This window comes from Oncorhynchus kisutch, linkage group LG12 (assembly GCF_002021735.2).
Source record: "Oncorhynchus kisutch isolate 150728-3 linkage group LG12, Okis_V2, whole genome shotgun sequence".
Lineage (NCBI taxonomy): Eukaryota > Metazoa > Chordata > Actinopteri > Salmoniformes > Salmonidae > Oncorhynchus > Oncorhynchus kisutch.
The window spans coordinates 32,854,156-32,979,852 of NC_034185.2; the positions used below are offsets into that span (position 1 = coordinate 32,854,156).

General features: G+C 41.8%; 1 protein-coding gene across 1 annotated transcript; it reads right to left on the reverse strand.

Annotated features, from left to right (window-relative positions):
• Positions 1 to 30,124: 30,124 nt before the first annotated feature.
• LOC109901401 (sodium/potassium/calcium exchanger 4-like) lies at positions 30,125 to 97,981 on the reverse strand. Its single transcript, XM_020497414.2, has 17 exons — positions 96,967 to 97,981; positions 87,452 to 87,568; positions 58,871 to 58,947; positions 48,322 to 48,396; positions 47,892 to 47,976; positions 46,223 to 46,326; positions 44,618 to 44,692; positions 44,334 to 44,359; positions 44,092 to 44,145; positions 43,295 to 43,392; positions 40,210 to 40,379; positions 39,785 to 39,929; positions 36,649 to 36,815; positions 36,148 to 36,262; positions 35,836 to 35,948; positions 33,643 to 33,708; positions 30,125 to 31,559 (listed from the first exon to the last, which is right to left on the reverse strand). Exons 1-17 carry the CDS (start codon positions 97,121 to 97,123, stop codon positions 31,410 to 31,412), a joined length of 1,794 nt encoding a protein of 597 aa, XP_020353003.2. The 5' UTR covers positions 97,124 to 97,981; the 3' UTR covers positions 30,125 to 31,409.
• Positions 97,982 to 125,697: the final 27,716 nt, after the last annotated feature.

Here is a 125,697-nt window from a genome sequence, read left to right on the forward strand (position 1 = left end):
CCACCCGAGCCACTGCCTGTTCACCCCGCTATCATCCAGAAGGCGAGGTCAGTACAGGTGCATCAAAGCGGGGACCGAGAGACTGAAAAACAGCTTCTATCTCAAGGCCATCAGACTGTTAAACAGCCATCACTAACATTGAGTGGCTCCTGCCAACATACTGACTCAAATCTCTAGCCACTTTAATAATGGATGTAATCAATTTATCACTAGCCACTTTATATAATGTTTACATAACCCTACATTACTCATCTCATATGTATATACTGTACACTATACCATCTACTGCATCTTCCCATCTTGATGTAATTAAATTTATCACTAGCCACTTTATATAATGTTCTCATACCCTACATTACTCATCTCATATGTATATACTGTACGCTATACCATCTACTGCATCTTGCCATCTTGATGTAATTAAATTTATCACTAGCCACTTTATATAATGTTCTCATACCCTACATTACTCATCTCATATGTATATACTGTACGCTATACCATCTACTGCATCTTGATGTAATGTATCACTAGCCACTTTAAACAATGCCTTCATATAAAATTTTCATACCCTACATTACTCATCTCATATGTATATACTGTACTCTATACCATCTACTGCATCTTGCCTATGCCGTTCGGCCATCACTCATTTATATATTTTTATGTACATATTCGTATTCATTCCTTTACACTTGTGTGTATAAGGTGGTTGTTGTGAAATTGTTAGGTTATATTACTTGTTAGATCTTACTGCATGGTCGGAACTAGAAGCACAAGCATTTCGCTACACTCGCATTAACATCTGCTAACCATGTGTATGTGACAAATACATTTGATTTGACAACCAAAGCTTTCGGTGCCAAACACATTGCCGATGCTCCCAACTCAAACACTAATACATGTCTCTTCTTGTTCACAGGGGATCAACAATCAAAAGACATGGCCTTACACATAATGTTTCATTGAATAAAGGTGCACTCATAATCCAATAAACCACGTCAGATGTCGGTTATTTAGAGTTTATTGGTACACCCGTTAGTCAATCTATTTAACATAGTAAAAACATCCACATCAAAATCCGTCAGTTTAAACTAGAGATATCTGTTTTTTGCATGGGATGTGTCTCAATCCACAACATCCGCCTGTTAGCCTTTCGCATCTGTGGTGGAAAGTGTCTGGGTAAGTTACAGCGATGTTTGTCAGACCAGGAGACATCCGAGAAATCGGTCTTCTAACAAAAATGTCTGTAGCGTCCATACGGTTTGGCCGACTAACTAATATGATATTCGGTATTCTCCGTTTTGGGACTTGTCTGGTGTTAACCCAGTACCCGTTAAAACAATTTGTGGAATATGGAGGTAGTTTAGTTCCAACAAAAAAGGGGTTAAATATGTGTCCCTAAAAATATCCTAGATATAAAACAGACACTTCTCAACCTTCCTCCTTATGATTTTTTGTTGACTCTGTTTTTCCATTGAGGAATGTGCTATCCATTGCATTTTTATGGTCTATAGTAATAAAGCCCAAATTCAACATTTTATCAGATAATTTGTAAATATGCAGTACCAGTCAAAAGTATAATGAGTAGGTGGACACACCTACTCATTCAAGGGTTTTTCTTTATTTTTACTATTTTCTACATTGTAGAATAATAGTGAAGACATCAAAACTATGAAATAACACATATGGAATCATGTAGTAACCAAAAACGTGTTAACTTCACTAGGGTAGGGGGGAGCATTCAGAATTTTGGATGAAAAGCGTGCCCAAATTAAACTGCCTGCTACTCAGGCCCAGAAGCTAGGATATGCATATAATTGGTAGACTTGGATAGAAAACACTCTAAAGGTTCCAAAACAGTTATGTCTGTGAGTATAACGGAAATGATATGGCAGGCGAAAACCTGAGGAAAATCCAACCAGGAAGTACTATTATTTTGAAAGGCTGTTTTTCCATTGAAAGCCTATCCACCATACAAAGACTTAGGACCCAGTTTACGATCTCTATGGTTTCTTCTACATGTGGCCAGTCTTTAGGCATTGTTTCAGGCTTTTACTCTGGAAAATGAGGGAGCTACAGCGCTTTCAATGAGTGGACAGTGGAAATTTCCAAACATGAGTCCAGCGTGTGATCGGGAGCGTGCATTTCTTGTTTCTCCTTTTCTATTGACAAAGCTTTTGTCCGGGTGAAATATTATTGATTATTTATGACAAAAACAACCTGAGGATTGATTCTAAACATTGTTTGACATGTTTCTGCAAACTTTTATTGTACTTTTTTTACTTTTCGTCTGGATGTTGAGAGCACGCTTTGTGGCTTTGGATTACTGAACTAAACGCACCAACAAAACTGAGGTTTTTGGACATAAAGAGGGACATTATCGAACAAAACAGACATTTATTGTCTAACATGGTGACCTGGGAGTGCCACCAGATTAAGATCATCAAAGGTAAGTGATTCATTTTAACGCTATTTCTGACTTTTGTGTCACCTCTCGTTGGTTGGAAAATGGCTGTATTGTTTTCTGTGGTTAGGCGCTGACCTAATATAATCGCATGGTGTGCTTTCGCCGTAAAGCCTTTTTGAAATCTGACACAGCGGCTGGATTAAGTTTATCTTTAATCCTATGTATAAAACTTGTATTTTCCATCAATGTTTATGATGAGTATTTTTGTAATTTGATGTGGCTCTGAAATTTCACCGGATGTTTGTTTGAGACAATGATTACTGTACATAATGCGCCAATATCAACTGAGGTTTTTGGACATAAAGATGAACTTTATCGAACAAAACACACATTTATTGTGTAACATGAAGTCCTGTGAGTGCCATCTGATGAAGATCATCAAAGGTTAGTGATTCATTTAATCGCTATTTCTGACTTTTGTGAGCCCTGGAAAATGGCTGTAGGGTTCTCTGTGACTAGGCGCTGACCTAACATAATCGCATGGTGTGCTTTCGCCGTAAAGCCTTTTAGAAATCCGACACTGTGGTTGGATTTACAAAAAGTTTATCTTTAAAATGGTGTATAATTTTAATTATGGGATTTCTGTTGTTTTGAATTTGTCTCCCTGCCATTTCACTGGCCGTTGTCGAGGTGGGACGCTACCGTCCCACTGGTACCAGAGAGGTTAAACAAATCAAAATATATTTTATATTTGTCAGGTCTACTCCCGCTTCTCCCATCCAGTGTTCAACATCGCCGGTTTTCTAACCACCGGACCTGGCAACCATCATTACGCACACCTGGCATTAACATACCTGCTCTCCTATCCTTTCCCGGTTTAAGCCTTTGATAATCCACTGGGTTCCGGGACCCTTACACACATAACCAAACCACTCGCCCTCACCATGGAGTCCATCCATCAGGAGAACTTTCCCTTCTTCAAGCCTCCCTTGGCTTCAACACTCTAACCCCACCATCTCATGTTCAAGGATAAAAATCACGGACTGGGCACCCGAATGCCAGAGGACCTGCATTCCCATCCCCTGTGGTTCCACGTCGGTTGAGTGTCCTGTGGTTGCCCTTCAGCCCAACATCCCGGAGGTATACCATGCCCTGCTGGAGGGATTTTCCAAAACCCGCGCCACCTGTCTCCCTCCTTACCGTCCATGGGACTGTGCCATCGACCGGCTTGCAGGCTCTGCACCCCAGTGCAGAGGCATCTACATTCTGTCGATGGCTGAAACCAAGGTCATGGAGGAGTACATCCATGAGGCGCTCCAACAAGGTTGTCTGCAAGTCCACTTCTCCTGCGTCTGCAGGCTTCTTCTTCGTGGCCAAGAAGGATGGAGGGTTATGCCCGTGTATTGAATACAGAGGACTCAATAAGATCACCAAGTAACGTTACCCTCTCCCATAGGTGACGGCAGCCATCGAACAGCTCCGCGGGGCCCGGTATGAATGCAAGACAGTTTTTAGCATGATATCTGATCACTACGAGCACTTGGTGATACCATTTGGCTTAGCCAATGCTCCGTCAGTGTTCTAGGCATTCGTCAATGAGGTGTTCTGGTATATGCTCAAATGCCAGGTGGCCGTGTATGTCGAAAACTCCTGGTCTACTTGGCTACCTTTGAGGATCACATCGCTCACATCCGAGTATACCTGGAACGCCTCCTGGCTAACCAACTGTTTGTCAAGGCAGAGAAGTGGCAGTTTCATCAGGAGGCTGTAGCCTTCCTAGGCTACCAAATCAGCCCGCAAGGAGTGAAGATGGATGTCAAGAAGGTAGACGCGGTAAGAACATGGCCAGTCCCAACCACCATAAAGGGGTTACAGTGTTTTTGAGGGTTTGCCAACTTCTACCTCTATTTCATTAGGAACTTTAGCTCCATTGAAGCTCCTCACACCTCTCTCCTCAAAGGTGGTCCCTATAGGTTGGTGTGGAGTCCAGCAGCTGACTAAGCCTTCTGCCAACTGAAGGGATGTTTATTAACCTCCGCCCCATTTCTCAAACACCCAGATCCCACGATACCCTTTGTGGTGGAGGTGGACGCTTCAGAGTTGGGCGTGGGGGCAGTTCTGTCTCAACGACAAGGTAATGCACAAAAACTGCATCTGTGTGCATATTATTCTAAGAAAGGGTGTTCGTGGGGCGACGCACAATTGGCCTAGCGTCGTCCGGGTTAGGGAGGGCTTGGCCGATAGGGATATCCTTGTCACATCGCGCACCAGCGACTCCTGTGGCGGGCCGGGCACAGTGCGTGCTAACCAAGGTTGCCAGGTGCACGGTGTTTCCTCCGACACACTGGCTTCCGGGTTGGATGCGCGCTGTGTTAAGAAGCAGTGTGGCTTGGTTGGGTTGTGTATCGGAGGACACATGACTTTCAACCTTCGTCTCTCCCAAGCCTGTACGGGAGTTGTAGCGATGAGACAAGATAGTAGCTACTAACAATTGGATACCACGAAATTGGGGAGCAAAAGGGGTCAAATTCAACAAAACAAAAAACACACAAAAAAGTAGCCACCCTTTGCCTTGACATATTTGCACACTCTTGGCATTCTCTCAACCAGCTTCATGAGGTAGTCACCTGGAATGCATTTCAATTAACAGGTGTGGCTTGATAAATTAATTTGTGGAATTTCTTTCCTCCTTAATGCATTTGAGCCAATCAGTTGTGTTGTGAAAAGGTAGGGGAGTATACAGAATATAGCCCTATTTGGTAATAGACCAAGTCCAAATTATGGCTCAAATAAGCAAAGAGAAACAGTCCATCATTACCTTAAGACATGAAGGTCAGTCAATCTGGAAACCATCAAGCGCTATGATGAAACTGGCTCTCGTGAGGACCGCCACAGGAAAGGAAGACCCAGGTTGTGGTTTGGAGAAAGCTTTCAGCATGTCATTTGAATACGTTAATCATTGCTTTAAGCCACACCCCGCCACACCAGACGGTGCAAACGTACCTCAGTCTGTTCAAGAACATTGGTGAAAATTTGCAAAGTTGTGTAAAGGTTTGAATTGAACGACACTTTCCCCCAAAACGTTCTTCAAACTGAATGGACAGGTAGTGACGGCTTCCAGATTGGTTTCCAGATGAATCTGTATTACTAATCTGTGTTATAGGTGTGGCTAAGAAGTGACATGGGTGAAGCCCAAAGCCTATACACATCTCAAGGAAAAATGGAACACGTTTTCTGTTGCAGGACGGTTTAAAAACGTTTTCTGTTGCAGGACGGTTTTCTGTTACGTGCCCTAATATAAATCGAGCTCGGAGAGTCCCACACTGCAGTATCATGTATTAGCCTATTAATTCAATGTCATGGTAATTTCTCCCTGCATGTGGGATCTAAATGCCTAAATTGGAATGTCATAAACACAAATAAGAATTAATATGGCATGTGTCTCTGTTAATCTATCTTTAATAAATCAACTTTTCAAAATGGGTACCACAATCACTGACCTCAACTTTTTTGCTATTTCTTTTTAATGTAATCTAAATGCAAGGTTCCCAGGCAGTTTTAGAAGGCGCTTAAAGGTCAAATTGGAATTTTAAATGGAACAGTATTCAGACCCAGAGACACTTAGGAATTTTTGGAGGTAGTCGAGAGACCTTGAAGGTGCCAGAAAGAGCACTGTTCAGAATACTGAGTGAGATATTGGAAGAACGGTTAAGTCCCTGAGAGAAAATGTACCCTTCTGTCCTTATTTGAACATCAAAGAAAAAAAATGTATAGTTCAAAGTTTGCTCTGTAAAATAATTATTTGGGTTGACATTTATATCAGTAGTTGTAGTAGTATCAATCAATCAAATGTATTTATAAAGCCCTTCTTACATCAGCTGATATCACAAAGTGCTGTACAGAAACCCAGCCTAAAACCCCAAACAGCAAGCAATGCAGGTATAGAAGCACAGTGGCTAGGAAAAACTCCCTTGAAAGGCCAAAACCTAGGAAGAAACCTAGAGAGGAACCAGGCTATGAGGGGTGGCCAGTCCTCTTCTGGCTGTGCCAGGTGGAGATTATAAAAGAACATGGCCAACATGTTCAAATTTTCATAGATGACCAGCAGGGTCAAATAATAATAATCACAGTGGTTGTCGAGGGTGCAACAGGTCAGCATCTCAGGAGTAAATGTCAGTTGGCTTTTCATAGCAGATCATTTGGAGTATCTCTACCGCTCCTGCGGTCTCTAGAGAGTTGAAAACAGCAGGTCTGGGACAAGAAGTAGTAGTAGTAGGTTTCATTGGTTTCTCGCGGTCATAGATTGAATGGTAAACCGATTTACAATCGTACAATTATCAAATAGTAAAATCCTAAACTATCAAAACGCTTAATATAATACAGCATTAAATATGCAATATACTGTACGCAAAACAACAGTACTACAACAAGGTTTGGGGTGGAATTTTAGAGAATACATATTTAAAGTTCTTAGGGAGGCATTTCTAAGGCCCCTGGGCTATATGGTGTGCATTGATCAGTTTAGTAAAGTATGGAATGCAATTTACAATCTGTTACGGATTAATCTGTATTAATGTAAAGATTTATATAAAACAAAACTTATATCTAATTTTTTTTAAACAGGTTTGAGGAAAGTTAAAAATATATCCTCTGCAAAAAAACGATATACTGTATTGTTGTTAAACAGATACCTGGAGGTATCCATTCCTTTTCTCTACTCTCTGACGAGGTTTTCAATACACTACCAGTCAAAAGCTTTAGAATACATACTGATTCAAGGGTTTTTATTTATTTTGACAATTTATTCATTTAAATATTTATTAATTAAGTATATTTAACATTTTGGTGTACTGCCCCTGTAGATGGCTGTCATTTTTCGACATAGTACCAGTCAAAAGTTTGGACACACCTACTCATTTCAGCATTTTTCTTTATTTTTACTATTTTCTACATTGTAAAATAATAGTGAAGACATCAAAACTATGAAATAACACATATGGAATCACGTAGTAACCAAAAAAGTGTTAAACAAATCAAAATATATTTTATATTTGAGATTCTTCAAAGTAGCCACCCTCTGTCTTGATGACAGCTTTGCACATTGTTGGCATTCTCTCAACCAGCTTCAGGTGCCTTGTTAAAAGTTAATTTGTGGAATTTCTTTCCTCCTTAATGCATTTGAGCCAACCAGTTGTGTTGTGACAAGGTAGGGGTGGTATACAGAAGATAGCCCTATTTTGTAAAAGACCAAGTCCATATTATGCCAAGGACAGCTCAAATAAGCAAAGAGAAATGAGAGTCCATCATTACTTTAAGACATGAAGGTCAATCAATATGGAACATTTCAAGAACTTTGAAAGTTGCTTCAAGTGCAGTCGCAAAAATCATCAAAGGCTATTATGAAACAGGCTCTCATAAGGACCGCCACAGGAATGGAAGAGATACCTCTACTGCAGAGGATAAGTTCATTAGAGTTACCAGCCTCAGAAATTGCAGCCCAAATAAATGCTTCACAAAATCTAATCAAAATGTATTGGTCATATACACATGTTTATATGTGATATTATTGTGAGTGTAGCGAAATGCTTGTGTTTTAAAGAACTTTCTTCTGAAACTCGTCAGCCAATTCTTGTACTGAGAAATGAAGGGTATTCCATGCGAGAAATTGCCAAGAAACTGAAGATCTCGTACACCGCTGTGTACTACTCCCTTCACAGAACAGCGCAAACTGACTCAAACCAAAATAGAAAGAGGAGTGGGAGGCCCCGGTGCACAACTGAGCAAGAGGACAAGTACATCAGTGTCTAGTTTTAGAAACAGACACCTCACAATTCCACAACTGGCAGCTTCATTAAATAGTACCCGCAAAACACCAGTCTCAACGTCAACAGTGAAGAGGCGACTCCGGGATGCTGGCCTTCTAGGCAGAGTTCCTCTGTCCAGTGTCTGTGTTCTTTTGCCCATCTTAATCTTTTCTTTTTAATTGGCCAGTCTGAGATATGGCTTTTTCTTTGCAACTCTGCCAGGAAGGCCAGCATCCCGGAGTCACCTCTTCACTGTGGACATTGAGACTGGTGTTTTGCAGGTACTATTTCATCTCAAATATATTTTGATTCCATTTGTTTTACACTTTTATGTGTGTTATTTTATGTGTTTGTTTTTTATATTTGCTACTTTGAGTGTAGTTTCCCTCAACATCAGCCCAGTATCCCTACCTACCACCCACCATCCATCCATCACTGTGAGCAGATTCATTAGTAGAAACAGTGGGAATGAGTCAGAAATAGCAGGGAACAAACACGAAACAAAATGCTCCAAAATACTAACACAGATGGCTGGAAGAACATAGTTTTTCCTCCAGAACTCTAAAATGGCAGTTGGACTACTAGCTAGATATGTAGGCCAAAACCTGTATAGGCCATTATTTCATCAGTGATATATTCATGAGGTAAAGCCATCTGAATGGAACACTTGTTAGGGGCATTAACAAGAAGAGGCTCACCAGAGCACAAGATAATGGTTGAGAGAGAAGAGAGGACATTTGGTTCATTTGAATTTTCTCTATCATTTAAAACATCGTATACACAGTGCATTCGGAAAGTATTCAGACCCCTTCCCTTTTTCCACATGTTGTTATGTTACAGCCTAATTCTAAAATCGATTAAATTAATGCATTTCCTCATCAATCTACACACAATACCACTTATTTACATAAGTATTCAGACCCTTTGCTATGAGACCCAAAATTGAGCTCGTGCATCCTGTCTCTGTAATGTAACTGTCACGTCTACTCCCGCTCCTCCCCTCCGGAGTTCGACGTCGCTGGTATACTAACCCCAGGTCCTGGCATCTATCACTATGCGCACGTGCACTTCATCATGAGGCACACCTGGACTCCATTATGTCAGTTATTACCTACCCGATATCTGCCACTCTCTTAGGTTCTTTCCCCAGTCAGAATTTCTTGTGTGTTTATGTGAAGACGCCACTGCTATGTTGTCTCGTTCCATGTTTGTTGTTTTATTAAACGTATCACCTGCTTCTCGACTGTCTTCATTACAGTTTCAAAATGTGGGAAAGGTCAAGGGGTCTGAATACTTTCCAAATGCATTCAACATATTTTTTTATTTATGAGTGGGACATACAGACTAACAACATGGAAAAATTTGATAAAACTGAGGGTATACATTTATTCAGCTTGTTTTTCACACCAAAGAAATTGTGACACTTCCTGAATGTGGTGTTATTGTAGGAAGGGGTTGTTTTCTTAAATGGACAGGGTTGAAAGTGAAATCAGGGACACACAGAACATTTGAAATAAAATATGTTCAATACAATAATCATGATGTTGTGTTATTGATGAGAGAGAATTTAACTATTTAACTGTAAAATAATGAAGAAATATTTTGAATACTAAAAGTTGGATTTCCTGTGGACAGAAAAGGCACAGCATTGTAGGAATGACTCAACTGGCATTTGCCCAGGCATTTTTTCAATCAGGTTCATTTCGTTTTCAAAATATTGAAGCGTTGAAAAGAGGGACAATGTAGGCTAGTGTTTTTTAATTGCCTCGTGATTTGTCAACTTGTGCACCATCTATCTGTCCTTCACATTGAAGTCCTGCAGAGTCTGTGTGTGTTTGACCAATCAGATTCACGGAAATCACAGGTCTTGCTAGGCTACCTAGACCTTCAATCCAAAATCATTAACTGGGATGAATCAATCAACACAATATTGATGACATCCCTACATAGGCTGTGTGAGTAGGCTAACTTTTTAATTATAGTTGCATAGACCTGCCTACACGATACAAACCTGCATAAAGCATGATCAACCCTGCATGGTTTATATTGTCGAATCGCAGTAGTTGTTTCTGTGTCTGTAGTCTGTGTACAAAGAAAGCCGTTTTAAAATATAATTCATATGAACAAGTTCGAGGTTGCTGCAGACAGTTTGACAGGGTTTTCATCCTCCCTAACCTGATTAGAAAACTCTAGTCCCATCATAGTCCATATAAAACCTTTTTACAACTGATTAATCAGTCCAAAGAAAAAAATCACCCCACAACTCTTAAGACCTGTGGTGCCACCTCTAAACAGAAGGGGGGAGAGGGAGAGAAGCTCGTTAACAGTAAGGTGACTTGGGGGAAAACAGCCCTGTATTAACAGGAAATGTATATTTTGTGACAGAAAAAAAGCTACTCAATAAAAAAGCTACTCAATAAAAAAGCTACTCAATAAAAAAGCTACTCAATAAAAAAGCTACTCAATAAAAAAGCTACTCAATAAAAAAGCTACTCAATAAAAAAGCTACTCAATTAAAATAGAAACTTTAGAAAGGGGTAGTTTTGCCCTGTATTCGTGGTAAACCTGAAGATTAGTCTGCTAAAATCTATCTTATATGTTTTATTTCAGCTTTTGGGGGGGGGGGGGGGGGGGGCTTCTGAAGCAAACGTCCCATTCTACACTGAACAAAATAGAAACACAACATAACAATTTCAAATATGTTACTGAGTTACAGTTCATAGAAGGAAATCAGTCAATTGAAGTAAATTAATTAGGCCCTACTAAATGGATTTCACATGACTGTGAATATAGGTATGACTCTGTTGGTCACAGATATGTAAAAAACTGTAGGGCCGTGGATCAGAAAACCAGTCAGTATCTGATGTGACCATCATTTGCCTTAAGCAGCGTGACATCTCCTTCGCATAGTGTTGGTCAGGCTGTTGATTGTGGCCTGTGAAATATTGTCCCACTCCTCTTCAATGGCTGTGCGAAGTTGTTGGATATTAGTGGGAACTGGAACACGCTGCCGTACACGTCGATCCACAGAATCCCAAACATGGTCAACGGGTGACATATCTGATGAGTATGCAGGCCATGGAAGAACATGAGGTGATGGTGGCAGAGGAATGGCACGACAATAAGCCTCAGGATCTCGTCACGGTATTTCGGTGTGCATTCAAATTGCAATCAATAAAATGGATTGTGTTTGTTGTCCGTAGATTATGCCTAAGGTTCTGGACCTGTTTTAGCACCCCCTAGTGGTAGTTTAAGCGCAGCAGTGCAGAATTTATCTGTTTGTGTCATGTGACAGGAAGCAGTTCGAGAAGTGAAGCAATTTGAAAGATGTGCAAGTCTGACAGAGTAGTTACAATCCTTCTTTATAAGCTTTGTAAGACACAATGTCTGTATGCACATTTGTTTATTAACACAATATTAATGTTTATCAACCATTGTTTTGAAGGTTCTGGCAGTATTATGAATTTAGTTAGCTACTTAGCATCAGCTTCTGCTGTTTCTCCATAGGGGCGACACCTAGCTTAGCAATATCAAGCATACATTTGCATTTAATAACTTTATTTCATACATTTAGTACAGTTATTGTGTAAGATATTCTGTGCATTATGTCCTTCTGCTTTTGTTGCAGTTTCACACTTATTTAAGTAGACTTGCAAAACGGCACCCTGCTGGAGTTATTGGAATGAGTGTTTAGCCAACTGGATAGCTGGGTAAGAGCTACTGTACATTTAGCGAGTCCAGTATACCTGCCCATACCATAACCCCACCACGACCGCGGGGCACTCTGTTCACAACATTGACATCAGCAAACTGCTCAACCACACAATGTACACGCTATCTGCCCGGTACAGTTGAAACCGGGATTCACCTGAAGAGCACACTTTTCCAGCGTGCCAGTGGCCATCAAAAGTGAGCATTTGCCTACTGAAGTCGGTTACGTTGCCGAACTGCAGTCAGGTCAAGACCCTGGTGAGGACAACAAGCACGCAGATGAGCTTACCTGAGAACGTTTCTGACAGTTTGTGGAGAAATTCTTTGGTTGTGCAAACCCACGGTTCAATCTGCTGCCCAGGTGGCTGGTCTGACAATTCCGGTGAAGAAGCCAGATGTGAAGGTCCTGGGCTGTTGTGGTTGCATGTGGTCTGCGGTTGTGAAGCCGGTTGAACGTGCTGCCAAAATCCCTAAAATGATGTTGGAGGGAGCTTATGGTAAAGAAATGTACATACAATTATCTTCCAACAGCTCTGGTGGACATTCCTGCAGTCAGCATGCCAATTTCATGCTCCCTCAAAACTTGACACATCTGTGGCATTGTGTTTTGTGACAAAACTGCACATTTTAGAGTGCCATTTTATTGTCCCCAGCACAAGATGCACATGTGTAATGATCATGCTGTTTAATCAGCTTCTTGACACACCTCTCAGCTGGATGTATTATCTTGAGTAAGGAGAAATGCTCACTAACAAGGATGTAAACAAATGTGTGCACAATTTGAGAGAAATAAGCTTTTTGTGCATTTGGAAAATTTCTGGGATCTTTTATACCAACTCATGACTGAAATGAAGTGTGCTTGTATACATTTTGATATCTTTTATACTTTTTAAACTATTAAACTTTGTCCTTTTTTTTGTCCATCTTAATTTACTTTCATGGCATTTCCTCAAGGTTGTAAGGGGCCCCATTGTGACATTATCACTTCCAACATTCCCTTCACTGTAAATGCAACAATCCAACTTGACGCAAATCAGCTACTTTGACCACTTTGCTAACAACTTTTAAAAGGGTTAATGTATGAAATCTGTTATTCAAATCTGACGTTTGGACAAAAATATCTTATTCCGATAAAAAGTTACAGCTGTTTTAGTAACCGTATCAACAACATTTTCTGTAACTTTCTATAAACATACATTTTGACCATTTCCCCAACCAGTTAGACAAAAAACTGTAGGGTATGACGTCTTCGTCTACTTATCTGCTATTTAAATCTGATAGCAGAACAAAAATACTGTATATCCTACGGGTCTAACGTTACAGCTGTTTTAGTAACTGCATTAACACATTTTCCCCAAACTGCCATTTTGACCACTCCCCCAACAAGTCAGCTACTTACTACAACTACTGACCACACAACCACAACTATTAACCACACAACCACAACTACTAAACTACTGACTTTTTTATTTTACCTTTATTTAACTAGGCAAGTCAGTTAAGAACAAATTCTTATTTACAATGATGGCCTACCGGGGAACAGTGGGTTAACTACCTTGTTCAGGGGCAAAATGACAGATTTTTTCCTTCTCAGGTCGGGGATTCAATCCAGCAACCTTTCGGTTACTGGCCCAATACTAACGACTAGGCCACCTGCCTCCCCTAATGACCACAACTGCTGATCACAACCACACAACTACTGACCACAACTACTGAACCACACAGCTACTTACCAAACTACTGACCAAGACTACTGACCACAACCACACAACTACTGACCAACACTACTGACCACAACCACACAACTACTGAACCACACACCTACTTACCAAACTACTGACCACTACTGACCAAGACTACTGACCACAACCACACAACTACTCACTATTAAACAAAAAAGACTGACCAAACCTACTTTTTCAACTATAACCAGTCACCACCATTGCTACTGCAGACACTACCACAACTTATCTCAATACCATACATACTTTAAAACAAGTTAGAAAGCACACCACATTTTCTTCAGGAAATTTACTTTTGATCACTGTTAGCCTAATAGTTTATTTATTAGATAGACCTACACCTATCTATCAGTAGGTCTACATTCAAACCTATTATTCAACTACCAGAAAAGAGCTGTCATCACTAGATGCACCATCATATTTCTCTCCCCAAATAATAGCATAACTTTCTAATCATTATATCATTAAGCTAAAATCATACTTAATTTACAATGAAGGTTTTACAAAAGTAAATCATGCATGTACTCTATTTATCTGTAACGGGTGTCGTCGTCTGAGGAGGAATCGGACCAAAGCGCAGCGTGGTAAGTGTTCAGGACTTTTATTTAACTGAACACTGAAACAAAAAGAACAAAGTGCAAAACGAAACAGTCCTGTCAGGTGCAGAAAACACTAAACAGAAAACAACTACCCACAAAACACAGGTGGGAAAAAGCTACCTAAGTATGGTTCCCAATCAGAGACAACGATAGTCAGCTGTCCCTGATTGAGAACCATACCTGGCCAAAACAAAGAAATACAAAACATAGAAAAAGGAACATAGAATGCCCACCCAAATCACACCCTGACCAAACCAAAATAGCGACATAAAAAGCTCTCTAAGGCGTGACATTATCTGAAACCCACAGCATGCATGAATCTGAGTTTATTTACATTCCTAAGAGTGTTGTACACTTGATCATGATCCTTCTGACAGAAGATTGCTTTATCCAATGTCTTCATTCCGTTTTCACACGCAACAACTGCCCCACAATCCAAAGTAATACGGTTGATATAGTAGTCTATAAAGAATTCAGACCAATTATTTGAGCAAATTTAACTTTGACTATACAGTATAACTGCTTTTAAAACATCTATCACAAAGATAATTTGAAAGAGTTGAAGCAAGTCTCACCAATTGTACTACATGTACAATTACCATCTAGTTGACTCTTAAAAAGCTCATGTCTAGGTATTTTATTTTAATTAAATATGTCAAGTATCGGAAACAAAATGACATAGCACATTCCTGTCCAAATCATCCTAAAATATCTCAAAATTACTTCTAGATGATTGTCATTATTTGGAAAATGCTAATATAGTTACCATTAACTTGCACTGATTTTTTTGCCCCAATTGTACTACTTTATTAAAAACTGATTACACATTTTTTTTGTGGAACAACACTAGTGTTATCCAGGGAATGTGTTGATTTTTTTATATATTTTTTTACAGTGGTTTCTGATAGAATTACAGGAGGGCTTTTAACCCCAAGCCACCTAAACATATTAGCCTAGTGGGTATCTGAATTGCGGAAGAAGCACCACTGGCTACATGGGCCCATGCTGTTAGATCCAGATGACTGGATCCTGGAGGTGATGTGCGTGGATGGACGGGGAGATGGTCACCCATCATGGAGGAATCTATAGAGGGTTTTATCCAGATTAAAGAAGTTTGGAATTGAAATCGAAATGCAGTTATGATGGAAATGGAACCATGGTTTGGCATTACAGTTTCACTTAAAGGGATAGTAACCCAAATTACAAAATGAGATATTGGCTTCCTTACTCTATAAGCAGTCTATGGGAAAGATAAGACAGCAAGCCATAGGTTGGTGTCTTATCTTGCCCATAGACTGCTTACAGGGTAAGGAAGCCTATATGTCATTTTGTAATTTAGGTGAACTATCCGTTTAACCAATACTGCTATTCTGTCAAAATTAGAAAAGTCGTACTTTTTTTTATAGTGTAAATCATTTAAGTATTTAAGTAGTTATATAGAAAATGGACATCTTCTGTGACGGTAAGGAGGCTCTTGCATTCTCACACTTATGCCACCTCCTAGACATGACTGTAAAAACACATCTCTTCACTGGCTGAACCCAGGTACTGTAACAGTGAAATCAAAAGGGTTGCTGGCTGCTGGTATATATTCAGTGGGAAATTAACATGCTGTGATCATATGCTGGTCTATGGACTTTGAATTTCTCCCTTCATGACGGATCTAGACACACTGCAGCTGATACATTCAAGTATAAGCAAGGTACAGTTGTCAAAATATGTTTCAAGTGCTACGTATAAAAAGTAACTTTTTTTATACAACCGGTATAGGTCGTTATCAATAAAACGTCACAAGGTGCAGAGCGTTCGTTTTCCCTGCTGGGGGGGGGGGGGGCAAGTAGACCTCCAGCTCCGCTTAAACCATTGACAACTGCGTGCCGTTTTCAATTCAAATTGTATTTGTCATATGCGCTGAATACAACTGGTGTAGGCTTTACCGTGAAATGCTTGCTTACGAGCCCTTCCCATGGATGTAGTTTGAAAATCATTTAAATCATATCAAATAGTAACATAAGGATAAAATGAAAACATTTGTGTGGGAGTGGCAATGTAGTGTATGTGAGTGAGTGTGTATCTACAGTGCCTTCGGAAAGTATTCAGACCCCTTGACTTTTTCCACATTTTGTTACATTACAGCCTTGTTCTATAATAGATTTTTTTTTAAATGTCCCTTATCAATCTACACGCAATACACCATAATATACACCATAGTTTTTTTGTGTGTAAATGTATTACTAATAAAAAAATATTATATTTACATAAGTATTCAGACCCTTTACTCAGGACTTTGTTGAAACATCTTAGGCAGCGATTACAGCATCAAGTCTTCTTGGGGATGACGCTACAAGCTTGGAACACCTGTATTTGGGGAGTTTCTCCCATTCTTCTCTGCCGATCCTCACAAGCTCTGTCAGGTTGGATGGGGAGCGTTGCTGCACAGCTATTTTCAGGTCTCTCCCCGGATGTTCGATCAGGTTCAAGTCTGGGCAATGGCTGGGCTACTCAAGGACATTCAGAGACTTGTCCCGAAGCCACTCCTGCGTTGTCTTGGCTGTGTGCTTAGGGTCGTTGTCCTGTTGGAAGGTGAACCTTCGCCCCAGTCTGAGGTCCTGAGCGATCTGGAGCAGGTTTTCATCAAGGATCTCGCAGTACTTTGCTCCGTTCATCAGTGCCTCAATCCTGACTAATTTCCCAGTCCCTGCCACTGAAAAACATCCCCACAGTATGATGCCACCACCATGCTTCACCGTGGGGATGGTGCCAGGTTTCCTCCAGACGTGACACTCGGAATTCAAGCCAAAGAGTTCAATCTTGGTTTCATCAGACCAGAGAATCTTGTTTCTCATGTCTGACAGTCATTAGGTGCCTTTTGGCAAACTCCAAGTGGACTGTCATGTGCCTTTTACTGAGGAGTGGCTGATTGGTGGAGTACTGCAGAGAAGGTTGTCCTTCTGGAAGATTCTCCCATCTACACATTGCTGAGTATTTTATTTATTTAATCCATTTTAGAATAAGGCCATAACATAACAAAATGTGTTCAAAGTCAAGGGGGTCTGAATACTTTCCAAAGGCACTGAACAAAAACATACATGAAACATGAAAAATAAAAGATCCCAGAATTTTTCCATAAGCACAAAAAGCTTATTTCTCTAAAATGTTTTGCACAAATTTGTTTACATCCCTGTTAGTGAACATTTATCCTTTGCCAAGATTACCCACCCACCTGACAGGTGTGGCATATCAAAAAGCTGATGAAACAGCATGATCATTACACATGGTCATTATTATTGCTGAGGACAATAAAAGGACACTCTAAAATGTGCAGTTTTGTCATGCAACACAATGCCACAAATGTCACAAGTTGAGGGAGTGTGCATGGGGGGGGGGGGGTTCTGTCTGTAATAAAGCCCTTTTGTCTGTAAAAACACATTTTGATTGGATGGGCCTATGCCCTCCCAAGCCTACCCATGACTGCGCCCCTGTCCGGTCATGTGAAACTATAGATTAGGGCCTAATGAATTCCTTTCAATTGACTGATTTCCTTATTTTAACTAACTTGGTGAAATTGTTGTGTTTATACAGTATTTTTGTTCAGTATAGTATGTATATATAGTCTAGTGTGTGCATAGGGTCAGTGCAGATAGTTTGGGTAACCATTCGTTGACTATTTAGCAGTCTTATGACTATTTAGTAGTCTTATAGCTTGGGGGTAGAAGCTGTCTCAGAGCCTGTTGGTCCGAGAGCCGATGTGACGGTACCGTTTCCTGGACGAAAACAGAGTGAACAGTCTATGGCTTGGGTGGCTGGAGTCTTTGGCAATTTTTCAGGCCTTCTTCTGAAACTGCCTGATATAGAGTAGAGGTCCTGGATGGCAGGGAGCTGGGCACCAGTGATGTACTGGGGCTGTCCACACCTCCCTGTGTAGCGCTTCGCGGTCGAGGGCGGTGTATTTGCCATACCAAACGGTGATGTAGCCAGTCAAGATCCTGTAGATGGTGCAGCTGTAGATCTTTTTGAGGATCCGAAGGCCCATGCTAAATCTTTTCAGCCTCCTGAGGGGGACGAGGCACTATCGTGCAGTCTTCATAACTGTGCAGGTGTGTTTCCAAGGGATTGCTAAATACATTTTTACTATTCGGTTGTAATCTCAAATTGCTGTAGCTAATTATCATCTTCCTCTGTTTCTGAATATATTTGAGGCAGGCTTTTCTAGCTGGCAAAATAAGTGAGCTACATTTCGTTTGTGTACTGCCATATGTCGATAAAAACTCTAGATCAACTTTACTCCACACACAGAGATGCATACTGTACAAAGCTCTCCCCTGCCATCCATTTGGCAAGTCAGACCATAACTATCTTCCTGATCTCTGCTTACAGGCAACATCTTCACTGAGCTAAAGGCTAGAGCTGCAGCTTTTAAGGAGCAGGACACTAATCAGGACACTTATAAGAAATCCCGCTACACCCGCCGACGAACCAACAAACAGGCAAAGCATCAATACAGGACTAAGATCGAATCAAACTACACTCCCGAGAGTTGCCCAGTGACGCAAGCCTACCAGATAAGCTAAATGCTTTCTATGCTCGGTTCAAGGCATGCAACACTGAACCATGAGTGAGAGCACCAGCTGTTCCGGACGACTGTATGACCACGCTCTCCGTCGCCGATGTGAGCAAGACCTTTAAATAGGTTAACATTCACAAAGCCACAGCGCCAGATGGATTACCATGGCGTGTCTGTAACCCAGTCTGTAATACCTACATGTTTCAAACAAACAACCATAGTCTCAGTGTTTAATAACACCAAGGTAACCTGTCTAAATGACTACCACCCTGTAGCATACACATCTGTATCCATGTGTGCTTTGAAAGGCTGGTCATGGCTCACTTCAACACCATCATCCCAGAAACTCTGGAACCATTCCAATTCGCATACTGCCCCAACAGATCCACAGATGACGCAATCTCTATTGCACTCCACACGGCCCTTTCCCATCTGGACAAAAAGAACACCTACGTGAGAATGCTTTTCATTGACTACAGCTCAGCGTTCAACACCATTGTGATCTCCAAACGCATCGCTAAGCTAAAGACACTGGGACTAAACACCTCCCTCTGTAACTGGATCCTGGACTTCCTGGCAGGCCGCCCCAGGGGGTGAGGGTAGGCAACAACACATCCACCATGCTGACCCTCAACACGAGGGCCCCTCACTACTCCAACAGAGGAGAAAATAATTAACTTTCTGTTTCATCTACTGTTAGTTTGATCATGTTCACTCAAATACGTTTTTCCACATATAATTGATGAAATTAGATTTTTATTCTATAAAGATTGTAATTGTGTCAATATGTTGTGAATATTGTAGAAAAATCCTCAACGTGAAGTACAACCTGGTGCGCACCAGCTTACCATGTACAATAGGCCAACTTTTGATGTGAGTCATCAAAATTACGATCTTGCGTTCGGGCCTTTCCGGTAGTTTTTGTGGTTTTCATATTTCAGGGAATATAAATTGTAGTTTACATTTGTAAACTAAAAAATGATTGTTCAAGTTAGAACCAATGTATATTAGTTAATATACAGGACCAACAACACAAATGTGTGATATAGTCCAGGTTGCAGATAATGGACCCTAACAATCCCTTGAATACGGCATGTAGCTAATTGTCAATCATTTCAGCGGAGCTGGGGGTCTCCTTTTCCCCCAGCAGCCAAATCAAACGCTCTGCACCATATTCTGATGTTTAATTCATAATCTATATTCAAGGACTGAGACAAATGTACAGGAATTATTTTGCCATTTAATTTTTTTCACATTATTGCTTTACAGTAAAATGCATCGGTTGGATATGTCCATTACAGCAAGACAATACATTCATATAAGTTATACAGATGTCCTCGATAATGTTTTATAGTAACTAACTTTACATTAAATATACACTACATGACCAAAAGTATGTGGACACCTGCTAGTCGAATATCATGGACATTAATATGTAACTGGTCCCCACTTTGCTGCTATAACAGTCTTCTGGGAAGGCATGCCACTCGATGTTCGATGTTTGAACATTGCTGCAGGGACTTGCTTCCATTCAGACACAAGAACATTCGTGAGGTCGGGAACCGATGTTGGGAGCGAATAGGCCTGGCTCGCAGTCGGCGTTCAAATTCATCCCAAAGGTGTTCGATGGGGTTGAGGTCTGTGCAGGCCAGTCAAGTTCTTCCACACTGATCTCGACAAACCATTTCTGTATGGACCTTGCTTTGTGCATGTGGGCATTGTCATGCTGAAACAGGAAAGAGCCTTCCCCAAACTGTTGCCACAAAGTTGGAAGCACAGAATCATCTAGAATGTTATTGTATGCTGTAGCATTAAGATTTCCCTGCACTGGAACTAAGGGGCCTAGCCTGAACCATGAAAAACAGCCCAAGACCATTATTTCTCATCCACCAAACTTTACAGTTGGCACTATGCATTGGGGCAGATAGCTTTTTTTCCTGTCATCCACCAAACCCAGAATCGTCTGTCGGACTGCCAGATGGTGAAGCATGATTAATCACTCCAGGGATTGTGTTTCCACTGCTCCAATGGCGGAAAGCTTTACACCACTCCTGCCATCGCTTGGCATTGCTCATAGTAATCTCAGGGTTGTGTGCAGCTGCTCGGTCATGGAAATCAATTTTATGAAGCTCCTGACGAAAAGTTATTGTGCTGTCATTGCTTCCTGAGGCAGCTTGGAACTCGGTAGTGAGTGATGCAACCGAGGACAGACGATTTTTACGCACTTTAGCACTCGGTGGTCCTGTTCAGTGAGCTTGTGTGGCCTACCACTTCACGGCTGAGCCATTGTTGCTCCTAGACATTTCTACTTCACAATAGCAGTAGTTACAGTTGACCGGTGCAGCTCTAGCAGGGCAGAAATTTGATGTTGGACAGGTGGCATCCTATGACGGTGTCACGTTGAAAGTCACTGAGCTCTTCAGTAAGGGCATTCTACTGCCAATGTTTGTCTATGGAGATTGCATGGCGGTGTACTCGATTTTATACACCTGTCACCAACGGGTGTGGCTGAAACAGACGAATCCACAAATTTGAAGGGGTGTCCACAGACTTTTGATATAGTGTATTATCATAATAATAATCATAATTAATATGATTATTATTATTATTGTTATTATGTTTTCCCATTTTTATTGGTTGACAAATGACTCCCACATCACATTGAGCTCACAGTGCATCTGGTCGCATTCATTCAAGAGAATTACATATGGTTCCACTCCGGTGTTCAGTACTTACAGTTATTAAACGTTTGTGTGTGTGTGTGTGTGTGTGTGTGTGTGTGTGTGTGTGTGTGTGTGTGTGTGTGTGTGTGTGGGCAACATTTTCATAGCGCAAACAAATTGTGCAAAGAGCAAAAAATACCACAAAGTGAAACGTGAAACTTCTTCACCATCAAGTGACATTTTGACCCTAATAAGAAATGATTCATTAACAATCACAGCAAAATATCACCTTATTTATTATCAAAACATCATTAGACATGTCATTAATGTTATCTGGACTATTATTTTAGCAATATTACGGTTAATTGACATATTTTGCAAAAAGAAAATGTATTTTTCCTTCATATAATGTGCAGCTTTTTTCCAAAGTACAATTAGTACTGATAAGCTAATTTACCATTTTACAATAGTATCATTTAGTTTTCAGTTTCTTGAAGAAAATATTAATTTGTGGTAAAATTGACTGCCATTTAAAGGGGGCAGTACACCAACATTTGAAATAATTTAACCCTGAGAGACATTGACCAAAACTATGGCTTAGTTTTCTTTATCTACTTACCCCACAGCCAGCGTTAGCATCTATGTTAGTGAAACAATGGGAGTGGTAGGGGCTATGGCAGCATGCTTCAAAAAGCATGCCCGAATCCTTTAAGTTACTTTAAACCAAAGGATATAGCATCTAGAATATCATAACAACTTGCACATAAAGTATATTGGTTATCATAGGAATTCTGGTATTTATAATATTTTCAGTAGAATATTTTTGGGGGGAGAATACACACCAATAGGTAATTATTAATAAAACCTCACAAGAAGATGCAGAGCATTCAATTTGCCTGCTGGGGAGGCAAGGAGACCCCCAGTTCCGTTCAAACCATTGACAACTGTGCTCCGTTTCAAAGGGATTGTTAAATACATGTTAACTATTTGGTTGTAATATCATCACCTTTTGAAGAGCATAGTCAGAACTACACATTTCAGATTATTCCATGCAAAAGAATTGAGGACATTTTAGCTCTATCATCAGAGCTATACAGCAAGTAGCTGCCTGCTTTTGATGATCAGTAAACATCAATTGATCATGTCATTTCAGTTACACGAGGTTAGCCTCACAATATCTCTCAATATTGGCCACCATTAATTAGATATAACTGATATAAAATAGAAGTGAACTATACCTGACAAGTATGAGTGGTTAAGGTTCATCCTTTGTGGGGTCTGCCTGTCAAGCAGCAGAAGGGTACAATTGCCAATGTACTGTCAGTTAGCTGATAATGTTTACTTTGCAAGCTACCGGTAGAAACTTTGTCCAGTTGGCTAAACAGTGATAAGTATGTACTTTTTTCTCCAACCAACATAGACCTACCTAGCGAAGTTGGCTAGCATTATCCCCTTTTCAACATTGTTTTTAAGTGTTTAATCACGATTGCTGCTGACAGACAGGATAGGCTATATTAATGGATGGACCACGTCAGATTGGCTACCTAGCTAAGAATAGTTCACGTCAATATGGCTAGTTAACAAGCTAATTTTCAGGGGATAAACTAGATGGCTGTGTATCCAAATATGTGACTTGTTTCAGGAAACTAGGCATATGTCGTGTGTCACTGCTTCCCAGGAGAGGCATTTGAACATAAACCTAAAAAAAATAAATCAAAACCTGTTTTTTGGTAGAAATGCCTTCTGGAACAACTTTAATGTACCTTAATAGCAAACTTGTATGCCATCTGTAAACACAATTAAATTGATAAATTACGAGCCTAGTTGGCTTAGCCACAGAAAAAGACAAGAACCTTCCCGCTAGCCATGATTGGCTGAGATAATGGATGGGCTGGACATGCCGATAGATGAGTTTGGATTGGTCTGCCATGTAGCTCCCTTGTGTCTATAACATGAGCTGGTCAGTATGTGTAGGTAATCCTTTCCAACAATGACATTGTTGCGAGTTTATTTTCCTGTAATAATGAAGACAAATGAGCTAAAGTGAAGACATTGTCAGCTATATGATGTGGTCATTATTTGAACTGGCTAGCAAGCTAACATATCAGCTCGCTAGCTAACAAGCCAGAAAGAACCAAACATTGTTTAGAAAGTTGCCTGGTTTGCTAGATTGACATATACTAAATAGATGTTTTAAACCTGTGGGATTATTGGTGTTAAACTACATTAGTTATGCTATTTTGGACCACCAGGCTGCTGATGTCATGCAGCTTGTAGTTTTTGTGTTCATACTTTTTCACAACAACAAGTTTGTTGTTGAACAACAATAGAATGTTCATGATGTCACTGTGACCACTGTCGACAGACGTCGTATAAACCAGCCTTTAGTCATGAACTCTTTGGTTGTTTAGCACATGGCCTGACATGTGAATCCTTAACAAGGTGGGGCTAAAGCTTAAGAGGGTGTGGACGATGTTGAATGAGTGTAGACAAAGAACAGCTCTCCAGTAGGTTTACCAAAACATTCAAGGGCCATTTTCTCAAAAGTGAGCGTACAAGTTTATGAACTTTCAAAGCAGAATTCCTTTCCCATTGTTCCTCAACTGTAGTGTATGATATACCATTTTCTAGCTCTGAGTCTCTCTTTTTATCCAATGTAAAAAAAATAAAAAAATAAAAATAATTGCTACACAAGACTGAATCAAGCCGGTCGGTCACATACTTATTGATTTGCTTAACATCTATAGTGGTGATGACAGTAGTCTAATTGACAACTTTACCAGGACGAGGACTTGCCAATGTTAAGCTCTTTCTAAAAGCCTAATCTCTGATGAAGCAAGCTAAATTACACGTTGTTTGCTTATCTAGCTACATGCCAAATGGATAGGCTCCCCTCACGTATCTGAAAATACGTGATCAATTGATGTTTTCTGATCATGACAAGCATGCAGTTACTTGCTGTATAACTCTGATTATAGAGCTAAATGTGGAATAATCGGACATGTGTAGTCCTGACTATACTCTTCAAGAGGTGATGATATTAAAACCAAATAGTTATAAAATGTATTAAACATTTCCTTCAAAACAGAGCGTAATTGTCAATGGTTTCAGCGGAGCAGGCAAATCAAACGCTATGCACCTTATTGGGATGTTTCATTGATAACGGCCTATACAGCACTATGTGTACATTCAGAGGGTAACTGGTTTCTGTACTACAGTTCTACCAAGTATTCATACAACTGACAGACTCTTATGAGCTGCTGTGACTGCAAATGAGCATAATAATTTTGATTTTGTACACAGTCATACCTAGTTATAACCATAGGCGAGTGAGTACACAAGGCCCCCCTCCACCCTCTGATGATATGTGGAACGTCATGTCTCCAGAGAAACCTGGATTTAAATAAATACGTTAGATTTGCCCTAGAATAACAACTTTTCGGGGAGAATACACACCAATACAGCTCTCTATGTAGATTCAGAGTGTATCCGAGTTCTGCATTGTTACCTCTGGCAGACTTTGTATACCATTGGCAGATTTTTATATGCACAAAAATAAGGTCATTTGGGTTTTGTACAGTCATACGATATGTGGTGTAGAAAAGTACACTCTTAGGTGAGTACATGGGAAGCTATATGTCTGCAGGTGATCTGTCTATCTGGTCAAAATCCATGATACAGGTCCCCCTCCACCCTCTGGTGGTGTGGATAACTTGTTACCATGTCTCCAGAGAAACCTAGATTCAAATAAAAGGTCCCATTTATCAAATTACTATAAGCAGAATTGGGTGTTTTTGCCTGGGTGTCTTTAAAAAGTCCATATTCTTACATAAACACGAAACAATGATTTAGATTTGTTAAGAACATGTTGATCGACAGTCAGTAGCTTGAGGGTTAAACAATGCGTGTTATAAAGAGGCGGTTATTTAACTAGAGTTTAGTTACCCCGATCAATACATAAATAGGGGTCTCTTTACACACACATTGTTGAAGAAAAGTTGTAAAAATGTCACTCAGATTATAATGAGGTGTATGGTATTTTTTTTGGTCTTTGCACAGCTCGTTTGCACTATGATACATTTCAAATTAAATCACACTACCAGATTATAATTAACAAGGCCTGAGAGAGTGTGGTAAATTAGCCAATATACCACGGCTAAGGGTTGTTCTTACGCTTGACGTGAAGTGGAGTGCCTGGATACAGCCCTTAGCTGTGGTATATTGGCCATATTCCACAAACCCCCGAGGTGCCTTATTCCTATTATAAACTGGTTACCAACATAAATAGAACAGTAAACAAGTATTTTTACCTCACTCCCGTGGTATATTGCCTGATATACACACGACTAAATGCTGTTTAAGCCAATCAGCATTCAGGACCCAAACTACTCGGTTGATAATGAGGTTTAAGGTAATTGTTACACTTTTTATAATTATTTCGCACTAAGTAAATGTTGCCCTGGGTGTATGTGGCTGTGTGTGCTCTTTTATTTTGTACAACATGGTTTCCATGTATTTTTAATGCAGAGCTATGACATGATTTATGGTATCTGAATTCGACTTATTTAAAATAAAAATATTTGATAATAAATGTTTGCGGCAGATAAACTGGCAATGTGTGTGGATGTGTGTGTTGGATGAGTTGAAATAGTCAAACAGTAGGAGGAGTGTGAGCTGCTGTGCCGTTGTTACTTTCAGGACCTGGCAACCGGTGCCCAATTCCAAGGCAACCCCTAGACCCTATGCTCTCTTCACTTGTGGAGACCCAAGGATTTTATTGGCATTGTTACGTTCCCCAAAAAATAAATACAAATCGTTGCTCAAAAGAAATAGGGCACGAACAACTGAGCCGCTGACAACCAGAGCGAAACAGGTTTGGTTTCAAAGTGTGTTTTGAAAGGCATCCATGTGGGTGCCTACTGACTGGTGTGCTGGCCAAGCAAACCACCCGAGTAGCGTCTTAGCACCCACAATGGACGCCCACTAGACTTGCCTGATATCAGACAAATTAAAGGAAGAAAACGCATACAACTTAGGTGAGACACAAGATACAGTAAAAAGCTTTGTTTACACACTTAAAGAGGAATAGCAGTGGAGGCTGGTGGGAGGAGCTATAGGAGGACATTGTACTGGCTGGAATGGAATAAATTAAACGGTATCAAACATATAGAAACCACATTTGAAACCGTTCCATTCATTCCAATCCAGGCATTACAATGACCCAGTCCTCCTATAGCTCCTCCCACTAGCCTCCACTGCTAAACAGCCGTATAGCTCTTCCAAAATCTCAATTTCCACTGGAACACTGTGCCAGCACAGGTGAAACTATTGGCTGATTAACAAGGCGACAGGTGCAACACATCCTGACCAACAAGGATGATTCAATCAGGGCAAGCCACACCCAAACAGAATCAACCCTCGAAATCGAGCAAAACCTCAAAGCCTGTAACAGTATTAGCGCAATATAGTGAAACTTGCACTGAACCTGGACGTCAGGTGGCTATGTGGAGCTATTACTGATTGTTTACACCTGTCGAACCCTCTCAGATCTCCACAAGTGCATAATGCGTAGGATCTAGGGGTCCATTTGGGATTGGTCCAAGGACACGACCACACAGGTGTTAACCCAAACCCACCGCTTAAAACCAATGACAAACGCAAATGTACAATGGAAAACAACAAACCCCCAATAACGTTTGACATTCTGAATCAACTCAGGTATATGCTTGTTCCTTTGACCCAAAAAGCTGTTCAAAAATGTACAGTTCAAGTCGGAAGTTTACATATACTTAAGTCATTAAAACTCATTTTTCAACCACTCCACAAATGTCTTGTTAAACTATAGTGTTGGCAAGTCGGTTAGGACATCTACTTTGTGCATGACACACGTAATTTTTCCAACAATTGTTTACAGACAGATTATTTCACTTATAATTCACTGTATCACAATTCCAGTGGGTCAGAAGTTGACATATACTAAGTTGACTGAAAAAGCGTGTGCGAGCAAGGAGGCCTACAAACCTGACTCGGTTACATCAGCTCTGTCAGGAGAAATGGGCCAAAACTCACCAACTTCTTGTGGGAAGCTTGTGGAAGGCTACCCAAAACATTTGACCCAAATTAAACAAATTAAAGGCAATGCTACCAAATACTAATTGAGTGTATGTAAACTTCTGACCCACTGGGAATGTGATGAAAGAAATAAAAGCTGAAATAAAATCACTACGCTATTATTCTGACATTTCACATTCTTAAAATGAAGTGGTGATCCTAACTGACCTAAGACAGGGAATTTATACTAGAATTAAATGTCAGGAATTGTGAAAAACTGAGTTTAAATGTATTTGGCTAAGGTGTATGTAAACTTCCCACTTCAACTGTACATATGTACCACGGGGTCTGAAATGATTGACACCCTTGATAAAGATGAGATAAAAATACTGTATAAAATAAATAATTAAATATAAGCTATATTGTATGCAAACAAATAATTGGGAGATTATGATTTTATACTGATATACTACCAATTGCTCAGAGAAAGAGATATTTTATTTATCAAAAGTCATATTTTTTGATGAAAATAGCAGGGGTCCAATTTCACCGTTAATAAACTTAGTTCCTTCTAACAGGAGGCTGAAACATTGCCGCAAATGGATGTTCCAGCAAGACAATAACCCAAGCACACAAAATCCACAAATAAAATGGCCCCAAAAGTCGGCCCCAAAATCTACATTTTGCAATTGCCATCTCAGTCTCCGGACTCGAAACCCCATTGAAAACCTGTGGCTTGAATTGAAGAGGTGCGTCCTTAAGCGCAGACAAAGGATATCAAGGATGTGGAAGGATACTGTATGGAGAAATGGTCTATGATTCCTCCCAATGTGTAGAAAAATTCTCAGTGCCGTTATCCTCACAAAGTGAAGTATTGAAAACAGGGGTGTCAATCATTTTGACCCCTACCCTAAATATTACTCTTTCTCCGAGCAATTATATTAGTATAAAATCACATAATTTCCCCTTTTTTTTTGCATACAATTTAGCTCAGTATTTTAATTATTTATTTTATACTGTCATTTTTTATCAAATGTGTCAATAATTTCGGGCCCCACTGTATGTACAGTTAATAACAACAAACGGATTGAGAATGCGACAATCGTTAACAAGAAGGAAACAATGAGAATCAAATCCAAATGGCACTAGTAGAGATTACTTTTACACTCTTCTACAGGGAAAAGACCAACTGGGGGGCATACTGTGCAGTGAGGGTAACTGCTATAAATTGACAGTCGAGCAGGGTGGAGGACACACGATATGGGTAGCATTGATGGCATTGGGATGTGATGAGGAGGATGGGGGGGGGGGGGGGGGGGGGGGGTTGAGAGTCTTGAGGACCTATGGGGTCACCTCCTTCCAAGAGAATGCTGCTAGAGTCAAATACCTCCCCCGGGAGTAGCAGCTTAGGGGTCCAACTCCTAAAATGTCTGCTACTCAGGTTCATCACTCACACACAGATGAGATCTCATCTCACAAAGTTGTCTTTCCTGGAGGAGAATTTCCAGAAAGTTCAGAGTACACTGGACTAAACCATCTGTAGCCTGGGGGGTGTTTCCCAGCTTCCCGGCTGGTGTCCTTCCCCTCTGGTCTGGTCTTCAGGTAGAGTTCGTGGTTGAATAATGCCCTTGTGCCAGGAGGGTCGGACTCCTCCGCACACACAGAATCCCCCATTCCAGAACGTTCCATCCATTTTCCTCTGGCTCGGTTCCTCAGCTGTCATTCACACAAGCGAGCTCAAATGTTCCCCTAACATTATGGCAACCTCCATAGGGGCCCTTCTAATTCCAACACACAGAACGCATAACATTGAGATTGCATATACAAGTACCTGCTGCCAACACAAAAAGGGAAGTTCATGTTTTCGTCATTAACACTCCCCTATTAAAGCAAATGTTTCCAGCTTATTGTAGACTCTGTCTCCGCAGGTGTTTTTGCATGATGTCAAATGTTTCAGATTGCAGTAGCTTGTAGCTGCCGTTTTTTGTAAAGTGGGTGGGGGGGTGGGGGGGGGGGGGGCATGCACGCACGCACGCCCCTCAGCCTATCACTTTTCGTACTGCTGAGGAGCCTGCGTTTATACTCCCAGTAAGTACAATGCACTGCAGACAGACTGTTGTGTGCTCACGGGTGTGTCCCCACCCCCACGCACGCACACTCACATATAATGTACATACATACACTCAAAGGAAGCACTAGTTGACTCAGAATGAGAGGACGGCTTTGCTTGTTTTAAAGTGCAATATCTACATGTAATTAACATTGAGCGAACACCACCAATGGCGCCACCTACTGGAACTTCAGAGGCTCCAAATATTCCCTGATAACCAAACAGCTGTGGTTGCTTAAGACCCCTGCCATGCACAGACAGATCAGAGTGAGGGGGCAGCATTGCCCCCTAGTGGTCAAAGGGGGGTCAATGACAGAAGATGAGAAGAACAGACCGATTCCGATCATCCGTGATACAATACACATTTCTCCATGCTGCTGTGCGAAGATGTCCTAATATGGACACCATTCCAAAGATGACACCGTCTCCCCCCCCCCCCCCCCCCCCCCCCCCCCCCCCCCCTCCCCCCTCTGTCACATCTCCCCAAGATCCGGAGTGAGTTGTTTCTCTCTTTAGTGTTTTGCAGTTGGAGGGTGCGTGTGAGAGATATCAGTCTCGGATCGAGGGAAAAAAACAACAGCTGAACTTTCAGCACAACGGGTTATAGAGTCGCCTCCATCAGCCAGACGCCCTGCCTTCGAGGAGGGCCAAATCTCCTTACAGCAAAAAGCAAGAAAAGCATTTTCTCTGTGCACAATTCCTTACTGTGAAACAGGCAACGTCCTTTATGATTGCAACAAGCACTCCTCTACATATTTCAGAGTCCTTTTTAAACTCCCGTTTGAAAAACAAAAACCCACACAGTACAAAAAAAATAAAATGGAGAAAAAAAAGTACATGTTTACAAGTTTAACACTGTGCAGTGCTGCAAATATACATCATATGCGCTCTTCTTTCAGTCTCAGCTTTGAGTTGACCGCGGACTCATTTTACATAAAGATTCCTGACAAAATGTCCTTCTTAAGAGGTGATGGGGGGGAAGTGAAGATGAGTGTCTGGTGCAGTGGGGTGGGACGTAGTGATGTGGAAACAGGAAACTATCACAGCCTGGACCATGTCAGAGGGGTCCAGGCCAGAACGAGTAGAAGTAGAAAGAAAGTTCCTCCTCCAAAGGGTGGGGGCACAAGCGGGATTTGGGGGAGAGGTAGAGATTGAGGGCGAGAGGGTGAGGTTGTGTTTTCTTCCTAGGGTCTTTGGGTAGATCTGTGGTGTGGGGTGGGGAGGTTAAGAGAAGAGGTTTTGATGGGGGAGAGTGGGAGAAATGGTCGAGTGTCAATGTTGGGGTTTACGACTAACCCTAACCTGAGGTATGTGTGGGTTGTTGTGAGAGGGAGTAGGATCCCCTTAATTCTAAAGCCTTTGATGAAATGCTAATGAAAGCACAGTAAGACTAGAAATAGTTGGAGGGGTTAAATGGAAAATAGAGTAGTCTGACACTGGGTCCAGTCTGTTGGATGAGAGAGGGGAGGACGTTTGAGGCATGGAGAGGCGTCCATCCACTCCTCAGAACAAAGCCTCATGGGAAAGCGAGTCCAAGCACAGGGAGAGACAGATTTAAAGACAATGAGCAGATCAAGAGGTCAACAGGTCAGTTATGACAATGAAAGATGGAGTCAGACAGACAGGAGATTCAGTTACAAGGGTTAGTAATGTAGTGGATGACGGCGAAGAAGGTTGATTGTGATTGGTTGCTCTCTGGGATTGAGGGGATGGAGCATCCTGGTTCAAAGGTCAGCGTGGGTGGGCAGGGTCGAGCTACTCCTCCATGCACATGGGCAGGTTGACGAAGGTGAACACGTTGTACTCGATCATGATGGAGAAACACAGGAAGACAGCGTAGAGGACCAGCGTGTAGATACCCAGCTTCAGATCCAGCTTCCAGTGGTTCACGTGGATCCCCCCCACCTGCAGAGGTGGAACACACACACAGCACACCATACTTAGGGTGTGTTCCTATGCCCAGGCGTAGCTGACGCATGCCAGATCTTACAATGCCTTGATGCCTTACAATGGCTTATCTTACAATGCCTTGATATTACGTATCAGCTAACCACATCATATGTTATAGCAAACTGGTGGCCCGACTGTTGATGACATGGCATGCAAACATTGGTTGATGCATGCAACGTCCGAGCAGGGGAACGCAACCATAGTCAGAGGTACATCAGACCTCTGTATGTACACCTGAATAGTGGCTGATGGTTCATCAAGAAATTACTGGCAACACTTTTGTTCATCTGTCTCTGCCACACACACACACACACACACACATGTGCAAGGCGGCAATTGCGCATACACACGGTTTAGAATGGGACAGAAATATTTACATTTATAAAATGTTCTAAATTCTTAGACCTTATTTCAGCATTTGATCATAAAAAAATGGGAAACTATTAGCTAATTAAATTAAGACACCTGTTAATGTAATTAATCGAATGATGATGATTTCCATTCGTGTAATTGTGCTTATTAGACACATTTTTCAATAACACCAATTTAGCTCTTCAAGCTGCAATATGTAACGTTTTGGGCGACCGACCAATGGTGTTACAGATCTGCCATTAACATTGAAATGAGGTCTAACAACCGGTAAATATGTTCTTCAGTTTAATTTGTGTCTTTTGCTTTTGTACACCAGCTTGAAACAGCTGAAAATACAATATTTGTGGAAAATATCACAGCGGTTTAGACGGTACAATGATTATCTACACGATACTTGCTTGTTTTGTCACATACTGTAGAGTGCCGTGAAAAAGTATTCACCCTTTTCTCATTTTCTCTACTTTTGCATATTTTTAATACCGAATGTTATCAGATCTTCAACCAAAACCTAATATTAGATAAAGGGAACCTGAGTGAACAAGTAACACAACAATTACATAATGATTTAATAAACAAAGTTATCCAACACCGAAAGTCCCTGTGAAAAAGTAATTGCCCCATAACACTCACTAACTGGTTGTGCCACCTTTAGCTGCAATGACTCCAACCAAACACTTCCTGTAGTTGTTGATCAGTCTCTCACATCACTGTGGAGGAATTTTGTCCCATTCATGCATGTAGAACTGCTTTAACTCAGCAACATTTGTGGGTTTTCAAGCATGAACTGCTCAGTTCAAGTCCTGCCACAACATCTCAATTGGGATTAGCTCTTGCCCATTCCAAAACTTAAAATGTGTTGCTTTTTACGGTGGCACAACCAGTTAGTGAGTGTTATGGGGAAATGACTTTTTCACAGGGACTTTTGGTGTTGGATAACTTTGTTTATTAAATATATAAAATAAGTATACATTTTGTTTGTTATTTGTAAACTCAGGTTCCCTTTATCTAATATTAGGTTTTGGTTGAAGATCTGATAACATTCAGTGAGAAAATCAGAAAGGTGCAGATACTTTCAGCAACCAGGAAATGAGCGATTTCTGTATAGTGCCTCTTTAAATAGAACACACACACGGAAGAGTTTGAGACAAAACAGTAGCATTATCCATATCCACAAAACAGAACCGTTCCAATAAATATCTAAGGCCACACAGAGGGGCAAGAACACGGATTCAATTGTATATGCATTCATCAATTGTCCGTTTTTGTCCGTCAACTCAAACTTGCATATGTACATAAAAAATATATATATTTTATTTATTTAAACTAGGCAAGTCAGAACAAATTCCTATCTTCTCCGTTGTCTATCATCAGTCAACTGATGACTCCCTTTGAAAAAACATTGGTTCCATAGCCGAATACACTGGCAGATTGTTCAGTGGCAGAGACATAGATACTGTGGTCTCTATACAAAGTAAGACTCTGGTCAGTAGTATAATGTAATACATGTATAATATATGCCATTAAGCAGATGCTTTTATCCAAAGCAACTTAGCCACGCGTGCATAACAGTATTACTTATGGGTAGTCCTGGGAATCGAATCCACTATCCTGGCGTTACAAACGTCATGCTCTAACAACTGAGCTACAGAGGACAGAATCTTCTCACCGTTAAAGCCACAGAACCCAGCAGCAGCACCACAGAGTAGAGAAGTCCTCGACTGTTGATAATGACCTAGAGGGGAAGTCATAGTTAACATTACATGGGGAATATTAAAAAAATATAATTAACTTAATGTACAGTTGAAGTCGGACGTTTGCAGACACCTGAGACAATTACATTTAAACTCAGTTTTTCACAATTCCTAACATTTAATCCTAGTACAAATTCCCTGTCTTAGGTCAGTTAGGATCACCACTTTATTTTAAGAATGTGAAATGTCAGAATAATAGTAGAGAGAATAATTTATTTCAGCTTTTATTTATTTCATCACATTCCCAGTGGGTCAGAAGTTTACATACACTCATTTAGTAATTGGTAGCATTGCCTTTAAATTGTTTAACTTAATTGTTTAACTCAAACATTTCGAGGTCAGGGCTTTGTGATGGCCACTCCAATACCTTGCCTTTGTTGTCCTTAAGCCATTTTACCACAACTTTGGAACTATGCTTGGGGTCATTGTACAGTTGGAAGACCCATTTGTGACCAAGCTTTAACTTCCTGACTGATGTCTTGAGATTTTGCTTCAATATATCCATATAATTTTCCTACCTCATGATGCCATCTATTTTGGGAAATGCACCAGTCCCTCCTGCAGCAAAGCACCCCCACAACATGATGCTGCCACTCCCGTGCTTCATGGTGGGATGGTGTTCTTCGGCTTGCAAGCGACCCCTTTCTCCTCCGAACATAATGATGGTCATTATGGCCAAACAGTTGTATTTTTGTTTCATCAGACCAGAGGACATTTCTCCAAAAAGTACGATCTTTGTCCCCATGTGCAGTTGCAAACCGTAGTCTGGCTTTTTTATGGAGGTTTTGGAGCAGTGGCTTCTTCCTTGCTGAGCGGTCTTTCAGGTTATGTCGGTACTACTCGCTTTACTATGGATATAGGTACTTGTTTCCTACAGCATCTTCACAAGGTCCTTTGCTGTTGTTCTGGGATTGATTTGCACTTTTCGACCAACGTACATTAATCTCTAGGAGACAGAACGCGTCTCCTTCCTGAGCGGTATGACGGCTGCGTGGTCCCATGGTGTTTATACTTGCGTACTATTGTTTGACAGATGAGCGTGGTACCTTCAGGCGTTTGGAAATTGCTCACAAGGATGAACCAGACTTGTGAAGGTCTACAATATTTTTCCTGAGGTCTTGGCTGATTTCTATTGATTTTCCCATGATGTCAAGAAAAGAGGCAGTGAGTTTGAAGGGAGGCCTTGAAATACATCCACAGGTACGCCTCCAATTGACTCAAATGATGTCAATTAGCTTCTAAAGCCATGACATCATTTTCTGGAATTTTCCAAGCTGTTTAAAGGCACAGTCAACTTAGTGTATGTCAACTTCTGACCCACTGGAATTGTGATACAGTGAATTATAAGTGAAACAATTGTTGGAAAAATTACTTTTGTCATGCACAAAGTAGATGTCCTAACCGACTTGCCAAAACTATAGTTTGTTAACAAGAAATTTGTGGAGTGAAAAACTAGTTTTAATGACTCCAACCTAAGTGGATGTAAACTTCTGACTTCAACTGTATAGATTAAAGCAATATTCAAAATTATAAAAGTTGGAACAACTATCTAAATACATGGATGTGGTCATAGTTAACTCACGGGGTGTGTCTCAATAGTCTTAAGTGGCTTCCTCTCTGGCCAGGAGTATGCTTTATACTATTGAGATGCACCCCTAGTTGAAGTGTGGGAGAGGAGGAGAGCTGGAGAAACAGTAGGGTCAAGGACTCAATCACACAGTACTGAAACACTTGTTGTAGTAGTCCTTAAAAAATGTGTTATTCCCTCTCCAAAACATGACTGATGAACACTTCCAACTCAAGTGCTCAGAGTCAACATCACTTGACCTCATTTCAGTGTATACGCTTCCTGAAAGATGACTACTAAACTACACGTATTTACCGTGCACATTGAGTTACAAAGTCATACGTCAAGCAAAGCAGTAATCTCTCAATGCTCCCTACAAGGAAAGCTGTTCCCTATGCTCCAGGGTGAAGGTACAGATCTAGGATCAGCTTCCCATCCCCCTATTCTAACCTTAAACATTTGTGGGGGAAATGCTATACTGATCCAAGATCAGCGACAAGGGGCAACTGAACCCTACTCCGTTCCCTATAGCTGTTCTTACCTCAGAGCCATAGTTGACCGCCATGGTCTGTAGCGCCCAGGGCAACCCCAGCCCAACCAGGATATCAAACACATTACTGCCGATGGTGTTGGACACTGCCATGTCACCCATTCCTAAACAGAAATAGTTGTCATTCAAATACAAGCATTGTACTTCAAAGCAACGCCCAGAATTAACTTTGAAAAGCCTTAAGACAAGATTATTGCCAAAGATGGTACAGTTCAAAGATACCTTTTGTTTTTCAATGAGTAGATGCCCTTGATTTCCATCCTCACAAAAGTTAAAGGGAAATGACAGAAAGTAGAGTCGTACCTTGCCGAGCAACGATGAGACTGGCGATGCAGTCTGGTACACTAGTGCCCGCTGCCAGGAAAGTTATGCCCATAATGACGTCTGGGATGCCAAGGGTGTAGCCGATGATGGTGACCTGTGACCACACCCACATTACAACTGATCAGTGACCAAAACAGCCAGACACAACCCTCCACACACACACACACCACACCACACACAGTCTTGTTAAGCTAACCTTGTGGGGACATTCAAAATCCTATTTTCCATAAACCTAACCTGTACTCTCACCCTAACCTTAACCCTAACCTTAACCCAAAAGCCTTAACCCTAACCCTAGCTCCTAACCCTAACCCGTAATGTAATTCTAACCTTAACACTAAACCCCCTATAAATAGCATTTGACCTCGTGGGGACCACCAAATGTCCCCAGTTGGTCAAATTTTAGTTTGTTTACTATTCTAGCAGGGACTTCTGGTTAAGAATAATTAAACACATCCACTACTGTACCCTGAGACTCACCATCCAGACCATGAAGTAAGAGAAGACAGCGATCCAGACAGTGGAGAGGATGAAGGAGAGCATAAAGAACTTCTCCCATCGAGGCTTGGCACAGTTGGGGATGGTGAAGAACAGGAGGAGCAGCAGGGGCCACGCGATCAGCCACTTACACTTGCTGCTGATGCCCGCTGTAGGATTGAAGGGGCAGGTAAAATCAACCACATGCATTTATAAGGCCCTATTAATATCAAGTCAAAGTGCTTTACTGTAATAAAGCCCAGAATTCCAAAGAGCAAAAAAGAAGCACAGTGGTGAGGAACAAGTCCCTAGGAGAACGTACAACTCATTCTAGAACAGCGTTCTGGTCCTGGAAAAACTAGGTAAAATCTAATTTTACTGGTCACGCACACATATTTTGCAGATGTTATTGCGGGTGTAGCAAAATGCTTGTGTTCCTAGCTCCAACAGTGCAGAAATACCTAACAATACACGCAAATCCCAAAAAATGAAAAGGAATTAAGAAATATTAGAATGAGCAATGTCAGAGTCTGGAATATAAATATACATATGCATTTGATGTTGTGTAAAGGCATTATGGACAGTATATGAATAGAAAAGGTGTACAGCAGTAGTTATATAGGATGAGCAATGACTAGAATACAGCACATACAGTGCATTCGGAAAGTATTCAGACCGCTTGACTTTCTCCACATTTTGTTACATTACACAGGGGTGGGCAATTCCAGTCCTCGAGGGCCTGATGTCACAGTTTTGCCCCAGCCAACACACCTGACTCCAATACTCACCTAATCATGATCTTCAGTTTAGAATGCAATTTGATTAATCAGCTGTGTTTGCTAAGGATGGAGAAAAAGTGTGACACCAATCAGCCTCTCAAGGACTGTAGTTGCCCACCCATGCTTTACAGCCTTATTATGAAATGTACTAAATTATTTTTTCCCTCATCAATATACCCCACAATGACAGTTTTTTATTTTTTACTAAAATACTTTATTTTTATATTATTTTTATATATTTTTATATTTCCTATGATACTCGAAATAGAGCTCAGGTGCATCCTGTTTCCATTGGTCATCCTTGAGATGTTTCTACAACATGATTGGAGTGCACCTGTGGTAAATTCAAGTGATTGGACATGATTTGGAAAGGCATACACCTCTTTATATAAAGGTCCCATAGTTGGCGGTGCGTGTTAGAGCAAATGAGGTCAAAGGAATTGTCCGTAGAGCTTAGATACAGGATTATGTCGAGGCACAGATCTGGGGAAGGGTACCAAAACATTTCTGCAGCATTGAAGGTCCCCAAGAACAAAGTAGCCTCCATCATTCCTAAATTGAAGAAGTTTGGAACCACCATGACTATTCCTAGAGCTGGCCGCCCAGCCAAATTGAGCAATTGGGGGAGAAGGGCCTTGGTCAGAGAGGTGACCAAGAACCCGATCCTCTGTGGAGATGGGAGAACCTTCCAGATCAGTCAGGCCTTTATGGTAGAGTGGCCAGACAGAAGCCACTCCTCAGTAAAAGGCAAATGACAGCCCGCTTGGAGTTTGCCAAAAGGCATCTGAAGGACTCGTAAGAAACAAGATTCTCTGGTCTGATGAAACCAAGATTGAACTCTTTGGCCTGAATGACAAACTTCACATCTAGAGGAAACCTGGCACCATCCCTATGGTGAAGCATGTTGGTGGCAGCAACATCATGATGTGGGGATGTTTCTCAGCGACAGGGAGACTAGTCAGGATCGAGGGAAAGATGAACGGAGCAAAGTACAGAGAGATCCTTGAAGAAAACCTGCTCCAGAGCGCTCAGGGCCTGACTTGGGCGAAGGTTGTTATTGAAAATCTTGAGTCAAATATTTGCACAGATACCGGAACCTGTAGATTTAGTTAGACTTTATTACAAAGTAACAGAGCCGAGCAATTTCATGAAACAGGTACAATCTGTTATCACAGAGCCCTGCCTTTATAGTATTCTGTCTTTGCATAACGTATAGAGTCCCCTCCCTCTATATGAAAATAACTCCCCGTGACCTTTCATCACCATTGTCTTTCAGTCTCAGTTCTTGCTTGTTAACGCCCACATCTGACAGCTGTATAGGTTATAATGTTAGCGGGGCCCTGGTCCTATATGTTCCATTCCTTATGTAGCCATTCTGTCTCAGCACATTACAGTGGACAGTCTAGATGCTGCTAATAATGGAAATGTTATCATAGTCATGAGTTTAGCTCCCACAAGGTTCCCCTTCCAACAGGACAACGACCCTAAGCACACAGCCAAGACATTGCAGGAGTGGCTTCAAGACAAGTCTCTGAATGTCCTTGAGTGGCCCAGACAGAGCCCGGACTTGAACCCGATCGAACATCTCTGGAGAGACCCCATCCAACCTGACAGAGCTTGAGAGGATCTGCAGAGAAGAATGGGAGAAACTCCCCAAATACAGGTGTGCCAAGCTTGTAGCCTCATACCTAAGAAGACTTGAGGCTGTAATCTCTGCCAAAGGTGCTTCAACAAAGTACTGAATAAAGGGTCTGAATACTTATGATTTATATATATATATATATAAACACTGGAATATCACATTTACTTTAAGTATTCATATGTACATAAGTACATATATATAATACAAAAACCTGTTTTTGCTTGTCATTATGGGGTATTGTGTGTAGATTGATAAGGGAAACAAACAATTGAATACATTTATAATAAAGCTGTAACCTACAAAATGTGTGAAAAGTCAAGGGGCTTGAATACTTTCCGAATGCACTGTACATATGAAGTGGGTAAAACAGTATTTAAGTGACCAGTGTTCAATGACTGAACATTGGGCAGCAGTCTCGAAGGTGCAGGGTTAAGGTGCAGGTATTTGGTCTAGCCCAGCACTAACACAACCAATTTAACTCATCAGCTACTTCAATCACAAAGCACTTGGAGGTTTCATACACACATTGGAGCAGTGTCTGTCATGTACATAACTCTCTGTCAAAGATCATTAGAATTAGTCATGATATGATAGTCACTGGATAATTTGGGTAAGGGCACCGCGTCTACTGAAGTGCAAGCACATGTTTAAATCTGATGAGCCATATCCACAATAATGTCCAGCTCTGTCTGAATAAACAACACACACACACACACACCAGGGATATGAAAGGGGGAGATTGTCTCATTTTCAGCCTCCTCCTCTGCAGGCTTGTCCTCGGGCACGTTGCCGTTCTCAACATCCACCTTCCCCTCCAGCACCTGGGTCTCCACTCCGTTGGCACCCTGGACCAGCTTCTGACGCTGTCACAGGAAGAGGCAAAACAGGGAGTTGTTCATTAAGGCACACGTCGGAAAATGTTGTTCAATGAAAAATGAAAGGGAGTGTTTGGTATTGGACCAAGTCCAGATATTCCCCCCTGATTCAGTCAGTTTTTTTCTCGTTTGATGCCTAATGAACACAACCCAGGTAGTCAACAGTACAGCAATGACAGCACTATCAAATCTATACAAATGAGATCATTGCCTTCTCTAACATTGAAACAAACCATCTTCCTGCAGTTGCATCACTCTCTATCCATACCTCAGTGATGATGAGGCGACTGGCCATGCGCAGCCGGGTCTTGGGTCCAAAATGGCTGGTGATCATGATGCGGAGGCCGGCCTCGGGGAAACGCATCTTGGGAGGGTTGGCATGCATCATCTCATCGACCATGACCACAGACCCACGACTGTAAGCCTTACTGGGCTTGACTGGAGGCGGACAGACATGTTAGACATTCAAAACTGACACACACACACAAACACACACACACTCACATAACAGGGTTTCTGTTAGGAAAGTGTGGCGCTGGACATTTGAGAAATGTACCGGACCCATATGCATGCATAACAGGATTAGGGCGTTTACCACGGTGCGCAGAATGACAGAAATCACATTTAGATTATGGTAATTCATATGAACAGAACATGCAAACCGAGGATGCAACGATGTCCTTCTTACTGAATTCTGATGTGCACTTTGAAGATGAAGAATAACTGTCCACATTTGGTTTCCTCAGCCAACAAGAGGAGTAAAATCACTACCCTATGTCAATATACTATCCCCCATAGTAGAAAAGTTGACCTATTCTATTTGTCAGCTTGTCGAGAAAGAAATAGCCTATTCCAAACAGACTCTGGGAACAGTTGTGGGAGGATAGATACCAAATTCATACAACCAGGAGCCAAAGCTACATAAAAAAAAAGAAGTTCAAAAGCAATGAGTCTGATGCAACAGATCAGAACGTTTAGCTTAAATTTGTTGACCACCTATTATTTCTTCACGTTATAAGGGTGGCAATGCTCACAAGGCCGTAGGCTACGTGTGAATGTTTGTTCCATCATGCAATTAACGGGAAAACCCCGTTGTCAAAGTGCACCGCACAAAGCAAGCGCTTTCATGTGACAGAGATGAAAACACTGTTAGAAATGTAGAAAGAAGGGAGATCTGAGGAAACAACTAGGATGGGTTGTTAAAAAGACTAGGATTGTGCCTTTGGCTACTGGACAATGAAAGCCTATAGAAAATAATTGCCTCCACGGACATGGTCTGATTTCGTCTAGGCTGTTTTGAAGGTAAGACGTGCCTCATAAGATGTCGTAAAACGTTCGGGTTTCAAACAATTAGGTATATGTTTTCAAAATGCATATGCTGCCTCCAGCTCATTGCTAAGTGGTGTTGAAGCCTGCCTGCGGTTGGCTATTCATTTTCTGTTTGAGATACTGTAGCAGCAGCTCTCACATTGTCTGACAGATTTTCAGCTCAAAGGTTCTGTGTCTGTATGCTGTTTGCGTGTGATTAATAAGATGCATAACGAAAGTACTGGACACGGACTAATTTATTTCCACAGAACTATGCAAATATACCTATAGACCGATAAGCATGACCAGTCATGTATTTACATCGACTGGTATTTCCATCAATGAAGAGGCTATAAAGCATTATTTTACAATGTGATTTTATCTTCTTCTCCCGGACAATTGGCCAGCAGCAATGATCTTCATCGGCTTTTCAATTAATTCATTTTATTTGCCAAATGCCGGCTATTACCAGCTAACGGAAACCCTGACTCACACACAAACATGCTAGCAAAAAAACATCAAACACCAAAAATCCATTTCAGGTGTAAAAACACCTTGCCGTGAGAAGTTTCCTCTTGTGTTTGACACCTATTTCTGGTAAAATGGCCCGAATTCAGAGTCTGATAAGTGTTCTATATTCAACTCTTACGTTTATGAATGATATATAAATTGACATGCATACTAAGAAAACAAAGCTGACATAAACATTCCCTATATTTTGATATTCATTTACCACAAGTCAGTGGGTTGATACCTCAAGAGGCAAGCAGAGAAACACTGCAATCTAGCGTGCAGAAACACAACACACATTAAGCAACAGTGGGTTTGGTAAGACTAAACAGACAGGCGTTTTGACATTAGTGGAAAGAAAGTGGAAGATATGGCCGCATCTATACAAGTTACTGATCTGACCTTTGAACTGTTTGTTTGTCTATGTCTGACTGTTATTTTCATGTGTTTAGTTGCTGACATTAATACCAAAGATAAGGCGGCCAGGAAGAGAGAGAGAGGAAGATATCAGAGGCGGCTGGCGGGAGGGGCCATAGGAGGACAGGCTCACTGCAATGGCTGGAATGGAATAAATGGAACCGAGTCAAACGTGGTTTCCATATGTCCGATACGTTCCACATTTCCATTCCAGCCATTACAATGAGCCCATCCTCCTGTAGCACCCCCCGCCAGCCTCCTCTGTTAGAGATAGAGAGCCAAGTGCTGTGGTTGAGCTGAAGGTTACCTATTACCCATTGTCAATCGGCACAGTACAATGGAGATTGTAGAACTGCAACACCTCCACCACACTGACCGAGGAAGTCCTACCCAACTCCCATGGACCCACAAGTTCATATTCCTGCCCAATTTATAGACTTAGCTCCAGACATATAGTGTCCAAAAGCCTGTTTAAGCATGGGCAACCGCATGGAGGACTTATACCATGCTGAAGTAGTAAACTCAAAGATGCTGGTTAATGAGGATGTTGCATAAAGACCGCCATTGCCGCGGTTCCTGTCTGTATAAGTGGGCGTTCCCTCTTTAGCTTGAGAATACTTTTCCGCGTGAGAAAGCATGCTCAAAGACGGTCTTCATTCCATAACTGCAGGTGGCAGTAAATTGCCAACCTTGGCTTTATACCTGTTCAAACAACATACTCCAGGTGGCAGTATTCACTCTTTCAGTTTGTTTGTTGGAAGGAGTAGCAGAAGAAATTTGACTACTTCAAAATGGAGATTGATTCAATGGTGCTGCCCGTGCTCTCAGATGCCATAATGGGACAGATGCAAAGATAAGTCAAAGTTAATGACATTTGACCTAGAATGCCCGCCATTCCTTCAACCATATTTGATCAGAGACGACCAATAGTTCATTTTAGTCTTCTTTGACTTTTGGGGTTAAAAGAAGACAAGTAAAGAGACAGAGAATAAGCCCATGTCTCGAGAGAAGCCTTGGTGTGTACTACAGCCTGCCTGGTTAGCCTTACCTACTGCCGTGCTGAGTATAGGCAATGACGGGGTCGGCATCCCAAACACTGTCATCATAACTAGCATTACCATCCTGCATCTCGCTGCTGGCCGCTGCGTTACCATTGGCCTGATTCTTGTCCTTGTCGTCTTTACTCGCGAATAACTTCTGCAAGCTCTGGTTAAACCTGGGAGAAGAGCGGAGAGGGGGACACTGGTTAATGTTTTTCATCAACACCCAATAAACAATAACGGAACACTATGCAGTGATCTGTAAACTCTAAGGAACAGTTTCCTGAACACCAATTAATAAACATACTTCATCTCAATTCAAATATCTTTGTATTCAACCACGAGGTTAAATCTGCGTCTGGGAAACTGTCCCCATGTATACAGTGAACTGCAGCAAAACGTTTGCGACTGTTCACGTGTACGATAACTGTGGCAAACTCAGTCCTGCAACTTCTGGTAAATGTGAAACCACGCTGTGTATTTTACATCATCCTGTATGTATGCACACATAGGTTATACAGCGAACCGTATGGGCAAGGTAGGATGGTATCTGAAATGGTCAGCGCGTAGTAAGTAGGCTATTCTCTGAGTGGCATCATATCGGGTCATAGAAGGGCGGTCGGAGCACAAGGGGAGTGACCTGGACGAACCAGGGCAGACACACAGCCAGACAGAGACAGACAGGTGAAAATCTTCCACCCCACAGAAACTCAGGGGGCACTCAAATTCAATATCATTGCATTGAGTCTATATATATTTCTTGGAAATATAGAAGATACCTTAATGACGTCAATCGGTCTCCCCACCACATCAATGTCATTGGGCGTGACGCCTTGAGTTTTGTAAAGTCCCTGACTCAGTAGTGCATCACTTACTTCATGATGAGGATGTATCCGCAGTACATGACCACCAACACCAGGCTCTCCCACCTGAGACGGACACAACGGAGAGACAACCACTGAAATCACATCGTATCTCAGTTACCCAATGAAGCCCAATTAAATCCCATCACATCACCCAATAAGGAGCCCCACAGTTCAGATAAGCAACTAATGCAAATTCCATCACATCAAGGTATTATTTAAGGACCAATCAAAAAGAGGTGGGGCTCGCTTACCACACTACCTTCCCATCGTAGATAAACTGGGGGAGAAAAAAAGAGCACAGGCAGAAATGAAAATAATGGCAGTTAGGAATTATTCAACATGTACTTCTGTCCTTAAGCTGTTCTAGTCTACTAATGTTCTGTATTATGTCATGTTTTATGTTTTGTGTGGACTTCAGGAAGAGTAGCTGCTGCTTTCAGAAAAACTAACGGAGATCCGAATAAAATACTTAAATAAATATATTGTTTATAGTCGCATACAGTACATGTAATGTGCATTTTACTTTCAGACTTACCGCAATAAGAGCGAGGATCGACAAGACGTAGTAGAATGAATCTCGGAAAACAGACCACCAACCCAACACTACAACCTAGAAAGAGAGAGAGAAACAGTCAGTCAGGAAAGAGATCACATCCCTGCAGATACACTACATGACCAAAAGTATGTGGACAAAAGTTGGTCCCCCCTTAGCTGCAATAACAGCCTCCACTCCTCTGGGAAGGCTTACCACTAGATGTTGGAACATTGCTGCAGGGACTTGCATCCGATCGGGCCTGGCTCGTAGACGACGTTCCAATTCATCCCAAAGGTGTGTTTGATGGGGTTGAGGTCAGGGCTCTGTGCAAGCTCAGTCAAGTTCTTCAACACCAATCTCGATAAACCTTCTGTATGGACCTTGCTTTGTGCACGTGGGCATTGTCATGCTGAAACAGGAAAGGGCCTTCCCCAAACTGTTGCCACAAAGTTGGAAGCACAGAATCGTCTAGAATGTCATTTTATGCTGTAGTGTTAAGATTTCCCTTCAATGGAACTAAGGGGCCTAGCTTGAACAATGAAAAACAGCCCCAGACCATTATTCCTCCTCTACCAAACTTTACAGTTGGCACTATGCATTCAGGCAGGTAGTGTTCTCCTGGCATCTCCCAAACCAAGATTTGTCCGTCAGACTGCCAGATGGTGAAGCGTGATTCATCACTCCAGAGAACGCATTTCGACTGCTCCAGAGTCCAATAGCGGCGAGCTTTACACCACTCCAGCCGACGCTTGGCATTGCGCATGGTGATCTTAGGCTTGTATGCAGCAGCTCGGCCATAGAAACCCATTTCATGAAGCTCCTGACAAACAGTTATTGTGCTGACGTTGCTTCCAGTGGCAGTTTGGAACTCAGTGAGTGTTGCAACCAAGAACAGACGATCTTTACGATCTTGTGTGGCCTACCACTTCACTGCTGAGCCGCTATTGCTCCTAGACGTTTCAACTTCACAACAACAGCACTTAGTTACCCAGGGCAGCTCTAGCAGGGCTGAAATTTGACAAACTGACTTGTTGGAAAGTTGGCATCCTATGACGGTGCCACGTTGAAAGTTACTGAGCTCTTCAGTAAGGCCATTTTACTGCCATTGTTTGTCTATGAAGATTGCATGTCTGTGTGCTCGATTTTATACACATACACCTGTCAGCAACGGTGTGGCGGAAATAGCCAAATCCACTAATTTGAAGGTGTGTCCACATACTTTCGTATATATAGTGTATAAAACGTCTCAGACTAGAAATGCTGATCTAGGATCAGGTCCCCCCTTTCCATGGAATCTTATTCATTATGATCTAAAAGTCTAAAATGATCCTAGAGCAGCACTCCTAGTCTTCGTGAATACAGGACCAGAAATATGCTTTCCAGAGACTAACGACAGCTGGGAGCAATTGCTAACTATCAGACATGTAGACATGGTTCCCCATAGGAGAACTCAATCTTTCAATTTACTTCTCAGCCCATAAGTGATCTAAATACATATGCTGCACTAAACGAGCTCCACATGCACGCACACACACACACACAGACACACACCCACAGAAACAGCCACGTGTATGTGCATGTGCATGTGCACAGAAACACACACACCTGTCCGGCGAATATTCCGCATACGCCGATGATGCACAGGATATTGAAGACCGCTGAGCCGACGATTGTCCCCACCCCCACGTCACCGTGGGTGATGAAGACACCTGTACAGGGGGAGTTAGCCAACCACAATCAGCCTCGACAACAACTATCTGGGAGAGAGTGTGTGTGTGTGTGTGTTTGTGTGTGTCAATTCAGGAAGTTAACTTAAATACCAATTCAAAATAACTAAAAAACTGCAGCTATTTTCAATGACTTCTCAATAAACTGAAGAGTAGCTATTTATTTCATATGTTTTTGCATTTTGGAATTTTCGATTAAAATATCTTCCTGAATTGACTGCCTTTAATTTTAATTGACCCCATCCCTGGTGTGTAGGTTAGTCTGACTTTTTGTTGAATTTTGACGTTGGTGTGTTGGTTAATCTCTAATGGACAGAAATAGGGTGCCTATGGGTACCATTGTGTGCAACCCTGCCTGCCCTCCAGGACACCTACAACACCAGGTGTCGCAGGAAGTCCAAGAAGATCATGAGGGACCTAAGCCACCCAAGCCAAGGCATGTTCTCCCGCTTCCATCACTCAAACGTGGGCAGTACAGGAGCATCATGGCTAAAACTATCAGACTAGCCAATAGCTTCTACCCTCAGACCATCAGGCTGCTGAATAGCCACCATAGTCAGCTACCTGCTCCGACTGTCCCCCCCCCTCCCCGGACTTCCTACACCTGCACTGTTGGAGCTCGGAGCTTAAGAATTTCACTGTATACTGCAACTACATCTGTGCATTTGACTAAATAAAAAATCTAGGATTGAATGCTATCGTAGCGTCGGTCAGCAGACTGTGGGATGTGAAGAGTAAAGACAAATGTTTTTGTCACTGGTCATTTGGACAAATCACACATTCGCAGGTGTTCACGTCTTTCAAATGTCGGGCGTGGATGGGACATGCTTTGGCTGAATATCCATTTAGGGAGGTGGAGACGTCGTTAGTGTCTTTTATCATACATCTCCCCCAGAACCTAATCAAGCATCTGATGTAATTACACTCCCACACAAAACAAAACCGACACACACTACATACGCGCACACACATACACGCACATCAGCAACACAACACAAATACATACAATTCTTACACTCATCGTTTGCTGCTGCTACTCTGTTCTTTATTTCATTCTTATAATTATCTATCCTGATGCCTATTCACTTTACCCTGCCGTCATGTACAAATCTACATCAAATACCTCGTACCGCTGCACATTTGTACTGGTCCTCCCTGTAATATATAGTTCTATTCTTGTGTATTTTATGTGTTCCTTGTGTTACTATTTCATTTTTGAAACTCTGCATCTTTGGCAAGGACTGGTAAGCAAACATTTCACGGTAAAGTCTACACTCGTTGTATTCGGAGCATGTGACAAATACAAATCAGATTCGACAGGATTTTAATTCTGGGTTTCCAAGTTTTCTGTGTTGTGTAAAGGAGCGTGTGAGTGTGCCGGTGTGTATTGGTGTGTGTGTGTGTGTGTGTGTGTGTGTGTGTGTGTGTGTGTGTGTGTGTGTGTGTGTGTGTGTGTGTGTGTGTGAGTGCGCGACGGCGTTTGTGCGTGTCATATCATAATATCATAATAAATATAAAGGTAAATATAAAATAAATAAATATCTTACCAATGACGGAGGCAAACAGCTCGGGAGCAGAACTCCCAGCTGCCATAAAAGTGGCTCCGGCAACATCCTCACTTAAGTCTAGTTTCTAACAGACCGAAGGAGAGAACGAGAGAGGAGACAGGAGTGGTTAGTTAGGCTGAGCTTCCCAAAAGCTTTGTAGGTTAATGTGGCCCTTTTGTCATCATCTTGACAACCAAGACCACTCATAGAATAGCGAAGTACTTTGTGAGAAAGATTTGATTCAGTTCACGCAGAAAATATTGATTATCAAAAGCATTGCTCGAGAGAAGCAAAGTGCCATCCTAGCTACTAAATTGGCTGAAAACTCACCTGTGGTAAGGACATAATGCTAGAGCCACGGTGGGCCCATGCTAATATCTCAGACCAGTTTCACCAGATTAGATTGTGTGTCCTGACAAGAGTCTCTCACCTCACAGATCTTCTCCAGCGACGGTACAAAGTAGTCGTCACAGATTATAGCGAGGGCCAGGAACATATAGAGGGCCTGTCGAGACGGGAGAGAAGAGTCAGTGTGTATGTGTGTCTGAAACGTTAACTTGGTTGAACAAATAGGAAAGTTGAAAGATCTCAATGAAGGAATGAAGGAGAGGTGAAGGATGAATGTAAAGAGGAAGAGCAGAAGAGCACTAGATCAAAGAAGGTGAGATACAGAAGAGCACTAGATCAAAGAAGATGAGATACAGCTTTGATTAGATACATCAAGTAAGAAATGTGGTGAAAATGCTACCTATCATATATGGCGGAAAGATGGAACAGCTACTACTGGATTAGGTAGAATAATACCCTTCCAATCCTCTCAGATCTAAACAACTGACTAGTTGGGTAGGGGCTAGTTTAAAAATATATATATATATTTCACCTTTATTTAACCAAGTAGGCTAGTTGAGAACAAGTTCTCATTTACAACTACGACCTGGCCAAGATAAAGCAAAGCAGTGTGACACAAACAACAACACAGAGTTACATATGGAATAAACAAACATACAGTCAATAATACAATAGAAAAAGTCTATATACAGTGTGTGCAAATGAAGTAGGATAAGGGAGGTAAGGCAATAAATAGGCCATAGTGGCGATATAATTACAATATAGCAATTAAACACTGGAGTGATAGATGTACAGAAGATGAGTGTGCAAGTTGAGATACTGGGGTGCAAAGGAGCAAGATAAATCAAATAAAACACAGTATGGGGAACACCGGGTTGATTTGGGATTGATCCCATCACTTCGAAAACTGTATTTATTGGTTAAAAATTTTCTGCAGTGCATCGTATTCTCCTAGCCTGGTGCCAGATCTCGGTTTGTGCTGTATAGCCAACTCCTATGATCATTGTCATGCCAAATAACCATGGCAGTTGGGAAGACCGCACAACGAGATCTGGGACCAGGCTATTGTTCCTTACCATTGTGTGAGAGAATATAATCCTATTTCGGTACACTTGACGTGATAAACTCAGCATACTCAGCATACTCAGATAACTCAGCAAAAAAATAAACATCCTCTCAGTGTCAACTGCATGTATTTTCAGAAAACTTAACATGTGTAAATATTTGTATGAACATAACAAGATTTAACAACAAACATAAACTGAACAAATTCCACAGATATGTGACTAACAGAAATTGAATAATGTGTCCCTGAACAAAGGGGGCGTCAAAATCTAAAGTAAGAGTCAGTGTCTGGTGTGGCCACCAGCTGCATTAAGTACTGCAGTGCATCTCCTCCTCATGGACTGCACCATATTTGCCAGTTCTTGCTGTAAGATGTTACCCCACTCTTCCACCAAGGCACCTGCAAGTTCCCGGACATTTCTGGGAGGAATGGCCCTAGCCCTCACCTTCTGATCCAACAGTTCCCAGACGCGGTCAATGGGATTAAGACCCAGGCTTTTCGCTGGCCATGGCAGAACACTGACATTCCTGTCTCGCAGGAAATCACGCACAGAACGAGCAGTATGGCTGGTGGCATTGTCATGCTGGAGGGTCATGTCAGGATGAGCCAGCAGGAAGGGTACCACATGAGGGAGGAGGATGTCTTCCGTGTAACGAACAGCCTTGAGATTGCCTGTAATGAACACAAGCTCAGTCCGATGATGCTGTGACACACCGCCTCAGACCATGACGGTCCCTCCACCTCCAAATCGATCCCGCTCCAGAGTACAGGCAGGTAGCTACCTGGGGCAGCAGGTAGCCTAGTGGTTAGAGCGTTGGACTTGTAACCGAAAGGTTGCAAGACTGAATCCCTGACAACGTAAAACTATGTCGTTCTGCACCTGAACAAGGCAGTTAACCCACTGTTCCTAGGCTGTCATTGAAAATAAGAATTTGTTCTTAGCCGACTTGCCTAGTTAAATTAAAGGTACAGGCCTCAATGTAACGTTCATTCCTTTGACAATAAATGTGCATCCAACTGCGACTCATCAGTGAAGAGATATTTTTGCCAGTCCTGTCTGGTCCAGCGACGTTGGGTTTGTGCTCATAGCCGATGTTGTTGCCGGTGATGTCTGGTGAGGACCTGCCTTACAACAGGCCTACAAGCCCTCAGTCCACCCTCAGCCTATTGCGGACAGTCTGAGCACTGATATAGGGATTGTGCATTCCTGGTGTAACTCAGGCAGTTGTTGTTGCCATCATGTACCTGTCCCGCAGGTGTGATGTTCGGATGTACCGATCCTGTGCAGGTGCTGGTACATGTGGTCTGCCACTGCGAGGACGATCAGCTGTCCGTCATGTCTCCCTGTAGCGCTGTCTTAGGCATCTCACAGTATAGTATGGACATAGCAAATGGCCACATCTGCAGTCCTCATGCCTCCTTGCAGCATGCCTAAGGCACTTTCACACAGATGAGCAGGGACCCTGGGCATCTTTCTTTTTGTGTATTTCAGAGTCAGTAGAAAGGCCTTTTTAGTGTCCTAAGTTATCATAACTGAGACTTTAATTGCCTACCGTCTGTAAGCTGTTGCCGTCTGTAAGCTGTTGAAGAGGCACTGTTGCGCCCTCTTCACCACACTGTCTGTGTGGGTGGACCATTTCAGTTTGTCTGTGATGTGTACGCCGAGGAACTTAACTTCCACCTTCTTCACTACTGTCCCTTCGATGTGGATAGGGGGGTGCTACCTCTGCTGTTTCCTGAAGTCCACGATCATCTCCTTTGTTTTGTTGACGTTGAGTGAGGTTATTTTCCTGACAACACACTCCGAGTGCCCTCACCTCCTCCCTGTAGGCTGTCTCGTCGTAGTTGGTAATCAAGCCCACTACTGTTGTGTCGTTTGCAAACTTGATGATTGAGTTGGAGGCGTGCATGCCCACGCAGTCATGGGTGAACAGGGAGTACAGTAGAGAACAAGTTCTCATTTGCAACTGCGACCTGGCCAAGATAAAGCATAGCAATTCGACACATACAACAACACAGAGTTACACATGGAATAAACAAAACCTAGTCAGTAATACAGTAGAACAAAAAGTCTATATACAGTGAGTGCAAATGAGGTAAATAGGCCGTGGTGGCGAAGTAATTACAGTATAGCAATTAAACACTGGAATGGTAGACGTGCAGAAGATGAATGTGCAAGTAGAGATACTGGGGTGCAAAGGAGCAAGATAAATAAATACATAAATACAGTATGGGGATGAGGTAGGTAGATAGCTCATCTGTAAACAGTCGATCTATGTACAGGTGCAGTGATTTGTGAGCTGCTCTGACAGCTGGCGCTTAAAGCAAGAGAGGGAGATATGAGTCTCCAGCTTCAGAGATTTTTGCAGTTCGTTCCAGTCATTGGCAGCAGAGAGCTGGAAGGAAAGACGACCCAAGGAGGAATTGGCTTTGGGGGTAACCAGTGAGATACACCTGCTGGAGCACGTGCTACGAGTGGGTGCTGCTAAAGTGACCAGTGAGCTGAGATAAGGCGGGGCTTTACCTAGCAGAGCCTTGTAGATAACCTGTAGCCAGTGGGTTTGGCGACGAGTATGAAGCGAGGGCCAACCAACGAGAGCGTACAGGTCGCAATGGTGGGTAGTGTATGGGGCTTTGGTGACAAAACAGATGGCACTGTGATATACTGCATCCAGTTTGTTGAGTAGAGTGTTGGAGGCTATTTTATAGATGACATCACCGAAGTCTAGGATCGGTAGGATGGTCAGTTTTACGAGGGTATGTTTGGCAGCATGAGCGAAGGATGCTTTGTTGCGATATAGGAAGCCAATTCTAGATTTAATTTTGGATTGGAGATGCTTAATGTGAGCCTGGAAGGAGAGTTTACAGTCTAACCAGACACCTATGTATTTGTAGTTGTCCACGTATTCTAAGTCAGAGCCGTCCAGAGTAGTGATGCTGGATGGGCGAGCAGGTGCGGGCAGAGATCGGTTGAATAGCATGCATTTAGTTTTAATTGCATTTAAGAGCAGTTGGAGGCTACGGAAGGAGAGTTGTATGGCATTGAAGCTCGTCTGGAGGTTAGTTAACACAGTGTCCAAAGAGTGGCCAGAAGTATACAGGATGGCGTCATCTGCATAGAGGTGTATCAGAGAATCACCAGCAGCAAGAGCAACATCATTGATGTATACAGAGAAGAGAGTCAGCCCGAGGATTGAACCCTGTGGCACCTCCATAGAGACTGCCAGAGGTCTGGACAACAGGCCCTCCGATTTGACACACTGAACTCTATCAGAGAAGTAGTTGGTAAACCAGGCAAGGCAAGGCTGTCGAGTCTGCCAATAAGAATGTGGTGATTGACAGCCTTGGCCAGGTCGATGAATACGGCTGCACAGTATTGTTTCTTATCGATGGCGGTTATGATGTCGTTTAGAACCTTGAGCGTGGCTGAGCGTGGACCCATGACCAGCTCTGAAACCAGATTGCATAGCGGAGAAGGTATGGTGGGATTCGAAATGGTCGGTAATCTGTTTGTTAACTTGGCTTTCGAAGACCTTAGAAAGACAGGGTAGGATAGATATAGGTCTGTAGCAGTTTGGGTCTAGAGTGTCACCCCCTTTGAAGAGGGGGATGACCGCGGCAGCTTTCCAATCTTTGGGAATCTCAGACGATACGAAAGAGAGGTTGAACAGGCTGTAATAGGGGTTGCAACAATTTCGGCAGATAATTTTAGAAAGAGAGGGTCCAGATTGTCTAGCCCGGCTGATTTGTAGGGGTCCAGATTTTGCAGCTCTTTCAGAACATCAGCAATCTGGATTTGGGTGAAGCAGAAATGGTGGGGGCTTTGGCGGATTGCTGTGGAGGGTGCCGGGCAGTTGACCGGGGTAGGGGTAGCCAGGTGGAAAGCATGGCCATAGTGGATTTATCGGTGGTGACAGTGTTTCCTAGCCTCAGAGCAGTGGGCAGCTGGGAGGATGTGCTCTTATTCTCCATGGACTTTAGTGTCCCAGAATTTTTTGGAGTTAATACTACAGGTTGCAAATTTCTGTTTGAAAAAGATAGCCTTAGCTTTCCTAACTGCCTGTGTATATTTGTAATTAACTTCCCTGAAAAGTTGCATATCACGGGGGCTATTCGAACACCACAGGAAGTTTTTGTGCTGGTCAAGGGCAGACAGTTCTGGAGTGAACCAAGGACCATATCTATTCCTAGTTCTACATTTTTTGAATGGGGCATGCTTATTTAAGATGGTGAGGAAGGCACTTTTAAAGAATAGCCAGGCATCATCTACTGACGGGATGAGGTCAATGTAATTCCAGGATATCCCGGCCAGGTCGATTAGAAAGGCCTGCTCGCAGAAGTGTTTTAGGGAGCGTTTGACAGTGATGAGGGGTGGTCGTTTGGTCGCAGACCCATTACGGATGCAGGCAATGAGGCAGTGATCGTTGAGATCTTGATTGAAAACAGCATAGGTGGATTCGGAAGGGGGGGTTAGTTAGGATGACATCTATGAGGGTGCCCGTGTTTACAAATTTGGAGTTGTACCTGGTAGGTTCATTGATAATTTGTGTGAGATTGAGGGCATCTAGCTTGGATTGTAGGATGGCCGGGGTGTTAAGCATGTCCCAGTTTAGGTCACCTAGTAGCACGAGCTCAGAAGATAGATGGCGGGCAATCAATTCACATATGGTATCGAGGGCACAGCTGGGGGGCAGAGGGAGGTCTATAGCAAGCGGCAACCGTGATAGACTTGTTTCTGGAAAGGTACATTTTTAGAAGTAGAAGCTCGAATTGTTTGGGTACAGACTTGGATAGTAATACAGAACTCTGCAGGCTATCTTTGCAGTAGATTGCAACACCACCCTCTTTGGCAGTTCTATCTTGGCAGAAAATGTTATAGTTAGCAATGGAGATTTCAGGGTTTTTGGTGGTTTTAATTAGCCAGGATTCAGACATGGCTAAGACATCTGGGTTGGCAAAGTGTGCTAAAGCAGTGAGTAAAACAAACTTTGGGAGTAGGCTTCTAATGTTAACATGTATGAAACCAAGGCTTTTACGGTTACAGAAGTCAACAAATGAGAGCACCTGGGGATTGGGAGTGGAGCTAGGCACGGCAGGACCTGGATTAACCTCTACATCACCAGAGGAACAGAGGAGAAGTAGGATAAGGGTACGGCAATGCTATACGAAATGGCCGTCTAGCACGTTCGGAACAGAGAGTAAAAGGAGCAGGTTTCTGGGCACGACAGCATAGATTCAAGGCATAGTGTACAAAGGTAAGGTAGGATGTGAGTACATTGGAGGTAAACCTAGGCATTGAGTAATGATGAGAGAGATGTAGTCTCTAGAGACGTTTAAACCAGGTGATGTCATCGCATATGCAGGAGGTGGAACAACATGGTTGGTTAAGGCATATTGAGCAGGGATAGAGGCTCTACAGTAAAATAAGACAGTAATCACTAACCAGGACAGTAATGGACAAGGCATATTGATATTAGAGAGAGACATGCGTAGCCAAGTGAACATATGGGTCCAATGAGTGGTTGGGCTGACAAGGGACACGGCGATTCAGACAGTTAGCAGGCCGATGCTAACACGCTAACAGTTAGTAGGCCGGGGTTAAACAAGCTAGCAGTTAGCAGACCGTTGGCAGGCAAGCTAGCAGTTAGCAGACCGGGGCTAGCAAGTTAGCCTATTTTTGTCTGTTTTTGCCTCTTCGTGCGGTGGCGTCGATAGACCAGTCGTGGAATTAGTAGGGTTCCAAGTAGCTCTAGGTAGCTAGCAGGCCTAGCAGGTTAGCAGAATGGGCCTTCAGTGGACGTCGCGCCTGAGGGGCCTGTTGGAATCTTCGGGCAGATTATGTTGGTATTCCAGTCGCAGAGGAATATTACCCTCAAAGCAAGCAAAGAAGGTGTTTCGTTTGTCTGGAAGCGTGACATCGGCGTCCGTAACGTGGCTCGTTTTCTTTTTGTAGTCCATGATTTCCTGTAGACCCTGCCACATACGTCTCGTGTCTGAGCCTTTGAATTGCAACTCCACTTTGTCCCTATACTGACGTTTCACTTGTTTGATTTCCTTGCTGGGGGAATAACTATACTGTTAATATTCAGCCATGGATGCCGCCATCCATCCATGGTTTCTGGTTAGGGTAGGTTTTAATAGTCACAGTGGGTACAACATCTCCAATGCACTTCCTTATAAATTCACTCACCGAGTCAGCGTACAGATCTATGTTATTCTCTGAGGCTGCCCGGAACATTTCCCAGTCCGCGAGATCAAAACCATCATGACGCGTGGATTCCGATTGGTCAGACCAGCATTGAATGGTTCTAGTCACGGGTACTTCCTATTTGAGTTTCTGCCTATAAGACGTTAGGAGCAAGATGGAGTCGTGGTCGGATTTGCCGAAGGGAGGGCGAGGAAGGGCATTGTATGCGTTGCAGAAGTTAGAGTAGCAGTGATCGAGTGTATTGATAATGCGAGTGCTGCAATCAATATGCTGATAGAATTTAGGTAGCCTTGTTCTCAAATGTGCTTTGTTAAAATCCCCAGCTACAATAAATGTAGCCTCAGGATATATGGTTTCCAGTTTACATAGAGTCCAGTGAAGTTCCTTGAGGCCCGTCGTGGTGTCTGCTTGAGGGGGTATATACACACAGCTGTGACGATAACTGACGAGAATTCTCTTGGGAGATAATATAGCCGGCATTTGATTGTAAGGAATTCTATGTTAGGTTAGCAGAAGGACTTGAGTTCCTGCATGTTGTTATGATTACACCATGAGTCGTTAATCATGAAGCAGACACCCCCGCCCTTTTTCTTCCCAGGGAGGTGTTTATCTCTCGGTGTGACGCATGAAGAAGACTCAATAACGCATTGAAGCCAAATTAAGTCAGTTAAAGATGGCATCTCATAGAGAAATAATATGCACAGTTTGAGTTACTCCAGGAAGTGACGTTGCTGGCTCTCTCATTGAGTAACTCAAGTTGAAGGCCAACCAGGGTACTGCAGGCTCTCATTAGCATCTAAATTATACTTTTACAGTAAAGCGTCAATTAAACATTGTCTCAAATAAGTGCCTGGCCCTTATAATTGCCGTGCAAAAAAGTGCATTTTTCAAAATAAACACAGGGTCTAAATTAATTGTTTACAAGGTTACCATGTATTATTTACGAGGTTTAATGTTTAATTTGTTACATAACAAAATTCAGCAATGACTCGAAAAAATGATGGCAATTATACATTTTTATTGCCAGGAAGAAACTGCTTGCCATTTGCTGCTAACAGCTGAGAACTGCTGGCAAGCACAAAAACAGTCAACAACTTCGGGAGCACAGACCCTTAGAAATAGCCTGAACGCCCCCTAGTGACCAAAGTAAGAACTGCCTGAAAATGCACAGTCAAATAGGATAATCATTATTCTGTCAAGGAAAAGTGTTGTTAAAAAAATAGCGGCATACTAAGATGAAAGAAACGTGACAGTGTGTAAATGACAACATATTAGTGCAGGAAATGAAGAAATTGATTAACAGCAGGGGCGGCAGAGTAGCCTAGTGGTTAAAGTGTTGTACTAGTAACCGGAAGGTTATATGCAATTATTGGTATCATGATTGTTTTCTAAACATTGTTATTTACACAAAGTTTGACAATGAAGATTGCCCTTTTTTCATTCACTACAATGGGGGATAGTGTTTTCTGCTAACAATGCCTGGAGTACCGCGGTCGGCCTTGAGAGGGGGAAGAGGGGGAATTAGTTCTCCCTGGTATGAGATCAAGCTGAGGTGTATTGTTGTTAAAGGAGATTGAGGTATGCCAGTCCAAATTCAACCCTTAGCCTCCTACAGAGACACCTCTTGATCATACTTGTACATCTGAAAGAATGTGGGGGTACTAGATGTCCATTGAAACTGAGGGGTCCTATGACCCTTAAATATTTGACATTTTCATTATATGAAAAAAATATTTTTAAAAGTATTAATGTGAAAATATTGAATAATGCCATCAGTGCCCCCACAAACATTTGTCGTGCATGACGCCACTGGTGGAAACTCCAGCACATTGTCGTGCCTTTGGCTATGCCGGATTAAGTGATATGACATGCTATTCTATAAAATAATTTCTTCATAATTAATATCACCTGATTGAGCTAATCATATAAATGTAATTAACTAGAGAGTCGGGCACCACAAAATAATATTTATAGAGCCGTTATAACAGTGAATATCAATCGTCATCTTACTTCAGTCTCATTTGAAAGTTATCTGCACGAACCTTGGCTAACAATTTGAATCAGCAATACAAAAATTGGGTTTAATTATTTATTTACTAAATACCTAACTAATCACACATACACATAATTAGCCATAACTAGGCACATAACTTGATTACAAATTACGTCATAAAGGAAAACGTCCCTAGTGGGCGGAACAGATATGACAGCTTGTTACACAAAAGAAAAGGGGCTGGATTTGAGTGAAGGAGCGGGAAGGCAGAGGAACAAAGGGAAGAAGTTGGGCTATCGTAAATACAGTATCTTATACAGTATCTTATGCAATGCAATAAATATTTACTCTGAGCTGCGCTTCGGTAGGTTGGTGGTAGATGGAAGGCCGTGTTGCCAAACCGAGTCCTTTGAAGAATGTCTCTGGTTGTCAATTGGATACGTTGTAGTAACGGCGTTGGGTGATAGACGGGATACTCTGTCTGTTCCTTCCTAACCCTCGTTGCATCTGCTGTTGCTAACTCAACGGCTAGGAGGTATCACTTCTGTAGTGAATAAGAGTTCAAAGTTCATACCATTCGCAACCAAAGCTCACGCTGATGTTGGCTTCGTTCTGTAGTTATTATCTGAACCATTCTGACATAGGACCGTTGTCCTCACATCTTTGGAACCGATAGTTATATTGTCGTCAAGGGCTTATAAAGGAAGGCAGAGGAGGGCGTGTTTGAAAAGTTTTATAGCCCATGTCCCTTCACAGGGCTGATTGAGCAGAGCCATATCTTATGAAAACCCAAATCTCACATTTTAGAAGCTAAGATCACATTTCATCCCATCACGAATAATTTAATCTTCAAACATTTAAATTGAACAACAATTCCATGTGAATCCGATAACTCTGATGTGTAGACTTTCCACTGTAGAGTTTATGTCATCTTATCATTGATGAGAATGTCTCAGATGACAACCGGACATCATATTCATTAAGTACTACCGCATATGTTCAATTGTTCGGATTACCAGCATATAGTAAATTTCCCCCCACCTACTGATGTTCCCAGAATCTCTATGTTAACCAAGGGTTTTGCAAATGTAACCTCAGTAGGGTAGAGAGAGGAAAAAGGGGGGGGAAGAGGTATTTATGACTGTCATAAACCTACCCCCCAGGCCAACGTCATGACAACATCATTCTAAGAGTAAGGTCTAGGTGGAGTCATTCTTATATTGCTTACACCTTTCCTACCTACAGTATTAGGGGCAATCAAGAAGTGTCCACTAACTAGGTGTGGAAACAAGAGGTTGATTTTGACTGGGCTAGTGATAAAAGAGTTATACCTAGTAACAGAAGCACTCAAAGCGCTCTCTTACCGCCACGATGTGCAGCAGAACGGCCCCACTCTTGCGCTCGTAGTTGGAAAACATGTCTTCAGGGAACTCCTTGATAGCTGAGAAGAGAAAACAACATCATCACGGTGTGTCAGTAATGTGACTGATGTCCCAGATTCCCCGTTGTCCACAACCAAGGATGAGTTCACCTTGTGTGGTGGCGGCACTGACAAAGAGCTTGGTAAGACTTTTAAATGTTCAAGTCAACATTACTTAAATTTGCAATACGTCACCAAAGGATCCTCCTCAACCACTAAAAAAAGACAGTGAGGTAATACTTAAAAAGCATTAACCGGGTCTTGTGTTCATTAGGGAATAAACGTTTGGAAACCTATAAAGCCGGGATGAACTACCTGAACTTGTCCAATAGGGCCGGATTGGCAATTCTAGCAAATGCCAGAGGGCGGGACCATTATTTGTTGGGTGGGCTGGTCGAAATTGACACACAAATAAAATGTTTGAATATATATATATATATATATATTCAGAGTACCAGTCAAGTTTGGACACTCACAGTTGGGATACTCATTGCAAAGTTTATTTCCTTTGACTATTGTCTACATTGTAGAATAATAGTGAATTGTTAAATAAATCAAATATATTTTATATTTGAGAACCTTCAAAGTAGACACCCTTTGCCTTGATGACAGCTTTGCACACTCTTGGCATTCTCTCAACCAGCTTCATGAGGTAGTCATCTGGAATGCATTTCAATTAACAGGTGTGCCTTGCTAATAGTTCATTTGTGGAATTTCTTTCCTTCTTAATGCCTTTGAGCCAATCAGTTATGTTGCGACAAGGTAGGGGTGGTATACAGATGATAGGGCTATTTGGTGAAAGACCAAGTCCATATTATGGCAAGGACAGCTCATCAACAAAGACAAATGACAGTTCATCATTAAGACAGGAAGGTAATTCAATGCAGAACATTTCAAGAACTTTGAACGTTTCTTCAAGTGCAGTCCCAAAAACCATCAAGCGTTATGATGAAACTGGACCATCACAGGAAAAGGAAGACCCAGAGATACCGCTGCTGCAGAGGATAAGTTCATGAGAGTTACCTGCACCTCAGATTGCAGCCCCAAAAAATGCTTCACAGAGTTCAAGGAAAACTTAACCAGCATGGCTAGCACAGCATTCTGAAGTGATTTTCCATCCCATCTGGTTTGCGCTTAGTTGGACTATCATCTGTTTTTCAACAGGACAATGACCCAACACACCTCAAGGCTGTGAATGGGCTACTTGACGGAGGGCTGCATTGGATGACCTGGCCTCCACAATCACTCGACCTCAACCCAATTGAGATGATCAGGGATGAATTGGACCGCAGTGTGAAGGAAAAGCAGCCAACAAGTGCTCAGCATATGCGGGAACTCCTTCAAGACTGTTGGAAAAGCATTTCAGGTGAAGCTGGTTGAGAGAATGCCAAGTGTGTGCAAAGCTGTCATCAAGGCAAAGGGTGGCTACTATGAATAATCTCAAATATAAAATATATTTTGATTTGTTTAACACTTTATTTGGTTACTACATGATTCCATGTGTTATTTCATAGTTTTGATGTAAGTGAAATATATATATCACATTTGTGGGAGGCAACCCGGATTCCAGGCTGACCGCTGACTCCATTGACCACAGTACTGACCCCTGTACTGCCCAAGACCGTGGTCACTCCTATCAGCATCTGGCCACAGCAGAAAGAAACAGACTTGCCCTCCATAGGAGTCGCTAGTGTCTGTATTAGGAATGGTGTTAAGTCCATCAGAGGTCAGATGTACACCTGCATGTGCCTTCTCTTCCTATCTCTTACATAATGTACAACAATGTGCCAGGCAGCAAGGATAATAGAGCATAAAGTTATATAAATCATAGATTGTCCAAAATACACAGTAGGCTACATTTAGATCAGATAGACAGTATGGATTTGTTTTGATGTACTGGTGCATTTGCATGTGGCTTGAAAAAAATGCTTACCACAGATAATTGGAAAAGAAACTGAAACAACAATGCATTACCATTCACACAGAAATACTATGCACAGTATAACACAGAACGCAACGATGCATTTTGATCTTCTGTCGCATATGGACCCATGAAATGACAATGTACGCCTGAGACAATGAACGCCTAATGCAATCCACCGCCTATTAACATTAGATGGCGCTCATGACTGATTTACGAAACCAAGTTCGGACTCCTCCTTGGTACCGCTGCTTTGGCCCAACTCTTCAAAGGGACATCATATGAGATGTACAGTTTGACATCCCTTCCCCCAGTAGGCATACGGTAAAAAGAGGGACGAGGTAAAACAATTTTTAAAAAGGACCATTAACTTCCATGGTAGTGACCCTCCACTAGTAGCGTGATCTGTTTATATTAGCACAGGTCCTTTGCCACGTGACACCACACCCCCTCTGAAATCTCTGTAAGGCAGGGAGCCTTATACAATCTATGGAGAGTCTTCCCAAGGTCAGATGCTGCATGTCATTACAGATATAAGTAAAGAAAGCAATATGTGGAATTCAGTGTGGAAAAATATTTCATCATGCATTATATTTTGCTCATTTTATTTATGAAACCATGTCATGTGGCAAAAGCGTTGCGTAGGCTCCACTGCTCACAAGATCACAGGTGCAATTATTTAGAACATGACAGCTGCGCACAAGGGTCTTTATGCAACTTGAGCGACATGCAACGTAACAATAATACACTGTGTTTTCACAGACAGCCCAATTCTGATCATTTTTCCACTAATTGGTATTTTGACCAATCACATCAGCTCTTTTCACATCAGATCTATTTCAGGTCAAAAGACCTATTAGTGAAGAAAAAAACATCAGAATTAGGCTGCCTGTGTAAACATAGCCTTAAATAGGCCTATGCTACTTCAGAAAATACAGTAGGTAGCCTATCAATCGCTTGACTCATTTTGCAATGATGACTACAAAGCTTAGAGGAATCGAAAAATAGAGCTGCCAACCAAAAAACAAGAATATTTTCCCCTTTCTTTATAGTGCGCTTTAACCCGCTCTGTTTCCTAATCGCCCACATTTTCCCTTCCTTGTCTGATGCATCTTTTAATTACCGACTCGGGAGATCTGTGAATCAATCAATAATTGAATGGCTCTACCCGCCATCCCGCTCGGTCTCTTTCTGTAGTTAACGTCACAACCCCTTAGTGATACAACACAATCAAGTCTGGCTGTGTGCGTGGTATAATGCCACGATCAAAACAACTGGGAACCATGAACTCTGAAATTTCCGACTTCCAACTTCAGTGTGTTCAAGAGAACTGGGAACTCTGGGGGGGGAAAACAAGCTACGACGGGGAGCATTTTTTGGAACAGTCACCCAATTCGGAATTCCAAATCGGAAACTCGTCGAGTTCCCAGTTGCCTTGAAAGCACCCACCCAGAAGTATGATGGCAAAGGTACTAAAAGCCTTCTTCACATTAGCAGTTTGAAGTCAAATCCTATCTTTTTGCATATCTGATTCGAATCTGTTATTTTTCCTGTAGTCTGAACAGCCAAAAAGCACATGGATTTGGATATTTCAAGCAGCTGGTGGTTTGAAGTCAGATACAAATCTGATTCCTGGCCATGCAACTTGTGTCTGAACAGTCAAATCTGATTTATTTGCCCTCAAGTGGTTTATAGACTGTTATTTAGCATATATTGTTGCTTGCTAGCTACACTGTTGACAGTTTGTCAAGAACATGTGGAAAGTAATTAGCTTGATAATTGTTTACAAACAAATTAGTGAATGCTCTAGAAAGCTAAACAGCTACCTAGCTAGCTAGTTGACTGCCTTGGCTAGCCAAAAAGGACACATTTTAAAAGTTGGATAATCTTATCTCTTAAGGCTTTAAAAGTGTTCTTACACTATGATTTTGAACATTCAAATGAACTGGGAAAGGTCCATGGCAGGCATTGTGGTCACCTTACATAACTTCTGAGTGATAAGAAACAGGAGCACCACCACCAATCAGCCTACACCACTGCGCACACACTTGTTGTTACTATGACAACTAGCATAGCCATGCCAGAAAATGACTGCTGTCTCAACACACACAAATCCGATTTGGTCACATGCAACATGCTGTTTGGACAGTCAGTATTCCAAAAGGCTTTAGAGCATGCCGAGAACTGGGAGCCAGCGCACAGTTGGGCGGGCAGAGGGGGTCTGGTCACCTCTCTCCCGCTCTCGAAGCGGTGTAAACAGTGAACCAGACACCATCTGCACACAGTTTGCCCTTGTACCTCCCTGCAGAGGTCTGTCCAGACATGAACACGCTTCAACAGACGTTTCCACACGGGGATAGGCAGGGAGATCGCTTGATTACCACTACAGCAGGCAGAGCACAGCGGCGGCAGAAGGAGGGTGCTCCAGTGCAGCTTGATTAAATGTCGCGTCCCAAACCTAGCCAAAGAACTGAATCATATAGACAGGTTAATTGATACGTTTTCCACAGTGGATCAGAGTTGATGGTATTTTTGCACAGGAAAGCCTGCTACGTTCTGCGCGTTGTTGCTGTTCCTTAGTGTGAAACAATGCGTCAGTGTGTGTCTGTGTGGTAACCTTGTGGGATACCTTTGAGAGTAGGCTATGTATCATTCAGTTTCAACATGAGTCAACCTTGAAATAGCCTAATGTTCTTGTTGGATTGGAATCAACATTCTTGAACATGGTCAACATAAATCTAAACTCAGTCTATCACCACCTAGCCATACATAAAATAGGAATATCTGGGTAGCACCTAAATGTCCAAAATTGGCACTGATATGAATGTCATGTGGCACACCATACATTTGTGTATTGCCATAGTGTAATTTCAAATCACATGCAGTGAGTCAACTAGGCCCCATACCAGACCGGGGCAGAACATTTTTGTATTTTTTAGTTTATTTGAAAATACCAACTTTTCAAATACTCATGGTAGTCGAATATAGTTTTTATAGAGTTTCAACTAAAAGGTAACCCTTTTCTTTATTCAAATACAGGTCTCAGAATCAAATATGATTTAAGTGTTTTGAATACCTCTCAGAAAACCCAATTATATTTGAAGGTATTTGAACATATGCTAGTTATTTGAAAACAAAAAAATATTTATTTGATGGCTGCCAAATATTTTATTAAGAACCAAAAACTACAACAGTTCGTTGAATTAGTCTAACAACGGTTTGGAGGGCTTTCAGATATTAATCTTATAATAAAATACATGAGGGACATGGAATCATCTCAGCATTCGAGTAGACCACTTGCGCAGCTTCAAAATGACTAACAAATATATTTTCATAATGAGTGGCATAAGGCAAAACTAACACTTTACATCAAGTTCTTATACATGTGTATTAACTTGGTTACATTGCAACATTGTTACATTGCTTTATAATTGCATAATAATCAAGTTATTACATAAGTGGAATAAGTAACAGTGACTATTCCTTGTGTACAGTAGTTACAAAAACTCCGCTCATTGCTATGCATTTAAAATGCAATTACCAAAGTATTATGTAACACTAATAAAATGTTGCTCCAAAACTAATGACACAGACACAATAACGGTTTAATGTTGTGTTACTGAGAATACTGACAGTAACAAAATATGGCTATTAAGGCTCAAAGGAAACAATATCCAAAAATGGCGTCTTAAATAAAGTACAACCAAGGAAGGTAGAAAATCATGTTAGTTTGTATTCTGAGTTAACTATCCTTTTAAAGATGGTATCGTGCAGGGGTATTCAACTCCTACCCTATGAGGTGAGGAGCCTGCTGGTTTTCTGTTCTACCTGAATTCCACCCACCTGGTGCCACAGGTCTAAATCATCCCTGATTAGAGGGGAACAATTAAGAAAATGCAGTCCAGAGTTGAGTTTGAGGGGTATAGTGATTGAAACAAGAACACTTTCAAAGTTGTTTTTGCTGAGCATCCAGCTAGCTGTTTGCAATGGATATCATAACATTAATTGCAGCTTTCAACCTTTTCAGTGGCATGTTGATAGAGTCATTTAGATGTAAAGTTTTAAACAAATCCAAATATATTTTGTATTTGAGATTCTTCAAAGTAGCCACCCTTTGCCATGAGGACAGCTTTGCACACTCATGGCATTCTCTCAACCAGCTTCATGAGGAATGCTTTTCCAACCATCTTGAAGGAGTTCCCACATATGCTGAGCACTTGTTGGCTGATTTTCCTTCACTCTGCAGTCCAACTCATCTCAAACCATCTCAACTGGGTTGTCAGGTGATTGTGGATGCCATCTGATTCAGCACTCCATCACTGTCCTTGGTAAAATAGCCCCTACACATCCTGGAGGAGTGTTTTTGGTCATTATCCTGTTTAAAAACATATGATAGTCCCACTAAGCGCAAACCAGACGGGATGGCGTATCACTGTAGAATACTGTGGTAGCCATGCTGGTTAAGTGTGCCTTAAATTCTAAATAAATCCCAGACAGTGTCACCAGCAAAGCACCCCCACACCTAATAGTCTTCTCTATTATTCTTCAATGTAGAAAACAATAACAATTAAGAAAAACCCTTGAATGAGTAGGTGTGTCCAAACTTTTGACTGGGACTGTACATACACTGCTAAAAAAAATTAAGGGAACACTTAAACAACACAATGTAACTCCAAAACAATCACACTTCTGTGAAATCAAACTGTCCACTTAGGAAGCAACACTGATTGACAATAATTTTCACATGCTGTTGTGCAAATGGAATAGGTGGAAATTATAGGCAATTAGCAAGACACCCCCAATAAAGGAGTGGTTCTGCAGGTGGGGACCACAGACCACTTCTCAGTTCCTATGCTTCCTGGCTGATGTTTTGGTCACTTTTGAATGTTGGCGGTGCTTTCACTCAAGTGGTAGCATGAGACGGAGTCTACAACCCACACAAGTGGCTCAGGTAGTGCAGCTCATCCAGGATGGGACATCAATGCGAGCTGTGGCAAGAAGGTTTGCTGTGTCTGTCAGCATAGTGTCCAGAGCATGGATGTGCTACCAGGAGACAGGCCAGTACATCAGGAGACGTGGAGGAGGCCGTAGGAGGGCAACAACCCAGCAGCAGGACCGCTACCTCCGCCTTTGTGCAAAGAGGAGCACTGCCAGAGCCCTGCAAAATGACCTCCAGCAGGCCACAAATGTGCATGTGTCTGCTCAAACGGTCATAAACAGACTCCATGAGGGTGGTATGAGGGCCCGATGTCCACAGGTGGGGGTTGTGCTTACAGGCCAACACCGTGCAGGATGTTTGGTATTTGCCAGAGAACACCAAGATTGGCAAATTCGCCACTGGCGCCCTGTGCTCTTCACAGATGAAAGCAGTTTCACACTGAGCACATGTGACAGACGTGACAGAGTCTGGAGACGCTGTGGAGAACGTTCTGCTGCCTGCAACATCCTCCAGCATGACCGGTTTGGTGGTGGGTCAGTCATGGTGTGGGGTGGCATTTCTTTGGGGGGCCGCACAGCCCTCCATGTGCTCGCCAGAGGTAGCCTGACTGCCATTAGGTACCGAGATGAGATCCTCAGACCCCTTGCGAGACCATATGCTGGTGCGGTTGGCCCTGGGTTCCTCCTAATGCAAGACAATGCTAGACCTCATGTGGCTGGAGTGTGTCAGCAGTTACTGCAAGAGGAAGGCATTGATGCTATGGACTGGCCCGCCTGTTCCCCAGACCTGAATCCAATTGAGCACATCTGGGACATCATGTCTCGCTCCATCCACCAACGCCATGTTGCACCACAGACTGTCCAGGAGTTGGCGGATGCTTTAGTCCAGGTCTAGGAGGAGATCCCTCAGGAGACCATCCGCCACCTCATGAGGAGCATGCCCAGGCGTTGTAGGGAGGTCATACAGGCACGTGGAGGCCACACACACTACTGAGCCTCATTTTGACTTGTTTTAAGGACATTACATCAAAGTTGGATCAGCCTGTAGTGTAGTTTTCCACTTCAATTTTGAGTGTGACTCCAAATCCAGACCTCCATGGGTTGATACATTTGATTTCCATTGATTATTTTTGTGTGATTTTGATAGCACATTCAACTATGTAAAGAAAAAAGTATTTAATAAGAATATTTCATTCATTCAGATCTAGGATGTGCTATTTTAGTGTTCCCTTTATTTTTTTGAGCATTGTATTTTATTTTCTTACTTGCTTGCTTATGTACACCTGAGACAATGGACATTCAGGAGAATGCAAATTTACAGAATGTTCAGATATAAATGTGTTGTGTAGATCAAATATGACTGTCAGATAGATTGGAATAGTATAGGAGATTGTGTTCTATTAATTATATTTCTATGTTCAACATGCAGTTCCAGATACAGTGGCTTGCGAAAGTATTCACCCCCCCTTGGCATTTTCCATAGTTTGTTGCCTTACAACCTGGAATTAAATTAGATTTTTGATGGATTTGTATCATTTGATTTACATAACACTTTGAAGAGGCAAAATATTTTTGATTGTTGAAACAAACAAGAAATAAGACAATAAATTCTGAAACGTTGGGCGTGCATAACTATTCACCCCTCCCCAAAGTCAATACATTGTAGAGCCACCTTTTGCAGCAATTACAGCTACAAGTCTCTTGAGGTATGTCTCTATAAGCTTGGCACATCTAGCTAATGGGATTTTTGCCCATTCAAGGAAAAACTGTTCCAGCTCCTTCAAGTTGGATGGGTTCCACTGGTGTACAACAATCTTTACATCATATTTTCTGGCCACTCTTCCGTTAAGCCCAGCTTTGTGGAGTGTATGGCTTAACGTGGTCCTATGGACAGATACTCCTATTTCCGCTGTGGAGCTTTGCAGCTCCTTCAGGGGTGTCTCTTTGTTGCCTCTCTGATTAATGCCCTCCTTGCCTGGTCTGTGAGTTTTGGTGGGCATCCCTCTCTTGGCAGGTTTGTTGTGGTGCCATATTTTTTCAATTTTTTAATAATGCATTTAATGGTGCTCCGAGAATGTTCAAAGTTTGATATATTTTCATAACCCAAACCTGATCTGTACTTCTCCACAACTTTGTCCCTGACCTGTTTGGAGAGCTCCTTGGTCTTCATGGTGCCGCTTGCTTGATGGTGCCCCTTGCTTAGTGATGTTGCAGACTCTGGGGCCTTTCAGAACAGGTGTATATGTAATGAGATCATGTGACACTTAAAAAAAGTCCACCCACGTGTGCAATCTAATTACGTGACTTCTGAAGGTAATTGGTTGCACCAGATCTTATTTAGGGGCTTCATAGCAAATGGGGGGGGGGAATACATATGCACGCACCACTTTTCTGGGGGGTTTTTGTTTTGTTTTTTGAAACAAGTATTATTATTTTTTTCACTTCACCAATTTGGACTATTTTGTGTTTGTCCATTAAATGAAATCCAAATAAAAATCCATTTAAATTACCAGTTGTAATGCAACAAAATAGGAAAAACGCCAAGGGGGATGAATACTTTGCAAGACACTGTACAACCCTGACATTAGTTGAAGGCAGCCAATCCAAAAAAATACTTTCCACAAAGCATAGCTAAAACTATAGTTATCCCAGGTGTGCCCAGTAACCATTTGGACTAAACCATTGTGCAGTGTCTCCACAAATCCTGTGTAACATTTATTGTACAGAAAAACCCCTTTATGTCACAAGTCACAACTCTTGGGTCAAATTTGATTCACATCAGTTGCACAACTTGAGTGTGTACAGGGTCCTAGAGCACAAAGTTATACTCATGCAAATCCATTTCAGTTGGAAGACCTTTGTGTTGTTTTGTCATAACAAACCACAAAGTAGTTGGCTAAAAGAGACACTGTCTTAGTGACATATAAAACACATGCAAGGTTACAATTGCATGGTTCCCTTAAACTTAACTTCTAACATATTACTTTACATACCAACAATAGTAGCAGTTCATGCTGTCACAGTTGCGTTACATCACTGGAGCTGGAGCCGTCTGACTCAGCAAAAAATGTAAAAATAACGCAGGAGGTTTTTATGACCTTTTAACAGCCGATTAGTATGGGGTGGTAGGTAGCCTAGTGGTTCGAGCGTTGGGCCATTAAACGAAAGGTTGCTGGATTGAATCCCCGAGCTGACAAGGTAAAAATCTTTCGTTCTGCCCCTGAACAAGAAAATGCAGTGGAACTGGCTTTCCCGGTAGGCTGTCATTGCAAATAAGATTTTCTTCTTAATTAACAGACTTGTCATTTTTGTTTTGTTTAAGTAAGTCTACAAAATGAGCATTCTATTGATATATTTTTCCAAAACGTCAGTCGGCGTACACCTGCACTAAAATGTCTGGCATAAACAAGCAAGCTACATTCTTAAACCAAGTAAATACATCCTATGTTCAAAGGACATTCTGAAAAGGACAACAGTAGAATAACTTTTAAAAAGTCACTCCTCCTTTCTCACATTTGCTTGGGATTGTTTCTTTGGGAAGTCTAACTGATAGGCCAGAGATAGAGAGGGAGAGAGAGAGAGAACCACAAAATCATCTAAAGAGGCTAAACTACACATCTATAAATAAACCACTGGATTCTCTGTTTAGACACCTGACTAGTGGCGTCTACTTATGCAATAAATGGAAACACTTTTGTTCATCAATCTTCTCTATGCACACACACACATAATCAGCTCCAGGAGTAATCCACGAAGTCCAAGCAGAGGAAGTGTTGGAGGGTTTACCAGATAAAGTCTCTGCCTGCTAGTGCTAACCATGTGGGCATCCTAAGTTTCTGAGTCATAAACCAACCAACTGATAGGTCAATAAGGTCGTTATCCAACAATCTCCTGCCGCATACTAGATCCTATAGGCCACAACTGTCTGGGCATTAGGCCTGTGATCCTAGGTAGTGCTCTCCTCACTCCCACATCTCTCTTTCTCACACGCACAACATAACTCCATTTGTCAAGCTTGGACTTGACATATGGATCTTCATATGCATTAGTACATCAACATACCTGAATAGGCTACAATATGTGTGTGTATCATAGATGTTTTGTGCATATGGTCTGCCCTCTCTGCCAAATTTATGGGATCCAAAGATGTCCCCCCTAGGAAACACACATGCCATGTTCGGTTTCAGAATCCAATTTACGGGAGATTCGGAAACAATTATAGTAATGCATGCATTTTATGTTTAATACTGGCGCACCTTTCATAATATTAAACTGGAAAATATAAAATGATTAAACCTGCAAGTAACCGATCACGAAGCAGTGACTCATTATTTGTAGATTTTCTTTGTAGATAATTACTCATTGTGTCACCAGACAGACATCATTGGCAGGCATGACGAATGACATCATACACTCCTCCGTATTTATTTGGACAGCTAAGCTAACATTTTTATGTTCAGCTCTACATATATTATGATGAATGATTAGTGAGAAAGTTACAGAATCATACCCCCGCAAAAATGAAACCAATAACCGGAGAGGTTAAGAGGTTATTTTCTGGGGGGTATGATCTTTGACCCTCTAACTTTCTCACTCATTATCATTCATGATTGATTATCGATAACCATGGTCGCATCCACATTAATGTAGAAGTATCGTGAAACATTTTCTATTCTTATTTACAATAAAGGTGACTCCAAAATTATAATACATGATTCACCATTCAGTTCCAATTGGGAAAAAATGAAAATACCCTCAAATAAAAGATGACAAAAAGTTGCTGGTCAGGGTCAGGCCTCACATTGAGTATGTTGCCGTGACACCCAGATACCATGTCAACAACGCAGTGCTTCCAAATGTTGGCATGTGGCAGTTGACGTACCAGTCCAAGCTGTGCCTCTCTGTCACATTCCAACCTTCCCTCAACCTCCCCACCACATGGCTGGGTAACACACACACACACACACACACACACACACAGCTCAAGTACAGTGCCTTCAAAAGGTATTCACACCCCTTTACATATTCCACATTTAGTTTGCGTTACAGCCTGAATTCAAAATTGATTAAATATATTTCTCACCCATCTACACTCAATATCCCAGGTGAAAACATGTTTAGCAAGGTTAGCAAATTTATTGAAAATGAAATACCTCAATTACAGTTGAAGTCGGAAGTTTACATACACCTTACCCAAATACATTTAAACTCAGTTTTTCACAATTCCTGACATTTAATCGTAGTAAATTTCCCTGTCTTAGGTCAATAAGGATCACCACTTCATTTTAAGAATGTGAAATGTCAGAATAATAGGAGAGAATGATTTATTTCAGCTATTATTTCTTTCATCACATTCCCAGTGGGTCAGAAACTTACATGCACTCAATTAGTATTTGGTAGCATTGCCTTAAATTGTTTAACTTGGGTCAAACGTTTTGGGTAGCCTTCCACAAGCTTCCCACAATAAGTGGGGTGAATTTGGCCCATTCCCCCAGAGAGAGCTGGTGTAACTGAGTCAGGTTTGTAGGCCTCCTTGCTCGCACAGGCTTTTTCAGTTCTGCCCACAGATTTTCTATGGGATTGAAGTCCGGGCTTTGTGATGGCAACTCCAATACCTTGACTTTGTTGTCCTTAAGCCACAACTTTCTAAGTACGCTTGGGGTCATTGTCCATTTGGAAGACGCATTTGCGACCAAGCTTTAACTTCCTGACTGATGTCTGGAGATGTTGCTTCAAAATATCCACATAATCTTCCTACCTCATGATGCCATCTATTTTGTGAAGTGCACCAGTCCCTCCTGCAGCAAAGCACCCCCACAACATGATGCTGCCACCCCCGTGCTTCACAGTTGGGGTGGTGTTCTTCGGCTTGCAAGCCTCCCCCTTTTTCCTTCAAACATAATGATGGTTATTATGGCCAAACAGTTCTATTTTTGTTTCATCAGAACAGAGGACATTTCTTCAAAAAGTACGATCTTTGTCCCCATGTGCAGTTGCAAACCGTAGTCTGGCTTTTTTTATGGCGGTTTTGGAGCAGTGGATTCTTCCTTGCTGAGCGGCCTTTCAGGTTATGTAGATATAGGACTTATTTTACTATGGATATAGATAATTTTGTAGCCGTTTCCTCCAGCATCTTCACAGGGTCCTTTGCTGTTATTCTGGGATTGATTTGCACTTTTCACATCAAAGTACGTTCATCTCTAGGAGACAGAACGCGTCTCCTACCTGAGCGGTATGACGGCTGCGTGGTCCCATGGTGTTTATACTTGCATATTATTGTTTGTACAGATGAACATGGTACCTTCAGGTGTTTGGAAATTGCTCCCAAGGATGAACCAGACTTTTTTCTGAGGTCTTGGCTGATTTCTATTGGCTTTCCCATGATGTCAAGCAAAGAGGCACTGAGTTTGAAGGTAGGCCTTGAAATGCATCAACAGGTACACCTTCAATTGACTCAAATGATGTCAATTAGCCTATCAGAAGCTTCTAAAGCCATGACATTATCTGGAATTTTCCAAGCAATTTAAAAAGGCACATTCAACTTAGTGTATGTAAACTTCTGACCCACTGGAATTGTGATACAGTGAATTACAAGTGAAATAATCTGTCTGTAAATAATTGTTGGAGAAATTACTTGTGTCATGCACAAAGTAGACGTCATAACTGACTCTCCAAAACTATAGTTGTTAACAAGAAATATGTGGAGTGGTATAAAAACTAGTTTTAATGACTCCAACCTAAGTGTATGTAAACTTCCGACTTCAACTGTACATAATTATTCACACCCCTAAGTCAATATTTTGTAGAAAACCTTTGGCGGCGATTACAGCTTTGTCGTCTTGGGCATGTCTTATCAGCTCTACACAAGATTGAAAAAGTACATGCATTTATTTTCCCTCAAATGTAGCCCATATATTCTTTATTTTTTAACAATTAGATCTTTCATTGATTTAAATTAATTGCTAGCTCATTTTGGTTATGTGTTTTCCTTTCTCTTTCTAGAGGCAAATCGGTTACAAGGCAAAAATACAGATTTAGGCATTCAATCAAACTGAGGACAGAGAAATATGTGTGCACCAGACAGGTCAAGGCTTCTTGCATGCATGGTTTTGACATGTAAATTACACACAAAAAAATGTTGGGTTGTTTGGATGACCCAATTGCTGGGTTGCAGGCATTGGGTCAATAGTTGGGTTGTTTTCTGTGAATACAGCAAGGTTGGATTGTTGTTGCAGGGTTATTACTAAGGTTGGGATATGGATATTTGACCCAGCTGATGGGTTCATTTTCCCACCACCAGCGCGTGAAGTCCACCAGAATACTTGGAAGTATTTTAGTTCTAGCTAGTGCGACTGAGTGACTGACGAGTGGAAAACGGCTAACGTTATTTAGACAGACTGAATGTGTTTTGGCTTACTGAAAACCATGAAAACGGTAAGTAAACAAACATTACGAATTTGATGGTCATTCAGGTTAAATAGGTTATCCTATCATAATTAGGTAGCTAGCTAACGTTATCTTGAACGTTTTCTGTGCTAATATCTCTGGCTGTGGTAACAGCTAGCTAGGAGCAGCTCATTCGCCTCGTTACCACGTTACCAAGACGTGGATGTCGATTAAAGCAGCCCCCCACACCTCTCTGTTTCAGAGGGGTTGGGTTGAATGCGGAAGACACATTTTGGTTTAATGCATTCAGTTGTGCAACTGATTTGGTATCCTTTCCCTTTCACCCTATTATTTTTTGCAGCGGAAGAGATGGACCAGGAAAACCTCTTGCTTTTGGATGGCTTGACTATGGCCTGAAGTTATAGAACATAAATGCCTTATAAGCAGTGAGTATTCTGTAAACAGCACCTTTTTTTATACACGAGGAGAGGTCCACGGGACACACACATGAATACATAGGACTGTGGACACACCAAGCGACACAATGAGCTTGAACAGTAGCGGGGTCTTGCCAGGTACATGTTGAAAGATTTGGGTATTTTGAAAACACATTTTTGAAATAAATGTATAATTAATTGAATACTTCGTGTTCACAACAGAGTCAAATGTGAGACGGCAGCCCACGTGACCAAGTGGCACAACAACATCTGGCCGGCAAACCAGGTTGCGGAGTACCTGAAGGAGACCTCAATCCAGAGTTCAGTGGACCAGACGGAATGGGGCCAAGACAGACAAATCCTTTATATCAGCGTGACAATGATAATTATCACAGATTGAGTGATAAGAGAACGAAATGTGATGGAAAATATTATGTTGGTGCTTTTCTATTAACCAATTTCTGTGATCATACAAGTAACTAATTGAACGAATCCTCACTATCAATATCTGCAATTTGGTATTACGCCCTGACCCTTGTTTTGATAATGAAAGATTTCAGTTTCAAGGTCTCAGATTAGAGAGAAGAAGCATCGTGAGGTATTGGTCTGTCACATGCATGACCCAGTATTGGTCGGTCACATGAATGAAGCAAATGTTAATTATTAATTAATTATAAATAAGCTAAATCATGCAAATGTAACTTGTCTGTATATAAAAGATCTAACGGGACTGCCCCGATAGAGCTCCTGATCGACATGTGTACTTGGTGCATTGAGTTGGTTGGAACCACTCCAGTGTGCAGATAATAAACAATGATTAATTTAAGATTGACTTTTTTTCTTCTTTTTTTCACCTTTATTTAACCAGGTAAGCTAGTTGAGAAAAAGTTCTCATTTACAACTGCAACCTGGCCAAGATAAAGCAAAGCAGTGCGACAAACAACACAGAGTTACACATGGAATAAACAAGCGTAGCCTGTCAGCCTCCAGTATTTATGCTGCAGTAGTTTGTGTCGGGGGGCTGGGGTCAGTTTGTTATATCTGGAGTACTTCTCCTGTCCTATTCGGTGTCCTGTGTGAATCTAAGTGTGCGTTCTCTAATTCTCTCCTTCTCTCTTTCTTTCTCTCTCTCGGAGGACCTGAGCCCTAGGACCATGCCCCAGGACTACCTGACATGATGACTCCTTGCTGTCCCCAGTCCACCTGGCCATGCTGCTGCTCCAGTTTCAACTTCCACCTGACTGTGCTGCTGCTCCAGTTTCAACTGTTCTGCCTTATTATTATTCGACCATGCTGGTCATTTATGAACATTTGAACATCTTGGCCATGTTCTGTTATAATCTCCACCCGGCACAGCCAGAAGAGGACTGGCCACCCCACATAGCCTGGTTCCTCTCTAGGTTTCTTCCTAGGTATTGGCCTTTCTAGGGAGTTTTTCCTAGCCACCGTGCTTCTACACCTGCATTGCTTGCTGTTTGGGGTTTTAGGCTGGGTTTCTGTACAGCACTTTGAGATATCAGCTGATGTACGGAGGGCTATATAAATAAATTTGATTTGATTTGATTTGATTAGTCAATAACACAATAGAAAAAAAATAAGTCTATGTGCAAATGGACACTTCAAGTGTCCCTCTAGAATTTCCACAACAGTGACAATGCTTTAAGACTTCTGCCAGTGGTCATCCCAACACCAGTCTTCAAGATAGGCTGGAAGTAATTCGCATAGGGAAATTATTGGGATAATTAGAGTATGGCATTTTGTAAACCTTGAATGAAAGGAACAGTATTCCAAAATCTGTTGTGCATTTTCCCACTGGAGATGTTTCCAGCAAACAGACTTTTGCGGAGAAAAGGCTGTGCTTGATGATGTAGTGTACATAAAAATGTATGTTGCCGTTAAATTCCCATGTATCGAATAAAAAAAATACAAGTTAAATGGGTTTCCATCATATTTTCAACTCTACTGATGGTTTTGTCACAAACTGTTGCATTATATAGCGAATGTGCCCACTCTGGTCTTGACACATGAGCTCTAGTCAACAGCTCGCACATACAGTTGTGGTAGGCTATCTACATCATGAGATTATTACAGATAAGAGAGATATTTACATTGTCAAACAGCCACCAAGCATCGATCATCATGTCACCAAAATTAGACCCTCAATATTTATTGGAAAGGTGCATCAAGCTCATCACCTTGCACTTTTACGATCCTGTGAAGTTCATAACTTATTTCATCTGTAGCTAATAAACTGCTGAGTTTCCACTGCCATTTCTCGCGTAATTCATTTTAACTACACAAAAAGATCCCACCATGTCGAACGAACAAATTGTCTGTAGGCATTGATAAAATTGCACCAGCATCTCATGTTTCCACCAGCTCTGACTTTTTTAATGCATCAGGTAATTCATCTGCATGAAATGGCTGGATGGAAACATGGTTAGTGTTGTGGAAATGAACCTATGAGCTCCAGCCCAAAATGAATGGAAGGTGTAGGCTTTAAAACAGGGATTGGGTGTTGATTGACGTAAATTGCAATAAAATATACAAAATACAAATGTGTGATGGCATTGTCAGTGTGCCTCCATGATTTGCACAAGTCCTCATATTCTAAAATCAAATGATTTCACCAACAGGTTGGGACCAACATGGTTTATTAACTGCACCAGGCGGAGGTGTCCTGACCCTACCCATTTGTGTTGACTCTTGGGGACTGCTTATAGGTGTTTATGGTCATTAGTGGACGGGCATTGGAGCAAGGTACACTGCTTGTGGCACTGGATGTGTGCTTCAAGCCTTATTATGTGCTTCATAACAACTTTCCCACTGTGCCCCAGCATGGGAACTCCTACAGACCAGTGTATTGGCTACCAGGAACAGAATAGCTCACAGTACGACAGCTGCGCGCATGTCTTTTTTCCACTGAACAATAGTGGATACTTTTCTGCTCTTGTATGTAGTGTGAGAAGTGACAGGAGGAAGCACAGCCCTCCGGCTGATGTGTTCCTGTGAATGAATAGATCAATGGCTGGATGAGCCAGAAGTGTCTCGTTCCGATGCTAATATGCACTTAAGCCACTATTTATAGCTCTGTTAAATTGACATTTGTTTTTTAATGCATTTTTGCCAGTTTTTTTGCTTACGGTATGGTATTTGTCTCATTTAAATTATAATAAACAATCGTATGTACTCGTATCTTGTGAATTAATACATATTTAGACAATAGGGCTTTGTTTCAATGTGCTATTTAAAAATATATTATTGTACATTTTCTGACATGATGTATGTTAGGGAGTATGTATGTTAGCCACTGTGCTTCTACACCTGCATTGCTTGCTGTTTGGGGTTTTATGCTGGGTTTCTGTTACAGCACTTTGAGATATCAGCTGATGTAAGGGCTATATAAATACATTTGATATGTTCTGAAATGCAGGCAATAGAAATGAATTATTTTAAATTCAACATTGTATCTTGAGTGTATGGGATGGTAGAGAAGGCTAAAATATGCACGCAAAATTGAAATTAGAATGACCTCTGGGTCAATCCCCCTACCCAATGTGCTGGGTTTGTCACAACCCAACACACTGGGTTGTTTTAACCCAGCAATAAAGTCTAATTTGTTGGGTTAGAAGCACAACCCAAGCCCGCTGGGTTGAATTAACCCAATGCTGTGTTTGCCCAATATTGACCCAGTACTGGGTTGTCAAAATTACCCCACATTTTTTGCACTCTGTAGGTTAGTATTGTGGAGTATCTGCACTGCTGTTGATCCATCCTCAATGTTCTCCTATCACAGCCATTAAACTCTGTAACTGTTTTAAAGTCACCATTGGCCTCATGGTGAAATCCCTGTGAGGTATCCTTCCTCACCGGCAACTGAGTTAGGAAAGACAACTGTATCTTTGGTAGTGACTGGGTGTATTGATACACCATCAAAAGTCATTAATAACCTCACCATGCTCAAAAGGATATTCAGTATCTGTTTATGTTTTATTTTTACCCATCTACCAATAGGTGCCCTACTTTGCGAGGCATTGGAAAACCTCCCTGGTCTTTGTGGTTGAATCTGTGTTTGAGATGCACTGCTCCACTGAGAGACCTTACAGATAATTGTATGTGTGAGCTACAGAGATGAGTTTGTCATTTAAACATTTTGTTAAACACTATTATTGCCCACAGAGTGAGTCCATGCAACTTATGTGACTTGTTAAGCAAATTGTTAGTCCTAAACGTATTGAGGCTTGCCATAACAAAGGGGTTGAATACTTATTGACTCAGGACATTTCAGCTTTTAATTTTTATGAATTTATAAACATGTTCAAAAAATATATAATTCCACTTTGACATTATGGGTTATTGTGTGTAGATCAGTGAAACAAAATCTAAATGGAATCCATTTTAAATTCAGGCTGTAACACATGTGGAGAAAGTCAAATGGTGTGAATCATTTCTGAAGGCACTGTAGGTAGGGGTAAAGTGGCTAGGCAAAAGGATAGATAATAGACAGGCGCAGCAGCGTATGTGGTGAGTGTGAAAGTGTGTGTGTGAGCGTGTGTTTGGCGTCAGTATGCATGTGTGCGCATGTGTGTGTGGGCGTATGTAGTGTGTGTGTTGGGGTGTCAGTGTAAATAGGTGTGAGTGTGTGGGTAGATTCCAATGTGTGCGCATAGAGTGGGTGAAAGAGAGTCTGTGCATAAAAAGGCTCAATGCAGTTAGTCTGGGTAGCCATTTGATAAGCTATTTAGCAGTATTGCTTAGCAATCTTAAGGCTTGTGGGGTAGAAGTTGTTCAGGGTCATTTTGTTTCCAGACTTGTTGCATTTGTATGGCTTGCCATGAAGTAGCAGAGGACAGTCTTGGGTGACTGGAGTCTTTGAAAATGTTTGGGACTCTGAGCTCTGGCACCATCTGGTATAGAAGTCCAGGATGACAGGGAGCTCGGGCCCAGTGATGTAGTGGGCCGTCCTCACCACTCTCTGTCGAGCGTTGCAGTCGGTTGCCGTACCAAGTGGTGATGCAGCCAGTCAAGATGCTCTCAATGGTGCAGCTGTAGAACTTTTTGAGGAGGGACCCTGCAAAACTCTTTTCAGCCTCCTGGTACACTCACTCATTCACCCATTCTCTCTACTGGGTTCTGTTCAATAGGGTACCCAACATTTTAAAACGTTTTGCAACGGAAAAAGGAAATGAGCGTTTGCAATAGAGTAATATTTTGTTTATCACGCTAACGCTGATGTAGAGACCTTGACAAACATGACAACACTAGAGACTGATAGTTATACCTATGTTCAACAAGTACTCTGAGTGTATCAAACATTAGCAACACCTTCCTAATATTTTCCTTTGCCTGCTGGCTTGCTATCTTTCTCAGTAATCATTCCTCAGATGACATCTGCGATGTTGTAGACGATAACCATCTGATCACGTGTTTGTTAACTTGCATGAGCTGCACTTGATGTTGCACAGGATCATGTCCACTGCTAGGTAAACAAGGAGATTTCTGATTACGAACTGCGTGCGCAAACTTTTGCTGACGGGGCCGGGAAACGATTCCGTGTAGCCACCTTCACAGAATCGCTTCAGTCCACTTTCTCCCGTTTGGTGGCAAATGAACAAGGCCCTGTATTGTTTTTCCTGTTGGCTTGCGAACAAGAAGCAGAAGCAAGGTCAGGTTCCATTATGCGGTAGCAGCATAATCCTCTGCTTGTGTAATTCCCCTTTTAAAATGCCTTCTGGTGTTTCCCCAAAATGGACAAACCTGCATGACTCGCCTCCAAGGGAGGGTGAGCAGGGAGGGTGGGCTGGAGAGCAGGCTACGGCTTCTCACCGCCACACGTCTCTGACTCTGGCACTCAACCCTTAAATCAATTATCCCAACACTACAGCCTCTACTGTACCTCATTTTCTCCAGCCCTGTCTCTCTCGCAGACACACAAACATATATATATGTATACACAGTGCCGTTGGAAAGTATTCAGAAACCTTGACTTTTTCCACATTTTGTTACGTTACAGCCTTATTCTAAAATTGATTTAATAAAATAAAACATCTCAGCAATATACAAACAATCCCCATAATGACAAAGAAAAAACAGGTTTGTAGAAATGTATTCAAATTAATAGACAGAAATACCTTATTTACGTAACTATTCACACCCTTTGCTACGAGACTCAAAATTGAGCTCAAGTGCATCCTATTTCCATTGGTCACCCTTGAGATGTTTCTACTTGATTTCTAAATTCAATCGATTGGACATGATCTGGAAAGGCACACACCTGTCAGTAAAAGGCACATGAAAGCCCGTTTGGGCACTTAAAGACTCTCAGACCATGAGAAACAAGATGCTCTGGTCTGATGAAACCAAGATTGAACTCTTTGGCCTGTTCAGGAGTCTTATGGCTTGGGGGTAGAAGCTGTTAAGAAGCCTCTTGGACCTAGACTTGGCGCTCTGGTACTGCTTACTGTGCGGTAGCAGAGAGAACAGTCTATGACTAGGGTGGCTGGAGTCTGACAATTTTTAGGGCCTCCCTCTGACACCGCCTGGTATAGAGGTCCTGGATGGCAAGAAGCTGGGCCGTACGCACTAACCTCTGTAGTGCCTTGGGGTCGGAGGCCGAGCAGTTGCCATACCAGGCAGTGATGCAACCAGTGGTGCAACTGTAGAACGTTTTGAGGATCTGAGGACCCATGCCAAATCTTTTCAGTCTTCTGAGGGAGAATAGGCTTTGTCGTGACCTCTTCATGGCTGTCTTGGTGTGTTTGGACTATGATAGTTTGTTGTTGATGTGGACAACAAGGAACCTGAAGCTCTCAACTTGCAATTAACAAGTGTGCCTTGTTAAAAGTTAATTTGTGGAATTTCAAATCAAATTATTTTTTTTCCTTAATGCGTTTGAACCAATCAGTTGTGTTGTGACAAGTTAGGGTTGGTATACAGAAGGTAGCCCTATTTGATAAAAGACCAAGTCCATATTATGGCAAGAAGAGCTCAAATAAGCTAAGACAAATTACAGTCCATCAGTACTTTAAGACATGAAGGTCAATCAATACAGAAAAATTTCACAAACTTTTAATGTTTCTTCAAGTGCAATCGCAAAAACCATCAAGCGCTATGATGAAACTGGCTCTCTTGAGGACCGCCACAGGAAAGGAAGATCCAGAGTTACCTCAGCTGCAGTGGATAAGTTCATTAGAGTTACCAGTCTCAGAAATCAGCAATTAACTGCACCTCAGATTGCAGCACAAATAAATGCTTCATAGAGTTCACATATCAGACACATCTCAACATCAACTGTTCATAGGAGACTACATGAATCAGGCCTTCATGGTCAAATTGCTGCAAAGAAACCACTACTAAAGGACACCAATAATAAGAAGAGACTTGCTTGGGCCAAGAAACAAGCAATGGACATTAGCCCGGTGGAAATCTGTCCTTTGTTCTGTGCATCAAAGCTGGGACAGAGGAGACTGAAAAACAGCTTCTATTTCAAGGCCATCAGACTTTTAAATTACCATCACTAGCACAGAGAGGCTGCAGACTAAATACACAGACTTGAAATCATTGGCCACTTTAATAAATGGAACACTCTTCACTTTAATAAAGTCACTTTAATAATGTTTACATATCTTGCATTACTCATCTCACATGTACAGTTGAAGTCGGAGGTTTACATACACTTAGGTTGGATTCATTAAAACTCGTTTTTCAATCACTCCACAAATTACTTGTTAACAAACTATAGTTTGGCAAGTCGGTTAGGACATCTATTTTGTGGATGACACAAGTCATATTTCCAACAATTGTTCATAGACAGATTATTTCACTTATAATTCACTGTATCACAATTCCAGTGGGTCAGAAGTTCACATACACTAAGTTGACTGTGCCTTTAAACAGCTTGGAAAATTCCAGAAAATGATGTCATGGCTTTAGAAGCTTCTGATAGGTTAATTGAATCATTTGAGTCAATTGGAAGTGTACCTGTGGATGTATTTCAAGGCCTACCTTCAAACTCAGTGCCTCTTTGCTTGACATCATGGGAAAATTTAAAGAAACCAGCCAAGACCTCAGAAAAGAAATAGACCTCCACAAGTCTGGTTCATCCTTGGGAGCATTTTCCAAACACCTGAAGGTACCATGTTCATCTGTACAAACAATAGTATGAAAGTATAAACACCATGGGACCGTGCAGCCGTCATACCGCTCAGATGTCCTCTGGTCTGATGAATCAAAAATATTAATTGTTTGGCCATAATGACCATAGTCATGTTTGGAGGGAAAAAAGGGAAAGCACGGGGGTGGCAGCATCATGTTGTGGGGGTGCTTTGCTGCAGGAGGGATCATGAGGCAGGAAATGTATGTGGATATATTGAAGCAACATCTCATGACATCAGTCAGGAAGTTAAAGCTTGGTCGCAAATGGGTCTTCCAAATGAACAATGTGACAAAATGGCTTAAGAACAACAAAGTCAAGGTATTGGAGTGGCCATCACAAAGCCCTGACCTCAATCCTATAGAAAATTTGTGGGCAGAACTGAAAAAACATGTGCAAGCAAAGAGGCCTACAAACCTGACTCAGTTACACCAGCTCTGTCAGGAGGAACGGGTCAAAATTCACCCAACTTATTGTGGGAAGCTTGTGGAAGGCTACTCAGAAACGTTTGACCCAAGTTAAACCATTTAAAGGCAATGCTACCAAATACTAATTGAATGTATGTGAACTTCTGACCCACTGGGAATGTGATGAAAGAAATAATAGCTGAAATAAATAATTCTGTACTATTATTCTGACATTTCACATTCTTAAAATGAAGTGGTGATCCTAACTGACCTAAGACAGGTAATTTTTTACTAGGATTCAATGTCAGTAATTGTGAAAAACTGAGTTTAAATGTATGTAAACTTCCGACTTCAACTGTATTCTATACTATCTACTGTATCTCAGTGTATGCTGCTCTGACATTGCTCGTCCATATATTTAAATATTCTTAATTCAATTCCTTTACTGAGATTTGTGTGTATTAGGTATTTGTTGTGACATTGTTAGATATTAATGCACTGGTGGAATTAAAAGTACAAACACTTCGCTACCCCCGCAATAACATCTTCTAAACACATGTATGTGACAAATAAAATGTCATTTGAGATTTTTGGTTCCAACCGCCGAGTCTTTGTGAGACGCAGAGTAGGTGAACAGATGATCTCCGCATGTGTGGTTCCCACCATGAAACATGGATCAGGAGGTGTGATGGTGCTTTGCTGGTGACGCTGTCAGCGATTTATTTAGAATTCACAGCATACTTAACCAGCATGGCTACCACAGCATTCTGCAGCAATAGTGGGACTATCCTTTGTTTTTCAACAGGACAATGACCCAAAACACACCTCTAGGCTAGTTGACCAAGAAGGAGAATGATGGAGTGCTGCATCAGATGACATGGCCTCCACAATCAACCAACCTCAACCCAATTGAGATGGTTTGGGATGAGTTGGAATGCAGAGTGAATGAAAAGCTGCCAACAAGTGCTCAGTATATGTTTGAACTTCATGAGGTGAATACCTCATGAAGCTGGTTGAGAGAATGCCAAGATTGTTCAAAGTAGCCACCCTTTGCACAATCTAAAATAAAAATATATTTTGATTTGTTCAACACTTTTGGGGGGGTTACTAGATGATTCTACATAGTTTGATGTCTTCACTATTATTCTACAATGTAGAAAATAGTAAAAAATTAAGAAAAACCCCTTCAATGAGTAGGTGTACTAAAACTTTTGACCAGTAGTGTGTGTATATACACACACACACACACACACACACACACACACACACAAATGCAGATACAGCCGTATCAAGGCTGCCAGCGCCATAACGTGTCAATTTTGGGGGCAGTGTGACTCACCTTCTCCTCTCGCTCCATGCCAAAAACACGCAACATATACTCACCTCTCCCCCTCCACATCCCTCCCTCCCTCCCATGTTCCTTCTTCCAGATTAGTGTGATGCAGTATCTAAAACCACTGTAATCAAAAAATCCCCCAGGGGATTATTACATACTAGAAACTAAAGCCATAATAACCTTTGCTTTATTTTTCAGTTCTACTTTGCTTTTTAGAATTCAAATCTTTTTTTATATATATATAAAATGTATTTTTTCATTCCAGATACAAACTTAAACGAACAACAACTTGCGGAGATGCACACAAACAAGGACTTCATCTCATCTGCCTAGACCCGCATGTTCACACCCCCACCCCTAGTGCCTGAATTATTGTTTGCCACTTGGCCTTAAAATTTACCAATTAGTTTTTTTCAAATAAATAAATCATTAGATTGTGTTATTGATGCTTTTAGTGTACGTTTTTTTCAAGTTGAGTGACGAGAAGTGAAGCGTCCAACCCATTGGGTATCTCACTACACTCCCATATGCCATGTCTTGAAATATGCAGACTGGCGGAACAAAAGGTTTACATTGTAATACTTCTAACAGCCAACTTTCTAGCCCCGCCCATAACTTTTGGACTTTATAGCATTCCCAGAAATCACGGATTATTGAGTCATTATTGGTTTTATACTTAAGACATGACTCTCCCGTTGTGCTCTAGAATTTGTGAATTTTGTCTCTTGTATAATAAATTCTGTAGTTTATACTGGATTAAGTGTATATTTTTTGTTAACTGTAATTTTGTAATTTATGCTTCAACTTTCCCTCCATCTTGTGCCAATGTCAGTTCTTTTCAAGTCTTAGTTCCAATAGTTTAAAACATTGTCCATTGGATAGGCTCTCTGCAAGGTTTTGTATTAACTTCCCTATCATATGAACACCCTTTTCTGACTCAAATATGATTCCCTCAAGGTTTCTCTTATGTCCAAAAGATTTCAAAGCAAAATGTCGTGATATGCTATTTTTTATTTGCATGTATTTGAAACTAGCATTCAGATCTAATGTACCATAGAATATTAATTATGCTACTGGGGGAAAAAAAAGTAAATGTACAGTATTTGGCCAATATATTCCTCCTGCAATTTAACCTTGCATTCCTTCTCCCCCACACAAAAAACTGTTTGCAGCTTTAAATTAGCATTGGGGGCCTGAAAGAAATTCAATCGTTTAAAAGACCCGCAGCATTTGAGTAAGTGCCTGTAACAAAGTACAAGTGACAAACAAATTGTTCCCTCGCCAATTTGGATCACGTCACCGTGTAAGGGCTAATAAAACATGAGTTTTGCAATAAAACAGTACTGCTTTCAAATTAAGCAGAACTACAGCTACAGCAGTACAACAGTTCGCATTCATCATTAGGACAGTCAAAGGAGAAATTCAATCTCTAAAACACACGTTTTAATTAGATCAGAGTGAGGGTTAATGACTCAAGTGAGTGACGGGTCAAAAAAGAAAAAACACGGAAGCATTCCAGTCCATATAAAGATTCTGTGAATGAAGTAAAATATCATTATAGATTGTTTTTTATTTTATCCCTGTGCTTCATAGTCTAGTGTACCAGCAACATAATTTGTAGCTTTTTGTTATAGAATTTTTTTTTCTTTCTAAGAACGTAATATTGCTGAATGGCCAATAAACCTAATTTACGACAACGGTCATCATTAAGCGTCATCCAGCTCTGATCAACATTAGCGCCTCTGGTGAACCCAGAACTACTAAGCGAAGAGATAATGATGAGAAGGAAAGAGAAGACCAAATCAGGCGGAAGATCATCTATGCATCTCACAAACACTGGCCTAATTACGTACAACTTTAGATGGGGTACATACTCAGGATTCTTTTTAAACTAGGATAATAATAATAATTAGCAACCATCCATATAGACTACCCTGGTGCCATCCCCAGCCCACATCTCCATGCTCTGCCTCAGGTGGCGGAGGTGGAGCGCATGGGGAGACTCTAGGAGGTTAGGTGGGCGTCTCGGTCACACTGAGCTTATTCCTGGAAACAAAACTGTGCTCTCATATGAGCAGAGCATGTAAAATAGCCATGATTTTAGATTATAAAACATATTTTTTTGCCAGGAGAAGGGTAGAACAAAAGGAATGGGATGGAGAAAAGAGGAGAGGAGGAATGAGTGGGGCAGTCTGCAAGAAGACTTAAACAAACAAAAAATAAGATAATCCCCCTCTGGATTAGAAATCGTAAAATTTTCAGCACATAATCTTATCAACTGGCACTCGTCTCAAAAGGACCCTACTGCGTTTAAATGAGTTAATGCTCTAAATGTTCAAAGTGCTTGACAATACAAATCCAATATACTTTGAGAGTAATATAAAAATATAAATAAATTACTCGTCCTCAAATTATAGATAGGGAAACACTTGTAGAGTTAAAAATGTGTTATTCTTAACACTAAGTGTTAACTCATATTCCAATCATGGAGGCCTAGATTGAAGTAAACACTTCCAACACTTAACACTGACAAAACTTCCTCTTATAAAACGATGCTTCAACCCTTAACACTTTCAGTGAGGCCCCCAAAGGATTCTGCTAGCTGTGGCTGGTAATGAGAAACAGACACTCAATCTCCATTGGGCCAAATGTGTCACAAAGAAACTATAAATAGCCGGAAACACAACCTTCCAAAGTGTCTGTTACCTTGTGTCACCCTCAAAGTGTTTAAAGATGCAAAGTCCCCTGTTTTAGGGATCTGCGTTGTTCTGGTACCGGTTCCGACTGACATTTTCGCTTATAAATTCATCAGTGAAGACCATAGATGGAACTGGCTTGCTTGAGCATTAGCCCTGATTCTCACAGACCCAGGAGTATGTATCTTCTGCCTGTGTGAAGCAGGATGTGAAATCTGACACCATTTGAAGCTGGGATGTCCCTCCTACCATTTCATTCACTCTTCCGACTGTTCATTAACTACTGGCTGAACCCTTCATCACAGCCACTAACATCGTAGTGCAGCAGGAGAGCGTGATTTCGTCGCTGTAACACATTCAGGGGTTATAGGGGGTACGGTTCAGTACGGCGTCCCGGTAAAATAAATAGTGGGGGGTACGCTGTACCAGTAAAACCTGAGCCTGTCACAATTAATACAACACCATTATTTAACATTATGGCATGTCAGCAGGGATCGTCAACTAGATTCAGACGCAGGCTGGTTTTTTTCGTGAGCGTATGGTCAGGGGGCCGGAACATAATTACAAATCATTTGTAGACTGCAAGAATCACAAATAGATAACATTTTTGACAAACACATGATCATTTCAAACTTTGCTTACATTTGTATATGATCATGTGTCTCCATTTAGAATGGGAATAATTGGGAACAGATTTGCTAAATTAAAATAACTGGTGTTTTTACAATCTTTTATGTCCAGCGAGGAAAATAAAATACAAATTTTAAAAATACATCACTTTTTGTTCAGAAGAATTGGGGGGGGGGGGGAATAAAACGGCCACAAGTTGGGTAACCCTGATGAATACTACAGCAAAGCCTGCAAAAATACTACAGTGAATACTATAGTATTTATACCATAGTATACTATAGCATTTTTCCATGTGGGTATGTTATCAAAACAAGAACATAAGGCATAAAGGCTTCATAACTCCTAAAGATCATGTTAACTGACTGATATCTCAGATCAAAACGTAAAAGATCTCCTAAGCCTATGTGAACCTCAGACCTTATTTTCTGCATTTATCCCAAAACCCCATTCTTTCCCCATTCATTTCCCCCATAGGAATGGCTGAACGAACCAGAGGTAACTCATGTACGTTTTTTAGGACTACAAGCTGGCAAGCTCTATATAACTGTAATCAGGATACAAATAATAAATACAAAACTATCGCCATGGTCGACAGTAGTTTTCTCCAGTGATGGGAGCATACCTGGCTCTGTGCAGTTCTTCGACTCGGTCTCGTTGTCGTTGTCGGGTTCATGTCCCATGAGCTTCCTTCCCCAATGTTCATGCTTCTCGTGTCCATGTTTTAATGTTATTCCGTACCCTGGAAGAAAAGAGGCATCCTTGCTCACAGAAAATCAATGCCATGTTACATAAAGAAGTTGAGTAACATCAGTGTTAATAAGTACTTAATTAAAAATACTTTAAGATACCCCCAAAAAACTTCTTAAGTAGTATCTGTACTTTATTATTTATATATTTGACGAATTCTACTCCGCTACATTCCTAAATAACATTTTTTACTCCCATACATTTTCCTTCACACCCAAAAGTCCTTTTAACATTTTGAATGCTCACGCAGGAGAGCAATTTGATTGTATTCACACACCTAGCAATATAACGCGTTGTCATCGCTACTGCCTCCGATCTGGCGAACTCACTAAACACAAATACTTCCTTTTTGTAAATAATGTCAGAGAGATCCCCTGGCTGTCCAAAAAAAAACAACGTGCCATCTGGTTTGCTTAATAAAAAGAATTTGATGTATAGCATTTACTTTTTTACACCACTGTACTTAAGTACATTTCAAACCAGATACTTTAAAAATTTTACCCAAGTATTATTTTACTGGGTGACTCTGAATCATTTTCTATTAAGGTATCTTTACTTTTACTCACGTATGACAATTGAGTACTTTTTTTACTGGAGTGACCTAGCCAGTCTCCAGATCTCAACCCCATAGAAAATCTTTGGAGGGAGTTGAAAGTCCGTGTTGCCCAGCAACAGCCCCAAAACATCACTGCTCTAGAGGAAATCTGCATGGAGGAATGGGCCAAAATACCAGCAACAGTGTGTGAAAACCTTGTGAAGACTTACAGAAAACGTTTGACCTCTGTCATTGCCAACAAAGGGTATATAACAAAGTATTGAGATAAACTTTTGTTATTGACCAAATACTTATTTTCCACCATAATTTGCAAATAAATTCATAAAAATTCCTACAATGTGATTTTCTGGATTTTTTTCTCTCATTTTGTCTGTCATAGTTGAAGTGTACCTATGATGAAAATTACAGGCCTCTCATCTTTTTAAGTGGGATAACTTGCACAATTGGTGGCTGACTAAATACTTTTTTGCCCCACTGTATCTCCCTCACTAGCTTTAAGCACCAGCTGTCAGAGCAGCTCATAGATTACTGCACCTGTACATAGCCCATCTATAATTTAGCCCAAACAACTACCTCTTCCCCTACTGTATTTATTTCTTTATTTAGCTCCTTTGCACCCATTATTTCTATTTGCACATTCTCCCACTGCAAATGTACAACTCCAGTGTTTTACTTGCTATATTGTATTTACTTTGCCACCATGGCCTTTTTTTTGTGCCTTTACCTCCCTTATCTCACCTCATTTGCTCACATCGAATATAGACTTATTTTTCTACTGTATGTTTGTTTTACTCCATGTGTAACTCTGTGTTGTTGTATGTGTCGAACTGCTTTGCTTTATCTTGGCCAGGTCGCAATTGTAAATGAGAACTTGTTCTCAACTAGCCTACCTGGTTAAATAAAGGTGACATAAGTAAATACAATGAATTTCCCCCATCCTTTCAGGTTTGAATGTTAAGTGTTTCAAGTGGGATGAATACAAAATGAGAACTGTTTAATTCCCGATTACTGGATGCAAATCACCCATACACAGGGCCAACTTGCGACGCTTCTGGCTTTCCATCAGTCATTTCTCAAAGGTTTTCAATGAGATTGGAATGTGCAAAGAACCCAGATTTACAAACTGTCAATGTTTGTAACCCCAGTTAGATTATAGGCTCACTGATTTCAACCACCAACAGAAAAGGATTAGCGTCTTAACCGAATGACTGACTAACCTTTCCCTTGGGGTATTGGGGTAAGTCACGGTCAAGAACTGAACAGACCATCCAGACTCGAGCTTTGAGTTAAGACATTAAGAGGCGTTACGACATCTGAATTCTATAAGAGATAGCAGCCTCGGGATGAAACCATGATAATTGCGAGGCAGAACAAGCTAGGTGCTTGAAAACCAAAACGAATTTGCTTCCTTGAAGCAGATGAAGACATTACCCTGTCATTGACATGGGTAATTGGGTAATATTTGGTTGAGACGTTGATCAATGAGATGACAACCTATATTCACCCACTCAAAAATGTAGTTAAATCTCCAATGTGTTGTCACTATGCTTTCAACCATCTAAAAAGCACAACCAAATTCCAATGGAAAAACAAATGTCAGATTTTTGGTGTAGTTGTCACCCAAATGTCTATCACTGCGTTTCAACCATTTAAAAGCACAGCAAAGTTCAAATGAGAATACAACGTCAGATATTTTGGTTATTTATACAGATATCACAGGGCTTCATCTAATAAGAGAACCAAATGTGTATTTTTCTATCCTTTATTTTACTAGGCACGTCAGTTAAGAACAAATTCTTAATTACAATGATGGCCTACCCCAGCCAAACCCTAACAACCCTGGGGCAATTGCGAGCTGCCCTATGGGACTCCAAATTGTGGCTGGTTGTGATACAGCCTGGAATCAAACCAGGATCTATAGTGGTGCCTCTAGCACTGAGATGCAGTGCCTTAGACCACTGCACCACTAGGAAGTTTAAAAAAGGCTATTTGTTGTGTTTCAAAAGTGATGTTGAATTGTGTTTGGTTGTCAACGCACCCAAATATCAACATTTGAAGGAGATGTATTTTCTGCTTGAATAGTTCTCTGTGCCACTGATTTATTATGGCATTAATTCCAGTTTGACTACAAATTAATAAGTTAGAGTAGGACTAAATCAAATCAAACTTTAAATGCACTTTTAAAACAGAAGTTTGATTTGTTTTAGTCCTATTCTTTAACTTAGATTTTTGGTTGAGATGGAGATGTGAATCCAACATACACACTATACAAAACATTAAGAACACCTGCTATTTCCATAACATAGACTGACCAGGTGAAAGCTTTGATCCCTTATTGATGTCACTTGTTAAATCCACATCAAAACAGAGTAGATGAAGGGGAGGAGATAGGTTAAAGTAGGTTTATTAAACCTTGAGACAATTGAGACAAGGATTGTGTATGTGTGCCATTCAGAGGATGAACGGGCAAGACAAAACATGGACGTGCTTTTGAAAAGGGTATGGTAGTGCCACACATTGCAGTTTGTGTCAAGAACTGCAACGCTGCTGGGTTTTTCACACTCAACAGTTTCCTGTGTGTATCAAGAATGGTCCACCATCCAAAGGACATCCAGCCAACTTGATGACTGTGGGAAGCATTGACGTCAACATGGGCCAGCATCCCTGTGGAGCACTTTCAACACCTTGAACAGTCCATGCCCCGGCGAATTAAGGTTGTTCTGAGAGCAAAATGTTGATATTTTGTTGTGTTGACAACCAAACACAATTCAATAATATCATTAAATATCATCAAATTTGAAATCAACCAGAGCTTGAAGCCCTAGGCCTATTGTATTGTCCATTTTTAGTTGATTTCTGGGTTGAATTCAAACAATTGCTGTTGATGACATTTCAAATGCTACAGAATATAGGCCTAAATAGCATCATTGATGATTGATACAAGTGTGGACAAATTGAATTTGCTCTGTTAAACTTATTACCCTTGAGGATGACTTTGATAGTAGCAGTGAATCTATTTTGTTTTTAAGTGATGATCTCTCAATCACTCTCACAATAGCACATTGGTAATAGTCAGTAACAAATGTCATAGCCAAGCAGAACTGAGCTTGGTTAAAACCTTGAATGGGAGACCAAAGGGTAGCTGTAGATCAGGTATAGGCAACTTTGATGGGAATGTAATTCTGTGCGTTTTGCTGCAATTTGACATATTTTGCAACAGTGCGAAGAGATAAAGTAGCAGTTTTACAGGTAATTTCCTGCAATTCATTTTGCCATAGGGTGGAGACAAATGTTTGCAATTTTTTTACGTTTTTAACTTAGTAGGAAAAAAAACGAAATACATTGAAGTTATTCAAAGGTGCATTAATTTGCTCAAGTTAATCATAATGCATTAGTGATTCATATTTACATGCAACCTTGTGAAACGGAAAAGGAATGCCCCCATGGTGTGTTGTGCGAGGTGTTTGCATGCGTATGTCTAGTCTTCACTTTGTGTAGCCGTTAGCGTCAATGCTAATGATAACTGCTTAATGATAAGCTCTCCCAAAAACCTTCTCAATTAAATGCTAAATACAAAGTAGCCCATGTCTATCTGGCAGAATGATATCATGAATATTTGCATTAGTCCAGTGGCCATTTGTTTTGCAAACTCTGCAATCACATGAGCGCTACAGAAACACTAGTCTCTGGCTGGTGCTCGCGTACATTAAAGGGTAACTACACTCAAAATTCAACATGTATTTTTTTCCCCAGACCTCAAAGGTGGTCTCCTGATCTGGTTTAAGCATTGTTGTGGACCTAGAACATCCAATTGTTTTGTTTTTCTCAAAATGGTGTCAGCAAAAAAGCTGACAATACTAGGAAAACTGAAACCGGGAAAAACAAAACGGAATTTTGGAAAAAGATTCACAGAATCAGGAAAGAAAAATTGAACAGATTTTATAGGGCCCTATTAGGACTACAGAGAGAGAGAGAAACAGAGGGCATAATCATCCTGCAACTCAGTCCAATTAGCTGGCGAGTGAGATGAACCAATGACACCCATCAATCTCTGCCAACTTCCTGTGCCACGAACGGCTCCCACACAAACACGGCTCCTCTCTGCCTTCCTGCCCTGACACTGCTGAGACGTCCCAGTGCAATCTCCCTCACCATCACCCTACAACACACACACACCTGTCAGACCAGGCCCTAGCTCTGTAACCACCTGGCGTACTCTCAAAAGTACTCGACCTTCCCCATCTCCATTATGGAGACATACCCTGCTCCAACCAAAATGGAGGGTGACAGAGAGACATAACCCTTAAGTAATCCATCACTCAATTCCCATCCATCTGGCCATATTCTGTTGGCACTACATTTGTCACAGACAAACAACCCCAGAGTACTCCCATCCATAAAAACAGGAGTCAGAAAGGGGACATATTATGACATTACAAATGCCTGGTTCCTATTCTTACGGTGATTTGGGATTGAGAGCAATATGGAGAGCAGTCAGATGCGTTCAGAGGGGATTAGGGAGGGGGGAGAATTAAAGAGATAATGGAGGGGAGGTGAGGGGTTATAACTGTATTTCTCTCTGATCAAACACCTGCCTCCAACATCTGCCTCGCCTCACAAAAGGTGATGGTCAAACATGAGACGTATCCAATCATGGTAGGCATCCACACAGCATGCTCCCTTATCAAATACCCTCTTATGGTGACAATCACAGCACACGGTGCACAGGTCATTCAACCTTGATTAAATGCAAAAAAAGGCAAGCCATTACTGACCATAAAGCTTTAACTTTGGTCCCCTTAGAGCCCGCCTTTTGGAAATAAGAGATTTGCGGCAAGCTTGTCTGTATATCACTCCAGAATAATCTTTTAAGCCTCTTGTTGTTTTTAATGTAATTAATAAAAACTCCAACATATCAGTGCGGTCGGACATAGGCCTAGAGTACATAACATAATGAGGCGATTTATGGTGGGTTTCTGCACTCAGGGGCCTGAGTGGATGCAGATGGGCATGTTCCACTACTGGGTTGGAGAGGTGGAGGGTCACGGCAGAGAGGAAGAAGCGAAGGGAGAAGTTTCTCCGCCCAAAATCTGTCGACAAAAAATAAGCCCACGAAGTAAGGAATTTTTGAATGGATGTCAATGAGTGTTGAATTTGGTCAGCAAAATATGTCATTACTAATTTACTAGGTGAGGCTTATTTGATCGAATAGAAGTTTCAAAATTGTTAGGACTGTTGTCGCATTCAAAATAACTAGGAACTACAGTAGGAACTCTGAACTAGGAAATCTCCGACATCAGTGCGTTCAAGACAACTGGGAACTCTGTCTTTCAACTCGGAATTCCAAGTCAGAAACTCTGGCATCTTTTTAGAGCTCAGATTTCCGACATGAAGATCACTGACGTCATGATTTAACCTAGTTTTTTGTCGTTGTTCCGAGGTGTCTTGAAAGCACCATAAGGCCCATGTGGTGTTATTGTGAAGGGTAATGTCACTCTACAGGACTCCAAATGCTACCAATTACCCTAGGCCACACCCCTTCCGACCACACCTGTTCCCACTCTCTTAATCACCTGTCCTCTACATGTTTCACTCTCCAGTTCCCTTTGTAAGCCGCATGCTTTAGTTTGCCCTATCCTTCCACCGGTCATGACTGATAAAGTGCCTTTTCATTTACAGTACCAGTGAAAAGTTTGAACACACCTACTCATTCTATTGGTTTTCTTAATTTTTACTATTTTCTACATTGTGAAGACATCACAACTATGAAATAACACACGTGGAATCATGTAGTAACCAAAGAAAAGTGTTAAACAAACCAAAATATATTTTAAATTTGAGATTCTTCAAAATTAGCAACCGTTGCCTTGATGACAGCTTTGCACAGTCTTGGCATTCTCTCAACCATCTTCATGAGGCCTCCACAATCACCCGACCTCAACCCAAGTGAGATAGTTTGGGATGAGTTGGACCGCAGAGTGAAGGAAAAGCAGCCAACAAGTGCTCAGCATATGTGGGAACTCCTTCAAGACTGTTGGAAAAGCATTCCTCATGAAGCTGGATGAGAGAATGCCAAGAATGTGCAAAGCTGTCATCAAGGCAAAGGGTGGCTACTTTGAAGAATCTGAAATATAAAATATATTGATTTGTTTAACACTTTTGGGGGGGGATTACTATATGATTCCATTAATGTTATTTCATAGTTTTGATTTCTTCACTATTATTCTACAATGGCAAAAATAGTTTTCAAAAATAAAGAAAAACCATGGAATGAGTAGGTGTGTCCAAACTTTTGACTGGTACTGTATATATTTATTTCCTGAGAAAAGTAAGTGTTGAATACAATGTATGTTATGCTGTTTACACTGGTCATATCCCTTATATCCATGCTAATGATCATTTGTTACGTTTATCCTGGCAGTCTCCTAGGTTATATGTTACGCCTATTCCCCTTAATCACGTGGCACTACTTTGTCATGTCTGCACCTTTTATGTTGTGTTCTTAATGTTACCCTTTTGTATCTCCATTCCAGACCCTCACATCCTAACTTTTCTCCAAGGCCTCACAAGACACAATTCCTAACACATTATTCCTATCCAACCTAGAGGCCTTACAATCCCAACACTTAACCTCCATCCAAACTCTCCCCCATGTGCCTCTGTTCAACTGTGTATACGAATTACCCTTAACTGCATTTCTCGTCTCTCTCTCCTTTATTGCATTCTGACCGATGTGCCAAGGTGACAGCAGAAATCCTAAACCAGACAGTCCTTCAAAAAAAAACTTCCAGTCCTTTGTTTAAGTTGTGCTCTCAGAGCTTAGTGTCAATCCTAAACACTACTGCCCATAGAAAGGATGACTGACATCCATTGGTCATTTGTAATTGATCTAGGGTGAACTCTCGGTTGCTGTCATAACAAAATGTCAGTGGCAGTGCTTATCAGTCACATGTTCTGTTCAAAAGCAAACGGACAGGGCTATTTGTCTGATTACATATTCCTAATGTGTTGGCAACTCATTCTGAATGTTCACACGTGCCTGAGGTGATTTATGACAGGTGCGTGGGGACCCATAACCTTTGGTTTTTGGGCATGTCACACACATGGTCAGCCATCCAACTTAAAGAGCGACTGAACACACCGAATTTCAGTCTTGGGTGTGGTTTGATGTGGCAGTTAAAGGTTTGTCTCTCATGAGACACCATATGAAAAAAAAAAAAAGTATAATTTCCCCAAAACAGTCCATGAATATAGGATAACTCCAGAAATTGAGGTTTTTGCTGAAATGTAATTTGCACAATTTTACATGAAGGTGTTTGGTGCAGTATTTCTCAAGTTAAATGCATGATGTGTTTATGTATCTGCTGTGCTGATGGGCAGGTCTGCCTCACACTGTTCTGCAGTAGGATTGGATAGAGTCCAATCATTTCAGCTGTGTATCCCGTGAGTGGGCAAATGAGCTATGTCCAACTAAACCTCCCCCTCAAGTCAAGTCATGACTAACTCACTAAACTCTTTTGGACAAGACTGATTTTCTGAACAAAATTATCCTATTTACACTAGTATCTTTTGACACGAGAATAAATGTTTCTAATAATCAATGCCACAGGCTAAATTGCCACGTGTACAACCTACCATATAGCCCAGGAATGGGCAACTCAGTCGGGGTCTAAACTTACTATTGAGTTAGAATAGTAGAATACACAAGGTGCAAGTTTTGAAATGTGGTTGTGCATCAGCAGAGTCTCTTATTTCACTCACTCAAATAGTCAATGTCAGCTAACATTTTTTAGATAGTTGGCTAGACTAATTTAACAATCTAAACTTGTAGTAATCACATCCAAATTAACGACCAGGCATGAAGGGCAAGAGCCCAGGGGCCCAGACCCCCATAGATTTTGTTAGTCACTCACTCAGATAATTTTAACTTGACATAAGTCATGGCAAAATGTGTAGAATTTCAGGAAATGTTATAAAATTGCTAAATGTTCCCCGCAGCCCCATGGTAAAAATATATACAATTGCTGTAAAGGAGGGCCCAAAAGGCTAGACCCGGCCCTGTCCAGTGTGCAATGATGTGTGAAGCCCAGGGCGAGACACGATGATGCCAGCATTACCACAGCCTACGCTCATTCTCTCTCAAACGCTGAGCGACTGATGCGCCAGGTTGGTTGCTCTCGTTTTGTCATAGGGTGACAACGCTCAAACCAAATGTTACCAACACACACAATAAAATATTGTTGAGGTTCTATGACAGCCTACATCCGAGGTGATGTATATGGTTGTCGAGATGTAAACCACCTTGCACGCTTCTTAACGTGTTTGCAGCCGCGCACACTGCGGCATACGGAAAGACCAACGCATAATCGTACACGATGAAGAAAATGTATAGTGACCCATATCACAGAGGTATCCTCACAATTAATATGAGTGTTGTCATGAGAGCGTTGGGTCATAATGCCGAGGCAAACAGCCACTGCGTCGACATTGAGACTAAATGCAGAGTTTTTCAAAACCTCTCGACATTGTTATAAACCATCACTTCACTAAGCATTTTGCACTGAATAATTATGAGCAATAACCATGCACTTTATCAGTGGTTCCAATTTTATCTCAACATGGTTTGATGCAGAAGAATATCTAGAAATGCTGGGGGGGGGGAACAATGCTTTGCTTGCATGTCCTTGAAAATGTATTTTTATAAGCGTGGTGAAAGACAATTCTCGGTATATAACTAATGGCTAGCTGGCTAGAGGGTGCACTATTACACCGCAGAATTCTCAGCTGTCCTCCCTGCCCCGCGTTTCTCAGCAGTTTCCCCGGCTCACACTCACCTGTCTTTGTCAGCAATACTGACATGCTCCATGCCATGCAGAGGACACTGCAGAGAAAACACACTTGCACGAAAAGCATCTCTCTCCTCCTGCGAACTTTGAAAATCTTTGTGATTATGGTCTTTTTCGAGACGCTCTTGTTCTCGTCCCGGTCCATGGCTGCAGCACGGCCAAACGGGGACTTAATGTCCTTGCCTCACTGCGGACGGGAGATACGGAAGGAATTGCCCGTTTTCGCGGCTTCACACAGAATAGGCTCGGGACGCGGTCCTCATTTCAAGTGGCCGGGGCGCAGATGCGAAGTAGTGGGGCGGTCAGTTTGGATGAGCTACCTAGACAATGTTGTTCAGCTGTTGGATTGCTAGAACAGTGCGTGAAAATTCCGTGCCTACACAACAGGCAATGAATGACAAGGCGGTCAATTCCGAAGGTCTCCAATCAATTCAGCATGTATCTCGCAAACCCCAGATTCTGACCTTTACGTTTAAGCAAATAAGCTACCATGGCATTTTAAATTAATTGGGGGCTATTCCGGGTTGCCTTCAAAGCAGCCTTCAATGTTCTACTGAATGTACATTTAAAGCATCCTCTTCAGTTAAATGATTCAACTACATATGGCCGCAGAACTGTGCGCACCCGACTGGTTCCAATTAATACACGGCGGAAGAGCGCAATCGGATTTCATCAAGGTTAGACTAATTGTTACATTCGGGTAGCAGTCATTTCACATCGTTCGAAAACCTCCCCTTAAATTCGTAGAGCAGAATAATAAGCGTGCGGATGATGGGACTATCGTCAACTCCGTCGCTCCAGGTGCAGTTTTCCTTTAAACTACAGTCTACGGTCCATTTAAAACACCTCGCCGGATTCCTCCAACTGCAACTTTTCCAAGGGTGTCATGTGCAGACACGTGATAGTTTGCGGCAATGGATAATATTATTGTATTTTGCTCGGTTACAACTGAACTGAAAACACTGGACTATCGACCTTGAAATCCTGACAGCAGCTCATCGACCACTCCGAAATAAAACTTATGTTTCTTTGACCAAAAAAAACACCTTTATAATGAATCATTGCATGCGTATCATCGTATTTGCGTAGTGGAATTGAGCGGTAGCAGTGCTTACAGAAGTTGTGTATCTTTAGTAGCCTAGGTCCAGGAAAGAAATTGTTTTTTTCAATGAACACATTTAATGCACTTCTATGTAAATTTGCATGACTGGAGACTTTGGCATAATATTTTTAATAGCCTACTGCACAAATGATTGTAATGACAGGCTACTTTGACAAACTGAGATCAAACAAAACAACCTCCTCTTGAATCCATCAACAGCCTACTGTAGGCCTAGGTGTGTGTTGACAATTATTGTACAATATGAGGAAGAATTTATCATCCCAAAAAAGCTTTCCAGTTTCACTGACTCGCCCAATGATGTGCTGCTCACTGGCCTTACCGATGCGCTTGTGCCAAAATACTCTCACTTGAAGACGTAACAATGTTCGCTCAATAGGCCTATTTGGATGTTGATAAAATAATTTGGTAGCTTACAGCAGACAGATTCACATTTTATTTTCTGCAGGAGTAATTTCCTTTCCAACCTGTGTTTTCCCTTCGTTGTATTTGAAATATTACGAAAGGCCTGTTTTGTCAGAATGCTGTTCACTGACAGATTTAAGGTGCAATCCCGACTGCAGGATATGCCTTGTTATTGGGAGACAGGCAATCCACAGCTAGGCTATTTTTAAAAGAAGCTATTGATCCTCTGTGGCTAAATTATAGCCCTACATATGGTGTAGTAGGTTATTCCGAATTATTACATTTCTTTCAGACTGCAGTTATTCTATAATTTTGACACATTTATTTCAATTTATAAGATGGGGTGCTGCAGCACCTCCAGCCCCTTTCCCCCGCTATGATTCTATAAGGAAATCAATTATGAAGCGCTGCTGCGCATAGGCTATCAGCCAACCAGACCGAATGATGTAAATCGAATGTTAATCATATCTTATGCCTCTGTGGCAGTACTGTTTATATTTAAACTAGATAGCTTGCAACACACACACACACTGAACGGTGACCCGCGTCACAATGCATGTTTGGATACCAGGCGGCAATCTCCATTCAGGGCAGACCAACGGACGGGATAGGGGTAGACTTTGGTGCAGTGAGTTCAGAACAACGGAACAAAGAAATGTATACCAAAAATATATAATTATATCACTACCCAAAAGGGCACTTGGCGAGTGGGAGAGCGAAAGGGGAAGGTGCCTGCCCGATTACATAGTGCTGAATTGGAAAAACCCAATCTAATTTCTGTCTGCATCTATCCTGAGCAGCATCCACCCTTTACTAACTGACTGACCCTGGCCACTGGGATATTCACAGTTTGATATACTAAACTCGGCAAAAAAAGAAACGTCCCCTTTTCAGGACCCTCTATTTCAAAGATAATTGTTAAAAATCAAAATAACTTCACAGATCTTCATTGTAAACAACGTCACCTATGGGCACAAACCCACCGTCGCTGTACCAGACAGGACTGGCAAAAAGTGCTCTTCACTGACGAGTCGCGGTTTTGTCTCACCAGGGGTGATGGTCAGATTCGCGCTTATCGTCAAAAGGAATGAGCGTTACACCGAGGCCTGTACTCTGGAATGGGGCGGTGTGTCACACACAATCCTGACCCCCGGGGCCAGGACTGAGCAGCTAGGAGTTGCCTAAATAGGTATTTCCCCTGACGTGGGCATGTTTAAAATAGAGACTGCTTTTGATGTACAGTATTCCATATGAAGGCCAAATATAAAGTGTGCCTAACCTGGAATATTACATTTTGGCATTTCTCTTACATTTCAAAGATGATTTAAAAAAAACTAGTTTTTTACTTTGTATTATCTTTTACCAGATCTAATGTGTTATATTCTCCTACATTCATTTCACATTTCCACCATCTTCAAAGTGTTTCCCTTCAAATGGTATCAAGAATATGCATATCCTTGCTTCAGGTCCTGAGGTCATTTTAGGCGCAAATTGGGAAAAAGGGTCCAACAAGTCTTACACATAAAGTCCAAAGACTTTTGTATTGTCTTTAAGACATCCTCTATATAACATTTCAGCCAGACCGCTCAGCCAACCCGACCCGCCTACAAGCCTGACCCCCGCCTGTCTAGTCAGTAACTGAACTCTCCCCTCCCTAACACTTCCTTTATTTTTGATGTCTCAAGGGAAAGGTTTGGAAAACAAAAGTTTAATGAAAACACATACACCATCATATTAACACACAGAAACAGTTCACCCTCCATAGAATTCATATCATAGGCCTAATAGTACTGTAGAGTTCTTTTGACTTGCACACAATATACAGTGGGGAGAACAAGTATTTGAAACACTGCCGATTTTGCAGGTTTTCCTACTTACAAAGCATGTAGAGGTCTGTAATTCTTATCATAGGTACACTTAAACTGTGAGACGGAATCTAAAACAAAAATCCAGAAAATCACAATGTATGATTTTAAGTAATTTATTTGCAATTTATTGCATGACATAAGCATTTGATAGATCAGAAAAGCAGAACTTATTTGGTATAGAAACCTTGTTTGCAATTATAGAGATCATACGTTTCCTGTAGTTCTTGACCAGGTTTACACACTGCAGTAGGGATTTTGGTCCACTCCTCCATACAGACATTCTCCAGATCCTTCAGGTTTCGGGGCTATCACTGGGCAATACGGACTTTCAGCTCCCTCCAAAGATTTTATATTGGATTCAGGTCTAGAGACTGGCTAGGCCACTCCAGGACCTTTAGATGCTTCTTATGGAGCCACTCCTTAGTCGCCCTGGCTGTGTGTTTCAGGTCGGTGTCATGCTGGAAAACCCAGCCACGACCCATCTTCAATGCTCTTACTGAGGGAAGGAGGTTGTTCACCAAGATCTCGCGATACATGGCCCCATCCATCCTCCCCTCCATACGGTGGAGTCGTCCTGTCCCCTTTGCAGAAAAACATCCCCAAAGAATGATGTTTCCACCTCCATGCTTCACAGTTGGGATGGTGTTCTTGGGGTTGTACTCATCCTTCTTCTTCCTCCAAACACGGCAAGTGGAGTTTACACCAAAAAGCTCGATTTTTGTCTCATCAGACCACATGACCTTCTCCCATTGCTCCTCTGGAACATCCAGATGGTCATTGGCAAACTTCAGACGGGCCTGGACATGTGCTGGCTTGAGCAGGGGGACCTTGCATGCGCTGCAGGATTTTAATCCATGATGGCGTAGTGTGTTACTAATGGTTCTCTTTGAGACTGTGGTCCCAGCTCTCTTCAAGTCATTGACCAGGTCCTGCCGTGTAGTTCTGGGCTGATCCCTCACCTTCCTCATGATCATTGATGCCCCACGAGGTGAGATCTTGCATGGAGCCCCAGACCGAGGGTGATTGACCGTCATCTTGAACTTCGTCCATTTTCGAATAATTGCGCCAACAGTTGTTGCCTTCTCACCAAGCTGCTTGCCTATTGTCCTGTAGCCCATCCCAGCCGTGTGCAGGTCTACAAATGTATCCCTGATGTCCTTGCACAGCTCTCTGGTCTTGGCCATTGTGGAGAGGTTGGAGTCTGTTTGATTGAGTGTGTGGACAGGTGTCTTTTATACAGGTAACGAGTTCAAACAGGTGCAGTTAATACAGGTAATGAGTGGAGAACAGGAGGGCTTCTTAAAGGAAAACTAACAGGTCTGTGAGAGCCGGAATTCTTACTGGTTGGTAGGTGACCAAATACTTATGTCATGCAATAAAATGCAAATTAATTACTTAAAAATCATTCATAAAAATTCTGGACTTTTGTTTTAGATTCCGTCTCTCACAGTTGAAGTGTACCTATGATAAAAAATTACAGACCTCTACATGCTTTGTAAGTAGGAAAACCTGCCTAAATAGGTATCTCCCCTGACATGGGCATGTTTTAAATAGAGACTGCTTTTGTTGTACAGTATTCCATATGAAGGCATCCAGACCTTATGAAAGTTGTACAGTATACCCTTAATCTTAAAACAAATCTAGTGATGCTATACAGAACCTGACGTCTTCCATCCATTGTGGGAGGATAAGCATCCTTCCAATGAATGGCAATGCATTTATTAGCCACTCTAGATGCTAGGTTACACAGTTTCTTCTGATAACAGTCTCCAGTATCAACATTTCCAAGCAAACAAAAACAGGGAAAAGGGAGAATCTGTAGACAAGCCCCAAAGGAATAATACAATTTCTGAATGCATGATATTCAGTTTCACTGGCATATAGTATGTTATGGTGCATGGTGCAACACGATTTTGATTATTTAGTTAACATGGATCTAGTTCAGTCTTATCAATTACCTAAACATATTTAATAATCTCTTACCTAGCTTGATGACTGTGGGCATTTTTGCTTACTTTTTGTTGTTCTAAAGAGAGATGACTAGAAGGGCCATGGGTCATATTAGATTGTGTTGAAATGATCTTTCGATGCCCCAGAAAATGTGAGGACCACCAGACCCCCTGCCAAGTTATGTCCACCTCTGCAAATAGCACTGATGGGTGATTTAAAAAGTCAGAGTCAAATCGATCAATAATATAATAATACTCTTAGCAAAACAATTTATTTTTAATTTACAATATGTAGAATCTATGAGAATAGAAGTTTTCAGAACTTTTGTGAAACATCACAGCACAAAACTGGCTGGTGTTCAGAGATAGATGGGAGGGGTTGTGTGGAGCTGAAGGATGGGACTAAAAACAAACAAAAGATAATTATTGTCAAATATACGGTGTCCGTAAAATATATATAGTACATATAAGATGAAAGTGGAAGCCTAATAGTTGTTGTCCATTCGTTCATCCCATTTAGGGGAGGGATGGTATGTTCACCACATACTGTACTTCGGTCTGAGTCTGCCTTCGCTGAAGTCATTTGTGGTAATGTCGAAGTGAGGGGCCTTGTAAAAAAAATTTTTTAAATCATCAGCAATTGGATCATCCCGCAACCACACACCATACAAACTTGTCTCATAAGGGTAGACCGCCGTAGACCGCAGCCTTGATCTTGAGGTGCTGAGGGATGGAGATTGCGCCCCTCCCACTGGGCCCCACAGGTCACCTCAACTACCAAGATAACAGGCAGGAGAGGAGAGATGCCGCACGCAGCCACAGACCAATCCGCAAGGGGGCAGGTTGACATGTCAGAAATCAGCCTGTCAGATTTCAGCTTGTCATCTTCCGCCAGGACTTACTGCAGCCGCCAACTTAGTCGAAAACACCAAGGAGGATATAAAGATCAAAGGGTCAAGGCACTCGCCTCACAATATCTGGTGGACATGCATTATGTCAGATCACCCTCAACCTCCAAAACACACTCTTTGCATTAAGGGATGTACTGCAATGCCATTTATGTTGTCTGAGGGACCTGTGTCTGTGCCAGCTGGTCAAGTGTGAATGGAAGGCATCTCTGTCATTAGCGAGGGCTTTCTAACCCTGTGAGATCCAAATTAGAGCAAGAAAATGGATTACCCTTCATAAATACTTACTTGGTCTCTGATTATGAAAATATGTTTTTTTCAATTTCAGGTTTGTAGAACAATTTTATGGAATCGTTGCAAAAAGGCCACATGGGCTTCAATGGTATTACAATTGTGCTAAAAACAACTGAAATGATATACAAATCCCATTCAAATGGAGCAAAAGCATTGACGTGATGGGAACTATTGTCTAATGGTATATACACATCTGAAATGGCAAAATGTACCAACTTGACCAATTCAAATGTTTGTATTTCGCTACCAAAAATGTATATTTATGAAAGGATCAACTATTTGGGGTGTTTTCTACGTATGGAGAACATCTGACTTACTTTTAGTAATATTTGGTTGTCCTGACCTCTTTTAGCATACATTTAAAAATATATTTACTTTTGGTCATTTGACATGTCTGTAAGACAATGAAATACATTTTATATTTTGCCTGTAAAGGATGCAATTTAGGTAACGTGGTTCTCACAGGGTTAATCTGGCCCCAGGTCCTTCCATCCTGCAGCATGGGTCACCAGCCAGCCAGCAACACACATGTCAAGAGAGGCCACGGCCCACAAAGCAGGCAGGCCACGGCCCACACAGCAGGCAGGCAATCGGGGAGCCGTGCCAGGGCTTGCTTACAGGACTTTATCCACTGTGCTACATCTACACATATCACCTGCTTGCTCCCTCCTGCTACTTTTTTTCTCCCCAATTTTGTGGTATCCAATTGGTAGTTACAGTCTTGTCCCATCGCTGCAACTCCCGTACGGACTGGGGAGAGATGAGTGTCGAGAGCCATGCTTCTTCCTGAAACACGACCCAGCCATGCCGCACTGCTTCCTTCCATCCTGCAGCATGGGTCACCAGCCAGCCAGCAACACACATGTCAAGAGAGGCCACGGCCCACAAAGCAGGCAGGCCACGGCCCACACAGCAGGCAGGCAATCGGGGAGCCGTGCCAGGGCTTGCTTACAGGACTTTATCCACTGTGCTACATCTACACATATCACCTGCTTGCTCCCTCCTGCTACTTTTTTTCTCCCCAATTTTGTGGTATCCAATTGGTAGTTACAGTCTTGTCCCATCGCTGCAACTCCCGTACGGACTGGGGAGAGATGAGTGTCGAGAGCCATGCTTCTTCCTGAAACACGACCCAGCCATGCCGCACTGCTTCTTGACACAATGCCCGCTTAACCCGGGAACCAGCCGCACCAATGAGGAAACACCGTACACCTGGCGACCGCATTGCGCATGGCCCGCCACAGGAGTTGCTAGTACACGATGGGACAAGAACATCCCTGCCGGCCAAACCCTCCCCTAACCCGGACGACGCTGGGCCAATTGTGCACCGCCCCCATGGCTTTCCCGGTCGCGGACGGCTGCGACAGAGCCTGGACTCAAACCAGGATCTCTAGTGGCACAGCTAGCGCTGCGATGCAGTGCCTTAGACTACTTCGCCACTCGGGAGACCCCTCCTCCTGCTCCTTCTGTGGGACCCATCGCAGTGTATCTGACCTGCAGCAGAGAAATAGAGACAGAGAGAAAGCTGTGTGTGCAAAAGCAACAACAAATACTAACCTCATTGTGGGAAGCTTGTGTCATGTCCTTTCCCGGGAAAGACAAGTGTTGAGGGCGTTGACAATGGACTGAGTGACACACATAACAATCGGTGTGTTCAACAATACAGCAGTTTCTCCCCCTGTCTACCTCAGCAGTGGGGTGATTCATGCCCCACTATTCACAATTCAAATGAGCAATGCCTGCATCGTCATGCTACATTATTTAGCAATTCTAAAGTTGGTAGCAGGCTTTACGTAAACTGCATATGTAGTGTGGAGAAAGAAAAAGGTTGACGGTGATATGTTCTTTTGGATGGGTTCAGATGTCAAGTTGCTAGGGTGAGCTGGGATATCCCATACTGTACATGAGTGGCAAATTCTGCTGAGGCCACCAGCAACACACAGACAGCCGAGCGAGCATACGTGTCCATCTCTCTAGAGGGGGCAGGGGGGGGGGGGGGGGGGGGGGGGGGGGGGGAGAGAGGCTGCCTGGGCCTGGGTGTCACAGAGCTGAAGGAGGAACTCTGACACCTTGCATTAATGCCTTGCGGGCATTGTAAATAATATTTTTCTAACTGTTTGGGAGCTGGTGGAGGAGAGAGGGAGGGAGTCCGGTCTGAATTAGTCTCTGGTCTGTATTAGTCTCCGGTTCTGTAGTCTCCGGTTCTGTAGTCTCCGGTTCTGTATTAATAGCATAACACTGAGGTCAGGACTGGCCTTTTTTATTGTCAGTTTCCCATGTGCTAACGCTGCCCCATACCATTCCAACAACTTCCCCCACCCTATCGGATACCACAAAGAGCTGCAAAATCTGGATCCCTACAAATCAGCTGGGCTAGACAATCTGGACCCTCTTTTTCTAAACTTATCAGCCCTATTATTAGCCTATTCAACCTCTCTTTTGTATCGTCTGAGATCCCCAAAGATTGGAAAGCTGCCGCAGTCATCCCTCTCTTCAAAGGGGGAGACACTCTTGACCCAAACTGTTATAGACCTATATCCATCCTGCCCTGCCTTTCTAAAATCTTCAAAAGCCAAGTTAATAAACAGATCACCGACCAATCCCACCGTACCTTCTCCACTATGCAATCTGGTATCCAAGCTAGTCATGGGTGCACCTCAGCCCCGCTCAAGGTACTAAACTATATCATAACCGCCATCGATAAAAGACAGTACTGTGTAGCCGTCTTTATCGACCTGGCCAAGGCTTTCGACTCTTTCAATCACCACACTCTTATCAGCAGACTCAATAGCCTTGGCTTCTCAAATGACTGCCTCGCCTGGTTCACCAACTACTTCTCAGATAGAGTTCGGTGTGTCAAATTGGAGGGCATTTTGTCCGGACCTCTGGCAGTCTCTATGGGGGTGCCACAGGGTCCAATTCTCGGGCCTACTTTTTTCTCTGTATATATCAATGATGTCGCTCTTGCTGCTGGTGATTCTCTGATCCGCCTCTACGCAGACAACACCATTCTGTATACATCTGGCCCTTCTTTGGACACTGCGCTAACAAACCTCCCAACGAGCTTCAATGCCATACAACACTCCTTCCGTGGACTCCAACTGCTTTTAAATGCTAGTAAAACTAAGTGCATGCTCTTCAACTGATTGCTGCCTGCTCCCCCCGCCCAACTAGCATCACTACTCTGGACAGTTCGGACTTAGAATATATGGACGAATACCTAGGTGTCTGGTTAGACTGTAAACTCTCCATCCAGACTCACATTAAGCATCTCCAATCCAAAATTAAATCTAGAATCGGCTTCCTATTTCGCAACAAAGCATCCATCACTCATGCTGCCAAACATACCATCGTAAAACTGACTATCCTACCGATCCTTGACTTCGGTGATGTCATTTACAAAATAGCCCCCAACACTCTACTCAGAAAACTGGATGTAGTCTATCACAGTGTCATCCATTTTATCAGCAAACCCCCATATACTACCCACCACTGCAACCTGTATGCTCTCGTTGGCTGGCACTCACTACATATCCACCGCTAAACCCACTGGCTCCAGGTCATCTATAAGTCTTTGCTAGGTAAAGCCCCGCCTTATCTCAGCTCACACCAAAGCAACACCCACCCGTAGCATGCACTCCAGCAGGTATATTTCATTGGTCATCCCCAAAGCCAACACTTCCCTTGGCCGCCTTTCCTTACAGTTCTTTCCTGCCAATGGCTGGAACGAATTGCAAAAACCTCTGAAGCAGGAGTCTTACATCTCCCTCTCTAACTTAAAGCATCAGCTGTCAGAGCAGCTTACCGATCACTGTACCTGTAAACAGCCAATCTGTAAATAGATGACTTCCTCATCCCCATATTATTACTTACCCTCTTTCTCTTTTTGCACCCCAGTATCTCTACGTGCACATCGTCATCTGCACATCTATCCCTCCAGTATTAATGCTAAATTGTAATTATTTTCGCCACAATGGCCTATTTATTGCCTACCTCCCTACTCTTCTACATTTGCAGACACTGTACATAGATCTTTCTATTTTTCTTTACTTTTGTGTTACTGACTGTACGCTTGTTTATGTGTAACTCTGTGTTGTTGTTTTTGTCACACTGCTTTGCTTTATCTTGGCCAGGTCGCAGTTGTAAATGAGAACTTGCTCTCAACTGTCCTACCTGGTTAAATAAAAGTGAAATAAAAAAATAATAATAACAACAAAAAAAAAAACAGCACCTGACAGCCTTGTCGTGTACATGGGGCGTCCCTATGAAAGTGCTGAATTTACTTCCTGCTGCAGGAAAAATGTCATATTCATCATCAACGTAGAGCGTTGGTTCTGTGGCAGCAGCAGCGCTGCAGGTCTGTTTGTATGCCTGGTCGGGTGTGAAGAGTAAACAGCACAGAAAGAGAAGCAGCAAAGAGCCTAGTCTATGCATTCTGGAGCCAGCAGTCATCTTCAGCACTATGACTGACTGATATCAGCTCCTTAACAATTGGACTCAATCACCCATTGAGTGTCACCTCTGATACAGCCAGGCCAGGCAAACACACCTTGCCCATAAAAGGTTTATTTCTCAAACACAGGGAGATGTAATGTGCCACAATGACATATTGACAAAGATCAACATATTTTTTTATTGAACCTTTATTTAACTAGACAAGTCAGTTAAGAACAAATTCTTATTTTACAATGACGCCCTACCCTGTCCAAAGCCTCCCCTAACCCGGACGACGCTGGGCCAATTGTGCGTCGTCCTATGGGACTCCCGGTCACGGCCGGTTGTGATACAGCTCGGGATCGAACCAGGGTTTGTAGTGACGCCTCAAGCAATGAGATGCAGGACCACAAATAACACTTAAAAAATTACAAATACATCATACATGTTTTTGTTTATATTGAACTGCTTATCAATAATTAATCATGAAAGTCCTTTATACTACAATCATTTTTGTTTATGCGTTGTTTAAAGTTCTTAGGGAAAGAAAATTGGCTTGTCCCAGCAGTGCTTTGTGGAGTTGTAGTGACATTTAGAGATATCTATTATTTTGAATGTTAGAAAGTGAAAAGTATTTAATATATTGTATAGATCAATAAGAAATTATTTTAAAACATATACACTACCGTTCAAAAGTTGCCAGTTAAGGACTTGTGAGGCGTCTGTTTCTCAAACTAGACACTCTAATGTACTTGTCCCCTTGCTCAGTTGTGCACCTGGGCCTCCCACTACTCTTTCGATTCTGGTTAGAGCCCGTTTGCGCTATTCTGTGGAGGGAGTAGTACACAGTGTTGTACCAGATCTTCAGTTTCTTGGCAATTTCTCGCATGGAATAGCCTTTACTTCTCAGAACAAGAATAGACTGACGAGTTTCAGAAGAAAGCGCTTTGTTTCTGGCCATTTTGAGCCTGTAATCAAACCCACAAATGCTGATGCTTCAGATACTCAACTAGTCTAAAGAAGTCCAGTTTTATTGCTTCTTTAATCAGAACAACAGTTTTCAGCTGTGCTAACATAATTGCAAAAGGGTTTTCTAATGATCAATTAGCCTTTTAAAATTATAAACTTGGATTAGCTAACACAACATGCCATTGAAACACAGGAGTGATGGTTGCTGATAATGTGCCTCTGTACACCTGTAGATATTCCATATTCCAGGATTCAGACAAGGGATGGAAGACAGAAGCACAGAGTGGGCTATCTCGGTGAGGGCACAGGGCATTTGTAACGAGCCTCATATAAGTAACTTCATTATGCTTCTGTCTGCCAAGCAGAAAGGAAGGGCAGGGAAAGGAAAGACTAACATTTTGCCCCTGCAAATCACTGCAAAGAATCCCATTGAGGAAGATCACAAAGGTTATTCCTGCAGTTCGTCAAGCCCATTTACTCTTGAGAAGATAACAGAGTTTCGGAAACAGGATCCTAAATATGATGCGGCTCGACTGGGAAACGTATAGGACAAATGCGGGAGTGGAGAGGTTTGCCGAAGAAGGACTTCTCTATACTGTGATGAAATAAAGCAGATGAGCCACAGGCTTTTTAAACACAATTTCAGTCGCTGCAGATTAAAAATGTGTCCACTTGTCCAATGGTTTGATGGTATTAAATTGTTCCCCACAAGGCCCTTATCAAATTGATATATGATTTTTTTTTAAAGAAGCTTTCTATGTTTTTCACACCGTAATATATCTTGTTGTATGGGAGCCTATACAATAGAATGTTCACAGGCTGATAAAAGAGTGTTGACAAGTTGGAATGCTGACATGCTCATTGAAAATTATTATCAGTGGATGCTCCTCAGAGGAGGAAGGGGAGGACCATCCTCCTCAGTGAATTTCATTTTTCTTCCATAGTGAAATTTGGAAAGCTATCCTTTTTAGATAAAATGGAAGACTTTCCGTCCTCCTATGTGTACATTGACTTCAATACAAAACCTAGGAGGCTCAGGGTTCTCTTCCCCTTCTATAGACTTACATAGTAATTATGACGCCCTCCAGGAAGATGTTCTCCAACCTATCACAGCTCTTGCAGCATGAACTGACACGTTGTCCACCCAATCAAAAGATCAGAGAATGAATCTAGTATTGAAAGCATAGGCTAACTAGCACTGCAGCGCATAAAATATTGACTCAAAAGAGAGAAAGAGAATAGTTGAACAAACTAACTTTTTTAATGAAGGAAAGCAAGAGATAGAGTATCTATATTTCATAATTTTTTTATTTTCACTCCAGCTAGCTAGATTAGTCCACGCAAACACCCGGAGAAAACAGAGAGGGGTGCTATGTTGTCTAGCTGGCTATGGCTAACTCTGAAACTATTCCAAGTCAAGGTAAGCTTTTGGTATTATTAATTCATTGCCACCAGGGCCCGCCGGTGTAACTGCTAAATAGCTTGCTGACTGTACACCTTACTGCATCATTGTAGCGGCTTTACTAACACGTTAGTTCTAGTAGCTATGTTGTCTATGAAGTTAGCTGATCCATGCCCCTACCTTTAAGGTATCTGTGACGAACAGATGCATATCTGTATTCCCAGTCATGTGAAATCCATAGATTGGGGCCTAATGAATCTATTTCCGTTGACTGATTTCCTTATATGATCTGTAACTCAATAAAATCTCCGAAATTGTTGTATGTTGCATTTATATTTTTGCTCAGTTTATTATGGAAGATCGGAGAATATTAAAACCTCTTTGATGCAAAAGTCTCCTGTTTAAGGGACCTGCGTGGTACTGGTTCTGACTGACATTTTCACTTAAATCGATCTTTAGACACCGATCTCTGATAATAAATGCATTAGGCCCTAATCTATGGATTTCACATGACTGGGAACACAGATATGCATCTGTTGGTAGGGAAACCAGTCAGTATCTGGTATGACCACCATTTGCCTCATGCAGCGAGACACATCTCCTTCGCATAGAGTTGATCAAGCTGTTGATTGCAGTCTGTGGAATGTTGTCCCACTCCTCTTCAATGTCTGTGCGAAGTTGCTGGTTATTGGCGTGAAGTGGAAGACACTGTTGTACATGTTGATCCAGAGCATCCCAAACATGCTCAATGGGTGACATGTCTGGTGAGTATGCATGGAAGAACTGGAACATTTTCAGCTTCCAGGAATCGTGTACAGATCCTTCCGACCATTTTGGCTGTGCATTATCATGCTGAAACATGAAGTCGGAGGATGGCCGGATGGCGGCGGATGAATGGCACGACAATGGGCATCTCGTCACGATATCTTTGTGTATTGAGTTTGAGTTTGAGTTAATTTTTTATTTTTACAGGGACAGTGCACATTAATCAACGTTTCAGTAAAAGTGCCGGTTTTAGCCAGCCGGCTAATTTTCAACCGCAGTCCCTGGGCAGGTTATTAAAAACAATTACAATATAGACAATAGCAACATAGAACAAGCAAGACATAGCAACATAGGACAAGCAAGACATAGCATACAGACAGAGCAACATAGGACAAGCAAGACGTAGCATACAGACAGAGCAGCATAGAACAAAAAGCAGCAAGTCAAAATTCATAAAAGCAACAAAGTGTTTCCACACCTCACAAGCTACAGACAACAGACAACATGGAGAGCGGCAACACACAGCTAGGGACCATGTTCACAAATCTGATTGACCTTTAGCCATGTCTTCAAGCATTTTGTGAAAGTGTGATATGTGGTGCAGTTATGTGTGTCTGGTGGCAGTGTATTCCAGACATGGGAACCTCTCACAGAGAATGAAGTTGAAATTGAAGTTGCCATCGATAAAAATGCTCGCCCACATAACGCCATACACCGGTCATCCATCTGCCCGGTATAGTTGAAACCGAGATTCATCTGTGAAGAGAGCACTTCTCCAGCATGCCAGTGGCCATCGAAAGTGAGCATTTGCCCACTGAAGTCAGTTATGATGCCGAACTGCAGTCAGGTCAAGACCCTGGTAAGGACGAAGAGCACGCAGAGGAGCTTCCAGTCAGCTTCAAGCTGACAGTTTGTGCAGAAATTCTTCAGTTGGAACATTTCAGGGATCTTTTATTTCAGCTCATGAAACATAGGACCAACACTTTACATGTTGCATTTATATATTTTTTTCAATATAGATGGTTCTAAACTTTGAGAATGAAAACATCAGTTTACTTTAGTTTAGGCACACCCACCAACTTTACCATCTGTCTTTTTACAGCTTTAATTTTGTTAATTGTGTGCAACGGTCCAAAGATGAATGGAAAATTGATAAGGATGTGGCCTTGGCTGATGCCCTGATGTGACAAAAACAAAACCATACTAAACCTTCATAAAATTCCTTTTTACTTCAGTTCAGCCCCCTTTACTGTGTTGCCATCTTTTGTTTTACAGCTTTTTTAACTTTATTGCTGCTTTGAAACAGTCCAAAGATTAATGGAAAACTCTTGAGAAGGATGAAGCCTTGTCAGACCAGGTACAAAAGCAGAAATACATCTTATTGCACAATGAATGGGGAGGGAACCAGTAGTGAAATCATTGACACTTTTTAAAAGTTGGAATCCTTAGTTGCAACATCCATTTTTGGACTTATAAATGAATTATATATACCCATTGATTCTTAAAGAACATAGCTTAAGAAATGCCTCATGAGCTTTGAAGGAAAGGACTGGGACTAGAGTGGACTGTAAACTATGTTCAGGACTGTTCCTACCACTATTGCACATCGGTCAGAATGCAAATGAGGTGATGAAGCAGCAATACAGATTTAGCGGTATTACACACACAAACAAACAGGAGTTGGAGATAGGAATGGTGTGGATACCAAGGATATGCTTTAGGATGTGGTCTGGAAGGGAGATGAGGGAAACACATTAAGATCAACATAAGGCGCTGCAGACAAACCAAAGTAGTGGCAGGTGACTAAAAGGAATAGGAACTAAGGGCATGGACATACAAAGGGATAGAACATAGGGCAGCAAGTATATATTATTTAGGACTTACAGTTGAAGTGGGAAGTTTACATACACCCTAGCCAAACACATTTCAACTCAGTCTTTCACAATTCCTGGCATTTAATCCTAGAAAAAATCCCTGTTTTAGGTCAGTTAGGATCACCACTTTATTTTAAGAATGTGAAATGTCAGAATAACAGTGGAGAAAATTATTTATTTCAGCTTTTATTTATTTCAACACATTCCCAGTGGGTCAGAAGGTTACATACAGTCATGGCCAAAAGTTTTGAGAATAACAAAAATATTAATTTTCACAAAGTCTGCTGCCTCAGTTTGTATGATGGCAATTTGCATATACTCCAGAATGTTATGACGAGTGATCAGATGAATTGCATTTAATTGCAAAGTCCCTCTTTGCCATGCAAATTAACTGGATCCCCCAAAAACATTTCCACTGCATTTCAGCCCTGCCACAAAAGGACCAGCTGACATCATGTCAGTGATTATCTCGTTAACACAGGTGAGTGTTGACGAGTACAAGGTTGGAGATTACTCTGTCATGCTGATTGAGTTCGAATAACCGTCTGGAAGCTTCAAAAGGAGGGTGGTGCTTGGAATCATTGTTCTTCCTCTGTCAATCATGGTTACCTGCAAGAAAACATGTGCCATCATCATTGCTTTGCACAAAAAGGGCTTCACAGGCAAGGATATTGCTGCCAGTAAGATTGCACCTAAATCCACCATTTATTGGATCATCAAGAACTTCAAGGAGAGCGGTTCAATTGTTGTGAAGAAGGCTTCAGGGCGCACAAGAAAGTCCAGCAAGCTCCAGGACCATCTCCTAAAGTTGATACAGCTGCGGGATCGGGCACCACCAGAACAGAGCTTGCTCAGGAATGGCAGCAGGCAGGTGTGAGTGCATCTGCATGCACAGGGAGAATAAAACTTTTGGAGAATGGAATGGTGTCAAGAAGGGCAGCAAAGAAGCCCGTTCTACAGAAAAAACATCAGGCACAGACAGATATTCTGCAAAAGGTACAGGGATTGGACTGCTGAGGACTGGGGTAAAGTCATTTTCTCTGATGAATCCCCTTTCCGATGGTTTGGGGCATCCGGAAAAAAGCTTGGTGAGGTGAGAGCTACCATCAGTCCTGCGTAATGCCAGCAGTAAAGCATCCTGAGACCATTCATGTGTGGGGTTGCTTCTCAGCCAAGGGAGTGGGCTCACTCACAATTTTGCCTAAGAACACAGCCATGAATGCTTCTACACCTGCATTGCTTGCTGTTTGGGGTTTTAGGCTGGGTTTCTGTACAGCACTTTGAGATATCAGCTGATGTACGAAGGGCTATATAAATAATTTTGATTTGATTTGATTTTGATTTGATGAATAAAGAATGGTACCAATACATCCTCCGAGAGCAACTTCTCCCAACCATCCAGGAACAGTTTGGTGACGAACAATGCCTTTTCCAGCAAGATGGAGCACCTTGCCATAAGGCAAAAGTGATAACTAAGTGGCTCGGGGAACAAAACATCGATATTATAGGTCCATGGCCAGGAAACTCCCCAGACCTTAATCCCATTGAGAACTTGTGGTCAATCCTCAAGAGGCGGGTGGACATACAAAAACCCACAAATGATGACAAACTCCAAGCATTGATTATGCAAGATTGGGCTGCCATGTTGCCCTGACAGCATGCCAGGGAGTATTGCAGAGGTCTTGAAAAAGAAGGGTCAACACTGCAAATATTGACTCTTTGCATCAACTTCATGTAATTGTCAATAAAAAGCCTTTTACACTTATGAAATGCTTGTAATTATACATTCAGTATTCCATAGTAACACCAGACAAAAATATCTAAAGACACCTAAGCAGCAAACTGTTTGGAAATTTATAGTTGTGTCATTCTCAGAACTTTTGGCCACGACTGTACACTCAATTAGCATTTGGAAGCATTGCCTTTACATTGTTTAACTTGGGTCAAATATTTCAGGTAGCCTTCCACAAGCTTCCCACAGTAAGTTGGGTGAATTTTGGCCCATTCCTCCTGACAGAGCTTGTGTAACTGAGTCAGGTTTGTAGGCCTCCTTGCTGGCACGTGCTTTTTCAGTTCTGCCCACAAATATTCTATGGGTTTGAGGTCAGGGCCATGTGATGGCCACTCCAATACCTTGACTTTGTTGTCCTTAGGCCATTTTGCAACAAATTTGGAAGTATTCTTTGTCCATTTGGAAGACCCATTTGCGACCAAGCTTTAACTTCCTCTTGTCTTGAGATGTTGCTTCAATATATCCATATAAGTTTCCTGCCTCGTGATGCCATCTATTTTGTGAAGTGCACCAACCCCCCCTGCAGCAAAGCACAACCCACAACATGATGCTGCCACCCCCGTGCTTCACAGTTGGGGTGGTGTTCTTTGGCTTGCAAGCACCCCCCCGACCCCCTTTTTCCTCCAAACATAACGATGGTCATTATGGCCAAACAGTTCTATTTTTGTTTCATCAGACCAGAGGACATTTCTCCAAATAGTATTGTCATATTGTCCCTATGTGCAGTTGCAAACCGTAGTCTGGCTTTTTTTATGGCGGTTTTGGAGCAGTGGCTTCTTCCTTGCTGAGCGGCCTTTCAGGTAATGTGGATATAGGACTCGTTTTACAGTGGATATAGATACTTTTGTACCAAAGTAGGAGACAGAATGCATCTCCTTCCTGAGTAGTATGACAGCTGCGTGGCCCCATGGTGTTTATACTTGCATACTATTGTTTGTACAGATGAGCGTGGTACCTTCAGGAATTTGGAAATTGCTCCCAAGCATGAACCAGACTTCTGTAGGTCTACAATATTTTTTCTGAGGTCTTGGCTGTTTTCTATTGATTTTACCCATGATGTCAAGCAAAGAGGTACAGCGTTTGAAGGTAGGCCTTGAAATACATCCACATGTACACCTCCAATTGACTCAAATTATGTCAATTAGCCAAACAGAAGCTTCTAAAGCCATGACATAATTTTCTGGAATTTTCCAAGCTGTTGAAAGGCACAGTCAACTTAGTATTTGTAAACTTCTGACCCACTGGAATTGTGATACAGTGAATTATAAGTGAAATAATCTGTAAACAATTGTTGGAAAAAGGACTTGTGTCATGCACAAAGTAGATGTCCTAACCGACTTGCCAAAACTATAGTTTGTTAACAAGAAATGTGTGGAGTGGTTGAAAAAACGTGTATGTAAACTTCCGACTTCAACTGTACATTCTCCAAACAGCATAATAGGGCCTGATGTTACTTTTGATACCAGAGCTTCGAAACATTGTGCAGATGCTTGTATCCTTTATCAGAAGCAGGTGATCAATGGCGTCCGAAGACAAAAAGGCTACACTGCACACGCGCTATGGCATCATCTATAATAATTTGACTAGCAGGTTCTGCTAGACTTGACACCCAGTGTCATAACACTATGACACGGTCATAACCATGTCCTAATGTCATAACAGCTGACATAACCTGTTATAATATGGTCACAACACTGTCATGACACATTTAGACATTTTGTGATATATATTGCATTATTTTATGGCTGGTTATGACACCTACACAAGAGTGTAAAAACCCACAGAACTTACACTGTAGTTATTTTATGGCTGGTTATGACACCTTCATAAGAGTGTCAAAACCCACAAAACCAACCACACAAGGCAAAACATTCCATTACACCATAAACATAATGCTGACACGTAGGCTATATATATATATGTATTTTAATTGAACCTATTCAATTATAATTGTAATTGCGCACACATTGATGTCCAACATGCACCCATCCCAATGCCCTGTTGATGACTGGGATGAATGCAGGAGCAGATTTCAGGAGCAGGACAAGAAGACAACCTATTAATGACTGATACAAGGGAATGTAAGTGATAGGCTTATCTGGTTTATATGATTATGATGGTCATAATGCTTCTTGTCAGTGTCAAAGTATATACTGTTAGTCCAAGTAAGGCAAGGATTAATCTGCCCTTGCCTTCCATCCTGCTAGCTACTGTTCAATGGCTGGAAAATAAATGGGATGAGCTGAAAGCACGTATATCCTACCAACGGGACATTCAAAACTGTAATATCTTATTTATTATTTATTTATTTTATTTAACCTTTATTTAACCAGGAAGGGCTCATTGAGATTAAAATATATTTTTCAAGAGCGCCCTGGCCAAGATAGGCAGCACCAAGTCATTACAAAAACATTACAGACAGACATGAAAAACTACAAGTAATCGAGTAAAAACCATTGAATTCACAAGAGTATAAAACAGCAAATTAAAAACATTGACAGGTCAGTGAATCAGCCTCAAAATCCTTCATCGGTGATTTAAAAACACCAATCGGGACAAGTTCTTCCAGTTAAAAAGTGTTTTGTGAGGCGTTCCGAGACGAAGGCGCAGAGTACATAAAAGCCCTTTTACCAAATTCAGTTCGGACATTTGGAACAGTTAGCAGGATAAAGTCCAGCGAACGAAGAGAGTACCCACCACATTTCTGAACAATAAAAATGCACAAATAAAAATGTACAAATAAAAATGTAGTAAACCCAAAATGGCTTTGTAAATAAAAGTATACCAGTGACTGAGCCTACGAGTGGCTAGAGAAGGCCAGCCAACCCTGGTATACAAAGTGCAGTGGTGCGTCAGGGCTTAGCAGTTTAAAATAAATCTCAAAGTGCCATGGTAAAGGGTGTCAATTGATCTCAAACACTGAGTGGAAGCATTCATATATACAGTGCCTTGCGAAAGTATTCGGCCCCCTTGAACTTTGCGACCTTTTGCCACATTTCAGGCTTCAAACATAAAGATATAAAACTGTATTTTTTTGTGAAGAATCAACAACAAGTGGGACACAATCATGAAGTGGAACGACATTTATTGGATATTTCAAACTTTTTTAACAAATCAAAAACTGAAAAATTGGGTGTGCAAAATTATTCAGCCCCTTTACTTTCAGTGCAGCAAACTCTCTCCAGAAGTTCAGTGAGGATCTCTGAATGATCCAATGTTGACCTAAATGACTAATGATGATAAATACAATCCACCTGTGTGTAATCAAGTCTCCGTATAAATGCACCTGCACTGTGATAGTCTCAGAGGTCCGTTAAAAGCGCAGAGAGCATCATGAAGAACAAGGAACACACCAGGCAGGTCCGAGATACTGTTGTGAAGAAGTTTAAAGCCGGATTTGGATACAAAAAGATTTCCCAAGCTTTAAACATCCCAAGGAGCACTGTGCAAGCGATAATATTGAAATGGAAGGAGTATCAGACCACTGCAAATCTACCAAGACCTGGCCGTCCCTCTAAACTTTCAGCTCATACAAGGAGAAGACTGATCAGAGATGCAGCCAAGAGGCCCATGATCACTCTGGATGAACTGCAGAGATCTACAGCTGAGGTGGGAGACTCTGTCCATAGGACAACAATCAGTCGTATATTGCACAAATCTGGCCTTTATGGAAGAGTGGCAAGAAGAAAGCCATTTCTTAAAGATATCCATAAAAAGTGTCGTTTAAAGTTTGCCACAAGCCACCTGGGAGACACACCAAACATGTGGAAGAAGGTGCTCTGGTCAGATGAAACCAAAATTGAACTTTTTGGCAACAATGCAAAACGTTATGTTTGGCGTAAAAGCAACACAGCTCATCACCCTGAACACACCATCCCCACTGTCAAACATGGTGGTGGCAGCATCATGGTTTGGGCCTGCTTTTCTTCAGCAGGGACAGGGAAGATGGTTAAAATTGATGGGAAGATGGATGGAGCCAAATACAGGACCATTCTGGAAGAAAACCTGATGGAGTCTGCTAAAGACCTGAGACTGGGACGGAGATTTGTCTTCCAACCAGACAATGATCCAAAACATAAAGCAAAATCTACAATGGAATGGTTCAAAAATAAACATATCCAGGTGTTAGAATGGCCAAGTCAAAGTCCAGCCCTGAATCCAATCGAGAATCTGTGGAAAGAACTGAAAACTGCTGTTCACAAATGCTCTCCATCCAACCTCACTGAGCTCGAGCTGTTTTGCAAGGAGGAATGTGAAAAAATGTCAGTCTCTCGATGTGCAAAACTGATAGAGACATACCCCAAGCGACTTACAGCTGTAATCGCAGCAAAAGGTGGCGCTACAAAGTATTAACTTAAGGGGGCTGAATAATTTTGCACGCCCAATTTTTCAGTTTTTGATTTGTTAAAAAAGTTTGAAATATCCAATAAATGTCGTTCCGCTTCATGATTGTGTCCCACTTGTTGTTGATTCTTCACAAAAAAATACAGTTTTATATCTTTATGTTTGAAGCCTGAAATGTGGCAAAAGGTCGCAAAGTTCAAGGGGGCCGAATACTTTCGCAAGGCACTGTAAAATATCCCCATAGTCTAGTAAAGGCATAAATGTAGCTGATACTAGCCTCCTTATGGCTTCAAAAGAAAAACAGGCCTTATTCCTAAAATAAAATCCCAATTTCAGCTTCAATTATTTGGTAAATTATTGAATATGCAATTTAAAAGAGAGGCTGTCATCAATTAAAATTCCAAGATATTTATATGAGGTTACAACCTCAATCTCCTTGCCCTGACAGGTAGTAATAGATGAAAGGTTCAGAGGTCTATTTCTTGCAGTAGAAAACACCATTAGTTTAGTTGTCAGTTTTGAGGATAAGCTTCAATTGACACAAGGTATGTTGAACAGTATAAAAGCAGTTTGCAAGTTCTGGAAAGCTTTTGTAAGAGAAACAGCACAACAGTAAATAATAGTATCATCAGCATAAAAAAGTTGTGCATTTTGGACATTTTTGTCTAAATCATTTATATAAATAGTGAATAAAAGAGGACCCAAGTACAGAGCCTTGGGGCACACCATTCAAGACAGACAATTTAACAGACATAAGCCCATCAAATTGAGTGCACACAGATAGTTAGCAAACCATGCAACTGCATGCTCTGAAAGAACTACACTTGACAATCTCTGCCTTAGTATAGCATGATCAACTATATCAAAAGCCTTAGAGAGATCAATAAAAAGTGAGACACAGTCATGTTTTTTGTCAATGGCTTCAGTGATATCATTTAAAACCTTCATGGCTGCTGTAATTGTGCTATGCTTCTTACTGAAGCCCGATTGCTACATTGATCAAATAGAGTTAGTAAATAAAAACTATTTTAGCTGTTCACTTATAAGGGTTTCAAATGTTTTCACCAGGGGTGACAGCTTTGAGATTGGCCTATAATTATTTAAAAGAGTTGGATCTCCCCCTTTTAAAAGTGGTAGGACAAATGCTGATTTCCAGATCTTGGGAATTTCATTACATTCCAGGGTTAGATTGAACAGAGATGTAAGTGGTTCAGCTATGAAATCAGCTGCCAGATTTAAAAAGCAGGGATCCGAAAGATCAGGACCTGCAGGCTTTCTCTGATCTAAGGATTTCAGGGCTTTATGTACCACCTGCACTGAGAATGGCAAAAAGCTAAAAGTTTGACCAGCTCTCACTGGTTCATCCACACAGGGTTGTACAGAGACAGAGGACACTGAATCAAACAGCCTACCAGATGATACAAAGTGCGCATTGAAACAATTCAGCATTTCAGTTTTGTCATGTATAGCAACAGAGTCCTTCAAAACACATGACGGTAATTCATTAACATTACTGTTACCAGACATAGACTTAATAGCCTTCCAAAATGTTCTAGGGTCATTCAGGTTATCAGTGGTAACAGACATAAAATATTCAGACTTGGGCTTCCTGAGAAGAAAATAACACTTGTTTCGTAACTGCCTAAAAATAAGCCAATCAGCATCAGAACATGATTTCCTTGCTTTAGCCCAGGCTAGATTACGGTCGTGAATAATACAAGACAGCTCAGAAGAAAACCATGGATTATTCCGCCCTTTAACCCTGAACCTGTGGAATGGGGCATGTTTGTTTACTATTTGGGAAAAACCATCATGAAAGAATTTCCAGGCAGTTTCCACATCAGGGATAAGCTCAATCTTGCTCCAGTCAAAACAAAACAAATCATGAAAGAAAGCCTGCTCATTAAAACACTTCAAATTTCTCTTACGAATAAAACGTGGGTTTGTCTTTGGAACCCTAGTATTTCTAACAGCAACAACAGCACAATTGTCACTTACATCATTACAAAAAACACCAACTGCAGAAAATTTATGTGGAACATTTGTGAATATCAAATCAATCAGGGTAGATTTATCTGGGCACTTATGATTTGGGCGAGTGGGTGAGTTAATCAACCGGGTAAGAATCATAGAATTACAAAACATTTTTAAATCATCAGACACCGGCTTTAACCAACACCAGTTGAGATCACCAATCAAGAGCATTTCACTGTCAAGAAGTTTAGACATAAGGTGCGTGAAAGAAGAAAATGCATCACCGAGAGCAGAGGGGGGTCTATAACAGCCAATCACAGTTATAGAGAGCAGAGGGGGGTCTATAACAGCCAATCACAGTTATAGAGAGGCCCTTTGAAACCTCAATATTCAAAGCAAGAAATTCCAACTGTTTACAAATAGTTTTAGACTTTGCCACACTTACATGGAATTTAGATTTGACATATATAGCCACACCCCCACCTTTCTGAACCCGATCAGTGCGATAAACATTGTAACCACTTATACAAATATCCTTATCAAAAACAGACTTGCTGAGCCAGGTTTCAGAAAACACAATTGCATCAGCATCAGTTGATTTAGCCTTATGTTTCACTGAGTCGTGGCTGAACGACAACATTAAGAACATACAGCTGGCGAGTTACACACTCCATCGGCAGGACAGAACAGCAGCCTCTGGTAAGACACAGGGCGGGGGCCTATGCATATATGTGAACAAAAGCTGGAGCACAATATCTAAGGAAGTCAAGGTTTTGCTCCCCTGAGTGGAGTAGCTCATGATAAGCTGTAGACCACACTATCTACCTAGAGAATTTTCATCTGTATTTTTCATAGCTGTCTTCATACCACCACAGACCGATGCTGGCACTAAAACCGCACTCAATGAGCTGTATGCCGCCATAAGCAAACAGGAAAAAGCTCATCCAGAGGCGACACTCCTAGTGGCAGGGGACTTTAATGTAGGGAAACTGCAATCTGTTTTTACCTCATTTCTATCAGCATGTTAAATGTGCAACTAGAGGGAAAACAATTCTAGACCACCTTTACTCCACACACAGATACGCATACAAAGCTCTCCCTCCATTTGGAAAGTCTGACCATAATTCCATCCTCCTGATTCCCGCTTACAAGCAAAAATTAAAGCAGGAAGCACCAGTGACTCAGTCAATAAGAAAGTGTTCAGATTAAACAGATGCTAAACAACAGGACTCCTTTGCATTGACGACGTCGTCCCCACAGTGACTGTACGTACACACCCCAACCAGAAGCCATGGAATACAGGCAACATTCATACTGAGCTAAAGGGTAGAGCAGCCGCTTTCAAGGAGCGGGACTCATACCCGTAAGCATATAAAAAAAAAAACGCTCTGCCATCTGACAAACCATCAAATAGGCAAAGTGTCAATACAGGACTAAGATCGAATCGTACCTAGTCAGATGTGGTAGGGCTTGTAAACTATTACAGACTACAAAGGGGAGGACAGCCGAGAGCTACTCAGTGACACAAGCCTACCAGATGAGCTAAATAACTTCTATGCTTGCTTCTAGGCAAGTAACACTGAAACATGCATGAGCGCATCAGCTGTTCCGGATGACTGTGTGATCACGCAGACCTTCAAACAGGTCAACATTCACAAGGCTGCAGGGCCAGACGGATTATCAGGGCGTATAGTACTTAGTACTTCCGGCGCCGACAGAGATGGCCGCCTCGCTTCCCTTTCCTAGGAAACTATGCAGTATTTTGTTCACGGAAACATGGCTCACTCGAGACACGCTATCGGAGTTGGTACAGCCAGCTGATTTCTTCACGCATTGCGCCGACAGAAACAAGCATCTTTCGGGGGGGTATGCCTTATGATTAACGAGACATGGTGTGATCATAACAACATACAGGAACTCAAGTCCTTCTGTTCACCTGACTTAGAATTCCTCATAATCAAATGCAGTACGCATTATCTACCAAGAGAATGCTCTTCGATTATAATCACAGCCGCATATATTCCCCCCCAAGCAGACACATCGATGGCCCTGAACAAACTTTATTTGACTCTATGTAAACTGGAAACCACATATCCTGAGGCTGCATTCATTGTAGCTGGGGATTTTAACAAGGCTAATCTGAAAACAAGACTCCCTAAATTCTATCAGCATATCGATTGTGCTACCAGGGCTGGTAAAACCCTGTATCATTGAAACTGAAAGCGCAAACCACTGCTTTTAACCAGGGCAAGTGACCGGAAACATGACCGAATACAAACAGTGTAGAGATTCCCTTCGCAAGGCAATCAAACAAGCTAAGCATCAGTATAGAGACAAAATAGAGTTGCAATTCAACGGCTCAGACACAAGAGGTATGTGGCAGGGTCTACAGTCAATCACGGATTACAAAAAGAAAACTAGCTCCGTCGCGGACCAGGATGTCATGCTCCCAGACAGATTAAACAACTTCTTTGCTCGCTTTGAGGACAATACAGTTCCACTGACACGGCCCGCAACCAAAACCTGTGGACTCTCCTTCACTGCAGCCGACGTGAGTAAAACATTTAAACGTGTTAACCCTCGCAAGGCTGCAGGCCCAGATGGCATCCCCAGCCGCGTCCTCAGAGCATGCGCAGACCAGCTGGCTGGTGTGTTTACGGACATATTCAATCAATCCTTATCCCAGTCTGCTGATCCCACATGCTTTAAGAGGCCACCATTGTTCCTGTTCCCAAGAAAGCTAAGGTAACTGAGCTAAACGACTACCACCCCCGTAGCACTCACTTCCATCATCATCAAGTGCTTTGAGAGACTAGTCAAGGACCATATCACCTCCACCCTACTTGAAATGCTTTGAAAGGCTGGTCATGGCTCACATTGACTCCATTATCCCAGAAACCCTATACCCACTCCAATTTACATACCGCACAAACAGATCCACAGATGATGCGATCTCTATTGCACTCCACACCTGGACAAAAGGAACACCTATGTGAGTATGCTATTAATTGACTACAGCTCTGATCTCATCCACATCACCAACAAACTAACATGGTTCAAGCACACCAAGACAGTCGTGAAGAGGGCACGACAAAACCTATTCCCCCTCATGAGACTGAAAAGATTTGTACGGCAACTGCTCAGCCTCTGACCGGAAGGCACTTTTGAGGATAGCGCGTACGGCCCAGAACATCACCGGGGCCAAGCTTCCTTCCATCCAGGACCTCTATACCAGGCGGTGCCAGAGGAAGGCCCTAAAAATAGTCAAAGACTCCAGCCACCCTAGTCATACACTGTTCCCTTTGCAACCGAACTGCAAGCGGTACCGGAGCGCCAAGTCTCGGCCCAGCAGGCTCCTAAATAGCTTCTACCCACAAGCCATAAGACTCCAGAACAGCTAATCAGATGGCTACCCAGACTATCTGCATAGCAGCCCCCCGGAACACTGCTGCTACTACTCTGTTATTATCTATGCTTAGTCACTTTAATAACTCTACCTACATGTCCATATTACCTCGACACCGGTTCCCCCGCACATTGACATTAACTCTGTACAGGTACGCCCTGTATACAGCCCCTCCTTTGTTATTTACTGCTGCCCTTTAATTATTTGTTATTCTTATCTCTTACTTTTTTTGTATTTTCTTAACTGCATTGTTGGTTAAGGGCTTGTAAGTAAGCATTTCACTGTTGTATTCGGCCATGTGACAAATACAATTTGACTTGATTTGATCATAACCCCCAACCCAATGTCCTCCATCCACAAATGCACAATTGTTTTATCACAAAGGCAATATGGCAGCTGCCTGTATTATTGGCCTGGGGGATAATCTGTCATCGAGCTGCCTGCCTTTGTGGATGGATTTATGCTCACAGGGATCGCCTACCTTGTATTGTGTGCCGGTGTGAGGAGCCGGTTGCGTAAGAGGATCACCTTAGTAATTGTGTAATTCAAAAGGAGGATGCTCAGCCAATCACATCCCCAGCAGACCCCCTGAGACAGCCCAGCCCCCTCCATGTGTCTTATGAGTGGGTGGGCATGACTGGCTCCACTGCTAAGGGCCATTACTGCTTGAAGACACTGGCACAGAGGGATTACCCAGCCCCATGGAGTAGAGGGAATTAGAGAGAGACAGAGAGAGGGCAGGGGAAGGAGAGAGGGGTAGGGAAAGTGAAAGCGGACCCCTCCTCATCCTAACCGTATGCAGCGAATCAGGAGTGTTTCACACCCACATGGAACGGCTCAAACATAGCCTACCTTTGGAAGCCCAGACAACAAATGATTTGCCATTTGTGCCTGTGCCATATGTTGTTTCAAACATTCTTTCTTAGAAAACCACTCCTATTTCACATTATTCCATTGATGTCACTGGCAGCATTAAGTGGTCAGCTTAATACAGAGAAAAGAAAAAAGAGGGGAGGGAGAAAGAGAGAGGCCACCAGGAATTCAACGGGATCAGGTTGAATTAATTTGTCCTCCACAGAGCTATGAATAAATACACATACAGTAGATGTCCAGTTTTTTACTTTGCTTTTGGCCTAATATCCTTGCTTGTCCTCCCATCCCATGGCACAAATGAGAAGGGCACTTGTTGAGTGAGAAGAGGAGAAATGCTGTGCT

Coding starts and splice junctions, on each gene's coding strand:
- LOC109901401 (XM_020497414.2), bottom strand. CDS start 97,123: ATGGACCGGGACGAGAACAAGAGCGTCTCGAAAAAGACCATAATCACA. Junction 44,146..44,333: donor TACGATGGGAAGGTAGTGTG/GTAAGCGAGCCC, acceptor TGTCCGTCTCAG/GTGGGAGAGCCTGGTGTTGG. Junction 33,709..35,835: donor CGGTCAACTATGGCTCTGAG/GTAAGAACAGCT, acceptor CTTCCCCTCTAG/GTCATTATCAACAGTCGAGG.